Raw genomic sequence first — 121896 nt, forward strand, 5'->3', positions numbered from 1 at the left:
CAAAATATTCTTTTGAGACTGGTCCTTTGGCTCAAGATTATATTTCAAGAATCATCCAAATTGTGTGTATTTGTAGTGTTTTTTCTCATTGGTATGTAAGACTTCACTGGGTGAATATACCACAGTTCATCTGCTGGGGGCATGCAAGGTATTGCCTGAGTCTGGCTATTATGAACTGTACTGCTGTGGGCATTCTTTTCTGTTTTTTCCAATTTTTTTCTTTGAGAAAAGATTGACATACATCATTGTTCAAGTTTAAGGTATACAGCATTATGGTTTGATTTAGATACATTATGAATGATTACAATAGATTTAGTTAGCATCCGTTGTCTCACATAGTACAAAAAAAAAAAAAAAAGAGGGATAGAAAATCTCCTTTTGATGAGAATTCTGATCTACAGTCTTCACAGCTCTTTTATGTATCACACAGCAGGTCAGGTGTGCACATTAATATACATTTGTGTTGAGTATGTGCCTGGAAATAGAACAGCTGGGTCTTTTTGTATAAAGTCACATATTTCCCAAAGTGATTGTACAAATTTATACCCACAAGCTTCACAAGCAATTCCAGCTGCTTCACATCTTCCTCAGCATTTAACCCTTTGTAGTGAGGACGTGGGGACACTTGTCGTGCTCACAGTGGCTTCCTCTGCGCCTAAGGAGGCTGAGCACATTTTAAAATATTCATTGGCCATTTGAATATCATTTTATCACAGGTTCACCCATGAGACTTCTGTTGATTTAAATATCTCTTGTACGGGAAAGCTACACCCACAACCAGCCTCTTTGATCATCTCTGATACCAGGGTCCTCACTGGTCTCTGTCTCTGTGTCCTTTCTCCCTCTCAACAGCCAGAGGGACTGCTGGGTCAAAGGGTGTGTGACTGCAGGAGCTGGGGAGCAGTAGTGCCAGGCTTTTCCCAAAACGGCAGCACCAGTTTACACCCTCACCAGGAATGTATCTGAGATCAGCTGGATGCTGGCCTCATGGTGTGGTCAGACTTATTATTGTTTGCTAGTGTTGGGCTGTTTGCCAGCTAAGGTTGGGATCTTGCATTTCCTGAATACGCATGTTGCACATGGCTTTAGTCATAGTAATTTCCTTTTCTTTGAAAAGCTCATTCTTAATTTTCATCCATTCCTCTGCAGTGTTTTTTTGTGCTTTTTTTTTTTTTAATGATAGAAACTAAATAAATGGAACAATTTATTCCATCTTCATGATTACAGGCATTAAGGGCAGGGTGAGTAAACAAGGGAAATAAAGCTAACTCTTTTCTCCTCATCCCCTCATTCAACTAGATGCAGCATTTTGGCGTTTTTATTACATACAGGTTGACTTAATTCATTGACTTACGTTAAAAACTGGCAGCAGCAAATCTTTGTAATTTAGGATCTTCCTCCATAGTCTCTCCAAGGATTTGAACTCTTGAACTACACCATGAGCTCTGAAATGGTGTTCACCACAGCATTCACAAAGCTTTCACATCTTAATATGAGATCTGACAACCCTTGTAAGGTTGTCGTTGTTGTTCGGTTGCTAAGTCTCATCCAACTCTTAGCAAACCCATGGACTGCAGCACATTGGGCTTCCCTGTCCTTCACTATCTCCTGGAGTTTGCTCAAATTTGTGTCCATTGAGTGGTGATGCTATCGAACTATCTCATCCTCTGACACCTCTTTTCCTCTTGCCTTCAATCTTTCCTAGCATCAAGGTCTTTTCCAATGAGTCACTGTTTCCACATTTTCTATATCTACCATGAAGTGATGGGACCATCAAGTGATTTGCCATGAAGTCATAGTAAAAAGATGGCAAAGTAACAGGATGTGTGCTCATCTTCTCCTGTGTGTCAATTACAAATTGGCACCTGCCAAGAGCATTTGCTAGCTACTGAACAACAACAAAAACATTTGCCATCTGTGTCTGCGGAGATTGAACCCTATGCTGCTGCAGCCGCTGACCTTCAACATCCACTGAGGGGAGTTCAGGGTGGCAAGTGAGGCACTCTCTGCTCTAGGGAACCTGATGGAGTAGATCTTTAGATTGTTGGATGTTTTCAGGAACTGATTTCATGATCCCAATCCTTGCCTCTCTTCATATTTAGAAAATCACTCAATCCCTTTATGGTGACATTGGCTCCTCGTGACTAGCAGAAAACCTTTTGTAAAGTAAGCATTGGATTGCATTGAACTCCCGCTTCATCAGGATCTTATATATTGATCTTCTCCCCCAGGCCTCTCTGAAGCAGTCTCTCAAAGCTATCTGAAATGCTGTCCCCCAGACTGTAGTCCTCATTTTGCTCCAAGTAAAACTTAACTTACAACTCTCACATTGTGCATCCTTTTAGTGAACACATGAAAACACCCAGAAAGCAACTAGTTGCTGAACAACCATTGACAGGAGGTTGGAACCCACCAAAATAAGATACCCCACATCCCAGGACCAAGGAGAAGCTGCAATGAGACAGTAGGAGGGGCACAATCACGCCAAAATCAAATCCCATACCCACCGAGTGGGCAACCCATAAGCTGGAGAACAGCAATACCAAAAAAGTTCTTGCACTGTTGCAAAAGTTCTAGGCCCCCATCAGACTTTCCAATCTGGCGATCCGGCAAAGAGACTGGGAATCCCCAAGAAATCTGACTTTGAAGGACAGTGGGATTTGATTGCAGAACTTCCTCAGGACTGGGGGAAACAGAGACTCTTGAAGGGTACCAACAAAACCTTGTGCATTCCAGGGCAAAGGAGCAGTGACCCCACAAGAGACTGAGTGAGACCTGCCTGTGAGTGTTAGAGGATCTATGGAGGCATGGGTCAGCAGTGCCTGCTGCAGGGATGGGGCACTGGCAACAGCAGTCCTGGGAAGCACATGTTGGCATAAGTCCTTCTAGAGATCACCTTTAGCCCTACTATAGAGCCTGTAGACTCCAGGACTGGGCAAGCCTCAGGCCAAAAAACTAACAGGGAGGAAGCACAGCCCCACCCAATATCAGCAGAAAATTGAATTAAAGATTTACTGAGCATGGGCCTTGCCCATCAGAGCAAGACCCAGTTTCCCCCCCAGCTAGTCCCTCCTATCGGGAAGCCTGCACAAGCCTCTTATCCTCATCAACCAGAGGGTAGACAGAAGAAGCAAGAACTACAATTCCACAGCCTCCAGAAAGAAAACCACAATCACAGAGAGCTAATCAAAATGAACACATGGATTACAGCCTTGTGTAACTCAATGAAGCTATGAGCCATACCACTCAGAGCCACCCAAGACAGATGGTTTGTGGTGGAGAGTTCTGACCAAACGTGGTCCGCTGGAAAAGGGAATGGCAAACCACTTTGGTATTCTTGCCTTGAGAACCCCATGAACAGTACGAAAATGCAAAAAGATTTGACACCAGAAGATGAGCCCCCACCCCACTCCAGGTCAATAGGTTTCCAATATGTTACTGGGGAAGAGTGGAGAAATAGCTCCAGAAAGAATAAAAGAGGCTGGGCCAAAGTGGACACGATATTCAGTTGTAGATATGTCTGGTGGTGACAGTAAAGTCCGATGCTGTAAAGAATAATATTGCATAGGAACCTAGAATGTTAGGTCATGGTAAATTGGACGTGGTCAAGCGGAAGATGCAAGAGTAAACTCTGACATTTTAAGAATCAGTGAACTGAAATGGATGGGAATGGGCAAATTTCATTCAGATTGCAACCACAATCTCAAATATCCCATTATTCAGAACACTGAGTTCCTGCTGAGATTACAAAACCAGAAATCTCAAAGCAAAGAGTGATGGCTCATCATCTTTTACAATTGAGAAAAAAAATATTAAGGAGGAAAGGAAACTCCTCCCTCTTAAATGCATCAAATCAATGCTATCTTCAATTTTAATTGACATGATCCAGAGTACTCAATTTCCTGATTTGAGGAGTCCACCTTCAAGGTGACTTTCAAGGTCAAGAAGAGCTTTCAGGCTTCTCTTTGCCATGGCCCATGAACTCTCCAGTCCTTCAACAGGAATCTCCTTCTCCTTTATGCTTTCTGAACACATTGCTGGTAGAGCTTGAAGAGGTCAGGGCACAGGTCTCCGGAGCCATCCCCCTTGAGGAGCTTCTCAGCAAAGCTGAAACTGAAGCACTGTACTTGGGCTTCACGTCAGTGCAAGCGTCCCCTACGCTGTTCATGGCATCAGCTGTTTCTTGTGTTTTTTACCTAAATTTGAAATTTTAATACACTCATGATACTAACCTTTGTTGGTTACACATGTTGTGAATCTCTTCTCCCAATTTTTAGCTTGTGTTTTAAGGTGTCACTGGATGAACAAACATTTTACATTTTAATATATCCCTATTTATCAGCCTTTTATTAAATAGTCATTGCTTGGTCTGATTCAGAAAATTTTTCTTACCTATATTTACCATTAAGAATTTAAAGCTTGTTTTTCATAGGTAAGCCCTTTCTGGATGCTTATGTGTACAAGTATGAGTTAGGTTCCAATTGTATCTTTAACATATGAGAACCATTCTGGGCAGTCCCTTTTGTTGAACACCTCTCTCTTCCCCAATGATGTAACGTGCCACCTCTGTCATACAACAGATTTCTACACATGTGGCCTGTGTCAGGACTCTTATTCACTTTTATTAGTCTATTTATCTATATCTGCTGGTGCCACACAATCTTAACTATTTATTTAGTTCTTAAATCTGGGAGGGCAAGCCTGCTTGCTCTTCTATCTTAAAAGTGTCCAGGCTATAACTCACTCCTACTCTTCCATATACATATTGAAATTATCTCAACAATTTTCAAAAATTCTCCCTTGGATGTTTGAATTCATAAAATGTTGAATCACAGTTCATTTTGAGGAAACACATATGTGAATAAAAATGAAAGGAAAAATTAATTAATTAATTCACAAGTCATGATATCTGGGCTTCCCAGATGGCTCAGTGGTAAAGAATCTGCCTGCCAACACAGGAGACTTGGGTTTGACCTCTGGCTCAGGAAGATCCCCCAGAGGAGGTAATGGCAATCCATTCCAATATTCTTGCCTAGAAAATCTCATGGACAGAGGGGCCTTGTGGGCCACAGTCCATGGCGTCACAAAGAGTCAGATACAACTTAGGGGACACACGTCACAATATCCAGCAAAAGAACAACAAAGAAACCACAGGAAGAAAATAATAATGATAAAGGTAGAAACGAATGAGAGGCTTGGAAAAAAAACAGCTCTAACGAATAAATTAAATTTTTAGTTTTCTGAAAAAAGGATGAAAGAAAACATACTACTAGCTAATGTAATCAAGAATAAAAGGGACAAATCACAGATACACAAAGTAAGAAAGAAAGGACAGTGGAGATATAATTGAAACAGGAGAAATTTTTAAAATCAAAAGAAGGAGTTCCCTAGTGTGCTAGTGCTTAGGATTCAATGCTGTCACTGCCATGACCCAAGTTCAATCCCTGGTCAGGGAATTGAGATCTCACAAGCTGTGTTGAGTGCCAAAAAATAAATAAAGAAAATCAATAAAAATCAAAAGAAACTACTTTGCAAACTTTAATGCAAAAACATTTGCATGTTTAGATACAATTGACTGTTTCCTAAGGAAATACAATTTACCAAACAAGCCAATTAATGATAGAAAACTTAAGCAGATGAATTTCCATAGAAGAAACAGAGAACATTACCAACGAATTTCCCCGCCACCACACACACATACACAAATCAGCTCCAGAAAGTTTCATAGAAGTTAGCCAAATCTGTAAAGATAGAGACCTCTGATGCACAATAAATTGTTTGCAATGCTTTTAAAATGAAAAACTTCCCATTTCTTTCTTCTATAGCAAGTATTACATTGATATTTAAACTCAGTTTTGTAGAAAACAGCATGAAAAACAGAACTATAGACTGAATTACTTGTGAATATTAAAGCAAACTATTTGAATAAAATGGGTTTCCCAGGTGGCTCAGTGGTAAAGAATCTGCCTGCCAACTCAAGAGACACAGGAGACAAGGGTTCAATTCCTGGGTTGGGAAGATCCCCTGGAGGAAGAAATGGCAAACCACTCCAGTATTCTTGCCTGGAAAATAGAAATATTACACTCAAAAATATTAGGAAACAATCCAACATCACGTCACCATATACCATGAACAGGAAGGATTAGGGAAACCATTAATATATTACATCAGATTAACAGATTTAGGAAGATAATCATATGTTATTTCCATAGATGCTGAAAAAGCTCCTGATCAAAACTCTCCACACAGTGAAATTTATGAGTGATTTCTTAATATGATAAAATATATACACTTTGTTCCTAAAGCCAGAATCTAACAACACAGAAATACTAAGGGTATTTCCGTAAGATCAGCAATAAACCAAAGAGGCCCTCAACATTGTACTGGTGGCACTAGGAGAAAAGTAAGAGAAATCAGGAAGAGGCCTAAGAATGGGGGAGAAAGGGAGTCAATCCATCCCTTGCAGGTAGTATGATTATGTATCTGGAAAGCCCCCAAAGTATTTTGCATTTGTCTTCATTGTTATTATTTCTGGTGTTGCTCATTTCTTACTATAAATCCAGGTTTTTTTCTGGTATCATATATATTCTGCCTGAAAAACTTCCTTTAATGTTTCTTAGAGCACAAGACAATTGGGAATTCATTCTCTTGGCTTTTGTTTGTCCAAAAGCATCTGTGTTTCTGCCTAAATTTTTGAAAGATATCTTCACTGGAATAGCTTTTTCTGTTGACCATATTTTTTCTTTCAGCTCTTTAAAGATGCAATTCTTGTCTTTGTTCCTCTGAATGTAATGTATCTTTTTCTCTGACTGCCTTCAACATTTTCACTTTACCTTTGGTTTCCAGAAATTTTAATATAATGCATCAAGATTAAAAAAAGAAAATCCTGTTGAGAGTCTCTGTGTTCTTGGATCTATGATTTCATCACTTTCATTATTTTTGGAACATTTTCAGCCTACCTCTTTGAATACTTCTGCTCTGTTATCTCTCCTTCTGGGATTTCAGCTACATGGGTGTTAGACTGTTCAATATGGTATTGCAACTCTTTAGAGCTCTGTTGTTTGTTTTCACTTCTTTTTCTCTTTGTGTTTCAGTCTAGGTAATTTTTATTGACCTCTCATCAATATCTGTAATCATTTCTTTGGATATCTTGAGTCTACTGATGAGCCCAGAGCTCTTCATCTCTCTCTCTCTCTCTCTCTCTCTTTTTTTTTTTTTAATAATTTTAGTATTTCCATTTGACTCTTTCTTGGTATTTCCAATTTTCTGTTAATTTTAACACTAGGTCCTCAGTACAGCCATCTGCCTGTCTTTGAGATATGTGCTTCCTTGTTCCTGCATTCTTCTGTGTTTCTTATTATCTACTACCTCCCTCTGGGTCTCATGGGTTGGCTGCACAGATCCTGCCAGGCAACCCTCTCCATCCTGCCACTCCCCCAGGCTCCAGTCGTAGCTCCTCCCCTTGCCCTTTCAAGCCTATAAGGGGCAAGACCTCCCTCATCTGGCTACAAAGGAGACACTCAAATATTTATTGGATCAATTAATTAAAGTATCTGGAACATAAGGTGTTGAGAGAACGCAGGTTGATAAGCATGGAATTAGGAATTCAATCATAACTCATTGGTAAAAGACCTTGACTTCCTCTGAGCGCCCAGAAAGCAGGCTGAACTGCCAACTAGAAATAACCAAATGGATCTGAATCCAAAGTCAAGTGTAGGAGGTGAGTACTGTGCAGAAGACTGTATCAGCTGCTGGGTGCTGAGCCCCCATGCCTGTGGGCAAGGTCCGTCTGTTCTGCCATCCAGGTGGCCTCCTTTTTTTTTTTTTTTTTTTTTAAACTGTTAAGAAAATTTTCGTGGTTTTATTGTATCATGAGGCATTGAAACATCTGAACAAATCAATATCTGGGCGGTGAGGCAGCTGCTTTCTCCTTCACTTCTTTGGGTTACTAGAGCAACTTGTCAGTAGATTAAAAAAAAAAAAAAAGACAACCTTTTGCATTACTTAAGTCTTTCCAAGGCATGCGCTGGTACAACACAAACTTCTCCTGTCAGATGCAACTAGTCTAGCATCCAAACATCATGCACAACACCTCGGTAGCAGCAGCGCACTGCGCCCACGCCCACCGCGGCCCTGCTCCTTTGTGAATGATATTTGGAGCATCTGGAGGAGTGTGAATAGTATCGGGAAGAGGAGGGAGGAGGAAACAGCATGAGTGCCTGGCTGGGAGGAGGTCAGCCAAAGTTGTGCAGGGCAAGCCTGAACATGTCATTGGTGCAAACCCAAGCATCATTGATGTTCTTTAATAGGAACATCTGGTGGAACCCCATGATGGGGTCTTCATCGGCCTTGAGCTGGCCCACAACCATGCTGATGATGCAGCTGTCTGGTGTGGGCTGATGGTCCTGCGCCGTGATGCTGTGCTGGATTTTCTGGAATGGAAGGCTAGACAATTTCTCCACAATGGCAGCTTTCCCCTGGAATTGCTGTCCTTCCCACGTAAGGCATGACGCATCAATATAAATTGCGCCTAGTTGAGTTCTGTCATTATCAAATAACTGGTAGTAATGTTGAATGAAGCTGGATCCAATCTGCTCCCAAATTGGCTTGTCTCCCATTCTGGAGCGTCACCCGGCCTCGTTGAGACCCGAGGGGCTGGCACGATGGCGGCAACAGCGGCGGCAACCCAGCGCGGTCTCCAGGTGGCCTCCTAACTTTAGCAAAAGAAGAAGAAAACCCTCTTTGACAGTTCACCCTAAGAGCCTGGGATTTCTCTTTGCTGCTGGCTTTATACCGGGCACTAAAGGTAGACAGTGATCCCTACTCTGATTCGCATTCTACAGGTGATCCTGAGGAAGCACCCACCCTTTCTGGACCTGTTTCTACATCTATAGAACAGATGAGGTTAGAGCTATAAGGGAAATAACGCAGATCAAGGGCCTACAGGACTATGAGTTGTTCTTTGTATTAATACTTTTAAAAGAGCCAACATTTTTGAGTGTCTACTAAGAAACAGGCGATCTATGTGCATTGTTCCATTCAGTTCTCAAAGCAACCCAATGAGGTAGGTGCTACTGGTATCACTAATTTACACACATAAAAACTGGCATCTCACATTATTCTCACAACTCTCCAATGTAAATGCTGGTCCCATCACAGCTCTGAGAGGCGCCGTGATCTCTCTAAAGTCTCTCAGGTCACAGAAGACAGGAGCTGGGCTCGGTTTGGGTCCTCCTGACTCCAGAGCCTTCTTTCCCCTTCTTCACACTCTCCATTCCATGCTTATGACTGGTTTCCTTTCTTGAACAGTCCATAAAAATCTTCAAAGCTCAGTAATCCTGTGTCCCCAGTATGAGAGACAGACCGAGAGGATAGAACTGTTTTGATTAAAAAACTGAAATAAGGGCGGAGACCTGCACATCCAGCGGAGCGGCCAAAGAGGGGTGCACTACACCGCTACCCCAGGGCGGGCGGCTGGCTGGCCGGTCGGCTCCGCACCCACCCGCACCCGCGGGCGGCGGTCGCGCAGGCTCAGCGGCGGAACTGCGCCTGCGCGGTGAGCGCGGACGCCCTCGCCTTCCAACGCCGGGTGACATCTGCCGGCGCTTCTCTGGCTTCGGCCAGAGTGGAGGTGAACTTTTTCCTCAACCATGTGGACAGCAGAAAGCGGCGAAGCGCAAGACGGACAGTGGGAAGAAGTATATCAATACTTCCTCCTCCACGACTAGAAGACGTTGTCCAGGAGGGTGAGCCCGGCGCTAAAGAACCTTAACAATCTGGATGCTGGAACCCCAAGGGGCATCAGGGTCGAGTTCCAACGGCATATCGAGGAGTGAGGGGCCCGCGCACACCCGCCTCCCCCCTGCCCCTGACTATCCCCCAACCCCTGCCCCCGATTGTCCCTTCCACCCTTGACTTTCCCCCCTCCCCAGCCCCACCGCTGACTCTGACCCCATCTCCTGCCCCCAACCCAATGCCTAACCTTGCCCTCGCCCCGCTAGCCCCAAACCCTGACCGCGAACGCCTGACCCTCGACTCTTCCTTCCACCCTAAACTGTCCCTCCACCTCTCCTCCCTTTCTCTTTACGTGCTTTCTCCTTTTCTGTTTTTTGTTTTAACTTCAGAAGTACCCGAGAGTCCAAATAGAATCTGGACAGCTCCCAAATCTTCTGTGTTGTTTCTGCCTTTCATTGTCTAGTTGTAATTACTAACAATCTTGTTCGAAGACTTGTTAGAACCTTCAGAATTTGACCATTTAATTTGGGCCTTAGGAGCATCGTTTCTTTAAGGAGAAGATGATTCTGCTCTCTAACCCCTGGCCCTATTCCCACTTCTGCTGCCCCACCTCTTGCCCCCAGTCCCTATCCCCGCCCCTCTCCCAGGCCAGCGGCCTGATTGAGGGCCAGGGGCTGAGTGCTGTGCTCCTGTCCAGCCCTTGGTGCTACTGGGTCCACCAGCAGGTTGTAGCCACCACGTGGAATCCTGTGGTCCGTCCACCCTTTTCCAGTATCTGTGGTCCACTTGCCTCTCACATCCCACCTTCACTTCAAGCTGTTTGAGAAAGCAGCCCGTCAGAGCTCCTTCCTCAGCCCGTCTGTCCAACCAGCCTGTATTCCTAAAACTTCTGGATTATAACATATTCTTCAGTGGAATCACCTTCTCCTTGAAGAAATGAGGCCAAGGCCCAAATTAAATGGTCAAATTCTCAAGGTTCTAACAAGTCTTCGAACAGGATTGTTAGTAATTAACAACTAGACAATAAAAGGCAGAAACAATACAGAAGATTTGGGAGCTGTCCAGATTCTATTTGGACTCTTGTGCTTTTTAAGACTCTCGGATACTTCTGAAATTAAAACAAAACAAAACAAAACAGAAAAGGAGAAAGCAAGTAAAGAGAAAGCGAGAAGAGTTTGGGATGGAAGGAAGAGAGCCAACCAGTACCAGCCCTGGGGAGGCGCTCCCTCTGGTGGCGATTCTTTGGAGTTGCAAGCAGGGTGGACTTCTTTGTAGTGCAGGGCTGGCGAGGGCTGGAGAGGAGCCTGAGTAATAGGCAGAGCTGTTGAGGGGAACTTGCTCACAGAGATGGCTAAGTGGTCTATTTCTGCTAGGTTTGGCTGCAGAGTAGCTAAATCTGTCCCTTTTCCAGCTTTGTCAGCATGGAGAATTCTAAGCCTTCCTAGGGCTGTGTCCCCTGTGGAGCCCCTCCTGTATGTCTGGTGCTTTGAAGTATGGACCTAGGAGGAGGAATTACTTGCTTTACAGAGGAAGAAACAAACTCAGAGGGGTTAAACAGATTTCTCCAGATCATCACAATAATATAACCTTTTTGTTTACTTGTTTTTGTTTGTTTTTATTGAAATATTGTTGATTTACAATATTGTGTTAGTTTCAGGTATACAGTGCAAACTAATTCAGTTATACACATGTATATATACTGTTTTCCAGATTCTTTTCCATTATAGGTTATCACAAAATATTGAATATAGCTCCCTGTGCTGTACAGTAAGACTTTGTTGTTTATCTGTTTTATTTATAGTAGTGTGTATATGTCACTCCCAAGCTCCTAATTTATCCCTGCCCCTGTTTTCCCCTTTGGTAACCATAAATTTGTTTTCTATATCAGTCTATTTCTGTTTTGCAAAGAAGTTCATTTGTATCTTTTTTAAGATTCCACATATAAGTGATATCATATGATACTTGTCCTTCTCTGTCTAACTTACTTCACTTAGTATGATCATTTCTATCTCTGTCTAACTTACTTCACTTAGTATGATCATTTCTGTCTCTGTCTAACTTACTTCACTTAGTATGATCATTTCTGTCTCTGTCTAACTTACTTCACTTAGTATGATCATTTCTGTCTCTGTCTAACTTACTTCACTTGGTATGATCATTTCTGTCTCTGTCTAACTTACTTCACTTAGTATGATCATTTCTGTCTCTGTCTAACTTACTTCACTTAGTATGATCATTTCTATCTGTCTAACTTACTTCACTTAGTATGATCATTTCTATCTCTGTCTAACTTACTTCACTTAGTATGATCATTTCTGTCTCTGTCTAACTTACTTCACTTAGTATGATCATTTCTGTCTCTGTCTAACTTACTTCACTTAGTATGATCATTTCTATCTCTGTCTGACTTACTTCACTTAGTATGATCATTTCTGTCTCTGTCTAACTTACTTCACTTAGTATGATCATTTCTGTCTCTGTCTAACTTACTTCACTTAGTATGATCATTTCTATCTCTGTCTAACTTACTTCACTTAGGATGATCATTTCTATCTCTGTCTAACTTACTTCACTTAGTATGATCATTTCTATCTGTCTAACTTACTCCACTTAGTATGATCATTTCTGTCTCTGTCTAACTTACTTCACTTAGTATGATCATTTCTGTCTCTGTCTAACTTACTTCACTTAGTATGATCATTTCTGTCTCTGTCTAACTTACTTCACTTAGTATGATCATTTCTGTCTCTGTCTAACTTACTTCACTTAGTATGATCATTTCTGTCTCTGTCTGACTTACTTCACTTAGTATGATCATTTCTATCTCTGTCTAACTTACTTCACTTAGGATGATCATTTCTGGGTCCATCCATGTTGCTGCAAATGGCATTATTTCACTCTTTTTATGGCTAATATTCTATTGTGTGTGTGTGTGTATATATATATATATACCACCACTTCTTTATCCATTCATCTGCTAATGTACGCTTAGATTATTTCCATTCTTGGCTGTTGTGAATAGTACTGCTATGAATACTGGGATCCATGCATCTTTTCAAATTAGAGTTTTCATCTTTTTAGAATACACACCCAGAAGTGGGATTCCTGGATCATATAATAACTCTATTTTTTGGTTTTTAAGGAATCTCAATACTGTCCTCCATGGTGGCTACACCATTTTACATTCTAACAGTATGGGCAGGTTCTCTTTTCTCCACACCATCTCCAGCATTTATTATTTGCAGACGTTCTGATGATGGCCATTCTGACTGGTGTGAGGTGATACCTCATTGTTTTGATTTACAGTTCTCTAATAATTAGAGATATTCAGAATCTTTTTGGAAAAGGAAATGGCAACCCACTCCAGTGTTCTTTCTGGGAGAATCCCAGGGACGGCAGAGCCTGGTGGGCTGTCGTCTATGGGGTTGTGCAGAGTTGGACACGACTGAAGCGACTTAGCAGTAGCAGCATTTTTTTGTGTGTCTCTTGGTCATCTGGATGTCTTCTTTGGAGAAAAGTCTATTTAGGTCCTCTGCCCATGTTTTGATTGGGTTGTTTGTGTTTTTGATATTGAGCTGTATGAACTATTTGTATATTTTGGAAATTAAGCTCTTATCAATCACCTCATTTGCAAATATTGCCCCCCCTATTCTGTAGGTTGTCTTTTCATTTTGTTATAGTTTCCTTTGCTGTGCAAAGGCTTATAAGCTTGATTAGGTCCCATTAGTTTATTTTTGCTTTTATTTCTGTTGCCTTGGGAGACCTAAGAAAACATTGCTATAGTTTACATTGGAGAATGTTTTTCCTATGTTCTTTTCTAGGAGTTTTATGGTGTCTTGTCTTATATTTAAGTCTTTAAGCCATTTTGAGCTTATTTTTGTGTATGATATGAGGGAGTGTTCTAACTTCATTGATTAACACACAGCTGTCCATCTTTCCCACCACCACTTGCTGAAGAGATTGCCTTTTCACCCTTGTATATTCTTGGCACCTTTATCAAAGAGTAATTGACCATATGTGTGTGGGTTTCTTTCTGGGTTCTCTAATCTGTTCCATTGATCCATGTCTGCTTTTGTGCCAATACCATGCTGTTTCGATTACTGTGGCTTTGTAGTGTTGTCTGAAGTTAAGACCACCATTTGGAATCCACCTATGTCCTGGCCATCTTCTTCTTTCATTCACATTCTGTCCCTGGGTGATGTTGCTCATGACATGGTTTTAATGCCCATCTGTGTGTGATGACTTCCAAGTTTATAAATACACGCTTTACCTGTCCTCCAGACTGTCAACTTAATATCTGTTCTTGGATATTTCAAAAGCATCTCATGACTAACATGTTCAAGGATGGACTCTTGGTTCTCTTTTTCACTCTCACTTCCAATATTCCTTAACCTCTTCCAGTCTTCTCCTTCACAGAAAATGTCACCATCATCCACCCAGTAGTTTGAGGCCAGGAGATAGTCTAAATCCTCCCTTACTACCATTCCCCTTACCCTCAACCAATCAGTAACATCTGTCGTTTCTAGATCCAAAATACATCTTGAATGCCTCCACGTCCGCCCATCTCCCTTCTCCTTCACCTGCAGGGACTACCACAACGGCCTCTGTACTCAGGGTCCTACTTCTCTTACTGACTTATTCACCCAACAGATAGTTGTCAAATGAGCACGTTCTATTTGTCAGGCACTGCTCTGGATACTGGGAACATAGCAGGAGCAAGACTTATCCACTGGCTTCTTGTCGTCTGTTCTTCAGTGTTATCACTGTGTTATAACTGTTTTTTTTTTTCTTTTAATTATGCAGCTTGCTTGCTTAACAGTTACACAATGACTTCCAAACTCTTCACCTTGGCCCACAAGCGCAGGCGTGATCTGGCCCCTCTGGCAGTTCCTCCTGCCGACCTTCTCCTCTTCTCCACTCATGTTCACGTGCTTTAGCCACACTGCCCTCCTTTCATCCTTCCAGTTCCTTATCCATGTCACACTCCCTCCCACCTCAGGGCCTTTGCTCAAGCTGTCCTCTCTGCCTGGAGTGTTCTTGCCCCAACGTTATGATTGCTATTTCCTTCTTCTTCAGGTCTTGATGTAAATGACACCTTTGAACACCCTGTTATTCCCTCTTCTTCCATCCTGGACATTTCTTCCAAAGCCTTTATCTCACGGGGTGGTATTAAAATCAATCATTTTTACTTTTATCTACTATATAGACTGTAAACCCCTATAGGGCAAGAATCACAATTATATAATTCACCAGTCTATATCCAGCAGCTAGAAGGTACATTTATTAAATTAAAAAACGTAGGACTGAGGCTTTCTCCTTCTCACTTTCACGTGCCTCAGAGCTGAAGGAAGCACCTCCTCCTCTGTGGCATTTTCCCCTTCAGGCTAAACACCCCACACAGTAGCCTGCGCTATGCAGCACTGCCTAAACTATGTTCAGTGAAGCCTTGCTATCGCAGAAAGGTTTATGATGAGTTGCATTTGGAGAGTTACAGTACATAGCATGCTGAGGTCCTGTTATAAAGAGCTTGTTTAGCTCTGTTCAATTCCTCTGTTCCCCACATACCTTGTTTGCCTAAAAATTGCAGTACAACTTAATCAGAAACTTGGCAATTTCTGAGCTCAAGGACAATGGCCAGATTCCATACAGAATCGCTGCAGAGTCTGCCTGGAGTAGAAACTGAACGCCTGGACTTTGGACCCGACAGGCTTCCAGAGCCTGAGATTTCTCTCCATACCCTGGGGATGATGAATGTACTGGGCACCTGTGGCAGGCTGAATAATGATCCCCAAAGATGACCACATCCTACCCCCAGAGACATGAATGCTACCTTACATAGCAGAAGAGGCATGGCATACATGATTAAAGAAGTTTGCTATTGTCCTGGATTAGGTATTATTCGTGGGCCTGATACAATCACAACTGTCCTCAGAAGAAAGATGCAGGTGGGTGAGAATCGTGGGAGAAGGCGGTGTGATGATGGCAGCAGAGGCTGGAGTGATGAACTTTAAACATGAAGGAAAAGGGGACAAGCCAAAGAACACAGAAGCTGAAAAGAGCAAGATAACAGCTTCTCCCCTCAGCGCCTCCAGGAGGAGTCAGCCTTGCTGATACCCTGACTTTAGCCTAATGAGACTGATTTCAGACTTCTGACTTCTAGAAGTATAAAAGAATAGCTTTGTGTTGTTTTAAATTTGTAGTAATTGTGATGGGAAGCTAATATAGCACCTTGAAGAGGTTCAGCAAGTCTTAATTTGGAACTTTTCCTTTTCTCTTGCAATCCCAAATGGCCATGGCAAAACCCTTAGCCTGTAATCTGTGCACCGTGAGCTAGCCTGCTCTTTCCTCTGCCCATAGGGAATTTCTCTCATAAGTAGCCAGCCCAACCTCCCGGGCCCAATTCAATACATCCTCCTCCACACGGTCTGCTATGACCCCACCACACCCACCGGATAGAGCAGAGTCCACAGCATGGACACTGGGGAACCCTGTCCACCTCGCAGCACAGTTGCCCTCATTCATATCTCATTATCCACCAGGCTGTGAACATCAGAGGAGGTTTCATGAATAGATTGAATGAATGGTGTATAAGGTGAAAGCCCAAGGTTCTAGAAGAGGGCTTTGCTCTATGGTTCCACAGTGAAATAAACATGCTCTGTCTATTGTGGGTGGATGCCTTCATCTGTGTCCTCACCTTGGGCCCACCTTGTGAAGCCAGCACATCACTTTGCATCCTGGACAGTTTCCGTTGGACATCCCACAAGCCCCTCAAGCCTACTGGGTTTGCATGATGCAAACTGACACCAGCATGTAACAAACATTGCTCTCCTGTATCCCCTGATGCCATCAGGTCACCAGCACCACCATGTACCCCTCCCCTCCATCCCCAGTCCGGGCCTCTTCCTTCTCTCACTTCCCATATCTAATTATTTACAAAGTCCTGCCATTTCTAGCATATGCTCATCTCTCAAATCCATCTTCCTCTCTCCATCTCCACTGCCCCTTTCTGCAGGCCAGACAACCATCACCTTTTCACTGGACCCTGCTACAGCTTCCTCCATGGTTTTTCTGCTCCAACCAGCCTCTTCTCCACACAGCAGCAGCCAGAAAGAGCTGCTAAAACCCGCATCTGAGCATTTTGCTCTCCTCGCCCAGACAGAGCAGATGACAGATGGATGTTTCAGTCTCCTATGTGTAGCCAATCAGCCGCCTTGCTCCTTGTCCTTCTCCAGTGTTTCCTAGGAGACCACAACTGCTGATGGCAGATGGCCCCCAGCTATGTCCCTGTATACTGAATTATGATACCCAGTTCTGCAAGGAAATCAGCAGCAGCTTCCTCTATGGCCACCATTATGACTCAGAGGGACCCAGCCCTGCAAGGCCAGCAGAGGCCTCCTGAGGCCTTCATAGGCCGGCAAGCATAATAAACTTGTGCCAAGCATTATAACTGGTTCCTGCATCAAATACCATTTTTCTCAGTAAAAGTTTTGAAAAGGATTTTTATAATTCTGAGTTTTGTGAAGAGTTAACTATTCATTTTGTTTTGTAACTTAACTTTATTCTAAGTTAATTAGTTTGGGATGCCTGTGACTAGTTGGCATCATACTGCATTTGTGGACATTTAAACATTTATTAATTTTGATATTGCTGTCTATCTGCTCATGTTTTAGAGTCAATATAATTTTCTTCTTGGAGCTTAACTACTTGTGTAAGATCTTGGAAAGCTTGTGGGCCCCAAGCCATGAGGCCATGAGACTATTAAAATGTCTCTGGGTTTTTGCAGAAGCCTGGCTCCCCCAAGAGCTTAAGGCTGAACTCATACCAGAGCCAGGTGGCTCCTGGCATGCACTGTGCCATGGAGGACCTGGGGATAAGGAAAGAGGGGAGAGGCTTGGGGTAGGGGGAGATCCTGGAAATTCTGAACATGCTTTCCCACCTTCATCTTGCACCTTCCAACTTCCCATGCCCTCTCCTCACATATGGCTGGCTCAGACCTAGCTCTCTAGAAGTTTGGCTCCTCCAGGAACTTAGGCCCTGAGCTAAGAGAAGAGAGATCAGACATCTCTGATCTCTGTTGGCTGTCCCATACCTCAATCTCTTTTCCGATACTCCATTTTTAGGACCCCATGTCCCCAGCATTCCAGCCTCATGGGGCTGTATAATGGAAAGAGTGGAGACTTTGGAATTAGAAAAGCCTGGATTCGCATGCGGGCTCAGCCTTGAATTAGTTTGATAATTTGGGGCAAGTCATTTCCCTTCTCTGAGACCTGATTTCCTCATTTGCAAGATTAATTGGATAATGCTAACTCATGGCTATGGTAAGGATCAAACATGAAGCTGCTGGCACAGTGCTTGGCAGTCTGTAGGCGTGTAGTAAAGAGTAGTATCTTTCATTCCAGCCATTTCTGAACCCATAGTCTCACCAGTCACTGAATTTGGCTCTCATGTCCTGGTTTCCTGCCCTTTTTAGGTGATCCTTGCCACTAGGTTACCTATCAGGATGCCAAGCCTATGTGAGGAAGAAAATGAGAGGTCTGTTTGCCACATAGCTGATAGGTACTGGGCATAGTGGTGGGTGCTTTAAGCAGGTGATACTAGCACCCTTTAAGGACTGTTAGACAGAAATAGTTGGTTTTTTCCAACAGGCTCTGCTCCCTCTTCCTCACCCTCAGTATCCCTGGTGCTCCACCACTCTGCACAGGTGCAGAAGGCAAAATGTGGGTCCTCTTGGTGAAGTTACAAGCCACAGTCCTCCATATTCATCAAGAGAAAATTGATTATAACTAAAACCGGTGCCCCTGACCATTGAGCTCAACCCTACTATTTAAGCCCAGCAGGAAGGCATATCTTTTAAAATAGAAAAAAATATAATCATTTAATTTCAGTGCTCATCATAAAAGATTTCGAGTCAGCAAACCAGCTTAATGGATTGTAGCTAATGCATTTTCCTTACAGAAAGCAGACGGGCTGTGTCCAGCTTCCACCAGAATTACAGTCATCCTGCAAAAGATGGCAGCACAAACTTGACCCACCCTTCTGTTGTCCACCAAAACTTCTTGCAGCTTTCTTCTAATAAGGGGCAATGCCTCCAGAAATCCAAGTCAAAGACTGCTCAACAGGCACGAGGTAAGCTCTCTAAATTGTCTTCCAGTGACCATCACCAGCATCTTCATCTGCATCACCGCTACCATTATTACCACCACCCCATCATTACCATCACCATCATCACCGTCACCACCACCACTGCTTCAGCTACATCACCACCACCATGACCATTACCACTGTCGTCACCATCAGCCAGCTACCATCATCAATACCACCACTGTCACTACCAACCAAACACCATCATCCCTACCACCACCATGACCACCACCATCACCATTATCCAACCATCATCATCAGCATCTACCATGTATCAGGCAGGATATACCACACAACATTGCTATGAGGTTAGCACTGTTATCCCTATTTTCCAGAGAGAAAACTGAAGCTCAGAGAAGATAAATCATTTCTCCAAACTTACCCAGCTGATAAGGGTTAGGATTCAAAATATGGTTACTCTAAAAGCCCAGATTTGTTTGTTTGTTTTACTGTCATATAGTGTCTCTCCTACTTCTCCTTTTATCACCATGAACTGCCTCTCCCTTTGCTTGGCACCTCTCGTAAGCTCCTCCTCTCCAGTTCAGTTCAGTCGCTCATTCGTGTCCGACTCTTTGCAACCCCATGAATCGCAGCACGCCAGGCCTCCCTGTCCATCACCAACTCCCAGAGTTCACCCAGACTCAGGTCCATCGAGTCAGTGATGCCATCCAGCCATCTCATCCTCTGTCGTCCCCTTCTCCTCCTTCCCCCAATCCCTCCCAGCATCAGAGTCTTTTCCAATGAGTCAACTCTTTGCATGAGGTGGCCAAAGTACTGGAGTTTCAGCTTTAGCATCGTTCCTTCCAAAGAAATCCCAGGGCTGATCTCCTTCAGAATGGACTGGTTGGATCTCCTTGCAGTCCAACGGACTCTCAAGAGTCTTCTCCAACACCACAGTTCAAAAGCATCAATTCTTCGATGCTCAGCCTTCTTCACAGTCCAACTCTCACATCCATACATGACCACAGGAAAAACCATAGCCTTGACTAGCCAGACCTTTGTTGGCAAAGTAATGTCTGCTTTTGAATATGCTGTCTAGGTTGGTCATAACTTTCCTTCCAAGGAGTAAGCGTCTTTTAATTTCATGGCTGCAGTCACCATCTGCAGTGATTTTGGAGCCCCAAAAAATAAAGTCTGACACTGTTTCCCCATCTATTTCCCATGAAGTGATGGGACTGGATGCCATAATCTTCGTTTTCTGAATGTTGAGCTGTAAGCCAACTTTTTCACTCTCCACTTTCACTTTCATCAAGAGGCTTTTTAGTTCCTCTTCACTTTCTGCCATAAGGGTGGTGTCATCTGCATATCTGAGGTTATTGATATTTCTCCCGGCATTCTTGATTCCAGCTTGTATTTCTTCCAGTCCAGCGTTTCTCATGATGTACTCTGCATGTAAGTTAAATAAGCAGGGTGACAATATACAGCCTTGACATACTCCTTTTCCTATTTGAAACCAGTCTGTTGTTCCATGTCCAGTTCCAACTGTTGCTTCCTGACCTGCATACAAATTTCTCAAGAGGCAGGTCAGGTGGTCTGGTATTCCCATCTCTTTCAGAATTTTCCACAGTTAACTGTGATCCACACAATCAAAGGCTTTGGCATAGTCAATAAAGCAGAAATAGATGTTTTTCCTGGAACTCTTGCTTTTTCTATAATCCAGCGGATGTTGGCAATTTGATGTCTGGTTCCTCTGCCTTTTCTAAAACCAGCTTAAACATCATGAAGTTCACAGATTACATATTGCTGAAGCCTGGCTTGGAGAATTTTGAGCATTACTTTACTAGCATGTGAGATGAGTGCAATTGTGCGGTAGTTTGAGCATTCTTTGGCATTGCCTTTCTTTGGGATTGGTATGAAAACTGACCTTTTCCAGTTCTGTGGCCACTGCTGAGTTTCCAAATTTGCTGGCATATTGAGTGCAGCACTTTCACAGCATCATCTTTCAGGATTTGAAATAGCTCAACTGGAATTCCATCACCTCCACTAGCTTTGTTTGTAGTGATGCTTTCTAAGGCCCACTTGACTTCACATTCCAGGATGTCTGGCTCTAGGTGGGTGATCACACCATCGTGATTATCTGGGTCATGAAGATCTTTTTGGTACAGTTCTTCTGTGTATTCTTGCCACCTCTTCTTAATATCTTCTGCTTCTGTTAGGTCCATACCATTTCTGTCCTTTATCGAGCCCATCTTTGCATGAAACGTTCCCTTGGTATCTCTAATTTTCTTGAAGAGATCTCTAGTGTTCCCATTCTGTTGTTTTCCTCTATTTCTTTGCATTGATCGCTGAGGAAGGCTTTCTTATCTCTTCTTGCTATTCTTTGGAACTCTGCATTCAGATGCTTATATCTTTCCTTTTCTCCTTTGCTTTTCGCTTCTCTTCTTTTCACAGCTATTTGTAAGGCCTCCCCAGACAGCCATTTTGCTTTTTTGCATTTCTTTTCCATTGCTCCCTAATTTCTGGCATACCCTCAAGATTAAATTCTGTATTTTATCCATGTGTTTTTGGCTATGCTCTGTATTATGCACTTGTAGCTACCTCATAGCAGTGCTTAATACAATCTGTTATTGTTTATGTCCTCTATTCTCCTGTCTCTTTCAGACTTATACTCTTTGAGGATGGAGACTGTCTATTGGTCAGTGTAACCCAGGTGCCCAGGGCTTGGCTCATGGTTAGCTCACAGTTTATTCAAAAGTTTGTAGACTGAATCCATGAATGAATATATCCATATATGGACAGATGAATGAAGAGACACATGGGTTAATGGATGAGTAGGGAGATGATTAAGTGCATTAACAGATGGTTAAGGGTAACTCCCAAGTCAGCGTTTCAGTTTATTCAGTTCTTACATCTCCAGATGCCTATTCCACTTGGCTCTTTTGCTGTCATCTCAACCTATACAAACCTGAGCACTGCCCTAGGTGATTCCTTATCTCTTTTCAGACAATGGTGTTCCTTTCACTGGTCCTCTGTTTATTTCATTCAGTCAGCAGTGTTTTTTGCTCATTTGTTTGGCTATCTGCTGTGTGCCAAACAGAGTTGTAGAGAATGGATACAGAGTCCCTAAGACAGGCAAGTTTCCAGGGGACTCAAAGGAGTTCCCAGTCCACAGTAGGGTGCAAGGTGATGTAACAAACAGTCAGCAAGTAAAAAGTTGGCAAGATAATAACAGAGCATAATGAGTGATACCTTAAGGAAAAAAGAGAATGATGAGATAGAAAGAAAGGACCTCACAGCAGATAAGATGGTTGGGGTGGGGGGGCTTGTTTGATATGTGATATTAAGCAAGACCTGAAGGATGAGAATAAGCCACTGAATATAAGAGCAAAAAGAAGAACATTCCAGGCAGAGAAACCAGCAAATGCAAGGGCTGTAGGACTGCAAAGAGCCTGGTGTGTTTCAGGTTTGAAAAGGGGACCAGTGAGGCTGTGAACAGCAGGTGAATGTATAAAAGGAGGTTGTTAACAGACATGGGCCAGGGCCTGCAGGGCCTGGAAGGCCATGGTTAGGAGTCAAATTTTATTCTAAGGACATTGGCAAGCCATTGAAGAGCCTCAGATTGGAGAATTACATGATCCATCTCGCAGGTGGCAAGGAGCTGCCCTGAAAAGCCCCAGGTGCAGATGATTCACAGGTGAGTTCTCTTGAGTCCTTAGGAAAGGGATAACTCCAGTTCCATTTAAGCTGTTAGAAAGCACAGAAAAGGAAACTATCCAAATGCTTTTAGTAAAGTCATCATAACACTGTTGGCCACTGTGACCAAGAAACCTCAGCAAAAAGAAAACCACCCAAGCTTGTTTATAAGTATTAATACACAAAAATCCTCAAAATTTTAGTAAGTAGAATTCTGAAGCACATGAAAAGAATGACTCACCACCACAAACTGGCATTATACATAAAAGGCAAGAATGGCTTGATTTTAGTAATTAAATTATAGTTAAATATGTTGAAAGATAAAAGTGGAAGAGACATGATTATCTCAGAAGAGACTGTGAAGACACCTGATCAATTCACCATATATTCTCAATTTTCTTTAATTCTTAGTAAAATTGGAGTAGATAGATGAATCAACCTCATTCCTAATGGTGAGATACTGGAAACATTTCCATTGAAGTTGAGAACAGTAATTCTAGGGATGCATTATGAACAACTGGGTAATAGAAAGAGGTGAGAGGTGTAAATAAAAAGGAAGGAGGCAACACTGTCATTTTTGTGAACAATAAGTTCAAGCTCATCTAGAAACTATTAAAACTAATTCAAGAGCTTAGTATGACTCCTGAATAGAGAGCAATACATGCATAAATTCAATTATCTTATTTATAAGTACAGTGAAAGATACAGTTTTTAAATATGTCATTTCAAAGAAGCACATGAAAATATGTTCAGCATCACTAGCTGCTGGGGAAATGCAAATTAAAATGATGAGATACTAGTTCACACTCACTGGAATGGCTAAAATGAAAAAGGCTGATAGCACCAAGTACTGATAGAATTGGATCTCTCATCCATTACTAATGGGAATGTAAAATGGTACAGCCACTCTGGAAACACACGGTGCTTTATAAAACGTTAAACATACACTTAACATACAACTTGTAAATGCACTCCTGAGCACTTATCCTAGAGAACTGAAAACATGTTCGCAGAAAAACTTGTACAGGTATGTTTATATCAGTTCTCTTTGTAATCTCCACAAACTGGAAAAAAAAATGCAAATTTCCTTCTGTAAGATAATGGTTAAACCAAAGGAATAATGTTCAGCAATAAGAAGGAACAAACTAGTGAAATATACAACAACTTTGGTAGATCTTCAGGAAACTCTTCTTAGTGGGGAAAAAAAAAAGCAATCTCAATACTCTCAAACTTCAAAAATTTAGAGATGGATGACAGACTAGTAGCGGCCACATCTCCTCTGGGCATTTTCCACCAGGAAAATCAGGGACGGATGTGACTATGAAGAGGGAGCAAGTAAGAGAGAGATCCTTTGTGGTTAAAGAACAGTCCTGTATCTGGATTGTGGTTGTGTTTATATAAATCTATACATGTGATAAAATGTCATAGACTATGCAAAAGACATACTTAACAAAATGAGTGCTTGCAAAAACTGGTAAAATCCAAGTGAGGTCTGTAGTCTATTTAATTGTATGGTGTTAATGTCCATTTCTTTCTGGTACTGTACTATAGTTATTTGAGATGTTACCATTGGGAGATGATAGGTGATGGGTACAGGGGCCTCTCTGCAGTATTTTTGCACTTTCTTCAAGAAGCCTTCTGCTAACACCTCATTGGATAGAATCAAGTCATGTGACCACTTCTGGCTATAAGGAAGTCAGAAAGACAAGGAAGTACAGTGTTGATGGAAACTGAACTTAAATGGAGCATGGTAAGTCAGGAGGAATGGGAGGTTGCCACAAGCACATCATACACAAAGGATAGATAAAAATATAAAAACAAAAATCTTAATGACAATAAAGGAGAATATCTTTAACATCAGAGTAACTAAGAGTTCTTTTTAAAAATATTTATTTGACTGTGGCAGGTCTTAGTTGTAGCATGCAAGGTCATTGCTTCATGCAGGCCTTGCATTCTGCGTGCAGGCTCAGTATTGCAGCACGTGGTCTCTCTACTTGTGCCACAAGGGCTTAGTGGCCCCACAGCATGTGAGATATTAGTTCTCTGATCAGGGATTGAACCCAAGTCCCCTGCATTGCAAGGCAGGTTCTTAACCTCGGGACAATCAGGGAAGTCCTGCTAAGGGTTCTTAAAGACGCAAAAATTACAACCCACAAAGTTTGATAATCTTTGATTTCATTGATACATTTGATTGTGTTAAAATTTAACCTCTGTATGCCAAACTATACTATAAACAAGATTAAAGGATAAGCCACACACTGAGAGAAGATATTTGCAATGCATACAAGCCACAGTAACTAATATGCAAGATAGATAAAGACCTCAAAATAATTCTTTAAAGTTAACCTAATAGACAAACAGGTAATGTACAGAAACTCCAACAGGCAGTAAGCACATGAAAAGATGCCCAACATCCCTAGTATTTGAATTTCAGTTTAGTTCAGTTCAGTCACTCAGTCGTGTCTGACTCTTTGCAACCCCATGAATTGCAGCATGCCAGGCCTCCCTGTCAATCACCAACTCCTGGAGTTTACCCAAACTCAGGTCCATCGAGTCGGTGATCCCATCCAGCCATCTCATCCTCTGTCATCCCCTTCTCCTCCTGCCCCCAATCCCTCCCAGCATCAGGGTCTTTTCCAATGAGTCAACTCTTTGCATGAGGTGGACAAAGTACTGGAGTTTCAGCTTCAGCATCAGTGCTTCCAACGAACACCCAGGACTGATCTCCTTTAGGATGGACTGGTTGGATCTCCTTGCAGTCCAAGGACTCTCAACAGTCTTCTCAAACATCACAGTTCAAAAGCATCAATTCTTCAGTGCTTAGCTTTCTTCACAGACCAACTCTCACATCCATACATGACCACTGGAAAAACCATAGCCTTGACTAGATGGACCTTTCTTGGCAAAGTAATGTCTTTGCTTTTTAATATGCTGTCTAGGTTGGTCATCAGAGAAGGCAATGGCACCCCACTCCAGTACTCTTGCCTGGAAAATCCCATGGATGGAGGGCCTGGTGGGCTGTAGTCCATGGGGTCGCTAAGAGAGTCGAACACGACTGAGCGACTTCACTTTCACTTTTCACTTTCATGCATTGGAGAAGGAAATGGCAACCCACTCCAGTGTTCTTGCCTGGAGAATCCCAGGGATGGGGGAGCCTCATGGGCTGCCGTCTATGGGGTTGCACAGAGTCAGACATGACTGAAGCTACTTAGCAGCAGCAGCAGCAGGTTGGTTATAACTTTCCTTCCAAGGAGTAAGCATCTTTTAATTTCATGGCTGCAATCACCATCTGCAGTGATTTTGGAGCCCCCCCCCCAAAAAATAAAGTCTGACACTGTTTCCACTGTTTCACCATCTATTTCCCATGAAGTGATGGGACCAGATGCCATGATCTTAGTTTTCTGAATGTTGAGCTTTAAGGTGATAGAAGCAAGATCTGATGCTGTAAAGAGCAATATTGCATAGGAACCTGGAATGTTAGATCCATGCTACTGCTGCCTGCTGCTGCTAAGTCACTTCAGTCGTGTCCAACTCTGTGCGACCCCATAGATGGCAGCCCACCAGGCTCCCCCATCCCTGGGATTCTCCAGGCAAGAACACTGGAGTGTGTTGCCAGTTCCTTCTCCAATGCGTGAAAGTGAAGTCGCTCAGTCATGTCTGACTCTTAGCGACCCCATGGACTGCAGCCTACCAGGCTCCTCCATCCATGGGATTTTCCAGGCAAGAGTACTGGAGTGGGGTGCCATTGTGTTAGGTCCATGAATCAAGGCAAATTGGAAGTAGTCAAACAGGAGATGGCAAGAGTGAATGTCGACATTCTAGGAATCAGCAAACTAAAATGGACTGGAATGGGTGAATGTAACCATTATATCTACTACTGTGGGCAGGAATCCCTTATGGAGTAGCCATCATGGTCAACAAAAGAGTCCGAAATGCAGTACTTGGCTGCAATCTCAAAAACGACAGAATGATCTCTGTTCATTTCCAAGCCAAACCATTCAGTATCACAGTAATCCAAGCCTATGCCCCAACCAGTAAGTAACGCTGAAGAAGCTGAACGGTTCTATGAAGACCTACAAGACCTTTTAGAACTAACACCCAAAAAAGATGTCCTTTTCATGATAGGGGACTGGAATGCAAAAGTAGGAAGTCAAGAAATACCTGGAGTAACAGGCAAATTTGGCCTTGGAATACAGAATGAAGCAAGGCAAAGACTAATAGAGTTTTGCCAAGAAAATGCACTGGTCATAACAAACACCCTCTTCCAACAACACAAGAGAAGACTCTACACATGGACGTCACCAGATGGTCAACACCAAAATCAGATTGATTATATTCTTTGCAGCCAAAGATGGAGAAACTCTATACAGTCAGCAAAAACAAAACCAGGAGCTTACTGTGGCTCAGATCATGAACTCCTTATTGCCAAATTCAGACTTAAACTGAAGAAAGTAGGGAAAACCACTAGACCATTCAGGTATGACCTAAATCAAATCCCTTATGATTATACAGTGGAAGTGAGAAATATATTTAAGGGACTAGATCTGATAGACAGAGTGCCTGATGAACTATGGATGGAGGTTCATGACATTGTACAGGAGACAGGGATCAAGACCATCCCCATAGAAAAGTATTTGAATTTAAACACCCATAATACAACATTTCATATCCCTCAGACCGGCAAATTTTATAAAAGTCTATTAATACCAAATATTGGTGACAATACTGAGAAACAGGAACTCTCACATCACAGGTGAGAGTGTAAATTGGTAAAATCACTTTAGAGAACAAATTGTTCCTTCTGTATTAAAAGAAGCATATAGTGTATGGCTTAGAAATTTTACTTCTGGATTGTCAACCCTGGAGAACTCTCATATAGGCAATGTGATAGCTTACAGTCTTGGGTGCCGAGTTCATCGTCTCCAAAGGAGAAGATTTAACTCTGGGACCAAAGACACGGTCTCAGCCACTCAGAGCTTCATGCAGCAAAGATTTTTATTTAAAGTGAAAGGACAGAGAAAACTTCTGACAAAGACATCAGAAGGTGATGGAAAGAGTACCTGCCTCATTAGTTTAAGCAGGGCATTATATACTTTTCAATTGACTGCTGAAAATAGATAAAAAGAGCACTTCAAGGCTGTACAAGGCTGTAAAAGTTTTACCAAATCCCTTCTCCCACAACATACATCCCCAAATAACACTGACCCAAGATTAGTCAAGGAGAACAGGTTCCTGGCAGAATGTCTCTGGGCAAGATATATTATTTCTTAGTAAGCAGTGATATGAGAAAACAGGTTCCCAGGAAAGATTTGTTGCAATTAGAATCATTCACATAGAGACTAAGAAAATCATACCCATGATTTATATTACCTCTGTGTATTCATTAGCTCCAGCTCTAAAGAAAAGCTAGTTCTCTCAGGCAACATACATTGTTGCACAAGGCTTAAGGAAAGTATGAGCAAGATATATTGTTGCCTGAGCAGCCTACCCTGACCAAGGCAAAAGAATGTGAAAGGCCCTCGACTCCCCATCAACCTGCCTAAGCTTTAACTCTCTCAAATGGAGACAGACATAAGGAAAAATATGCCCTACCAATTGTAACAACTGAAAAATGGCAGCATCCTAACTGTTCATCAGTGGAAGTGTAGATTTTTTTAAGTGGTTTATCATGCAACAGAGTACTAGAGAGCAGTTGAAATGGCCTAACTAAATCAAGCTATATCAGTATGGATGAAGGAGAAGGCACATTGAAAAGTTTCATTAAGTATGATACCACTCAGGAAAAAAAATACCAAATTTATTGTAGATACATGTGTATGTAATACATGTACAAAAACATGCATCTATACCATCCTCTTTTGGAGGTAACTTCAGAGAAGAGAAGATAGGGAGTGTGTTCTCCATGGACCTTAATATATATCTGTATCATTTTATTTAAGGGGAGCTGCAGAGTCACATCAAGTGGCTCCCACTGTGAAAATCTGGAACACTTTGAGCATCAAAATAAAAAATGATAGTAACAAAAATTATGCCCATTGGAAAAAAAATTCATGCTGGTATAAACAATGATGTCAACTAATAAATATAGAAGGAATGATGGAGTTAGGAAATCACTGTTTGGCAAACAGCATAATAACTGTTTCAGGCAAGAGCCATCAATAATTGTTAAAATAGTGGATGAAAGTTTGATGGGTAACAGGAGATCTATAGCATGTCAAAGTATCTGGCTTTCATATATTTGCATATGATAAGTGAAAGAATTAGGAATATTTTACCCCGAAGTGAAGTGAAGTGAAAGTTGCATCCAACTCTTTGCAATCCCATGGACTATACAATCCATGGCATTCTCTGGGCCGGAATACTAGAGTGGGTAGTCTTTGCCTTCTCCAGGGGATCTTCCCAACCCAAGGATCGAACCCAGGTCTCCCGCATTGTGGGCAGATTCTTTACCAGCTGAGCCACAGGGGAAGCCAAAGAATACTGGAGCGGGTAGCCTATCTCTTCTCCAGAGAATCTTCCCTGCCCAGGAATCAAACCAGGATCTCCTGCATTGCACACAGATTCTTTACCAACCAAGCTATCAGGGAAGCCACTGTATAGTCCACGGGGTCGCAAAGAGTAGGACATGACTGAGTGACTTTCTCTTCATCCTGAGAAGAGAAGAACAGGGATATAACAGTTGTTTTTGAATACGACTTTAAAATGCTGTCGAGGGTGGTCTCAAGGAAAGATAGAAACTGTAAGAATTCCTATTTTAGCTCAATAAAGGAGTTTTTAAGCCTGCAACAAGTAAATAAAGAGTTTTAAAGAATATTCAGTTATTCTCAAATTGTAGCAATTTTAGCATTCATTTTTCTAGGATTCTAGGATTGTATACTTCTATTAATTATGAAATTCTAGGACTCATAAATATTTTATGACTCTAACATTCTACCCATTTTAAATTCTAAGATACAAAGATTTCACTATTTTGGTATCATTCCTGTGTCTGTGGTCATGACACTGTTACAAGAATGAAAAGATAAGTCACAGACCTGGAGAAAATATTGACAAAAAGTGCATCTGAAAAAGGACTGTTATCCAAAATGCACAGAAACTCTTGACCCTCAGCAATAAGAAAACGAACAACCTGATTAAAAAGGAGGCAAACTGAGCAGACGCCTCCCCAGAGCAGACACCTCCCCAGAGCAGACGCCTCCCCAGAGCAGACGCCTCCCCAGAGCAGATGTATAGATGGCAAATCAGCATATAGAAAGGTGCTCCACATCATATCTCATTAGGGAAATGCAAATTAAGACAATGAGATACCACTGCCCAACTATTAAGAAGGCCATAATCCAGAACACGGATACCCCAAATGCTGGCAAGGATGTGGAGCTACGGGAGTTCTCATTCATTCCTGGTGGGAATGTAAAACATCTTCCACAGTCGCTGTGGAAGACAAGCACTTTCCACAAAACTAAATATACTTTACTACTATGCAGTAACCATGCTGTATTTACTCAAATGAATTGAAAATGTATATTCATTCAAAAACTTGCACATAAATATTGATAGAAGTTTTATTTATATTTGCTAAGATTTGGCAGCAACCATGATATTCTTCAGTAGATGACTAAATGAACTACGGTATGTCCAAACAATGAAATATTATTTAGTGCTAATAAGAAATAAAATATCAAGCTATGAAGACATGAATGAACCTTAAATGCCTATTACTCAGTGGAAAATAATCCAATCTGAAACGGTTACATGTTTAATGATTCCAACTGTATGATATTCTGAAAAAGGCAAGACTATGGAGACAGTAGGGAAGCCCTGGTGGCTCAGACAACAAGAATCTACCTACAATGCAGGAGACAGTTTTGATCCCTGGGTCAGGAAGATCCCCTGGAGAAGGAAATGGCAACTCACTCCAGTATTCTTGCCTGAAGAATTCCACGGACAGAGGAGCCTGGCAGGCTACAGTCCATTGGGTCGAAGAGAGTCAGACACAACTGAGCGACTCACATACTGCTACATGGAGACAGTAAAAAGTTCATTGATTGCCAGGAGCAAGGGGGAAGGGAAGGATGAATCTGCAGAACATGGAGGATTTTTAAGGCAGTGGAATTGTTCTATAGGATACTATGGTGGTGGTTACATGTCAAACATTTGTCAAAATCCATGGAGTGTAAAACTCTAAGAGTGAACCGTAATGTAGACTGTGAATTCTGAATGACGATTGTGTCAATGTAGGTTCATTGAGCATAATGAATATACTGCTCTGGTGCAGGATGTTGGTAGTTGGAGAGGCTGTATGAGCTTGGGGACTGACTGGAGTATATGAAAATTCCATGTATTGTATGCTCAATTTTGCTGTGAACCTAAAACAGCTCTAAGAAATAAATACATTTAAAATAAATATACACATAAGTATGTAAAGTTCATTTAAAATTTTTAAAATTACCCTTACACTTAGCACTTTAAATAGCAATCAATATATATTACTTCATATAATTTCTGTGGGTCAGGACTTTAGGAATGACTGGCCACCTCATGCGAAGAGTTGACTCATTGGAAAAGACTCTGATGCTGGGAGGGATTGGGGGCAAGAGGAGAAGGGGACTACAGAGGATGAGATGGCTGGATGGCATCACTGACTCGATGGACGTGAGTCTGGGTGAACTCCGGGAGTTGGTGATGGACAGGGAGGCCTGGCGTGCTGCAATTCATGGGGTCGCAAAGAGTCGGACATGACTGAGCAACTGATCTGATCTGATCTGATCTGAGCCAGGTACTTCTGTGTCAGGGTAGAGCTGCTATCATTTGAAGGGTTGACTGGAGCTGGAGGATCCACTTCTAATTTGGGTCACTCACATGGCTGAGAGCAGGAGGCCTCAGTTCCTCATCATTTGGAGCTGAGCTTGCCTGAATATCCTCCCAATATGGTGGCTGGCTTCCCTAGGGTGGGTGATTCAAGAGAGATCAAGATGAAGCCACAATGTCTTCTGTGACCTGACTTTGAAACTCACACACCATCTTTTTTACAGTATCCTACTGGTTGCATGGGTCAGCTCTAGTGTGGTAGAGGACTACACAGAGCTATGCCTTCCAGAGGGTCAAGGTTATTGTGGGCCATCTTGGAGGCTCTTACCACACAAGGCTTATAAATTTATTGGCAGACAGTAATTTTTAGTGTTTGCCAAAGAGTCTTTAAATCTCTGCTGTATCTACAATTGTCCCTCCTACTATCCTGAAATTGCTGCTGTGCGATTTTTGTTTCTGGATCAATCTGTCAGAGACTTGTCTATTTTAAAGAAGCAGCTTTTAGATTTTTCTTTTTTTAAAGTCTCTGCTGCTGCTGCTGCTGCTGCTAAGTCGCTTCAGTCGTGTCCGACTCTGTGTGACCCCATAGACAGCAGCCCACCAGGCTCCCCCGTCCCTGGGATTCTCCAGGCAAGAACACTGGAGTGGGTTGCCATTTCCTTCTCCAATGCATGAAAGTGAAGAGTGAAAGTGAAGTCACTCAGTCGTGTCCGACTCTTAGCAACCCCATGGACTGCAGCCCACCAGGCTCCTCCATCCATGGGACTCTCCAGGCAAGAGTACTGGAGTGGGGTGCCATTGCCTTCTCTGTTTAAAGTCTCTAGTGTATGGTTATTTTATATGTATTATCTATCTTATTACTTTATTTTTTCCCCTTCTACTTCCTTTAGGTTTGCTCTGGACTATCTCTAATTTTTTAAGTCTAATCACTAGAGTATTTTTATCTTTCTTTGTTTCTAAAGTATGTATTTAGGTTATAACTTTCCTGTGAATATTGTTTTTAGCTGCATCCCATAAACTTTGATGGATAATGGTTTCATTTTCTTTCAGCACTGAATATTTTCTAGTACCCATTATAATTTCTTTTTAAACCCATGGATTATTTAGAAGTATTTTTGTTATTTAATTTCTAAACATGTGGAAGTACATCCACATGTTTAGAAATGTTTTTTATCTTTGTACCATCATCAGAAAAAGTGATTTGCATGAATCTTTGGTACTTGTTTATGTTAGTTTTGCAGCCTACTGTATGCTCAATTTATATATATACATCATGTAAGTTTGAAAAATGTGTTTTCTCTAATTGTTGAATGTAGGAATCATCCGATCAAGCTTATTAACTCTTAAATCTTCTACATTCTGAATGTTTTATGTTTGTTACCAGTTACTTAGTTGTTAATTTTTAACCTCTTTTTTATAATTATGGAGTTGTGCATTTTTTTCTTAAAATTCTACCCAGTTTGGGGACTTCCCTGGTGGTGCAGTAGATGAGAATTCACCTGCCAATGCAGGGAACACTGGTCCAATCTCTGATCCAGGACGATTCCACATGCCTTGGAGCAACTACACACAAGTGACACAGCTACTGAGCCCAAGCTATAGAGTTCCCGATGCAACTAGCGAAGCTGTGAGCCTAGAGCCTGGGCTCTGCAGCAGGGGAAGTCTGTCCACCACCACGAGTAGCCCCAGCTGGCTGAAGCTAGAGGCAAGCCCTTGTGCAGTAACGAAGACCCATTAAATAAATAAATAAATAATAAATGTACTATAAATGTATAGCCTAAATAAACAAATAATAAATTCTACCAAGTTTTGCTGTATATATTTTGAAGGGTGTATTGTTAGATACAGACTTTGTCGTATATTTCTGGTGAATTGTTTCTTCTATTTTTATATGATGACCATTCATTTTTATCTCCAATAATGCTTTTTGTTTCAAGATCACTTTGTCTGTTATTAATATAATGGTATCAACTTTCTCTTGATTAGTATTTACCTACTACCTCTTTTTCTGTCGCCTTCCGTTCACATTTATGTGTCATTGTTCTAAATGTGTTTCCTACATGCAATATATAGCTGCCTTTTGCTTTGTTTTGTGTTTTTCTCCAATCTGACATTCTCAGTCTTTTAACTGGAAAGTTTTGTTGGTTTTTTGTTGTTGTTTTAATTTTTGTTTGTTTGTGTTGGCTGAATGGGTCTTTGTTACTGTGTGCAGGCTTTCTCTAGTTGTAGCAAGCGGGGGCTGAAAGCATGGGTCCTAGGGCACATGGGCTCAGTGGTTGTGGCTTGTGGACTTAGTTGCCCTGAGCCATGCGGAATCTTCTTGGACCGGGATCGAACCCATGTCCTCCGCATTGGCAAATAGATTCTTTTTTTTAAATACCTATTTTCATTTATTTATTTGGCTGCCCCAGGTCTTAGTTGCGACACATGGGATTTTAGTTGCTACATGTGAGATCTAGTTCCCTGACCAGTGATCAAACCCAGGCCCCCTGCATTGAGAGCTCAGAGTCTTAATCACTGGACCACAAGGGAAGCCCCAGCAAGTCGATTCTTAACCAGCAGACTGCCAGGGAAGTCCTTATGTAAAGTTTAGGTCATGTGCATTTACTTCAGTCACTTATATATATACTTGAAAATATTCCCACCACCTTATATTCTATTTTCTATATATTTTCTTTGCTTAGTTTTGCCCTTTTGCAGGCCTTAATAAAGTTTTCTATATCTGCTTTTCTTCCCTCTGATGTGCATTTTTAAGTTAATAAATATTTTAGGTTAATAAATGAATCAATATCTCTCTTCCTCACAAACAAATAAGGACTTCGGAATACTTTAACTCTGATCATCCTCTCCCATCTCACATGCATCTTAGTTTCACACTGTTTTCATGTACCTCATATTAGTTCAAGCATGACCAGATCCACATGCTCAAATGACTAAAAAGCTAAACAGAGACCCCAGAGCAGTGGTTCAGACAAACTAAAGTGTATTTCTTACTCACATGACAGGGCAGAAGCAGGCAGGTGGCCCAAGGTTGCTGAGAGAGCTCAGTTCTAGGACATCACCCAGGACAAGTTCCCTCTATTTTGCTCTCTATCCTCCCAGACCCAGGGCTAAATCCTGGCACCAGAACTTTCTTATCCTTTAATGCCCAGGTGATGATTTACATCTGCCATGCCCACATTCTATGCTATGGAAAGGAGAAAGATGAAGTTGAACCCAAACACCTACCTTAAGAAAGTGGCCTGGAAGCACACACAATTGCTCTTTGCTGTAGGGAAGTTGGAAAATGTCTCTGGTTGGGTAAACAAGAGCCCAACTAAAACGTGGAGGTTTCTGCTACTAGAAGGAATATAAGGAGAGAATGAGTGCAGGGGGAAAATTGCAGTTTTTCATTGACATCATCAGAATCCTGCATCCTCTTCTGATTGTCTCTGTTTGCTTCAGCCTTAGGCAGGCAGCCTCCCCCAGTGATGGCAAAGATGGTCAGTAGCCTCGTGGTCTCCCATGTAGCAATTCAGTAAAAAAGGCAGTGGCTCTTTATAGGTGATTTCAGCTAATGTCTAGGATTTCCTCCAGTTGGTCTAATACGGATCATGTGTCAGTCACTAGTCACTTTGGCCAGAATGATGCAGGGACTAGTAAACGGGTGTGGGTCACAGAGTCACCTCTGGAAGGTGGACTAAGTAAGGCTAAACCCACCCAAATCATATGGACCCAAATTAGAAAAGAGGCATATCCAAAGTCAACTAATGAGGTGTTGTTATCATCAGAATTGATGCTAAGCAATCCATGTAACAGATAACCATTAGACTTGATTATCCCATTGGGCCATTAGATGGTTCAAGGAGATTATACAATTGAACGTATTTTAAAAATCTAAATGAATGAATGTGGAAGATGATACTGATGATGAAGATGCCTGAAGTTAAAAGTGAAAGTCACTTAGTTGTGTCTGACTCTTTGCGACCCCATGGACTGTAGCCCAACAGGCTCCTCGTCCATGGAATTTTCCAGGCAAGAATACTGGAGTGGATTGCCATTCCCTTCTCCAGTGTATCTTCCCAACCTAGGGATTGAACCTGGGTCTCCTGCATTGCAGGCAGATTCTGTACTGTGTGAGTCACTAGGGAAGCCCCTTAAAGAAGTTGCCTGGAGCATTCTTATTAATGCTTACACCTTGACTAGGAGAGTTCCTGTTCAGCCATCATTAGTCATTCAGCGCCTTGTGAATGAACCTCTGTTATGCTGACCATAGTATTTGCTAATTATTTATGTATCAGTCTCCCAGTCCATTCATAATACACCCCTGTAATCGAGGGCTGCCCTAGAGCTAGAACCCATCTGTGTTCTATATTACCCAAGGCACAGAGTGGGCATCTAAATTAAGGAAGGATAAATTCTCAATGACTCTTAATGACTTCCAACTCCAATTGCTAGTCCCTCTTTTTATCTTTGGAAATTGTTTTTAGAAAGACATAAGCCAAATCCCAGGAAATTCCAGAACTGGGGAGAGGAAGGGCAGGACCAGATTATTTTGTTTATAGAAATGTATCTCCTAATGACTGGAAAACAGTGCCAGGCATCATTTTATTTATGGAACTCAAATCAAGTTACCAACAGGCAAAGACCCACATAGGAGGAAGTTCAGCATTTAATTGACTAGTCAGAGCTGTCTTCTCATTGTGTTTGATTCTAAGGTTTAAAAAGAGTGATATTTTGAAATCAATTCCCAATCTAAACACATAAATTACTTTTTCCCCCATAGATATCAATGTCCCCCCACCCCCGCCCAACTTAACTGATGCTGAAAACTCTGGCTGTATTGGAGAGAAACAGAGCTATAGGCCAGTGAATGTGGCTAGGAGTCAGAAGTGGAAGACAGTGCAAGGAGATACCAAAAGGAGATGCTTGGAAGAACAAGAAGTCTTGCTGGAGAAGGTGTCCAAGAGACTGGCCTGCTTGGGAAGCTCCACCTCTGGGTTTCCCTGGGTGAGTTCTGTGAATACTAATAGCTACCATTTATTGAACCCTTGCTATATTCCAGATGTGGCAAGGGTTTTTAGTGATTATCATTTTAATTCTCAGATGAACCTTGTGAGTTGAGAACTGGCACCCTCATTCATGGATGAAACTAAAGGTCAGAAACTTGCAGTAATGTGCCCATGGCCATGAGCTAAGGCATGCAAAAGCCAGGATTTGAATCCTCTAGGATCTGATTTGACTCAAAGCTTCTGCTCTGAGCCCTTAACTATCTTCACAAAACCACTATGAGGTAGCTATAATTTCCTCCAGGTAAGGAGACTGCAGTCCGGGATGACTCAACTTGTCCAAGTGACACAGGTAGTAAGTGTCTGAGCAAAAGCAGGAACATCTGACTCCAAAATTTTTCTGCCTCCCAGATAGAAGAAGAGCAAAGGCCAGGGGTCAGGAACATGGCAGAAAGCCACTGCACGTCAGGCCCTACCCTTTCCCAGGATAGTATCTGGCTGTTTCCCACCCACCCCAACCTCCCCACTTAGGCCCCTTTTGAGAATTTTCTTCTGACTTCATCTCTTCCTGTGCGGCCCCTGGGCTGAACAGGGACTCAGTAGTTCTTGGGACATTCTAAGACATCCCTCTCTGCAAAGGGTCCCCCAGAAAGAGAACAGCTAAGGTACCATCAGCCTGCAGTTTACTCCACATATGAGCAAAGCCTGTGCATAAGACTGACAGGTGCTTAGGTCAGAAGCCAGTCAAAGGGGTTCAAATCCAGGCCATAGATTTTGGCCAGTAACAGGAGTTCCTTTAAAACAAAACAAAACAAAACAAAACATATATTCTGGGACAGACATATCACTAGGGGTTTCCTCCGTATTTTTAAATTGAATCTCCCTCCTTCCCCCATGTTTAACCCTTATTTCACAAAAGAGGAGCCTGAGGCTCCCAGTCCGGAGGCAACCAGAGTAAAGACTGCAAGTCATAAGGAGCCTGGGACTTGAACCCACCTAGGCCCCAGATTCTGTGGTTGCCTAGGAGCTCAAGAGGGAGGAGCTGCCAGATCAGAGGGAGGGGAAAGAGAGAAGGCGAGCTCCCAGCAGCGCTCGCTGACGACAGCAGGTGATTTTTTTTCCTGCAGCGCTCTTTCTCTCAGCATCTTTCCTGGATTTTTCCCCCCTCTGCTGAACGGCAGAAAAGGGTGGGGCCGCTTGCCTGCAGCAGAGACGGCAGCGGCGGCGACGGCGGCGGCTGCAGCATCCTTGGGAGAGGCGGCGGCGGCAGCAATGCTCGGTCTCCTCGAGTGGTGATCGCCTCCGAGCCCTGCTAGGTGGCTAGCTGAGACTGGACGCCGGCGGGGAGGAGAAGAGAGAGCTTTGTCCGCGACCCTGCGACCGCACTGCCCGGCCCTTCCTCTGCGCCATGGCTTAAGCCTGCAGCCACCTCGCTTCGCGTCGCCTCGCTTTGCCGGGGTCTGCGCGCCGCCGCAGCCGCAGGGAGGGGCGCGTCCCAGACGCCCTCGCCCGGCGACCCGGGTCGCCGTGTCTCCCGCTGCGGTGCCCGCAGCAGAACGCGCTCCCGAGACCTGTGCGGCGGCTCCAGGAGGCGTTTATAGCAAGGTACCGAAGGACTTTACCGACTTTTATCTCAGTAATAGCTCTGCCAGCCCGACATTCCCGGGTGCTCTCTGAGACAGGAGGGAGCAGTAGCTCAGGCCACCAAGGAAAACAAGGTGGGAACCAGACTGGTCGGTCCAGGGGACTGAGGAAGATTAGGGACTTGCTTTAGAATCCAGCAAGAAGGAGGGCGAGCTCTGCAGCGAGCACCATGGCGTGGCCGTGCATCACGCGCGCCTGCTGCATCGCCCGCTTCTGGAACCAGCTGGACAAGGCGGATATCGCCGTGCCGCTGGTTTTCACCAAGTACTCGGAGGCCACCGAGCACCCGGGTGCCCCGCCGTCGCACCAACAGCCGGCGCCCGCGCCCCCCTCGGCGCGCACGGTCGCCATAGAAACACAGCCGGCCCAGGGCGACGGGGATGCGGTTGCCCGGGCAACAGGGCCGGCGCCAGGGCCTAGCGGAGAACGAGAGTCTGGGGCCTCCTCTGGCCGGAGCGGACCCGGCCCAACCTCTGGCTCCGGCTCCACCTCCAGCGTGGGTCCCGCGGACTCGGTGATGCGGCAGGACTACCGCGCCTGGAAGGTGCAGCGGCCCGAGCCGAGCTGCCGGCCGCGCAGCGAATACCAGCCTTCGGACGCGCCCTTTGAGCGCGAGACCCAGTACCAGAAGGACTTCCGTGCCTGGCCGCTGCCGCGCCGCGGGGACCACCCGTGGATCCCCAAGCCCGTGCAGATCGCCACTTCTTCCCTGGCGGCAGCGCCTGCGCTCCGTGCCCCCCAGCGCCGACCGCAGAGCCAGGAGCGCTGGCCTGTGCCAGCGGCCGAGGCCTCGGAGCAGGAGGCAGCCCCTGGCGGAGCAGGTGTCCTTGCGGCTGGAAAAGCGTCCGGCGCAGATGAACGCGACACACGCAAGAAACCCGGGCCCGCCTGGATGGTGCGGCGCGCCGAGGTGTCGCAGAGCCAGGAGCGCTGGCTGGTGCAGGCCGCCGAGGCCCCGGAGCAGGAGGTGGCCCCTACCGGAGTAGGTGTCCTTGCAGCTGGAAAAGCGTCCGGTGCAGATGAACGCGACACTCGCAAGAAACCCGGGCCCGCCTGGATGGTGCGGCGCGCCGAGGTGCCTCAGAGCCAGGAGCACTGGCTGGGGCAGGCCGCTGAAGCCCCGGAGCAGGAGGCTGCCCCTGGCGGAACAGGTGTCCTTGCAGCTGGAAAAGCGTCCGGTGCAGATGAACGCGACACTCGCAAGAAACCCGGGCCCGCCTGGATGGTGCGGCGCGCCGAGGTGTCGCAGAGCCAGGAGCGCTGGCTGGTGCAGGCTGCCGAGGCCCCGGAGCAGGAGGCGGTTCCTGGCGGAGCAGGTGTCCCTGCGGCTGGAAAAGCGTCCGGTGCCGATGAGCGCGACACTCGCAAGAAGCCCGGGCCGGCCTGGATGGTGCGGCGCGCCGAGGCGCTGGGGCAGGAGCAGACGCCGCTGCCCGCGGCCCAGGACCAGGTCCAGGCCACTGGCCCTGAGGCGGGCAGAGGGCGTGCGGCGGCCGACGCGCTCAACAGGCAAATCCGCGAGGAGGTGGCGAGTGCAGTGAGCAGCTCCTACAGGTGAGACGCGGTCCACAGCTCAGGCCTCGGGGCTGGTCATCCTTACCCTCTCCCATAGATTCCCGCATCGCAGGCATCCCTGGCCTCCGGCTCCCATTCCAGAACACACCCCCTCCTTCCCCCCACTCCTGGCCGACTGCTCTTTGACTCTTTTGCGAAAGCTGTTAGCCATCCCATCTTGCTGAAGTCTTTCACTAACCACTTCAGCCATCTTTTCCCCATCCCCGCCCCACCCCAAGTCGCTGCCTGCCCAACAGAGACCGTTGCAGTCTCTTCGCAGGCTTTGTGTCCATTCTGCCCCACCCAAGCCACCGGCTTCATTAGCCTGGGTGCTGCCCTTTGCTGGCTCAGCTGACACCAAAGAGTCTTGGTGCCTTCCTGCAGGGCAGATCCTCCCCCAAATAGAGTGATCTCTATCCCTTCCCCACCTCCCTAGCCTGGTTCACCCAACCCTTCCTTCTTCCCTCCTCCATCTCAGTCCTTGGCAGACACCCAAGCACCACACCCTTTTCAAGATTCCCTGCCAGACGCTTATAGAGCACCCTCCTCCTTCAGTCCCCTAGGGTTTGAAGGCAGATTGCTTACGCTTCTATTTGTGACACATTGGGCAAGTTTCTTAACCCTTCTTGGCCTCGGGTTCTTATCTGTAAGATGTGATGGATAACAGATTCTTCTCTTAGATTGTCTTCTTATGTACTGATTTAATATTAAATACTCAACTTATTTTTGAGCACCTATTATATGCTGAACACTGTGCTAGACATTTTGAAGATTAAATGAGATGATTCAGAAGAATTATGCCTGGCACATGGTAGGTAATTAGTACATCTTGGTTCCTTTCTGACCTCATTATTTTGATTTCCATGTCCAAGACACTTACAGCCTTCTCCCTATGCCTTTCTTATTCACCAGATGTGGTTCTCATCCTGTTACCATCAAAAACCCCCTCTTCAGCACATGTAAATTCCCTTTAAATGAATGCCTTCAAACCCGAGCATATTCAATTCACTCTCTTTCTTTCTAGAATTCTCCCTCTGCTGCCGCCTCAGCCCTGCCAGTCTGCTTTCTCACCCTTTCTCCCTTTAATACATATTTCTGAATGCTTAGCTTTCAGTCCTGCCCTTATGCTTCTAACCAAAACAATTAGCTAACAGATTACTGTTGACTCTGAATACATGGCATTGGTCTTGGGGTCTCTGGGGAAGTAGAAGTTCCTGATGAGTGATTGAGCTAGAAGTGTGCAAAATGTGACTTATGGGGTCCTTCATGAATGCCACAGCCAGCGGCCTCCTTCCTGCAGAAGGGTGTGGACAGGAGGACTGCAGAGTTAGTGTCTTTTGCCAGGACCTTATATGTAGCCTCATCACACTGATGTCCCTCTGCAGTAAATATGACAGACACTCCCTCTTATGCTGAGGAGAGAACAGCATTGATAGACAAGGTCTTTTGTTAAGACCCCTCCCAGGTTTTGCCTCTGGAAAGCATTTCACAGTTAAAAGGGGAAGCTTATCAATTGGCCCCTATTCCTTCTTCTTGAATTCTACCTCCCACCTGGCATTTCTTTCTTTGTTTACCAGTATCATGATCATACTGGTCACCCAGGAGTACACCACTTCCTTTTAAAGCTCTGGGTCAGGCAAGGACACAGATCTTTTCTCTTGGCTCTAGCTATGAGAGAGTGGAATGTTCACAAAATCTTTATGCTGTTACCAAGGAGGATCTAAAAGAAAAGAAAGGAAATGAATAAGCAAGGGGACTACAAAAGCAAAGTCAAGATACAGTTTTATGACTCTGCCATGGCTTTCTTGTTTATAAGGCTCCACTTTGTTCCCTAAGAATGCTAAGGCTGGCCTAACATCAGTTTTCCGGACTGATCTTTTCATCATCATACTCCCAATCTACCACCCTGAAGCAGGTGGAAACTTACCACCTACCAGACAGAATCAACCTCTCTCACCTCAATACTGGAGTAGGAAACAGAAACCCACTCCAGTACTCTTGCCTGGAAAGTTCCATGGACAGAGGAGCCTGGCAGGCTACAATCCATGGGATCGCAAAGAGTGGGATGCGACTGAGCAACTGAGCATGAGCACCTCAATATAGTCAATACCAATCAAGAGAGATCCAGACTCTCAAATTTCATTTGATGATCCTACTCAGTTTCCAGGTTGGTAGGACTTGCTTTGTCCATCAGCGATTGGCCAGACAGTCAGGGTATAAACCACCCTTCATAGGGTGGTGGGGGGAGGCTCAAGAGGAAAGGGATATATGTATACTTATAGCTGATTCACGTTGTGTACAGAAGAAGCCAACTCAACATTGTAAAGCAATTATCCTCCAATTAATGATAAATTAAAAAAAAAAAAAAAAACACCCTTCAGACAATTCACTCCAAATATTTTGGGATGTACCTTTGTTCTTATAGCCTCTTCCTCCTAAACAATACCCTAACTGTGCTGTAAGCTGTCATACTGCTAGTTAGAATTACATACATCCTGCAAGTGATTGGACTGAATAGGGGAACTATGTTCTTGCAGCTGTCAAGAATGGGTTTTCATAGCTATCAGAATTTCATCAACCTGTCCAGAAAAATCTCTGGGTACCTCAAAAAAATTTTTTTCTAATTTGAGTCTGCTGTAAAATTTAATTATGCATATGACTTTGGGGTCAGTAGTTCCATTTTGCTGTGTAATCAGAAGGGTTTGAAAGCATTAAGAGAATAAGTGTTGCTAAGAGACATCAATTTCTCTAATGGACAGTTTAAGCACATGACAAATTTGATGTGAAATTTAATATTATTTTTGTTCCAGAAGAAAAATTAATAATAGGGAAATGCACTTTGGGTAAAAGCAGATACGAAGAAATAAGAAATTAATTAAATGTACAATAAAGAAAAAAATGCCTGGAAATTATAGGCTTATCTGTAAACTTGATTTTTTTCCTCCTTATTCTCTCACATCCTTTTCCTTGCTAGGATTCTGAGGATCTCTTGAATTTAAGTATGCTGTGTATCTTACATCACCTTAAAAGCCAAACTGGGCTCCATTTTACCAATAATTTGGTTGCCAAATCCATTTCTTCTGTCACTCTACATAAATGATGGTAGTTCATACCATGGTGACTAGTTCATCTTATGGTCTTCACAAATGACATCAGTCATATAACATCACTGTGAGTAGTTTGCTTAACTAGAGAAAGGATACACAATCCATCAGCTTAATATATTGGTATGTAATATAAAATATATATTCATCCAGAGTCATATATCAATACAAGCTATTTAGTTTTCCCCTGCAGTATACAATCAGTAATTAACATCAAATGTCCTTTGATGCTATGATTTTGAGAAATAGTCCCTGTTCAACAGTTCTAATTCATAGCTTATCCAGACTAACCAGGTATTTTTGCATTCAAGTGGTATCTGAGGTATCTTTAGAATTATTTGTAATCATGAAATTGATTTTCACTACATTCATATTAAATAAGTGATATTATAAAAATTGAGAAACATGTCTTTATTTTCATTTTAATGTTAAGGACGATCTCACTGAGCAGCTATCTGTGACTTTAGACCTAGCATTCTCAATCAGAAAATAGATAAGTCATAGGAGGCGGTTAAAATTCCTCTCTCAGCCAACCCCATTGTCCCAGCCATTAGTTAAGAGTGATAGATGGGGTAGCAGGTGCTCCCCATAGAAATGTTAATAAGCAACTTTTCCTGGAAGAAATCAGCTGGGGCACCAGGAGGTAGAATTAATAAACCAGAGGTAAAATAGTACTTGAAAAATGAGAGGGATAACAAGTAAATCAGAAAGAAAAGGAGTCTTTACTATACCCACAGTTTTCCATAAAGGTTAGAGAAAGGTCCATCTGACATGGCTATGCTATTCAGAACTGCCCTGGGCTTCCCAGGTGGCTCAGTGGTAAAGAATCCGCCTGCAATTCAGGAGATGCAGGTTCGATCCCTGGATTGGGAAGATCTGCAGAAGAACACAGCAACCCACTCCAGTATTCTTGCCTGGGAAATCCCAGGGACAGAGGAGCCTGGTGGGCTACAGTCCATGGGGTCATAAGAGAGTTGGACACAACCAAGCGACTAAGCAGCAACAACACAGAACTGCCCTATACCTACAGGCAATTGCCTATTTCTCTAGTATCTTCCCGACTAAATCCCAGGAACTCTTCAAGGCCAATCTCAGATACTAGCTTTCAACAATGCCCTCCAGGTCCTGCCACGAGGGACTATTTTTTCTCTCACTTCCTTTTCATATTCTGTGCACTTCTCATTATCTGCTTGATTGGAGGATACTTTTGTCTCTATCTGCCTCCCCTACCAGATAGGAACACTTAACGAGAAGTTGTTCATCTCTCACAGCTTAATATTGTGCCTAACGACCATATAGGTTTGTTGAATCTAGTGAACTTTTTAGAGTTTGGTGAAGAATTTATTCACTTACATATTGATTCATTTCACTCTGTTTCATTTAGCTGAATTAATTTTGGAAAATGACCACCAAGTCCCTGCTATGTATCAGACGGGAATCTCAGGACACCAAAAGGTGATAACCCTTATGTAAAGAAATTGTGTTTTCCTTAATCAAAATAAAGTGGGATTCCTACTCGGTTAGCACTAGAAGAAATGTTCAAATGGGGAAGGGCAGCAAACCTTAGAGACCTGATTCTAGGTGCGCCTTCACCAGGGCAGTGGTGGCCCTCGATCTGAGCTGTACAATGAAATCACTGGTGAACTTTAAAAATGCTGTTGCAAGGGCTTCCCTGGCAGTCCAGTGGTTAAGACTCCGTGCTTCCACTGTATGGGAGGCGGGGTGAGGGTTCGATCCCTGGTCGGCAACTAAGGTCCCTCATCCCCTGCAGCACAGCCAAAAAGAAATGCTGTTACATAACTGCCTTGCCAGATATTCTGATTTAATGGGTCTGGGGTATGACCTGTGCATGTGAGTCTTTTAAAACTGCCCCCGGATAATTCTCATGTGCAATTCAGGTTATACCCTCTTCCCTTAAGGCAGAGTTTCTCAAAATTTAGTTCACAAGGGAATCATCTGGAGAGCTTCCTAAAATGCAGATTCCTGGCCTTATCCTCAAACACGATGATTCAGCAGGTTTAAAATGGAGCCTAAGAATCTATATTTGAACAAGCACTCTAAGTAATTTTTAAAATATTTACTTATTTGGCTGTGTGGGGTCTTAGCTGCAGCATGCAGGGTCTTCATTGCAGTGCACAGGCATGTAGGATTTTAATTCTCTGCCCAGGGATCGAACCCACATCTCCTGCATTGCAAGGTGGATTCTTAACCATTGGATCACCAGGGAAGTCCTGCACTCTAGGTAATTTTGATGCAAGTAAACTTCAAGCTTTACTTGGGAAAACACTGCTTGGGAAGATTTGCTATCTTTAAGGTACTGTATTTTCCCATACACAAATATGGTATTTTTGCCATTTATTTGTATTTTTGTCCTTCGCTTACATTTTGTAATTTTCTCTGCAAAAGTCACACATGTACACACATACAGCTTCCCTGGTAGCTCAATAGTAAAGAATCCGTCTGCCAAGCAGTAAACTCAGATTTGATCCCTGGATCAGGAAGATCCCCTAGAGAAGGAAATGGCAACCCATTCCAGTATTCTTGCCTGGGAAATCCCATGGACAGAGGAGCCTGGCAAGCCACAGTCCATGGGGTCGCAAAAAAGTCAAACACAACTTAGCTACTAGACAACATACACACATACAAAATAGTTTTTAAGTTTTATTTTTCTATATTTAAGCCTCTAATAACATAATGGACTTAGCTTTATGTATGGAATAAAGTAGGGATCTAATTTTCCTTTTCCCATATGGAAAGTCATTTATTCCAATATACTTTTTTAAAGTTAGTTTCTGCATTAATATCCCCACTGATATCTCTTTATCACATAGGTTGCACATGCTTGAGTATTTCTGAGATCTCTGTTCATTCCATTCATCTGAGCTAATACCATACTATCATTTTTTTCTGAGCTATTTAAAATTAGCTTTCTTGCTTTCAACATATATCTTATTACATTTTCTAATTTGTTGTTGCTCATATGTATTAATTTTTATATGTTCATATTATATTCAGCAACTTTTTACCACTCTCTAATTTTGTTTTTAGATTCTCTTGGGCCATCTGTGGAGATAATGTATACTTTTAGTAAATGCCAATTTATCATCTTCATTCTGATATTCGTGTATTTTTGTGTGTATGTATATTGCTACATTGGTGGGGATATCCAGTATAATTTTAATGGTAGATGACGGGCATCTTTGTCTGCGACAAATGGGAATGCTCCTAAAGTTTTTTCGTTAAGTATGAGGTTTGCTCTGTGTCTTTAGGAGACAGCATCATATCAGGCTAAGAAACTTGTCTTTATACTAATTTCTAGGGGTTTCAAAAACTATGGATTTGTACTGAATTTTATTAAATGATTTTTGGGGCCATCAACTGCGAAAGTCATATGGTTTTCATTTTTAGTCTGTTTATAGATTTTTCTGATGTTGAGCCATATTTTCATTCCTAGGATAAATCTTACTTAGATAAAAATGTATTTTGTGATGCTGAATTCTTTAGCTACTTTTTATTTGAAATGTTTGCACATATATTCATAGGTAAAATTATTCTAAAACTTTTTCCTTTTTTATATCACTCTGGTGCAATATTTGGATTGTGGTTATATCTACACAATTAGACAGGCAGATTTTTCTCCTTATCAGTTATTGGAACAATGCTTATAACAAATGTTCCTCCTTAAATAGCTGATAAGAATCTCCTGTAAAGCTCTCTGTAATCATGTCTTTTTTAGTGAATAGACTATTTTTTTTACTATCAAGTTGATGTCTTTAATAGTGACTCATTTATTCAGCTTTTGTATTTCTTCTTGAGCCAATTTTTAGTAATTTATATTTTTCAAGGTAATGTGATCACTTTTTTATAATTTTTAAATTTATTGACATGAGTCCTCATAGCGTTATCTTGTGGATTTTATAGTCAACTCCACTTATCTGCAGTTAAATCCTCTCTCACACTTAATTGGTGCCTTCTCTCTTTTTTCATAATTGTTTTATTAAGGTTTGTTCACTTTTTTTCAGAGTCACATTTTGGTTTTGTAAATCATCTCCCTTTTTAGTAAGCTTTCCTCTTATTTTAACTATTCCTTTACTTTTTATGCTGTGAGAGGTCATACTAGGAACAGTTTTATATCCCTGGCTAAGGAGTTTGGATTTTCTGTTTTAAAGAAATGAGTCACTGAAAGAATCTAGGCTCAGGAACTACATGATAGTTGAATATGATTTAAAGTTTATAAATGTCCCACCGGCTCGTGACCTGGGGAAGTGAGAGAAAGGGTGGCAAATAAGAAGCTATTGGAATAATCCAGAGAGAATGATAAAGCCTGGACTGTGGCTTTGGGATTTGAAATTTAAAGCATAGTACATATAGTTACTGAAAAACAGGTCTCAGTGATTAATTGAGATGCAAGGAAGAGGATAAATTCAAAATAAATTTTTCTGGTTTGCATAACTGATAACAGTCCTAGTCATTGGAACAGACTTTTATTTAGACTTCTATGATGAATGTAGAGAAGAAAAAGTCAGGAGTGGAAGTTGAGCTTATTTTTAGTATCTAGAATTTGAATTGTTTATGAGATATCTGACGAGAAGTTTCAAGGGGCAGCTGAATAAATGGATCTGAAGTGTAGTGAGAGTTCAGGGCTGTGATTTGAAACATCCTGTGGAAATGATTAAAGACATGGGAGGAGGTGAAATCAACCCTGGAAACGAAGTAGAGAGAATTAGCCATCAGAGAATGGAGCCCTGAGGGATACATGCATTGAGGGTACTGACAGCAGAAGGAATAACCATGAAAAAGGCAAACCATTGATCAGAAGGGAGGGAAGAGAAGTAGGAAAGAAATTAATCGTGGAAACCACGTTGGACAGCTATCTCAGAAAAACCTTATGCCACCCTGGAAACTTTTACTGAGGATTTACTGTGTGCAAAGCATTTTTCTGGATCATTGGTTGACCTTGCACAGTTAGATATAATGTTACTGAGACTAACCCACAAAGAGGAGAGGAGAGGAGATAAGATACACACATTAATAGTTGATTGCTCTCCTAGAAAAAAAAAAAGGCATCTAATGGATCTGTGAGCTTTCAAAAAAGCAGTGACAGTTCTAAATCTACAATCACAAAGAACCACTCAGTGTCCCAGATATAAAACTCAAATAATCCAACAGTGTCCACTAAAACTAAAGAGAGCCATCTCTGTGATCAATGCAGCTTTGGTTTTTCAGATTGTCAGTTGTAGACACATAGACAAGTGCGCTGCTAATTCTCTGCCAAATGAAGAAAACTGAAAATGGACCTTGACCAGCAAACTAAAAATTCTCTTGCTGTTCACTAAAAATGCTAGTTTTCACCATTAGAAATAATAATAATGGTTAATCAAGTGTCTCCCATGTGCCTGGCAGGCTGCTAGAAACTTTGGATGCATTTTCTGCTGTAATCTATGTAGCAGCTCTGCAGAAATGGTTCTGTTACTTCCCTGTTAGAGCTCAGGACCCACGAGTCCTCTGGTCTATCTTTAAGTGATGAAACTTGAAGGCACAGACTTTGTCCAACACTTTGTCTACACAGAGCATGTCTCCTCCACAGTCATATTAACTTGTATTGTCTCAAATCATCTTCACTCCAGCAAATATTGATTAGTGTCTTCTCTGTATCTGGTTAATTCCTAGGAAGACAAAGTAGTCCTTGCTCTTGGAAGGCTTATGTTTATTAGGCAGATACAGGTGTGCTGAAAAGTTATCAGTGCCCTAACAAAAGTCTATGGAGGGTTTGGTGGGGCACAGAGGAGACAGGGTTAAATCTACTTGATTTGAGGGTTATCAAGGGAAAGGGTTCAGTAGAGAAGTGACTGGTAGGCCGAATCTTCAAAGATGACTAGGCATTCAATGGGGAAGGGATCCGTCTGAGTAAAAGTACAGAAGAGAAACTGTCAGCCAGTAGAGCTTAGAGTGTTCTTGCCTGGAGAATCCCAGGGATGGGGGAGCCTGGTGGGCTGCCGTCTGTGGGGTCGCACAGAGTCTGACACGACTGAAGTGACTTAGCAGCAGCAGTAGCAGAGCTTAGAGGTCTCATTGGATGAGAATAGAATGGTGAGAAATAGACCAGGTAGGCAAGCTAGACCAGCTCCTTTATCCTACAAGCAAATGAAGAAGCAGGATTGGGTTTTGGATATTAGCAAAGGTGACTTTGGTAGCAGTGGGAAGGATGGATTGGAGGGAATTAGACCAGGAGCATAGAGTCCAGAAAGGAAGCTGGAGTCTAGGTAAGAGATGAAGAAGGCCTCCAGCCAGGAAAGGATGTAAACAAGCGCTGATGGTACCGAATAACACGAGACGATGGCTAAGTGAACGTCGACAGAAAGTGAAAGGGAAGAGTCTGGGATGTTTCCTTTGGATGCCTTGGATGTCTGGGGAAACAGTCGTGTACTCAGCTAGATAGCATAGGTTTGGATAAGTCAAATTTGAGATGTCTTTGGAAGGATTGCATGGAGGTATTCAATAGAAAATGAAAATGGAAACCCACACTGCTGGAAAGGGGTGTAAACTGCTACAGTCACTTTATAAAACTCTTTAGCATTTTCTATTCAAATCAAACATATGTTTGCTCTATGACCCAGCAATTGCACAGTAGGCACCTGACAGAAATAAGTGCAGAAGACTTGTACAAGAATGTGTATAGCAGCTTTTTTTAATAATAGCTAAAAAGTAAAACTAACCCAAATGCAGCTCCTTACTTTCCACATCTCTCTTTCCACTCCTTACTAGTATCATTCCACACCACGTTACTCAGCTCTGAGTTGTGCAGTCAAAAACCTTTCTAGACATTGCCAAAAGCCCTCTGTGTATGCCAGAATTGATTTGGTTGAAAGCCACCTGAAAAGAAAATTACCACAATACTCAATAATATGGATAGATCTCAAAGACACAATGATAAGTGAAAGAAACCAGACAGAAGTGTACTTACTGAATGATTCCATTTATATAAAATTCCATTTATATAAAATTACAAAGCAGGCAAAGGTAACTGATGGTGATCGGTATCAGAACAGTGACAATCTCTGGGAGTGGGGTGGAGAATTGGCCAAGATGTTGGAAATGCTATATATCTTGCTCTGGGTAGTGGTTGTGTGGGTCCATACACACGAACTAGAGTTTCTCTGGCAGCTCAGTGGTAACGAATCCACCTGCTACTGCAGGAGATGAGGTTTTGATCCCCGGGTTGGGAAGAGCCACTGAAGAAGGAAATGGCAACCCACTCCAGTGATCTTGACTGGGAAATTTCATGGACAGAGGAGCCTGGTAGGCAAGAGTTCATGGAGTCGCAAGAGTCAGATACTGAGCGACTAAACCACAACAACAACATACATCCGAACCATTAAGATTTATGGACTTTCTTTATTTTGCTTGTTATACCTCAATAAAAAATGAGAAACAAATTACAAACTAAATATATGGAAATACAAATTTGATGCTCAGGAGAAAAGACATAACAGAAAAGAAATATCTGGATATCAAGCTGTCAGTGAGGATCAAGCACGTGGGGGTCAGAGTGGGTGGGAAGAAAGGGGGTGAGAAGAAGAACATGCTGCAGCCAGAGCCCAGCAGCCCCGACATCTCAGGGACGAGCAGAAGAGTCAGTCAAGGAAGGCGTGCACGTGTCTGTGTTGTTCTCATCTGAGACCGAGAGCATGGCCACCACAGTCCTGCAAAAGCTACCTGCACACACATAGCATAGTAGTGTTCTTGTCCATCCTTCTGATCCATCACAGTCCATTGTCGGTGTATATTTCCTTTCAAACTGAATGAAGAGGCTTTGTAGCAATGAGCCTGATATAGTTCTTTCAGTGCGAAAATAGGGCCCAAGCCCCAAACCGCAAAACCCACCCTGAGTTCCTTTCACTGTGTTGTTGCCTGTGGTCACTGTCTATTTCCTGCAATGACATCAAAAAGCTGGCCCATGTTGTGGAATATCTTAGAGTGGCCCTTAAGAATTGTTCCTCATTAAACCATAATAGTGGGAGAAAAACAGTCAGTGGCAGAAAGCAAAAAAAGCAGATTGTTCAAGACATAACTGAGTCTCAACCTCATTTACTGAGCACACAATGCCTTACTGATTTAACATACCTTTTAATTTAGACTTTATCATGACCTTTTAAGGTAAACCTTTCTCTCTTAAAAGATGAAGGATAGAGTCAGGGCCGTCTGGGGGCTGAGGTCACTGACCACCAGTCAGTAGCTGAGCTGGTTCAGGAGCCTGGCTCTCCTCATTCCAGCCTCCAGCTGTGTCTTTCTTGTGCAGACTAAGCAGCCCTCTGCCTTGTTCCCACAGTTCCACATGCCATTCCTGGGAGGGCAGCTGTCTGTCCCCCAGTTTCCACTCTCCTAAGCCTATACTCTCTTCCTTCACCATCTTCTGCAGTGGCAGAAGGACAAGTGGTTTCACGCCTCCTTGTCCTGGGCTCCCTATGGATGCTCTTCCCTTCCAGGGCAAGGGCTCAGCAGCTTAGCCTCTGGTCAAGGATTCCCAGGCTCTGATATATCTGGAGCAGTCAGCACTTTTTCCCACTGCTCTCTTCGCACACCTGATGCTTTTTCCTGCAGATTCTCAGTTCTGGTTGAACATTAAAATCTCAGGGACCCCAGGGAGTGATATAGCCGGATCACCAGCTGAGCTGACCCTTGACAAGCTCCACACATAACCACTGCTGGATTTTGCTCACAATTTTCCGTCCCATCCACCTTCCATCTTCTTTCTAAATCCTTCTATCCTTCAGGGCTTTTAGTTCATGGTGAAAGAGGCTTATACTATAAAAGCAGGGAATTAGGTTGGATTTATTTGATTGTAATATCATCATTATAATAATATAGTGGGCTTAATATCATTTTTATTCCAAGCTCAATGCAGCATCTTAAGAGCATGCAGGGGCTGGGGCTATGGGCTATGAGGATTCAAGGTGCAGAGCACATGGAAATGGATGCCCACCCCCCCCACCCCACTCCCCTCCACCCCACTCCCCTCCACCACCCCGTACAGGAGCTTGCTGTCTTATGTGGAAGGCAACACAACATGCAAATATCTAAGTACCAGGCAGGGCCTGCTGAGGTTTAATCAGGATCCGAGTTCTCAAGGGCTGCAATTAGGGCTGGTTAATTCTGTTGGAAGATTCATGGAGGGATGATTATATGAGTCCTGGGTGATGTCCTGGAGCCCTGTAAAGCAGTGATCCCCAACCTTTTTGGCACCAGGGACCAGTGTCATGGAAGAGAATTTTTCTACAGACCAGGGAGCAGGGATGGTTTAGGGACGATTCAAGCTCATTACATTCATTGTGCACTTTATTTCTAATTTGTGCACTTTATTTCTAACACTACCGCTGATCTGACAGGAGGTACTGTGTGGCCCAGGGCCTTGGGATCCCTGCTGTAAAGGATTTGGTGACCAGTAAAACTAGGATTTGCATCATCTCTCTCTAACTAAAAATTGATGACCCTGCTGCTGCTGCTGCTAAGTCACTTCAGTCAGGACCCTGAGAAACCCTTTATATTTCTCTTCAATAAAGTGAAGTGAAAGTGTGAGTCACTCAGTCATGTGCGACTATCTGTGACCCCATGGACTATAGCCCTCCAGGCTTTCTGTCCATAGAATTCTCCAGACAAGAATACTGGAGTGGGTATTCCCTTCTCCAGGGAATCTTCCAGACCCAGGGATCGAAGCCAGGTCTCCTGCATTGTGCGTAGATTCTTTACCATTTGAGCCACCAGGGAAACCATCAATAAAATGGAGATAATTATGCAGTGGTGACCTCACAGAGTCATGATGAAGGTGAAGGGAGATAATGCTTGTACGAGTGTCTGCCCATCAGTAAGTGCTGCCCACTTTTGTTGTTATCATTGAGAGAATGAAACAGAGCAGGTTACCAATAAGACTTTCATTGATTCATTTATTTAACATCTACCGCATCTGGTATCAGGCACTATGCTAGAACCTGGGGATGTAGAAATAAATTACACAGAATCTGTCCTACAAGGGTTCCCGGTCTAAAGTGAAACATAATAAGAAAATTATAGTAATGATAGTAAGTGCAATAATAGAAATAAGCCCAAGGCAAAACCACAAACACAGAACACTAATGAAACCAATTGCATGGACCACAGCCTTGTCTAACTCAATGAAACTATGAGCCATGCCATGTAGAGCCACCCAAGATGGACAGGACATAGTGGAGAGTTCTGACAAAACATGGTCCACTAGAAAAGGGAATGGCAAGCCACTTCAGTATTGTTGCCTTAAGAACCCCATGAACAGTATGAAAAGGCAAAAAGATATGACACTGAAAGATGAACTCCTCAGGTCGGCAGATGCCCAGTATGCTACTGGAGAAAAGTGGAGAAGTAAGAACTGACTCATTGGGAAAGACCCTGTTTCTGGGAAACATTGAAAGCAAGAGGAGAAGGGGAAGACAGAGGATGAGATGGTTGAATGGCATCACCAACCCGATGGACATAGGTTTGAGTAAACTCTGGGCATTGGTCATGGACAGGGAGGCCTGGAGTGCTATAGTCCATGGGGTCACAAAGAGTCGGACACAACTGAACCGATCCAGACTGAGAGGAAAGGGGGATCTGACTCAGTCTGAATTAGGGACCACTTCCTGAGTAAGTGGACCTGTGCAGTGTGTCAAGAGCAGAGTAGTTCCACCAGGAAAGCAAAAAATAGGAACTATGTAGTCCTTCCTAGAGGTTTTTCCCAATGAGATAATAACCAAGAAGGCCTTTTAAGACTACAGTACTTAATAGGAATTCCAGCTCCTCCCAGATATCTAGCTTTATTTGGAGATTTGCATTCAAATCCTGCTTATCATTTATTAACTGTATGTCTTTGGTCAAGTTACTTAACCTATTGTCTCTGATTTTGTTTCCTGGTTGGTGAAATAGAACCAATAATACCTATCTTGCAAGGTTTTCAAATGACTTAATGTTTCATGAAATCTGTGATTCTCTCACCTGTCATATTTACCATTGCACTCCCAGAACCAAGCTTAGTGCATGGTTTTTAGGAGATGCTAAATAGATTTTAATTGAACAAATGCATGAATGATGTATGTTCGGCATTTAGCACAGTGCTTAGCCCATAGTAAGCACTAAATAAATGGCAACGCTCCTCCTCATCACTCTCAGTAGGTTTGAGAACCAATTGGCTAATATAAAGAGGTAGTTTTGCCCTTCTGTGTGCACACATTCTGAATTCTGGGAACAGATCCATGAAATACTCAGATAAAAGATTTTTTGTGTTTGTAGTCTGATATGAAGAATCAGGGAAGAACTCAGGATGGAGAGTATCACCTAAGATGAACTTTGAAGGCTCGGTCAGATTTCAGTAGAAACACACTATCAGGTGGGCAGGGAGGTGACACACTGCAGGCAGAAGGGACAGCGGGAGAAGGGACAGCAGGAACAGGTGTAGCAAGGAGTGTATTTGGGGAACCACATCTATTCAGATATGACAGATGTCCAAGTGTGAGGGATGACACAGCAGGTGCCAAGTCCAGATAGGTCTTGACCAGTGATCAGCATCTGTTCTGTAGAGGGAAAAATAGTAAATATTTTAGGCTTTGCTGGCCCTTATATAGCCAGAAATAATAAATTTCCAAAAAGTTTCATTGATGAAATTCAAAGTATAATAATAATAGGTCTACTAATGAGAAGATTGGATTCTTTAGGGGGATAACATTTGCTGAAAATGGATCCAAAATTAGTGTTCTTTTTCTTCATATTGATTGCAAACATTTATCTTCAGAAACCATTCCTAGCTCCTGGCTGAACAAAAGCAGCTTGAGGGCTGGATTTGATTCATGGATCATGGTTTGGCAATCTCTGATCTATATTACTGAGGACAGAACACTGTGCTACCAAGATTCAGACTCTGAATTTAAGTAGCAAATCTCGTCCTGAACAGAGTGCCTGAGAATACTTGGTTTGACCATGCCTGATTTAGCACATCGTCTCTTCTTCCCAAGTGACATAGTCCCTCTCTTGTTTCCTTACAACTGAAGAGCAACAGGGCACTGATGTATGTGAGAGTCTCTTTGTCTTCTTATATAATGGGTAACCAGCCCATCACTCATAGCAACAAGGATACAAGGTATGGGAGTCGGCATTGTGAAATATATTAGTCTCTGGCTGCTATGATCATCTGTTTGGAGTTCCCCAGGAGTGGAACGTGTGCTTGTTTTTTGTTTTAAACAGACGAGGAAAAAGTGGTGTTAAAAAGTACATTGAGACTTAACCCACTTGCCTAGGACTCAGCACCTAAGTAAAGCATGGAAGAACACTCTCATAAGAGTTTTATCTGACTCCTCAAAGAAGCCCCTGATCCAGCATCCCTCCAGAGTTAGCCTAAGACAGGCTGAAGAATTGGAGACTTGGTGATTCTAGCTGCTAAGAATCTAATCTAATACCATTCTCTGGGGAGACTTTTTAGCACATCCTAGTAGCCTACTTCAAACAACATTTGTAAGAAGGTGATATTTTATAAGTGCTACCTTAATCTCTATCTAGACAGAGGAATTTTGGTAGAGAGTATTACTTTATGAATGAGTAGATTCAATTCATATTCAATTCATTCATTCAATTTAATTCAATTCCTATTTATCAAGTACTTCCTATGTATAAGACACTGAGCTTGGCTCTGGGGAAATGATTGTGAGGTCCACAGTTCAGAACATCCTAATTTACTCATTGTCTGTTCCTACTTCAATAGCAGGGAGATAGATAAGGAGGAAGAAGATGGTGATGATGATGATGGAAAAGGAGGAAAAAGCAGAAGATCTTGCATTGGCAGAAGCATGAATGCTTTTAACCAGAAAGGTGTTTAGGACTGAGGGCAAAAGAAGAGAGGCGAGCTCTGAGGAAACTAGTGAGGAACATCAGTAAATTAATAGTCACGGATACTGATCTGGTAGCCACAGTGCAGTAGATCAACCAAATGTCTTGGCATCAGATAAAACTCAGTTCAAATTCCAGCCTTCCTGTTTACCGTTTATGTAACCTTGGTGAAGTTATTTCAAGTCTAAGAACTTCAATTTCCTCCTCCAGAAAATGGGCAATATTATATATCATAGGTTGTATGGATGTGGATGTGTTCTGTAAACCATTAGGTCTTGCAATTGTAAAATATTAATACTCAGAAAGAGCATGGAATCCAAGTGCACAGAAGCCTAGAGGCCAGGAGTGCAGTCACTCAGGGATTTGGCTCTGCACTTGAGTCGCTGGACTAGTGCTATGAGCAAGACAGGCGCGATTTACCACAGGTAAGCAGTACAATAGATACGGTGTTAAACATGCATTCCCATAACTCATATTAAACACAGCTGTGAGGAGTTCTAGGCAGGGGAAGTACAAGGCACTAACAGAGCACTTAATGAGAGCTGACAGGCCTCACCTAGACCAGGAGTTGGAGCTGCCGACTGAGGAAGCAGCATTTGAGCCGAGCCCGGAGGATGAAGGTGAGCCTTGATGACTGCCTCCTGGGTGACCCTGAACAAGCCTCTCCTCCACTGACTACATTCTCCTCACCTGTCACTAGAGGGCTGGCCCAGCTCCCCTCGCCCCCTAAAGTCCTTCCCAATGCTGCAGGACCAAACTCAAAGCCCCCCGTGCATGATGCCAAAGCACCCTTGTTCTTGGCTTGCAGTAGACAACCCCATGTAAAGGAGAGAGCGAGACCGTGACGGGAACACTCAGTGACATTGAAGAGGGAGCTCGTGGCCTGGGATTTGGTTTCATCCATTTGATACTGCTCTCATTCCCTTCTAAATAGCTGATGCCATCTTGTCCAAGACATCTTCAAAGCACTTTTTATTTTCTTTCTTTTTTGGAACTTTAAAAAATACTCCACAAAGAATAGTATAACACCCATATTGCTGCTACCCAGAATTGTAAAAATTGTTCTATTATATTTACCTTCATTCATTTTTGTGTTAAAACATCTTTTAGCCCACCTGGTCCAGACCCATTCTGCCCCTCCCTCTGACCCCCAGGAGGTCACCACCATTAACCTTGGTGTGCACACCTCTTTATTCATAAACTGTGTAAGACATTGCTGTATGTGTGTGTGTGTGTGTTTTCTTAAATGACCTCCAATGCTATGTATCATTTTGTGACTTTATTTTTTTCACTCAACATTATATATCTTGCTGCTGCTGCTGCTAAGTCGCTTCAGTCGTGTCCGACTCTGTGGGACTCCATAGATGGCAGCCCACCAGGTGCCCCCTGTCCCTGGGATTCTCCAGGCAAGAACACTGGAGTGGGTTGCCATTTCCTTCTCCAATGCAGAAAGTGAAAAGTGAAAGGGAAAGAAATAACAAATATGCACATGTAAACATCCACTCATATACAGTTCCTTCTTTTTAACGGCTGTATGATCTGCCAGCAAATGAATATATCACATATTATTATTTATCTTTATTTACATTTTGGTTTTCCTAAACTTTAATTATCACAAATAATGCCACAATGAATTTTCTTGTATATGTCTCTCTGTGAAAATACTTAAGAGCTATGTAGGAAATGATTGGATCTTGGGTTATACGGATTTTACTAGATATTGGAAATTTGCTGGACTAATTTTTATTTCAACTAATAGTGTATAAAAGTATCCCTTTTTCTTCTAATGTCAGAATTTAAAGTTTAAATTTTTGCCAGTTTCATAGTGTGGAAATGGTATGTTGTTTAATTCACATTTCCCTAATTTTCAGTGAAATTAAGATGCTTTTCGTGTGTTTTTTGGCAATGTGCATTCCTCTCCTGTGGATTGTATATTCATTGTGGCTATTGTATTATGAGGAGGTTATCTTTTTTCTGTTCAGCTACATTGATTCCGATTATTAATCCTTTTTTTCCCTGTGGCTTGTCTTTTACCTTTATTTATAGTGTCTTTTGTCACACAGAAAATTTTTATTTTAATGTATTTACTGTGTTTAGTCCTTGCCTTTATGTTTTATGTTTTTACTCCTAATTGAAGAAATACTTCACTATCCCAAAGAGAGAGACACATTATTTTATGTTTTCTCCTGACAATTTCAAGGTTTATTTTTACACATTGAGGGCTGTGATATTTACACCTGGAATTAGTTTTCCTGTTTAGTGTGAGATAGGGACACATTTTCGTGTTCCTCTCTGTAGAAGACCAGTGACCCAAATCCACTTGTTTGAAGGGTTATTTCCCCCCAATTTAAAAAATTCCCTCTATCTCATAGCAAGTTGCCTCATGGACTTATATTTTTGCTTAAGTGTTATTGTTTTCCTGAGTTTGAAGAAGCATTGTTTCTTCAGTTCCATGAATTTCTTGACCTGTGTCTCTGAATAATGTTTCTCCCCATTTTCTCTGTTCTCTCCCCTGGAACTTACATACACTGTTTCTTCTCATATATCCTCTTTGTCTTTGAAAATTCTTCATATTTTCATATATCTTATCTCTTTGTGCTTAATTCTGGATAATGTCCTCAATATGTCACTCATTTTCACACATATGATTTTACTTCATTCCCTGAGTTTTCTGTTTCTATAGTATGTCATTTCTAGAAGTTCTATTTGATTTTTTCAAATATGCTGTTCTTTTTTTCATAGTCTTATTATGATTTTTTTCTTTGTGTCTTTCAACATTTATTAAATAGTCTCTTTCAGGTCTTAATGTTATTTCAAGTTCTTAGGATACTAATCATTATGGCAAACCATTTCTCACATGGTTTTAAAGTTTTTATTGTGGGTTGTAAAAGTGGCCCCCTAGAGCACTTGTGCACAATTAGGGACTCCACCCCCACGCTTAGGATATTGAGGGACTGTGACACCCCTACCTGGACCCTTAGCAGAAAGGGGCTTCCTTGTTACTACTCTAGGTCAGCGACGCCCTTACACAGCAGGGGCGCCTCTGTGGCCCTGTTCCATGCAGGAGTTTCAGTTTCCACTGCCTAGCCTCCAGAGGCCAGGTCTCCTTACCATTAGAGCCAGTGCTGGGGTCCAAGGTCCCCCTTGGCCATAGTGGAGTCACTTCTCAGGCTTACTGCTCTGATGTGGAGGTGCCTTTGTTTTTGGCACCTGAGGTTTCTCATTTATTTCTTTTGGGCTCATCTCTCAATGTAAAAAGAGTTTTATTATATTTTATTATAAGTTATCCTGATTTCTATGTGTTTTAATGGGGAGAGCTTAGCTTATTCAACCGAATTTCCATTCTTGGATTTTTCTATGTAAATGATCATATTATTTGCTATTAATGACAATATTTTCTCTGCCTTTATAACTTCCCTCCCTCTAATTTATTCAGTTTTGTCTTAATTCACTGTCTTGGAACACCAGTACTATATTGCAAAGCTTCTCCATAGACTAGTATAGCAGAGAAGGAAGCATAATATAGTGGCTCATTTTGGTATCTAGCAAATCTGGATGGAATTCAAGCTCTGTGACTTAATAGTTCTGGTTTTGTGCAGATTGCTTACTTATTTAAACCCAGCTTTCTCATTTATAAACTGGGATAATAGTATTTACTTTGAAGAATTATTTTTAGAATTAAATTAGTTACTATGGGTAAACCACTTGGGTTAGCCCCTGACCCATAATTCAGTACAAGTATCATAAATATTAATTATCAGCATTAATGTTGGGTTGGCCAAAAAGTTCATTCAGGTTTTTCTATAACACCACACAGAAAAACCCAAATGAACTTTTTGGCCAACCCAATAGTAGCTTAGTATACATTATAACTAGTCTTCCCAAGTCAATTGTAGAGGTTTGTTGTCTGAGGCTCAGAGAGGTTGAACACCTTTCCTAGGGTCTCCTAGCTGATAATGGGAAGCATACGTTGTAGTCCTGAACAGGTCCTCTGAGACTGTATCTTCCCCTCCCCAGATCATGCTCCCCCTGACTGGAGCAGTAGTTTGTACGCTGTTGCAGAATCAGGTCCTGGGCAGAGAACTTGGCAGGCCATCAGTGGGAACCCAGAGGACAAAAGTCCTGGTACCTTGCTCAGCACTTCCAGAACAAACTTGGAGAAAAGCTCAGGGCCAGGCAGGATTCTTGAGAGGAACCTCAAAGAAAGAAATACGCTTATAGCCTTTCACCTCTAAAAATAAGAATTCCTGTTTCCCAGCGTGTTGAAAACATCATCTATAACATAGAGAACCAGAAGCCACATAGGAGAGGAGCTGCTTTGCAAATTGTCCATCCATGCATACACCTATTCATCCCTGGATGCCAAAAGCCAGATGACCTGGGTTCTAATCCCAGCTCTGCTCCTTAACCTTGGCCATGCTTTTTGACTTCACTAAACCTCACATTCTTCATCTATAAAATGAGAATAAATCATAACAGCACCTACCTTACTGAGGTGGCGATCAAATGAGTTAATTCATGTAAAACTCTTAGAGAAGCACCAGGCATATAACATATGCAGGAAATGTCAGCTTTTATCATTATTACTTGTTTCTGCATATAATCAAGGGCCTGCTCTGAGTTCCATCTCTGGGACCGCCAGGAAGGATGTATGAGGTACGTGGAAACTGCTGTTGTTTAGTCACCCAGTTGTGTCCAGCTCTTCGCCACCCCGTGGACTGTAGCCCACCAGGTTCTCTGTCCATAGGATTTCCCAGGCAAGAATACTGGAGTGAGTTGCCATTTCTTTCTCCAGGTGGAAATTGCTGTAGGTGTACAGAATTAGCTGGTTCTACCAACTGTGAATTTCAAGAAAGACATGATAGATGAAGTCAGATCTGCCTTCAGCACCTACCAATATCCTCCTTTGTGCCAAGAACCTTGTTAATTAGCAGGGTTATAAGATAGAAAGTTCTAGTCTCTGCTACCAAGGTTTCTGCATTCTGGATGAAGAAGAAACTGTGTATTTATAGATGACAGACTCATAGTTATTTTTTTAAAAAGGCAAGATTGGGCTGCTGTAAGAAAACAAAAGAGGAACATCTTCAGTGTTGTGCTGAAAAATGGTTAACAACCAGCTCCCGATATAGCTTATTGACAAAAAGGATGTGAACACACACTTGACAAATAATAAAATGCATAATATTATTTACTGTAAATTTCATACACCTATAACTTCAGTGTGACTTTATATTTCTAACACATCCACCATCAGTTTTTACAATTCCACCACCACCAAAGAGATCACAAACCAGACTGACTATGTGCTTCATCACTATTTGACTCTGCAAAGATAATGATGTTAAGGCACACGAGTGTGGTTCTGACTAATGTTAGCCACTACCTTTGTTTTTGTTAAAGAAGAGGTGAAAAGGAAGCAATGAAGATGCAAAGACATGTTAGAACTTCACTCTTTAGTCAGTGCTGTGAGCTTCTTTGCTCAGATAATAGTTTTGAGTGCTGGAAAAATATTTCCTCAATTTTTTGTGCTGTTCACAATGGAACAACCTCAGATATAGCACACTTTTTAGTTTAATCTTGACTTCCTACTTTTGCATTCCAGTCCCCTATAATGAAAAGGACATCTTTTTTGGGTGTTAGTTCTAAAAGGTCTTGTAGGTCTTCATAGAACCGTTCAACTTCAGCTGCTTCAGCGTTACTGGTTGGGGCATAGACTTGGGTTACTGTGATATTGAATGGTTTGCCTTGGAAACAAACAGAGATCATTCTGTCATTTTTGAGATTGCATCCAAGTACTGTATGTGGAAAATTCTGAAAGAGATGGGAATATCAGACCACCTGACTTGCCTCTTGAGAAACCTATATGCAGAGCAGGAAGCAACAGTTAGAACTGGACGTGGAACAACAGACCGGTTTCCCCATCTATCTCCCATGAAGTGATGGGACCAGATGCCATGATCTTCGTTTTCTGAATGTTGAGCTTTAAGCCAACTTTTTCACTCTCCGCTTTCACTTTCATCAAGAGGCTTTTTAGTTCCTCTTCACTTTCTGCCATAAGGGTGGTGTCATCTGTATATCTGAGGTTATTGATATTTCTCCTGGCAATCTTGATTCCAGCTTGTGCTTCTTCCAGCCCAGCGTTTCTCATGATGTACTCTGCATATAAGTTAAATAAGCAGAGTGACAACAAACAGCCTTGACGTACTCCTTTTCCTATTTGGAACCAGTCTGTTGTTCCATGTCCAGTTCTGGGCTCCAGAATCACTGCAGATGGTGACTGCAGCATGAAATTTAAAGACGCTTACTCCTTGGAAGAAGTTATGACCAACCTAGATAGCATATTAAAGAGCAGAGACATTACTTTGCTAACAAAGGTCTGTCTAGTCAAGGCTATGGTTTTTCCAGTAGTCATGTATGGATGTGAGAGTTGGACTGTGAATAAGGCTGAGTGCCAAAGAATTGATGCTTTTGAACTGTAGTGTTGGAGAAGACTCTTGAGAGTCCCTTGGACTGCAAGGAGATCCAACCAGTCCATTCTGAAGGAGATCAGCCCTGGGATTTCTTTGGAAGGAATGATGCTAAAGCTGAAACTCCAGTACTTTGGCCACCTCATGCAAAGAGTTGACTCATTGGAAAAGACTGATGCTGGGAGGGACTGGGGGCAGGAGGAGAAGGGGATGACAGAGGATGAGATGGCTGGATGGCATCACGGACTCGATGGATGTGAGTCTGAGTGAACTCCAGGAGTTGGTGATGGACAGGGAGGCCTGGCGTGCTGCGATTCATGGGGTTGCAAAGAGTCGGACATGACTGAGCGAATGAACTAAGTTTACTCTGCTTTATAAACATTTACCCTATCACTTGCTTAAGTCTGAACAATCAGCAAAACAAGAAAGCATGTGCTCATTTGTATTAATAGCATTTGCTGATTTCCATGGTGTCAACTTCCCAGCACATCCCACTCCAGTGTTCTTGCCTGGAGAATACCAGGGACAGGGGAGCCTGTGGGCTGCCGTCTATGGGGTCACACAGAGTCGGACACGACTGAAGCGACTTAGCAGCAGCAGCAACATGGCTTGAGATCTCCCTGGTGGCTCAGTTGGTAAAGAATCTGCCTGCAATGCAAGAGACCAGGGTTCAGTCCCTGAGTCAGGAAGATCCCCTGGAGAAGGAAATGGCAACCTACTCTGGTATTCTTGCCTGGGAAATCCCATAGACAGAGGAACCTGGCAAGCTGTAGTCCATGGGGTCGCAGATTGGGCTGTTGGCGGCTAAGTCCTGCATGAACCAGCCTCTGGGAGACTGACCGTTTAGGTTTTTGTTACTCAAAGTGTGTTCCAATGACCTGCAGGATCAACCTCATCTGGGAGCTAATAAGAAATGCAGAATCTCAGGGACCGCCTTTGGTATCCTGAGTCAGACTGCATTTTAACAGACTCCGTGGGTACTCTAAAGTCTGGGCATCCCTGAGCTAGGACTGGCTTTCTCTCAAATGGTCCAGACCAACTGTGTTGGAATCCCCTGGCCCCCTGTGCAGAATCCTGGGTCCAATGCCTGATCTCCTGAATCTGCATTTTTAAGTTTGGACCCAGGGACTTGAAATTTCAGTATGCTTTTGAGATTATTCATAGGCACATCAAGAATCACATTAATCACAAAAAGACTTGGTCCAAATAATCGTGTTCGAATCATGCAAAGTGCTTCATAGGTCAATGGCTGGCAGGTGGTTGGTACTCAATAAATGTTAGCATTGTTGTTGCAGCGTTTGTGATATTTGAAATGTCATGAGTTCTTCGTCAAGGCCAAAACCAAGCAGGATCTAGGGAAAAACGTTTCTGTGTGTGTGTGTGTGTGTGTGTCTGTGTCTATGTCTGTGTTCAGTGTGTTGGGAGGAGGGGAAAAGGAGGCTGCAGAGTTCTGGGCAACTCCCATGTCCCCCAACCTGTGCCTCACCCAGAACCAGCGACCATCTGCTCTGAGCAGCCGCCTGTCTGAGAATCGAGGGTATCCATGGGAACCAGTGTGGAGGTTGCCAGGAGGGCTTCGGGGCCACCAGCCGGAGGGGAGAGTGGAAATCAAGTGGAACCAGAAGTGACAGACTCATGTGTGTTCAATGGAGTGGGAGGCCATCAGCCGTGAGAGCAAGGGTGAGGCATGAGCACAGCCAGCCCAGTGTCTGGCCCCGGGAGGAAAGCTCCAGACAGCAGTGTGACTCACACAGCTGCACCCAGAAGGATCTCTTGAGGCTGTTTAAATGTTAGCATTTCTCTCCCTCTCTCTTCCTCCCTCCCTCTTTCCTTCTCTCTCTCCCTCCTTACTTTAATAGGTTTGTTGTTGTTTTTTGTTTTTTTTTTTAAGTACAACTTAGCGGAAAAGTTAAACATGAAGTTTCTAATCACCTCATATCCCACCACTCAATAATTGGCTGCTTTAATTTTGATGTGTGTTTGTCTTTTTCTCTATGCATATTTTTGTAAGGTTAAAATCATGCATTTTCAGTTCTGTATCCTGCTTTCTAAAAGGTTCTTTTGAGTCAGGCATTTAGCTTTGAGGGGAAAAAAAAACCATTGGAATTGTAATGAGATGCCCCCCTACCCCTCCCCGCTTGCATCAATGAGCTGCCTGGTTGAAAATGAATGGTTAAGGGCAAAATGACAAACTGATCTGAAGTGGATATTCCTAAGTGATGGCTTATTGTGCCATCTGAGCCAGCGGTGTCCATTTCAGTCATTTCACCAGTTTTCGAATTGAGCATTTCTTGTGCATTTAAGCTACTTTGGTGAAGCCTGTGCATAAAGAAAAGCAACTTCCAAAGGAAGAAGAGAAAGGAGATTGTTTTGCTGAGATATTTTTAGGAAGAGCATTGACATTGAATTGATGTATTGGACATAGAATGTGGCATGGTGAGTAAGAACTCTATATCTAGATCATTTCTCCGGATTTTCCTGATACAACCAAGCCCGATCATTCCTGTCACCCCAAGAGTACTTATGCCACACAGCAGGTGCAGCGTCCTCGAGTGACCAGTCATATTTGAGGAAAAGTGGCTCCACACACTGAAATGTGCAAAGTACTGGTGAGACCAAGATGCCATTTCAAACAGAGTATTTCTCAGATTAGTTCATTGTTGACACCAACTCTTTTCTGATGGGTTCACTCAGTTGTGTGTGACCTAGAACAAGACACTCCACAGAGGTGATAACAGAAGGGCTGTAATAAGGGCTACTGGTGATGAGTGAGGGCAGTGTGAGCAAATGGGACTCAATAAGGGCTACTCTAATAGCCTCAAAATTTCCTGAGGCATTAAACTCCTTGTTTTTTTAAGAATTTGTATTTATTTACGTATGGCTGTGCTGGGCCTTCAGCACAGTGCATGAGCTCGTTGCAGTGGCTTCTCTTGTCACAGAGCATGGGCTCTAGGCACGGGGGATTTCAGCAGCTGCGGCATGTGGGCTCAGCAGTTGCAGTGCACAGAGTTAGTTGCCGCATGGCATTTGAGATCTTCCCAAACCAGGGATTGAACCCATGTCCCCTGCATTAGCAGGCAGATTCTTTACCACTGGTCCACCAGGGAAGCCACAAGTTCAGTTTTAGACAGGCCAGTCCAGTGAGCACTGGACCAGGCCAGTGACTGAGCACTGGTCCAGAGCACTCTTCTCTCATCAAGCAGCCTTCAGCTCCATCTTTTTGTTTGGCCTGCTCACATATTTCACATCCTTTTCACAGGAATACTCCCAGCTTAGTCCATTTGAGACTCTATATAAATAGCTGAGCTTATTTGATTGGATGTGCTTCTGCCCTTTTAAATATTCCTGTCCTTTTACAAGTTTATTAATGAGTCAAAACTTTTCCTGGCAAACTGGAAAGCAGGAAATGTGTCTTTTTCAACTTAGTGTCAGTAAATACTGTCCTTGAATGACTGAAGGGAGCCTGTGATCCTGTTACCAAACCAGGTTCATTTTCCCCTATGCTCAGCAAGTCAAAACACTGAGACGTCAAAGTTTGCTGCCAAGAGAGGGTTTATTCACAAGGCAGCCAAGCGAAGAGACAGGAGAACAAGCCTCAGATCTGCCTCCCAAAGGCAAGTGGCTCAGGGCATTTAGGAGGTAAAGAATAAAGAAGCAAGGTGGTCTGAGGCTCAGGGAGCAGGGAAAAAGTGATTGGGAAAAGGTGTGACAACTGTTGTTCTGCTCAGGAGAGACTGCACATTCAAAAGGGCGCTGAATGGAGGGTGGACACTCACACATGCCCAGCTGAATGGTTGGTGGTCCTATCCAGCCTTCATCAGCTCAGCTCGAAAAAGACACAGCCGACTCCACGTTCCTGGACAACAGCTCAGGCCAACATAATATTGTTTAGGCTAAGCGCTGCTTGGAGGATGTGCAAGTCTTAAAAAGACCTTGATTAATGAAGGCAGGTGAAGTAGATTCTACCCACAGTTTCAATAACTCAACCACCATATGACCATATGCTGTTTAGCTGTACACTTCTGCTTAAAAAAAAAAAAAAAAACAGTTTTGGGGCAGCTTCAAATGTTACTTAAAATTCAAATCCCCCAAAGTGAACAAAGTCACAGATAGAAGGCTTCTTGATTAAATTTTAGTATCAATTCAACAAATATATTCGAACACCCATAGTGAACAAGACACTGAGTTAATCTGTGAGTTAATCTGAGTTAATCTAAACAGAGATTCAGAGAGAGACAGTTTGCCCTTAGGTTGCTTCTGGTTTACTCTGGGAGGCTGCTAGAAAGTATAGGCTTTATTATTATTCAGGTGTGATAAGTCAACACTTCAGGAGAGGACCGCCATTACACATCAGGAAAAGACAGTTTGTTCTCAAGAGGAAGGGCAGGCCGCACAGGCACTGCAGGGCTCCTTAGGGGCGGTACGAGGGCTGGTCAGCAGGCAGAAGGAAAACCTTGGCAGAGGGCTTTGTTGCGAGTTTCACAGAAAGGAATGGGTGAGGCAGAGTAAGCAGGCTGAGCAGGGTCGGGATTGACTAGTTTAAACAAATCCAGTGGGCTCTGGGGCATAGAGGCTGTCTACAGTTGTCTAGGGTGGTTAGAGCAGGAGCGTGGGAGCCCAAGAATGAAAGCCCAATAAAGGAGGTGATGGGGGTGGGCACTGGATTTGGGTGGTTTGCATGTGAAAGGTCTGTTTGCTCTCTAGGAATGGCTAGCCCAGCAGTAGAGGTGGGAACAGTCTCCCCAAGGTCAGTAGGGCCCCAGAGGCCAAAACACCAGATTAAAACACATGCTTGTAGACTTTTGGATCATAGCCATTCTGACTGGCGTGAAATGGTACCTCATTGTGGTTTTGATTTGCATTTCTCTGATAATGAGTGATGTTGAGCATCTTTTCATGTGTTTGTTAGCCATCTGTATGTCTTCTTTGGAGAAATGTCTGTTTAGTTCTTTGGCCCATTTTTTGATTGGGTCGTTTATTTTTCTGGAATTGAGCTGCAGGAGTTGCTTGTATATTTTTGAGATTAGTTGTTTGTCAGTTGCTTCATTTGCTATTATTTTTTCCCATTCTGAAGGCTGTCTTTTCACCTTGCTTATAGTTTCTTTTGTTGTGCAGAAGCTTTTAAGTTTAATTAGGTCCCATTTGTTTATTTTTGCTTTTATTTCCAATATTCTGGGAGGTGGGTCATAGAGGATCCTGCTGTGATGTATGTCAGAGAGTGTTTTGCCTATGTTCTCCTCTAAGAGTTTTATAGTTTCTGGTCTTACATTTAGATCTTTAATCCATTTTGAGTTCATTTTTGTGTATGGTGTGAGAAAGTGTTCTAGTTTCATTCTTTTACAAGTGGTTGACCAGTTTTCCCAGCAACACTTGTTAAAGAGATTGTCTTTTCTCCATTGTATATTCTTGCCTCCTTTGTCAAAGATACGGTGTCCATAGGTGCGTGGGTTTATCTCTGGGCTTTCTATTTTGTTCCATTGGTCTATATTTCTGTCTTTGTGCCACTGGATGACCCAGAGGGATGGTATGGGGAGGGAGGTGGGAGGGGGGTTCAGGAGTGGGAACACGTGTACACCCATGGCAGATTCATGTTGATGTATGGCAAGACCAATACAATATTGTAAAGTAATTAGCCTCCAATTAAAATTTTAAAAAAAGAAAGCAAAAAAAATAAAAAATAAAGCACATGCTTACTGCAGAGACAAGGCAGATTCCTATTCTACCACTCTACAAGGAGAAAAACTGTAAGTAAAAAAGAAAAAAAGGAAGCACGCTTGGAGTATTAAGAGGAAAGGATTGTTTCAAAAATACTTGTCCTGACAGCGGCTAATGGAAGAAATGGCTTTTCACATTCCCTGGCTGTCCAGTGGTTAGGCTCTGTATTTCCACTGAAGGGGGCGTAGGTTTGATCCTTGGACCTGGGAGGGTGGAGGGGAGGAGGTGGGTGGGGGAACTAGGGTCCCTCATACCATGAGGCATAGCCAAAAAAAAAAAAAAAAATGGCTTTTCAGCAAGACAGGGCAAAGGGAGGGAGCCCTAGCTCCGCAAGTTGCCCACCTTGGGCAAATCACTTAAACCCTCTGACCAAAGTTTATTCTGTTTATATCTTGTATATATCTGCATCTATTCAGTTTATATATTCATTTGGAGAAGGAAATGGCAACCCGCTCCAGTGTTCTTGCCTGGAGAATCCCAGGGACGGGGCAGCCTGGTGGGTTGCCGTCTATGGGGTCGCACAGAGTCGGACATGACTGAGCGACCTCACTTTCACTTTCACTTTCATTCAGTTTATATCAAAGTTATTATGCAGAACAAATGAATACCTCAGTGTTTCTCTCCCTGTGACAGTCCATAGATTTGTGTCAGAACCACACGGAAGGTCTGTTTAAAATGCAGCTTCCTGGGACCCAGAATCAAACTGTGAGGGTGGAGCCCAGGATCTGCATGTTATAAATGCACTCACTTCCACCCTAGCTGAACTTCAGGGACACTGAAGTTGGAGATCAGCCTAAGGAAAGTAAGCTAGGTGTATTTTAGAATCTACAGAGCAAAATACATACGTAAAGAGATTTTAGGTACTTATCCCAACCATTACCCTCGCTAGCCTTCAGTATCTCTTAAAACAAGAAACGTGTTTGGGTTGTCTGCCTCACATAGCATCTGCTGAGCTCGGTATTAAACACAGGACAGCAAAGATGCCGCCCCAGCCCTGCCTCCTCCACCCTGGCTGTCTGCAGCTAACTGCTGGGGGAGGCTGATGTTACAGATTCTCCGATGGCCCCAGGAAGGACACAGCCAAGGAGCCAAGTCCCCCTCAGATGGCCAGTAGGCTCACACACGGCTTGGCCTCCAGCGTAGCTGTTTGGTCTTTCAAATTCCATGTTTACCCACAGTTTGTATTTTTAGCTCAGATTTTTAAAAATAAGATCTGACAGACTAACATAGTGATTTGGGCACTTTTAAGGGAAAATATGTAAGAATTATGAATAATGCTGGGTCCTTGGGCCTTGCCTAACTGGGGTCTTGGCAGCTGGCGCTATAGGAACTGGTGGTGACTGGGAGAGGAAGACTTAGTGAGCAGTGTTGCCTGGCCTTGGCATTGCTGTGTTAATCCTCCTAGAAGGCCTCCGAGGTGTGTTTCCCCACCACATTGTTGTGTCTCTAATTCCGTGAGGTTCACGTAGGTTTCACGGAAGGAAGAGGTAAGGGGGGATTCCAGACAGCTGTTGGATTACAGGGGCCCCTTGTTTTCCCGGCCAGTCTGCCTCAAGAAGATGCTGGATCCCCGGTTCTCATTGTTGTTCAGTGGCTCAGTCGTGTACCACTCTTTCCAACCCCATGGACTGCTGCATGCCAGCCTTCTCTGTTCTTCACCATCTCCTGGAGTTTGCTCGAACTCATGTCCACTGAGTTGGTGATGCCATCCAACCATCTCATCCTCTGTCACCTCCCTCTCCTCCTGCCATCAGTCTTTCCCAGCATCAGGGTCTTTTGCAGTGAGTCAGCACTTCCCATCAGGTGGCCAAAGTATTGGAGCTTCAGCTTCAACATTGGTCCTTCCAATGAATATTCAGGGTTGATTTCCGTTAAGATTGACCGGTTTGATCTCCTTGCTGTCTAGGGGACTCTCAAGAGTCTATTCCAGCACCACAGTTCAAAAGCATGAGTTCTCTGGCACTCAGCCTTCTTATGGTCCAATTCTCACATCCGTATTTGACTACTGGAAAAACCACAGCTTTGACTATGCAGACCTTTGTCGGCAAAGTGATAGCTCTGCTTTTTAATACTTTGTCTAGATTTGTCATAGCTGATTCCCAGGGCTGGGGCTAAAAGGCATGATTCTAACTAATTACTTTATAAAACCCTGGATGTAGCTCTTGGTTTATGAACTGAAAAACTTTCAGTTACTGCCTTTCATAGAGACCATTCTTACCGAATCTCTGATGAAACAACCCAGGCCCTGGCTGCTGCTTCTGTTCTGCATTTCCCTTGCACTCCCCTAGTAATCATGCAGTAATTATCATGTTGATAATTACCTCATTAGTAATTTGGTGTGAGAAAGCTCTGCAAAAGAATAATAAAAGGGGCGTCTCTTTATAGCAAAGAAATTACAAATGACAAATGCAGTTTTCACAGCCCTTGAAGCCTCACTAGAAGAAAAGGGAGAATTTTTTCCTGCATGATATTTTGAAAAATGTTGGCATAACTCTTAATCAACACACATCTAAGTTTTTCTTGTGGTTGGAAGAGCCCATTCCTAAGTGAGCCCCCTAAAACTTCTAGAAATGAAGAGCAGCAACAACAATGATGAGCAGCCTCACTGCCGCTCTGCCCTTCATCCCGGCCATGGTAAGGGCAGGGGAGGGGTGGAATGTGGGGGAAGGCCTCATAAAACTGGAAAAGACACGTCCAGTAAGGGAGCTAGCATCCGGGTCATTGGTCCCTGGTGCCAGCACCTCAAAGTCATTTTGCTGAAACCAGGTCAGAAGCCCCTGGAGGCTAAGCCTTTGTCCTGCCCAGACCTTCCCGGCCTGACTCTTGGCCTGAAGAATGGAGGAATGAGAAGGGGCTGCTCAGCACAGCTGGTCTGGCTCCCCACCGTCTGGCCATTGACTGCCATACGCCTCCTTGTTCTCTTCCCTCAGGACACAGACCACACAGGTCTTTGTGAATTTTTTTTTACCATTTAGCCATGAAAACCCTAAGTTCCCCATCTTTGGTGCATTCTTAAGCGTCAAGATGGAGCTCATCACCTCTTTGTCATTTCTGCCCCCTTTCCCATAAAGTGAAGTAAGTTTTCTCCTGTATCTGCCTTTAGCACTGTTCACATAGATGCTGTATAAGATGACTCATTCATTCAGCACCCGTCTCCACTGAGTCTCATCTGCCTGGCCTGGGATGGGGACACAGCTACTGAGCCCACTCACCTGTGCTCTCTCATGGAGACTATTGACATAGCCTCTCCCCGGCCTCCCTGACTCCTCCTTGCAGTAGTATCTGTTCTTCGCCTCCTAAAATGACCACTGAATCATGGTGCTCAGCACCAGATGAGGTCTTTTCAAATCCTGCAGTGGCTCCCAACTCTCTCAGAATAAAACCAGATCCCTCACTCACAGCAAGGCCCACCGATCTGCCTGTTCTTTCCTGCTTCTGTCTCCCACTGCCCCCTCCCTGCCACCTTACTCCAGTCCATGGACGCTGGCCTTGGTTCCTCACACAGCTCTTGCCTCAGCATCTCAGGATCCTGTCTAGAGTAATCTTCCTCGCTCACTCACAAGGGTCACTTCATCAGGTCTCTGCCAAGTGTCCCTTCATCGGAGAGGCTGTCCTGGACACTTGCTAGCACAGCACACACAGACACAGGCACCTGTGACTCTCTGTCACTTTTATTAGTCTTGTTAGAACTCTCCACCATTTATTATACAATTGCTTATTGATCTATTGCCCATCTCCCTTCACCATAATGTATGTCACTCTGTCCAAGGCAGCAGGGACTTGATCTATTCTGGCCTCTATTGTATCCCAATCTCCTGTCCACAGAATCTAGGTTAATACACATCAAATAAATGAATGAGTTAATTACTGAGCATCACTCAGCCATCCCTCAGTACTTACTGATGGAAAATCCTGTTTGCTCAGTGTATCTGCCAAAAGAGAGAGATTTAATTTCAAGTCATGGGAGGATTAACCTAAAGAACAATAGGCAGGTGGATCTGTTGAAAGGATCATTTGCCTTCACACATCCTGCGGGATGGGGATTTATGAGCAAACGCCAGGGAACTTGGAGGACACAATGGGATGATTTCTGCTGCTGCTGCTGCTAAGCTGCTTCAGTCGTGTCCGACTCTGTGCAACCCCATAGATGGCAGCCCACCAGGGCTCCCCCATCCCTGGGATTCTCCAGGCAAGAACACTGGAGTGGGTTGCCGTTTCCTTCTCCAATGCATGAACGTGAAAAGTGAAAGTGAAGTCACTCAGTCATGTCCAACTCCTAGCGCCCCCTATGGCCTGCAGCCTACCAGGCTCCTCTGTCCATGAGATTTGCCAGGCAAGAGTACTGGAGTGGGTTGCCATTGCCTTCTCCAGGGGATGATTTCTAATGCCCTCTAAATGGTGACTCAAGTGAAATATTTCTGTAACCTACATTGCGACCTGTTTGTTTAGCTTTTGTGCAAGTATTATTTCTTGTTTTTAACAGCATATGTTAGCAACTTTAAAATAATCAGTCTATTCTGAACTGTCACTACATTGCTAATCAGCTATACTCCAATGTAAAATAAAAAGTTAAGTAATAATAATCAGTCTATTCTGGTACAAGGAAAAAAAAAAAACCTGGACTAGGAGCTGAGAGGCTTGAATGCTGGTTCCATCTCTGCCACTAGTTTTTATGTGGCTCCATGGAGTTACTCTCCCTCTCACCGCTTCATTTCCCCAATCTATGTAACTACTATATTGGGTTGAATCATCTCCACAATCTATCAACTCTAAAATCCCACCACATTTCCACAATATTAACTCTCCCGGTAGGTTCTAGTTTCTTCTTTCCACCCTTTCCTGGTCCAGAAGATTCCTACTCTTCACCTGAAAATTTGTTATATATACCCGTGAGATCATTCTGTCTTTTTTGAATAGTAGACAGTTAGAAAACAGTAGATTGTAAATTGGTTTAAAAAAAAAAGAAGCAGCAGAAATTGTGGTAACTGAAGTATGTTTATTCTGTGAGAAAAGAAGAAAGAAGAGGGATAAACATGTTGACTTACATCTAAGAATTGGGGTAGAAGATCAAGTTCACGGAGCCGGCTTTACTTGTTACTGTCCGTTTTTGAGAGGCATTTCTTTACACACCTTTGCACAAAAAAATTACAGAAAATTACACATTTAATCTTCCCTCTGGCAAATTATAACCCCAGATGGTTAGATATGGAAAGACCCAGGAAAAAAACGTAAAGGAGATCTTGCCCACCTGACTTGGTATCCTTGGGCAAATGCCCAGAGATGGCATAAGTGAGAACACAGAGAAGCCTGTCCGGATTCTGTCTGCCACTCACTTTCTAGGTGACCTTGGGTAAAGTACCCCCTATACCTCATTTCCCTGAAGAATATAGTTAATAGAATTGAAGTGAGAATTAAATAAAGGGTTCAAGGAGATAAAGTAACATGCCTTCAAGGTCACAGAACTAATCTTTGAACCCCAAAGCTCTAGTAGGAAGTGGGTATAAAAAAAATCAAAAAGAGACTCATAATTTTAGAGTATCTGTTGATTAGCTGATTTAAAGTAAAAATGCCTATACGATTCCTGCAGAAGTAATTTCACCATTCCTAGACATTTACTCACTCACACACTTGGTGTCCATTGCAGCAAAATACACCAGAAATGCCTCAGCAGGTAGGATTTGCTGGATGGAATTGTATGATTCCATCTAAGTAGCATAATTGGATACTCAGTGCCTGTCTCCTGGGATGGCAGAAATGATCACTTCTCATTGATCTCCTTTTAGATCTGACCTTGGTATTCCTTCCTGTCTCCCCCTAAATATATCAAAGCACCCATGATTTAAGTGTTTTCTCCTTCAATTGAGTTTCACTGCTCTCATGCTGAGGTTTGTGTTCAGAAGCAAGCCTGTGATCTTCTAGTCACCAGCCTTTTAATCTGCCTCTTTTTTGCCCCTTTTCATGTTGGAGTTTTCTTAGCTCAGAGAGCCACCCGACTGCTAACCATTGTCAGAATTGTGAAAGTGTATCTGTGCTGTGTCCTGACAGCCCTGTGCTAAATGTTCCCATCTGGGGGAGGGGCAGGAAAGGGGCTTAGCAAAGGGCAAAAGTCAGGTAAGAAAATACTGTTGCTGAATTTCATTAAATCATCACACTATGAGAGCAAGGTAGATGATATTACCACTGTTTTACAGATGAGGAAACTGAGGCTTAGAAAAGGCAGGTGTCTTTCTTGGATACACAGCTAATGAATGGCATGTTTGGGATTCAGATCCAAGCTCTTTCTGATAGGCCAGGCTTTGCTATTGTTGAGAATGAATGGAGATTGTGTAAGAGTGACCCAAATACCTGGATATGGTCTACAAGCCTGTAACAATTAACTTTCTACACAAGTGCAACCCTCTTTGAGGTCATTCAGGTTATACTTAAACTAGTCATACTGGCTCCAGCATGTGCCTTGAGCCTGGGCTGTGTCAGGCCCTTCCCAGACCCTGTTTCTTTACTTATTACTTTCCATCCACACAATCATGGTAAACTTCAAGTGATGTTTCTCAGAATGAAAACTGTACTAGACCAACTGTATTAGAATACTTGACCAACTCTGTATTAGATCTCTGACCAACTGTATCAGAATCACCCCCAAGGAGCCTGGTAACATACAGATTCCATGACTTAACCTCAAGGGAAGAAGCAGTAGAATTTTCACTAATAACAGATTCACTGGTGATGTTTACCAGTCACAGTTGGAGGACAGTTGTTCTTAAAAGGTAATAAATTCTCTTAATTAATGCAACACTGAAAATCACCACCTTTTTTGAAGACTTTCTAAGCTAAGCATTTTGTATTTGAAGTGCAGTTATGGATTCTTCTAGTGAACAGGGAATGAGTTTAGGAAAAAAAAAAAGGAGGAAGCTGGAACTCAGTGCAGGCTGAGTCGAGTGAATATTTCTGGGCAGCCAGAGGAATTTGAAGGAATTTATTTTTAGGACTGATTGTAGGTCACAACTATAAAAATTCAAGTTCTGGTATAAATAGTTGGGAAAGTGACCTCCATTCTGGACTTTTGTAATATTCTATGATATAGCAAGTAGCCTCTTCCATGTTTAAGTAAAATGTTTATAATAAGTTTTATCAGATAAGACACAAAATTATAGAAACAGATTTGTTCCCTCAATATCCTTTTTTAAGTTAAAAAAAGTTTTCATAGAGGTGTAATAGCTGGTGGCTCAGCGGTAAAGAATCCACCTGCCCCTGCCGATGCAGGAGAGCCACGTTTGATCCCTGGGTCGGGAAGATCCCCTGGAGAAGGAAATGGCAATCCACTCCAGTATTCTTGCCTGGAAAATCCCATGAACAGAGGAGACTGGCTGGGCTACAGTCCATTGGGTTGCAAAAGAGTCAGACATTACTTAGCAACTAAATAGCAACAATGTTAATATTATATGTACAATGTTATATGTTTCAGGTGTATGATGTAGTGAGACTCAATTTTTAAAGACTACACTCCATTCATAGTTATTGTAAATTACTGGCTGTATCCCTTGTGCTGTAAGGTATACCCTTGGAGCTTCCTTCCATTATACATAGTAGCTTGTGCCTTTGAATCCCCTGCCCCTGTTTTGCCCCTCCCTCCTCCCTCTCCCCACTAGTTTTTCCTCTGTATCTCAGTATCCTTTAATGAATATCAGTTCTGTGCTAAGTGCAATGGGTTTCCCCAAAATAAATTGATACATACACTAGTGAATTCTACCAAATATTCAAGAAGATGTAATACCAATCGTCCACAAACTCATCCAAAAAACAGCAGAGGAAGGAGCACTTCACAACTCATTCTATAAAGCCAGTGTTCCCTGATACCAACATCAGGTAAAGGCATGAGACTCACTGAGCAAAGTGAGAGGTGTGAGCCCGAGTCACCTGCTCATCCTCTGACTCTGGCAAGCGGATTTCAGGGAGCAGGTGAGACAGAGACATCAGTTGCAATGAAGACAGTGGCGGCGACTGTGCTGGTGATTATCATCACAGCAGAGTGTGCACATATGTACAGAGACACAGACCGGAATCCAGCCATATGTTTTTGTCAAGCATCTTTCTAAGCTAGATCCTGGTCTTTCCCTTTCTCTAGAAAGCTCCTTTCTGTGGATAATTATAATGTATTAACAGAAGATATTAAAATAAAATGTTTATCCTATGAGCAAGAGTCAGAATTCTTGCTCCTATGTCAGCCAGACTTACTCTCCCTGACATCTCTTCTCCCCCCTCAGCCATCACTCCCCTCCTACCCGCTCCTGCCCTGTAATTAGAGCTGGCTCTATAGAACACCAGCACAGCCCTGCCAGTAAGACCTAAGCCTTGTTTCCCAACTTGACTTCAGATCCAGATCCAGCCTCTTTCATTGTTTCATTTAGTTATGGCTCCTGACGTTTGTGGTAGTCCTTTGACTGTTAGTCAAGCAACGGCATCTTCAGAATGAACTGTTTGCTTTCCAATCCCTTTGGCTCCCTTTGAGTCACTTGGTATTTAGACCAACACCTTTTTACAATTTTGTAAATTTTTGTGTTGGGATATAGCTGATTGACAAGGTTGTGGTAGTTTCAGGTGAACAGAGAAGGGACTTAGCCATACACATACATCTATCCACTCTCCTCCAAACTCCCCTCCCATCCAGGCTGCCACATAACAATGAGCAGAGTTCCATGTGCTATACAGCATGGACCAAAGCCTTTTATCCTTTGTACTGAAGTCCTTATTGAGTGAGAGCGAAATTAATGGAGAATAAATGTACTGGTGATTGAGAATGTCAAAGAAGCACCCATCCCAATTTTCCTCGGCTCAGTTTGACCTGACAGCATCTAGATACAGGAGAAAGATCCTGGTGTGGAGTCCCTGTGAGTCTGAGTCACTCTGCCAGCTCTGTGACTTTATAGACTTTTCTTTTCTGAGCCTCATGTTCTAATGTGTGAAATAGGAAATAGTAACTTCTATCTTGAAGGATTGGTTTGAGATTAAACTAGATCAAGTACGTGAATCAATTATGAAAGCTTCCAGCACACAGTAGGTTTTCACTAATAGTAACTTGTAAGATAGGACAGAATAGTAAGATGATTTTATTTTTGCCTCCACTATCCCTTTAAATTTATTCTGTGGGATAAGTTTTTTTCCCACCCTGCCACGAGATTTTGGGCAAGTCCCATCACTTGTACAGCAGATTTCAGTGAATGAAAAGCCCTCCAGTCAATAAGAAGTCCAGTCCCACATTGTAGTCAAATGTCATCTGTTTCAAGTTAAGACTTTTCCCCTCCTGCAGCTCTGCCTGCTGCAGAACGAAAGTCTGTGTTGGGGCTTGTACCCCCACTCTGCCCTGCCTGTCCTCCTCCCCTCCTTCAGCATTTACCCTGCAGGGGTTGGTATTCAGGGAGTAAGAGCCAAGAGAGGGAACCAGGAGGGTGCTAATCTGGACTGGCACAGTCGTGGTGATCGGTGCTCTCTGGACTGGCAGGTGTGGGGGGTGGACTCTCTTGTGGACACTGTGTGGGGTTCCCTTGAGGCCCCCACTCATCACGACAGATCTCAGCCTTGAAGTCGCTTGATAAATTATCTCCAGCAACTCCTCTTATTGCCATCCAAGGTCACAGTGCTTAACACCCTCAGCTCCTGTTTCCTCATCTGTGAAATGAGAATGATAATAATAGAGCTATCTTCATAAGTCCTCCATGAGGCTTAAAGGAGAGCATGCACACAATGGACTTCCAACAGTCCCTGGCACCAAGAAGTTTCTCTGTAATGTGAGCCACCTTCACTGCGATCACCCTCATCGTGATTAATCTCTAAGCAGATCAGTCTCCAAGTGGGAAGATCACTCATTTTCATTTTCCTTTTGTTGCCAACCCTCCCTCCTCTTACTGCTTGGCCAGAGCAGGCACACACACGCACTGATGCATATGAACACACAGGGGACATACGGGCAGGGCTGCTTGCAGAGAGTAGTGGCTATTTGGGGGTGTCTCAGTCCCTGATGCCCTTTGATGTTGTCTCTCATGCAACAGCACCCTAGGTGCCCTCTCCCCCACCACCCCTAATTCATGTGTCTCTTACACTGTCCCTCACAGCACCCTAATTAAGTAGTGGCCCATTTGGACCCATCTGCTGCTGGATTATCAACCATCTTTCTCCCAGAGTCCCTGGGACTCTGCTAATGGCCCCAGAGTTTCCTGAAACAGAAAGACATTCTTATCCCATTGTTAGGAAATCACACGCAGGAGCCTCTGTGTTAAATGATTATAAGCATAAAGATGATTTTAGAATCTCATGCAGTGATGCTCTTCATACTTTTCCTTCTGCTTTTAGTTGTTTCTTTTTAGGTTCTGCATAGTCTGGTTTCACTCCACAAAAAGAAAAGAAAAAAGTAATGCGTCTCTCCAATCACCTGTCACAGTGGGACTGTCCATCACCCTCTAAGAACAGTTAGCGCCCTGCTCTGGTCTCCCATGTGTTTGTCGATTACAGCACCTCCCACAGCACAGGTCTCAGGGCTGCTTATCTTTCTCCTCTGCCCTCAGAGACGGGGAGTGCCTTAGCCTCTCTCCCCGCTGCCTGGCCCCTAGGCTCTCTAAGGCCTTAGACAGTCACTTCACTCTTCTGAGCTTCCTGTCCTCACCCTTAAAATGGAAAGGAATCATATCCATCTGGAAAGGCAGTGCTGAGGATTAAATGATTAAATAATGAGTGCAGAGCACCTGCCACAGCACAGGCCCTCAACGGAGGAAAACCATCTTATAACTGCTGGAGGTACTCAGCGCAGAAGTCAATAATTTGTTAGCAGAGCTGACACTAAGTTTGTGATTCTATCATCATTTACTAAAACATACATGAATGTGCAGTCTTCAGTCCATCTCCCCCATCTCTAATTGTCCCCAAGTCACCAACCAAAGTACCTCCCAGCCACATCATCACATCACTCCCCTGCTCCGAAGTCTCCAGTGTCTTCTGCCGCCTCTCCTTTGTTGCTCCGCTGCCCCTTATATAAGCCTCTGAGAGTCTCGGCGTGGCTATCCAGGTCTGCTCCTCTGTGATTCTCCTGCAGTTGTGTTCACTTGACAAGCCTTTTCTGAATGTCTGTTCTGTGCCTGGCCCTGGACTTGCTCTGGGAACACAGCCCCTTCCCTCAAGAACCTCCAATGAGAGAAAGATGCCAGCTTGTCAGGAGACAAAGACAGCAGAGAGGATGTGCTGTGGGGCTGAGGTGGGGATTTACGTGAGACTGGGGCTTCCCAGGTGACACTAGTGGTGAAGACCCTGCCTGCCAGTGCAGGAGACGTAAGAGATGCAGGGTCCATCCCCGGGTTGGGAAGATCCCCTGGAGGAGGGCATGGCAACCCACTCCAGTATTCTTGCCTGGAGAATCCCATGGACAGAGGAGCTGATGGGCTACAGTCCACAGGGTTACAAAGAGTCGGATATGACTTAGCATGCACATCAGTTCAGATCAGTTCAGTTCAGTTCAGTTCAGTCGCTCATTCATGTCCGACTCTTTGCGAACCCATGAATTGCAGCACGCCAGGCCTCCCTGTCCATCACCAACTCCCGGAGTTCACTCAAACTCACGTCCATCGAGTCGGTGATGCCATGCAGCCATCTCATCCTCTGTTGTCCCCTTTTCCTCCTGCTGCCAATCCCTCCCAGCATCAGAGTCTTTTCCAATGAGTCAACTCTTCGAATGAGGTGGCCAAAGTACTGGAGTTTCAGCTTTAGCGTCATTCCTTCCAAAGAACACCCAGGGCTGATCTCCTTTAGAATGGACTGGTTGGATCTCCTTGCAGTCCAAGGGACTCTCAAGAGTATTCTCCAACACCACAGTTCAAAAACATTAATTCTTCGGTGCTCAGCTTTCTTCACAGTCCAACTCTCACATCCATACATGACCACTGGAAAAACCATAGCCTTGACTAGACGGACTTTTGTTGGCAAAGTAATGTCTCTGCTTTTCAATATGCTATCTAGGTTGCTCATAACTTTTCTTCCAAGGAGTAAGTATCTTAATTTCATGGCTGCAATCACCATCTGCAGTGATTTTGGAGCCCCCAAAAATAAAGTCTGACACTGTTTCCCCATCTATTTCCCATGAAGTGATGGGACCAGATGCCATGATCTTTGTCTTCTGAATGTTGAGCTTTAAGCCAACTTTTTCACTCTCCTCTTTCACTTTCATCAAGAGGCTTTTGAGTTCCTCTTCACTTTCTGCCATAAGGGTGGTGTCATCTGCATATCTGAGGTTATTGATATTTCTCCCGGTAATCTTGATTCCAGCTTGTGCTTCTTCCAGCCCAGGATTTCTCATGATGTACTCAGGATATAAGTTAAATAAGCAGGGTGACAGTGGCTCACTGTTGGCCTGACACATTCCTTCTCTTCTCTCCCCCTCGGTCACCCCTCTGATGACCTGCCCAGCGTGTTAGATAAGAAGGCAGGTCACTGATCTGAAAGAAGTTACCTATGAAATATTAATTGCTTCCCCCAAAGGCTAGGTGTTCTGAAGGGCTTTGTTTTCCCAGCTGAAAGCTCGTGACCTTCCCAGCTAGAACCTGCCATTCCAGGCTGCTTCGGGGGATGTTTCTGAGATGGCTCCAAGTACGGGCTATGTTCCTTAGTTTATGGATGGGATCTTCTTCCTCTCAACAGCCCTGGAGAACTCAAAGAGGGAAAGAAATTTCCATGCTGCTTCCAGAAATGCCAGTGCCTCCCCTTCTCTATAAACCCCCACTCACCTTCTGAATGCCCTCAGATTCCTTGGGGTAGGAGGCCACCAACTCTGGAGCACTTGCCCTCCTCAGGCCCTGCCATTCGCCCGTGCTTTCCAGTATTGGTGGGGCTCCTGCCCCAAGGGACAGAAAGTTCCTGTAAGTCAAGTTCATACTTCATGTTACTCGTTGATGCTGCACAGGTGCCTATTAAGCAAAAGAGCTAGCAGAGGTTCAGAGGCGTGAAACAGGACTTGAAATATTGTTTGGGTGCCTGCTATGTGTGATGCGCTGGGTTCAATCCTGTTTGCTCAATCGAGATGCGGCCGGGGGTCGGGCAGGATCTAGTCACAGCCAACATTTGCCCGTGTCAGAAACACAGACCTTTTCCTAACAGCCCCTGTGTTATACAGGCTCGTGTCTAACCTCTGTAGGGGCCTGTATTTGAATTGCATCTGGACATAGCAGTTTTTCCAGCCAAGAAAAGGGAAAGAATAATATATCCCTGGTAAGGACAGGCATGTACAACACACAGAGTAATGGGAGTGTTTCAGGTTTCACAGGACAGCCTATGGGGTTGACACATGGAATTGCACAGACCTGGGCTCAGATCTGGCCCTGACTGGTGCAGCCCAGGTAAGTTCTTGCCCCAGTCTTGGACTCGGGGGACCTCCAGCCATAAGGGCTACACAGAAGGTTGAAGAGTAAACAAGTGAATTCCTCCCGCCCTGGAACAGAGAGGAAGAAAGACAGATGCAGTGCAGCCCTAGCTTTTCTCTGGCCCCCTAGCAACCGGCCTGTAAAGGCGTTGGCCACATCCAATCATTGTTACGCTGGCCTCTGACCCAGGCAAGCAACAAACAAAACCGCACTCTACACAGTAGCTTCAGGAAGAGATTCTGGACCCCAGTTTTGAAGAAGGCCCTCCAGACTGTGTGGCCTGAACATGGGCTCACATTCTCTCAGCCTCTGATGCCTCTGAGGATGGCCTCTTGCTTCCTCAGGCTTGCAGGTTGCTGAAAGACTTCCTGGAAGTAAACTTACAACATAGAGAGAAAGAATGGTATTGAAGCCATACAAGGTTAGTCTGCCTGGGTAAATGAAGTCCTTTATTCACTCACCAGACCACCCACCCGTTTCCTGCCAGGCTGCCCTCTCCCTGCTGCATCTCAGGGCTCCTCTGACCTCAGACGAGTGGAGCGTGGGCAGTCGAAGGCAGAATTTAAGCAGTATCACTTCCAGTGAATCATTAGCAGCAAGAAACAAACTGGCATTAAATGCACGACAAATGGCATCATGGGGATCATCTGTTTAATACTGTTGTGCTCAATATTATTTAATAATTTCTGGAGCCACGCTCCACTGTCAGACTGAGAATGTATTCCTATTTCCAAACAGAGCAATGATCTGCAGCCTTCACACATGATGATAACCAAGTGTGTTATGATACATGAAAAAAAACAAAAACTTTCTTGTCCAGTTATTTGTTTAAGGCAAGCTCCTAGAAATGGAATTGTGAGATCAAAGGATAGCAATTTTAAAGCTTCATTCACTTCATTCACTAAATTCACAAATTCAGCAAATATGCAGTGATCACGTGTGATGATCCAGACCCTCTGCTGGGCCCTGGGATTACAGAGAAGCCCTGTTGGGCTGGACCAGGCTACAGTTTCCCCACATCCTTGCCAATAGTGGGTACTGTGATGCTCTGTCTGTTTTGGCAGTCTATGTAAAAATAGTAATATATTCCCAATGGCTTAAGATTTAAAGGAAATAAATACATAAATGCGCAAAGGAAAAGGTATAAATATTTATATGATTTTGACATAGAGGACTTTTAAAGCATAGCCTCAAGAGTAAAAGCATAAAGGAAAAAATGTATAGATTAGGCCATGTGCAAATTTAAAGCTTATATATGGATGTAACCACAAGCGAGGAAGCCACACTGACTCTTGTCCTTTCTCAGGCCTTATGTACACAGCTTTCCAGCGATGCTCAGGAGACTGCTGTAGAACACTGGGGTCTCTCATCATGGACTCATCCAAACACCCTGAGGCCCCAGGCAGCAGGGCTGTAGTCCCAACAGAAGGCCATGGCAGGCCACTGGGATTTGCATAGACATAGATAGAGCCATAGAGATGTAGGCAAAAGACAAACTGGGAAACACAGTGGCAGAGAAATACTATGCCATATTTTTATTTCTAACTCTTACAGAGATTCTTACCAATTAATGGGAAAAATCAAAATGGACAACTACGTGTTACTTTTACAATCAAAAAAGTAAAGACAAGGGACTTCCCTGGCTGTCCAATGGTTAAGACGCCATGCTTCCACTGCAGGGTCACCTGTGCAACCCCTGATCAGGGAACTAAGATCCCACATGCTGTGCAACCAAAACAAAAACAAAAAAAGCAAAGACAAGAGAACATGTCTGCTTGTTCATCAACACTGTTGAGTGCATGATGAAATGTTCCAGCCTCCAAACTAAGCACCTGGGCCACAGAGAGGGCTTAGAAGTCCCCATTGTCCTCCCAGGCCTCCCAGATGGTCTTGGAAACAACCAAGAGCATGCTGTGAGCAATCAGACACAGAAGCTGGTACAGAGAAGTCCCAGGGCACCAAAGGAGGCAGGAATCAGCTCTGCAAGATGAGGGGGGATGTGAGGAAAGAGGATGATCCAGCTGGATGTTTTAACAGCTTTACTGAAGTATGGTTTACATGACAAATAATTTACCCCTTTTAAGAGTCCGGTTTGATGAGATTTAATGAGTTTATGCATTAGGGCAAGCAAACAGTGTCAGAATATCACCAGCCCTCCTACTAGCCAACCATGGATCATTCTGTTTCTACAGTTTGTCTTTTCTAGGAATTTTATATAAACAAAATCAAACAATGCATTGTATCTCCTGTCTGGCCATTTCATTTAGCATGATATTTTCTGAGATTTCATTCATATTGGTTCATTCCTTATTGTTGCTGAGTATTATTCCCTGGTGTGGATTTACCATTTTCTTTATTCATTTATTAGTTGTTAAATATTTATGTGGGTTGTTTCCAGCTTTTTTGGCTACCATGAATAATATTGTTATTAACACTTCTGTATCTGTTGTTTGCAGTGTATTTCTCTTTGGTACTTAGAAATAGAATTGCTAGGTCATATGGTGTGTGGCTTCCCTGGTGGCTCAGCGGTTAAGAATCTGCTTGCAAGGCAGGAGCCACAAGAGATACAGGTTTGATCCCTGGGTCAGGAGGATAACATGGAGGAGGCTATGGCAACCCACTCCAGTATTCTTGCCTGGGAAATCCCATGGACAGAGGAGCCTGGCAGGCTACATCCCCTAGGGTTGCAAAGAGTTGGACACAACTAAAGTGAATGAGCACAATGGTGTGTGGCTAACTTAAAAACAATTTTTTTTTTTTTTCAAAATAGCTGTACCGTTTTACATTCCCATCAGCAACGGAGGAGCCTGGTGGGCTACAGTCCATGGGGTTGCAAAGAGTTGGACATGACTGAGCAACTTCACTTCACTTCAGCAATGTATGAAAGATTCAGTTGCTCCTCATTCTTGCCAAAATTTAATGTTATCAGTGATCTTTATTTTAGCCATTCTAGTGAGTGTGTAGTGGTATTTCAATGTGGCTTTAATTTGTATTTCCCTACAAATTGTGGTGTTGAACAAATTTTCATGTACTTATTTGCCATTTGTATGTCTTCTTTAGTAAAGTGTCTATCAGTAGGTTTCCCATTTTAAAATTGGGTTGTCTGTCTTTTTACTCTAAGAGATCTTTATATATTCTAGATACAGATTGTTTTTTTAACCAGGTACGTGTTTTGCAATATTTTTCTCTCAGACTCTGATTTGTCTCTTCCTTGCCTTAATAGTGTCTTTTGAAGAGTAAAAATGTTTAATTTTGATGAACTGAATTTATCTTTTTATATTTTATTGTTTTTTGGCTTTTGTGTCATATCTAAGAAATCTTGGTCTACTCCAAAGTCATAAGACTTTCTTCCATGTTTTCTTTATGGAGTTGTATCATTTTAGAGTTTACTTTTAGTTTATGTCTATGGCATCCTAGAAACTGACCTAGAATTTCATCTGGCTCCATTCTAATTAATTTTTGTATGTAGTATAAGGCAATGATTGAGGTTAATTTTCTTTCCATATGGACACCCAGTTTTCCTGGAACCATTTGTTAAAAAGACTATCCTCTCCTCCATTGATTTATCTTAGCACCGTTGTCAAAAACAAATTTGTGAATAGTGGTATGATGATAAATATTTAACAACTAACTTCCTGGGGAAAAGAAAGGGCTTAATTTGTAGTATTGGCCAATTTCCTAGTATGAATACATTCACACAGCTAATTTCAAGCTACCAAAAATTTAACAATCAGCTCACCACATTTCTGAAATTTGACAGTCAGCTCTGTGAGTTAGGATAGGTCAACTTCAACACCCTAATGTATACAAAGATCAATTTCTGAACTTTCTATTTTGTTTGTGGATCTATGTCTCCATCTTTGTGCCAGAAGCACACTTGATTACTGTAGCTTCATAATAAGTTTTAAAATAAGGAAATAGCAATACTCACTTTGTTTCTCTTTCTCAAAAAAATTGTATAAATTCTAGGTCTCCAGTATTTCTATATCGATTTTAAAATCAGATTGTCATTTTCCACAAAAAGTCTTGCTGGGATCTTAATAAGATTTGCTTTGAATTTATAGATCAATTTCTAGAATGCCATCTTAGCAATATTGAATCTTCCGATTCAAGAACATTGTGTAGGTCTTCATTTGTTTAGGTCTTCAATTTCTCTCAGCAATATTATGTAGTGTTCAGTGTTCAGGCATTGCACTTCTTTTGTTGAATTTGTTCCAGAGTATTTTATTCTTTCTGATGCTGTTGTGAATGGATTTTTTAATTTTTTATTTTCTTACCGTCTGTGACTAAGTCTGTAGGAAGACAGTTAATTTTTGTATATTGAGTGTGCATCCAGTAACCCTGCTAAACTCATTCATTTGTTCTAGAACTTTCTGTGGTTTCCTGAGGATTTTCTAAATGCCAGTTAATGCTATATGCAAATAGTGATAATTTTACTTCTTTTCTAATCTGTATGCCTTTAATTTCTTTATCCTTTTTATTATACTGGCTATTGACTCCACTGTAATGTTGAATAAAAATAATGACAGTGGACAACATTATCTCACTCTAGATCTTAGGGGGAAGCATCAAGTCTTTCATCATTGAGTATGATGGTAGTGGTAGTGTTTCTGTAGATGTCCTTTATTAGGCTGAGGAAATTTCCTTCTGTTCCTAGTTTACAGAGTTTTTTAATCATGAAAAGGTGTTAGATTTTGTCTAGTGTTTTCTCTGTATCTATTAAAAATGATCATGTGATTTCTGTTCTTTATTCTATGAAAATGACGTATTACAGAATTTATTTTTTGTATATTAAACCGAACTTGCATTCCTGGGATAAAGCTCGCTTGTTAATGCTGCTTTAACTTTTTTATATATATTGCTGGGTTTGATTTGATAATCTTTTGTTAAGTGTTTTAATATCTATATTCAAGAGTAATGTTAGCCTATAGTTTTCTTATAATGTGTTTCACTGGGTTGGTATCAGGGTAATACCTGATTTTACCCATCTTAAAATGAGTTGGGAAGTGTTCTCTCTTCCTCTATTTTTAAAAAAGATTGTTAGGATGGGTATTTATTTTTTCCTTAATGTTTGATAGAATTCAACAATGTGAATTTTAATTCTAATGTTTGATAGAAAAATCACCAGGCATTTGTATTTTCTTTGTGAAAAGATTTAAAATTACCAATTCAGTTTCTTTACTTGAAATACATTTATTTAGATTTTCTATTTTTGAGTCAGTTTTTGTGATTTGCATCTTTCTCAGAACTTGTCCATTCCATCTATATTGTCAAGTTTATTGACATAAAGTTGTTCTTAGTATTTCCTTATAATGGAGCTACACTTTAAATAAATTAGCATAGATCTCAAAAAGTCATAAAATGATATCTTCAGCATCAGCTTTATTTTTTAAAAAAGATTTACAAATCCCTCCTATACAGAGAACAAGGAATGAGGAAACATATTTATCAAGCACTTCAGTAGGTATATCATACAAGGTCTATCAACCACTTTTTATAGATCATCTCATGGGAGTGTTCCCCCAGAATTCTAGGTTTACCCAGAAGGAGGCAGCACTCTTTCCCCATTTTGGGGACAACTCTAAGGGTTCCCATTTCCTATCCTAGGAACCATCTTTCTGCTAGTAACAGACACGGGTCCTTGGGGACACAGCCATCCAGAAGACAGAAGCCTCAACCAGACCACTGTGATCTTGCAGCACAACTACCCCTGCATTCCTGCCACCAGTAAATCAAGATAATAATGCCAACATGAGAGTAAGGGATCGAGGAGGGAGTTGACTGTAATTTTCTCACAGTCTCTCATCTAGCTCTTACTCTTTTTTGCGTGAGGCGTATTTGTGTGTGTGCTTACCTTCACCACCAAGCTTTCTCACTCTGCCAACTGTAAGTTTCTTATTTTGCACCCTTTTTCTTCCCTACAGTTCCTAGCATAGATACTGCAATCTGAATTTGTATAGAAACAAATGTTTGACTCCTAGTTCGAGCAGTTTTCACTTTTGTCTATCTGTATTCTAAATTATGGGCTTCCCTGGTAGTTCAATGGTAAGGAATCCACCTGCCAATGAAGGAGATGCGGGTTTGATCCCTGGGTTGGGAAGATCCCTGGAGAAGGAAATGGCAACCCATTCTAGTGTTCTTGCCTGGGAAATTCTGTGGGGAGAGAAGACTGGTGGTCTACAGTCCATGGGATCGCAAAAGAGTCAGACAGGACTTAGAGACTGAACACCACCTCGTGATTATATACAGTCCACGTGCGTGTCTTTATGTGAGGCACTGTTGCCCCGGTGCCCAGGGGCCTGTGAGCCCCGCTCAGCCCATGACAGGCCAAGATGGCAGTGACCTGCAGAATGAGCCATGTACCTATCGAGGGGACCCACGTCCCAACACTTGTTTTTGCCATCTGATGTCCATGCCAGATATTTCCATGTAAGAGAAAGGAGGATTCTTGTCCTTTCATTCTCTGTTCACACTAGATTAGCTTCCAACTTTACATACTGACAATTTATTTTTGCCCAGTGTGTGCTTTCCTTGTTTTAGAAAGCCATCATACACAGTGTTGCGCGTGCATACCAGACCTTAATGGGTAAGAAGACCAATCTTAAATGATTAGAATGTTGGTGTTCTCCATAAGAGTCCCTTTTCTTCCTTTCACACAAAAGAAACTGAAAGATGCATGAAGCACATATACCTGCATAGATCATGACACCCCTCTCTTGACCCAGACATCTCTGGGTGGAAGAAGCGACCATCCACTCCCCTCTGGAAGAAGAGAACTTCTAAGCTTCCTGCCACCCTCTAGGCTCAGGGATACTCATTTCTTTTTCATCTACAAATCCTGTGTCCTTTAACCAACTCCTGACAATAGCTTGGCAACCAACATCACTCACTGACTGCCTCTGTCAGAGTTCAAGAAGGAGCCCGCTTCCCTTCTAGAACACTTTAATATAACAAGTGTAGACGTGATTTTTGAACGAAGACAGTGTTTCCATGACAACACAAATCACTGATGTGCATCCACAAGAAGATTTTAAACCATTAAGATTGTAAAGTGCGGTTTTCTTTCCTCATAAAGCAGTCGAGGAATGTTGTTGAGAATTCCGTTGTCAAGAGAATGGAGAAAGAATTCTCTTTCCCAAGGACTTAGGACACATAATAAATAAATCTGAGCTTATGGGCAGAGAAGTAGAATTTATATTTGATTGTAGTTGGGAATAATCTATTATTCTGCCTTCACTTCTGCTAAGAAGTGGTTTATACCAATTAATGCATGTAGATATTCTTCACAGCTGTAAAACTGTCCTTCTATAATTCTCTTCCATTGTTTCTTGTAAACGTCAGGCTTTTCCACATGAGAAACGAAGGGCTAGCCTCTATTCTCTTCTTGTACAATGTCTCTGCAAGGCCAAATCCTCCCTGCATTCCCCAGACGCCTTCCCTCCCCCTTCCTCTTTTGGGACCTGGCTTCATCAATTACCCAGCTCCAGCCTGTCTTCGTCTCTCCCTCTGTAATTGCTCTTTCAATATCTCCCCTTGAATCACTGCAGGAAAATGTGCTTAAGTGGGACAAGGCCTTAAGAAGTGAACATCTGCTTATAGGGACCCTCCGTATTGGAGATTCAATTAATCAGGCATTCGTTGAATGCCACTTTGTTTGAGTTTAACATGAAATGCATTCAGAATGAATCATTTAAAACAAAACGAATTCGCCACTGGGAGCTTCTGTCCGCATTTTGTGCATTTCGGGCACTGGAACGTTGGCTGCAGTGGTCAGAAGAAAACAATAGCCTTGACGGATGTTTGATGTCTGTGTAATTGCTTAGACCTCCCGAGTGACTGCAAGGTCAGTGAGGCAGAAGCAGCATCTGGCTTTCACACTGTGTTTCCAGCTCCGTGACTGGAATGGAGAAGACGTGCCATCATTTTTCTTGAACACGTGACTCTGTAATGAAAACTAAATACATTAGTATATAATTATCCACCATAGATTTGGTAATTCTGACGTTCAGGCCTTCTACAACTAATGCATTCTCATTTAAACCCTCATCAATCCTGTGAAACAGGCCCTGTCCAAGAGTTTCCAGATGAGCTCACTGAGCTGCAGAGCAGATGAGGGGCTGATGGAGAGTGCCGAGATGGCACCCCAGTTTATTTCATTCTAGAGCCTGCACTCTTGCCACGGAACCACCATCTCTGTTCTCTGCTTGTTCGCACCTCCCTGACCTCCCTACCTGTGCTTCCCTGAGCCCTGCATGTGCTGTGTGCACTGAGGCATCATTTTCTCCCATGAGTGCCTGAGTTTCTTTGTTTCTGCTTGTGACCATGCCCCAAGGCACGTTATTTCTTAACCAACTTTGCTGCATCCGAGGCTTTCCTACCTCTAGTGAAGGCTGCAAAATGTTCTCCTTCAGGTTCTTACAACCCAAGCAATGCGGGAACCCTGGGTTCGATCCCTGGGTTGGGAAGATCCCCTGGAGAAGGGACTGGCAACCCACTCCAGTATTCTTGCCTGGAGAATTCCATGGACAGAGAAGTCTACAGTCCATAGGGTCGCCAAGAGTTGGACATAAGTGAACGACTGATGCTAACACTAAGGCAAGAGTGTTGAGGAATTTGTGGACAGACTGTGAGAAGTGGTGTAGAGGCCATGAGATGCTTGTGTAGCAGCTTTATCTCCCCTCCCCAGCGGGGGCAACCCAGGGACTTCGTGTTCAGCTGTTCACAGGGGTGTGGTGGAGGCAGCATTCTGAATCCCTTTCCAGGGCACAGTGAGGGTTACACACAGAGGGAGACAGTCCTGACGTTCAGCGCAGGCACAGTCTGGGAGGGAAGGAAGATGTCTCCACAGGGAGCCTAGGACAAGCTGGAGCACAGTCAGCGCTACCAGGAGGTGAAGGTCAGAGGAGGCAGGCTGGATTCGGCAATGAACCTGGGAACTCCCTAGAGGGGAGCACACTGGAGCCCGGCACGGAAGGTCATGCAGTGCTTCAGCGACTGGAGGTGTGGAGAGAATGGCGGCCAGGAAGGGGAAAGCATGGCAGGAGAGCACAGTCTGTGTCTGGGGCTATGGGGCCATGGCGTCCTCCCGGGCAGTGATGGTCCCCTTGGCACAGGGTCCCTACGAGGACTGCATAGGACAGTGCAGTCTAAGGGCATTACAAGGTGCCTGGCATGCAGAAAATGCTCACTCAGTGATGGAACAGATGAAGATAAAGGAAGCTGGAAGGGTCACCTCAGGCCACATCATCAGATCAGATCAGATCAGATCAGTCGCTCAGTCGTGTCCGACTCTTTGCGACCCCATGAATCGCAGCACGCCAGGCCTCCCTGTCCATCACCAACTCCCAGAGTTCACTCAGACTCACATCCATCGAGTCAGTGATGCCATCCAGCCATCTCATCCTCTGTCGTCCCCTTTTCCTCCTGCCCCCAATCCCTCCCAGCATCAGAGTCTTTTCCAATGAGTCAACTCTTCACATGAGGTGGCCAAAGTACTGGAGTTTCAGCTTTAGCATCATTCCTTCCAAAGAAATCCCACGGCTGATCTCCTTTAGAATGGACTGGTTGGATCTCCTTGCAGTCCAAGGGACTCTCAAGAGTCTTCTCCAACACCACAGTTCAAAAGCATCAATTCTTCAGCGCTCAGCCTTCTTCACAGTCCAACTCTCACATCCATACACGACCACAGGAAAAACCATAGCCTTGACTAGCCGGACCTTTGTTGGCAAAGTAATGTCTCTGCTTTTCAATATGCTATCTAGGTTGGTCATAACTTTCCTTCCAAGGAGTAAGTGTCTTTTAATTTCATGGCTGCAGTCACCATCTGTAGTGGTTTTGGAGCCCAGAAAAATAAAGTCTGACACTGTTTCCACTGTTTCCCCATCTGTTTCCCATGAAGTGATGGGACCGGATGCCATGATCTTCATTTTCTGAATGTTGAGCTTTAAGCCAACTTTTTCACTCTCCTCTTTCACTTTCATCAAGAGGCTTTTTAGTTCCTCTTCACTTTCTGCCATAAGGGTGGTGTCATCTGCATATCTGAGGTTATTGATATTTCTCCCAGCAATCTTGATTCCAGCTTGTGTTTCTTCCAGTCCAGCGTTTCTCATGATGTACTCTGCATATAAGTTAAATAAACAGGGTGACAATATACAGCCTTGATGAACTCCTTTTCCTATTTGGAACCAGTCTGTTGTTCCATGTCCAGTTCTAACTGTTGCTTCCTGACCTGCATACAAATTTCTCAAGAGGCAGATCAGGTGGTCTGGTATTGCCATCTCTTTCAGAATTTTCCACAGTGTATTGTGATCCACACAGTCAAAGGCTTTGGCATAGTCAATAAAGCAGAAATAGATGTTTTTCTGGAACTCTCTTGCTTTTTCTATGATCCAGCGGATGTTGGCAATTTGATGTCTGGTTCCTCTGCCTTTTCTAAAACCAGCTTGAACATCAGGAAGTTTACTTCACATATTGCTGAAGCCTGGCTTGGAGAATTTTGAGCATTACTTTACTAGTGTGTGAGATGAGTGCAATTGTGCGGTAGTTTGAGCATTCTTTGGCATTGCCTTTCTTTGCGATTGGAATGAAAACTGACGTTTTCCAGTCCTGTGGCCACTGCTGAGTTTTCCAAATTTGCTGGCATATTGAGTGCAGCACTTTCACAGCATCATCTTTCAGGTTTTGGAATAGCTCAGCTGGAATTCCATCACCTCCACTAGCTTTGTTCGTAGTGATGCTTCCTAAGGCCCACTTGACTTCACATTCCAGGATGTCTGGCTCTAGGTCAGTGATCACACCATCCTGATTATCTGGATTGTGAAGATCTTTTTTGTACAGTTCTTCTGTTCCCAAGGTCCTGAAGGACCAAGTTCCCAGCTGAGGGCCCTTCTGATTGCCACGTGTCATGACACATGACAGAAGGGCCCTCAGCTGAGAACTTGGTCCTTCAGGACCTTGGGAACAGCTAAGGTGTTTCCAGAGAGGAGCAGTGTGCCCACAGCTGAGCTGGAGTCAGGTTTACCCTGCAGCGTGTCTCATGTGGGTCAGAATGAGGAGACAGGGACCAGGATTCCGATGCTAGGTCCAGGGAGACAGAAGAGGTGCTGAGGGCCCAGGTGAGGTGGGCAGAGGGGCTGGACAGGAGAAGGTGAAGGTAGGGTGTCTGTTGACCCCTTTAAAAACTTCACCTGGTTAGCACGATCTAAAAGCCCTGCTTCAGCAGCCACTCTGGACATGACCAGGCTGGGATTTAAAAGTCCTGAAAGAGCAGGTCAGGAAAATCTTGTTTCCCCCTGAGACAGCACGCCCTGGGCCTGTTCTGCCATCCCTGGCTAGGGCCTGGGGACCAGCCCAGGCTTTCTCCATAGGCTTTCCTAGCACGTGGAGCCATCAGCAGCGTCCTTTAAGGAGTCCTTAAGCCCAGATCTGAGCACGGTAGTGGAGCCACTTCTCTGTGCAGCTGACCCACCATGGAGAGACATCATAGTCCCAAACCCTCTCTGCCCCTTCAGGGATTATTAGGACATCAGTCATGCACTGACCCTCCAGTAATGGGGTCCATCTGGGGGTCTGCTATGGCGGGCACAGGGGACCCTTGGCAAAGTGATTGGATCATCCTGTCCCCGTGACTTCCTTACATCCCGATACAGGAAAAGCTGTGGATGAGGAACAACTCCAGGAGGCCAGGGCAGCAGCCGGCCTATGCGGGGAGAAGGGGCGCCCTCCCAGTTTACCCAGAGCCTTGCTGCAGTGCGCACCAGATGGGCTGAAGAGCAGTGCTTTCTTGTGTTTACTGTCAGGAGCTAGTGGTGGGTTACACAGCCATCCCCAAGTGCAGGGAAGCAGACACAAGAAGGCCTTTGAGTCAGGCAGACTGCGCTCCAGTAACTGCCTCACCGCATACCAGCTTCTACTGACTTGGCATCCCTTCCCTTTGCTCTGTTCTCAGTTCCTCATACTCTGCATGGGGTAAATAACAGTGACCACTCATGGTGTTCAAAGGCTAAAGCAGGATTAGATTTTTAAAGGGCTCAGCCTTTTAATAAGTAGGTGTTGGGCAAGTGTTTGTTAAGCTTTCTTCTCCTTACCTGCCTTGAGGCTCAGCTGCTCCCGAGGCCCCCAGTCAGCCCCTTTCCCACCAGGGCAGCTTCGCTCAGGCGGGTGCTGGGTGCCTCCCGTCCATCTAGGGAGGATGGAGTCTATGCAAGTTGGTTGACTTCGCATGTTCACCCTAGGAAGGGAAAAGGACTTAAGACCTGCAGTTCATGGGTTTTAGGGGAGGTGGTTTAAGCAATAATCTGCCTGCAATGCAGGAGACCCAGGTTAAATCCCTGAGTTGGGAAGATCCCCTGGAGAAGGAAATGACAACCTACTCCAGTATTCTTGCCTGGGAAATCCCACAGACAGAGGATCCTGGCAGGATACGATCCATGGGATCGCAAAGTCAGATACAACTGAGCAACTAACGCTTTAAGTAATAATAGAAGCCCTACATATAAGCAGCCTTCACAAGTCTCTGCAGTAGAACAGAACACTTGATTTTCTTTGATCCTCCAAATATTTCTTGGATGTTTTGCTGTGCTTTGCAGGGCAGCAGGGAAACACAGATAACAGAGCTCAGTGCCTGGTACAAAGGGCCTCCAGCAAAGGCAGGAGCCACGCTGGTGAGGCCGTCATCATTTCAGCATGATGAACACTAGATAGAAGTCTCTGATGTTCTCTTGTCTCCAAGGAGCAAGCACTGCCCCATTTGGGTGGACAGGAGGGGCTCAGAGGAGGGCCAGGAGCTGACCAGAAAGGAACGCCACTAACAGCTGTTTCTAGTAAATGCCTGCTGCTGCTGCTGCTGCTGCTAAGTCACTTCAGTCATGTCCAACTCTGTGCGACCCCATAGACGGCAGCCCACCAGGCTCCCCCGTCCCTGGGATTCTCCAGGCAAGAACACTGGAGTGGGTTGCCATTTCCTTCTCCAATGCATGAAAGTGAAAAGTCAAAGTGAAGTCGCTCAGTCGTGTCTGACTCTTAGCAACCCCATGGACTGCAGCCCACCAGGCTCCATGGTCCATGGGATTTTCCAGGCAAGAGTACTGGAGTGGGGTGCCATTGCCTTCTCCGAGTAAATGCCTACTGAATGCCAAACCCTTCAGTCTTACGAAGAATATAGGAAAGACATGGAGTGTGGCTCTGAATGATGGCCCAGGGTGAGGGAAGGGCCCTGGCAGGGGGGTGGGGACTGGGGTCCTCACCCAGCCAGGCCCCTAACCTGCAGTCTGCCATAGGAAAAGTTAAAGAATATGGCTCTATAGCCATGCAAATGAGACTGGACTTGAAGGAGAGTTCTGTTCTGAATTTTCTCTTAAGCATCTTATCTCCCAAGAGAGACAAATGGAATCATGAAAGAATTAAAGCATCGTGAGACTGCTAGGTAACCACAGAGTCAAATAGTACAGTAGAGGCCCCAGGAGCCAAGAACTGGGAGACTTTGGACTGAGAAATCCAGGAGGGGTTCCTGGAAGAGGAGAGCCCTGAACTGGGCCTTGAAGAATAAAACTGGGAAAGTCCACGAGGAGGGGATACTGTCGGTGGAGGAATAGGAACAGTGAGTCACCTCGCTCAGCAGTGTTCAGTGGCTCCCCAGGCCTCGAACAAGCATCCCAACGTGGCATTCCAGGCTCTGGGGCCTGCTCCCAGCTCCTGCCCACCCAGTCACCTTGCCATCCCTCCAAGAGCCCCACCCACCCACTCCCTGAGCGCGTCACCTGCCCTCTGAACCTGTCCCACACACCTCACTGCTGCCCGATTCCCCCCACCCACTTCTCCATCTGCATCTTTCAGTGCCCCCTTCCCCACCTCACCCCTTAGAACAGAGCATCTTTTCCCCTCTCTCCTTCTGGACTCTGTCCCATTTGCTTCATTCGGGTTTTCCTTGGGATCCCACATGGACAAACCCTGACTCACTAAACTGTAGAGACCCCTACCTTGGCTTCCTCCTCTCTGTGGGCCACGTGCCATGCCATGGCTGGAGTTTGGCAAATGCCAAACAAATGAGTGAGTGAGTGAACAAGTGAAAATCTAGTTGCAGAGAAAGGGGAATTGATATTTACAGGGAACCATGAAACTCATGGCAAGAGACACTAGATGTGACTGACCTGGGCGTGTGGCCCACACTGCTCTGGGTGGAGCATGTGAGGGCCAGAGGAGCACAGGTATTCTCTGTCCAGTCTGTGTTACATAAAGCCTCCAGGGCGTTGCAGACAGCAGGCCCAACCCTGCCCAGGCAGGGGCCTCGGGCACGCTGCAGCTCCAGCACATCGTCCAAGTGCAGTGGGAAGGAGGTGGGCTGTGGGGCCCGACTGACCTGGGCTGAGAATCAACTCTGCTATTTGCCAGCTGTGTGGCCTTATGCAAGCCACTTAACCTCTCTGAGCCTTGGTGACCCTCTTTCATAAAAGGAAAAATAATACTACCTCCTTTCAAAGTCATTGTAAGGATTATAGAAAATATACAAAAACAATCTTCCAGCTTATAAGAGGTAACAAATGAATGGTACGTAATTCTTCTTTTATGACATATGATTAGTTGTTCCATGTGGCTGGGGAAGGCTTTGTGGAGGGTTCAAAGAAAGTTCTAGGTAATAAAATTTGGGTTTAAACTTAACAGCCTATCGTAACTGTGGTAAACTTATTATGAGACTGAGTAACACATCCCACATAGAGATGATGTATCAAAGTTGTTCAAGACCAGGGTTACTGAGCTGTCCCCTCAAGGACACGTCCCACTGATAATGCTCACAGTGAGACCTTTGCCAGCCACTGCAGAGAGAAAGCTGCGAAGGCCAGCCCAGGAGAGATGACCCAGAAACAGTGCTTAGGGCCGGTGTATACCTACCTCAGACCTCATTCTGTAGCAAGTAGGCAGAGGTGGGAGCAGAGAACCCAGGTTTCTGCCATCATATTTTGGGAGCCAGGTTCTTATTGCTTTGGCTACCAGGAGACCTGGGCCAAGTATCAGCGCTTTGGAACTGAGAGTGGAAGGAAGGAGGGAGGGCCTGGCACCTCAGGCAGGTAATAGTGATCAGAGACCCAGCTACAACCTGAGCCAGATCTGGGCCTGTTGTGGAGACAGAATGGCTCAGAAGTCAGGTTGTGGCAATGGGTTGAGTCTACAGAGGTGTAGGGAAGAGGAGTAGAGAAGGAAATGGCAACCCACTCCAGTGTTCTTGCCTGGAGAATCCCAGGGACTTGGGGAGCCTGGTGGGCTGCCGTCTATGGGGTTGCACAGAGTCGGACATGACTGAAGTGACTTAGCAGCAGTAGCAGCAACAGGGAAGAGGAGAGGATCAAAAAGCTCTCTAGAAGCTAAGTAGGTGCTGCCATTAACAGAATCAGGAGGGTCTCAACCCTCCTCCTAAATCCCCTCTCTTCCAAGGTTCCCTGGCTCATAGGTAACATCCCCCCACCCCATCCCACAAACCCCCAAATCTCTCTCTGAGCCTGGCCTCCCCCAGCTCAGTGGAGTTCAAGTCCTGCCCATCCCCTCGGCGCTGTGTTCCAAGCACCACACCTCTTCGCAATTCAGGCCTCTGCTTTCCTCCCAGCTCACTGCACAGCCCTCTTGGCTTCCAGCCCCACCCCTCCGCTCTGTCCCCATTCACACTGCTTCCAAAGTTCTCTTCCCCAAAAGGAATCTGGCCACACGCACCTTGAACTTGTTTGGCATCTCCCTGTTACAGTCCAGACCATCCCCTTGGCCAGACTGGCAGGAACTTCATGACCTACCCAGCCTCTCATGTCCCCCCAAGGTTTCAGCCCTGTCACCCCAGCTTCCCACGCATCCCCCTGGGGGGCTGCGCCTCTTTGTGTGCTCCTCATCCTACCTGGAACCCACCCCTTCTCTCGGTCAGCTCTCTGCCAACCTCTGTGATTCCCTCCAGAACCTGTCCTTCAACTCCCAACCTGGCCCAGGGCTCCTCCCCTGTGCTCCCAGACCCTTCTACACGGAGCCTCCCTTATTGTCCTCCCTTCCCTCCCACTCCCGCGCCTTGAGCTCAGCATCCTAAGCAGACCTAAGCACTCAGTAAATGTTTAATGAATGAATGAATGGTGGGTGGGTGAGTGAGTGAGAAGGAGCAGCAAGGGAGTCCAAGAAGAGAAGACGACTTGGCAGGGGAGACAGAATGATTTGCTTCGAGGGACGCTGAGTTTGAGTTGGTGGGGGCATCTAGGCGGAGGTCCCAGCTACACTGGAAAGGTGAGCCTGAAGCTTGGGGAAGGTCTCTTAAGAAACTGTAGTCTCTCTGTTCACACGTGAGCCTGTGCCCCTCAGGAGCTCAAATGACCAGTGTGTAGCTCAGTGTTGCCAAACCAGCTGTATCAACTCAGAGAGCCTCAGAGCCTGAAGGACATTATAAGGACATCATCTGGTCAGCCTTTTTTTTCTGACAAATGAGGGAACTAAGACTCAGGGAGGGGAGAAACCTTCTCAGCAGCTACCTAGAGGTAGAGCCAGGGCTAGAATCCATGTGTCTCCATCACAGTCTGAGCTCTCTCTCTACTGTCCCCTGGGGCCTCTTGTTGGTGGCACTCATGTCTGAGCCCCAAAGGAGGGAGTTACCATGAGGATGAGAGAGGGCACTGGAGAACCTAACTCGACAGATAGTACACTGGCTCTTCCTCTCCCACAGCTTCTCACAGCCCCAAATGAAGGGAAACCTGAGAAAAACCTCAGAGCCACAGAGCTTAGGCACTCGAAGTCTTGCACTCAACAAACAGGACAGACTTGGTGGCCTCCATCAGCAGCGATATTAATTTCACCCTGTTTTGAACATTGTCACCATCTCCTCTCCAGTCCTGCAACAGATGAGAAACCAGGAGAGAGAGTGCTATGAACAAGCAGCCTGGCACAGTGACTGTAAAAAGCAGCAGATGGGGATCACTGGGGTAAGAGCCATCAGCCACTTACACCAACCCCACCAAGACTCTCCTATATATCATACATCCCAACACAAGTCCTCATGGTGACATCCAGTTGTGTTCAGTACAGTTCACTTATGATCTGCAGGCATTTAGACATTTCATAAGGACTTTCACCTAAAGTGATTGAGATTGTTAAGTTTCAGGCAGCACACAAAAATCAAGCCCTCTTCTATCACAGGGAGGAATAAACTAAGGATTCAGGGTTACAAAATGTCTTCATCACAACAAAGGAAGGGACAGAACTGGCATTTTTTGTTTGACCACAACCTACCAGGCAGACTGTCCATGTAACAGTCACAACTCCCTCACCTCACACACAGCAGCATTAGGTCATATGTGCTGAACTCATAAACGACTGAAGACTGAGTCTTCAGCCTCATTTTCAGTTCAGTTCAGTCACTCAGTCATGTCGAACTCTTTGCCACCCTGTGGACTGCAGCACGCCAGGCTTCCCTGTCCATTACCAACTCCTGGAGCTTGCTCAAACTTGTCCATCAAGTTTGGACACCATCCAACCCTCTCATCTTCTGCCGTCCCCTTCTCCTCCTGCCTTCAATCTTTCCCAGCCTCAGGGTCTTTTCCAGTGAGTCAGTTCTTCGCATCAAGTGGCCAAAGTATTGGAGTGTCAGCTTCAACATCAGTCTTTCCAATGAATATTCAGGACTGATTTCCATTAGGATGGACTGGTTGGATCTCCTTGCAGTCCAAGGGACTCTCAAGAGTCTTCTCCAACACCACATTTCAAAAGCATCAATTCTTCGACACTCAGCTCTATGGTCCAACTCTCACATCCATACATGACTACTGGAAAAAACCATAGCTTTGACTAGACAGATCTTTGTTGGCAAAGTAACATCTCTGCTTTTTACTATGCTGCCTAGGTTTGTCACAGCTTTTCTTCCAAGGAGCAAGTGTCTTTTAATTTCATGGCTGCAGTCACCATCTGCAGTGATTTTGGAGCCCAAGAAAATAGTCTGTCATGGTTTCCATTGTTTCCCCATCTATTTGCCATGAAGTGATGGGACTGGATCCCATGATCTTAGTTTTTGATCTTTTTTTTTTTTTTCTCAGCCTCATTTTAGATATTGTGAAAAGGAGGCCCAAAGATTAGAACAGCTTGTCCACGATCAAGCGGTGGGAGCTGGGAGCCTGCACTCTTTCTCTGAGGTACTACTGCTGTTGCCACAATCTACCTTGACTGGGCCAGAAGGAATGCTTACAGGAGGAGAGAGAGGTCACTCTTCAGCCACACATCAGTCAGAACGACGGGCACTAACAGAGAGCTTGCTGTGCTTGCAGCTCTGAGAGAAGGCCCTGCTGCCAGGTAGAGGATGTATCGAATCACTTAGCTTTTCTTTGATTTGCAGGAATGAATTCAGAGCATGGACGGACATCAAGCCTGTGAAACCCATAAAAGCCAAGCCCCAGTACAAGCCCCCAGATGATAAGATGGCTCATGAGACCAGCTACAGTGCCCAGTTCAAAGGGGAGGCCAATAAGCCAACCCCAGCTGACAATAAGGTCATTGATCGCAGAAGAATACGCAGCCTCTACAGCGAGCCCTTCAAGGAACCTCCAAAGGTGAGACAGATCTTCTGGGGACCCATCAGCAGCCTGACATGGAGGGGTTAATGGTAGCAGAGATGGGGGCGGGGCTACTGCCAACTCTGGTCCTTAACCTTAAAGTCCCTTCTTTCCGTCTTAGCACATAGAGACAGAGTGGCTTCTTACCGGGAAAGTGAAACTGAAAGTTGCTCAGTCCTATCCGACTCTTTGCAACCCCATGAACTATACAGTCCATGGGATTCTCCAGGCCAAAATACTGAAGTGGGTAGCCCTTCCCTTCTCCAGGGGATCTTCCCAACCCAGGGATCAAACCCAGGTCTCCCACATTGCAGGTGGATTCTTTACCAGCTGAGCCACAAGGGAACCCCAACCTTTGCTAAATCAAAACGGAATTTCTAAAGGAACATTACCTAAAACAAGGATTCCCGGGTGGGTCAGTGGTAAATTCAGGAGACTGCCAATTCAGGAGATTCAAGAGACAAGGTTTTGATGCCTGAGCCGGGAAGATCCCCTGGAATAGGAAATGGCAACCCACTCCAGTATCCTTGCCTGGAGAGTCCCATGGACAGAGGAGCCTGCTGGGCCACAGTCCATGGGGTCGTAAAGAGTAGGACACAACTGAGCGACTGAGCACACATTTCCTAAAATGAAAACAGCTTAAAAACTGCTAGATTTCCAGAGAACTAGCTTCTGATTTTGAGAAACTCAGAAAGAAATGGTAGAAAATCTCACCTGAGCCCTAAACCCCCTTGTCTTAAAATAACTGTGCTTTTGCCCCTGAAGGGCTAGCCCAGACATGGGGGCATCCTCGCCTGACTTCTTTCCCACCCAGCTCCTGCCTCATCCTCTGCTCCAATCACTGGACACTTTCTCACCTCCCGAGTCCCTGAAAATCACCTGCTCTTTCTTATCCTTTCCCTCCATCCAGCAGCAATCCTTAGTCTGTCAGAACACACCTGTCACATCAGCTGCAAGAAGTGTTCCAAGTAATTTGTTACTATGATGAACAGTTTGTGAATGATTTTCGTTTCTAAGGAAGATACAGTGGATTCGGGTGTTTTCCTATGAAGACGATTGTTGTTGTTCAGTCACTAAGTCATGCCTGAGTCTTTGTGACCCCATGGTCTGTAGCACACCAAGCTTTCCTGTCCATCACCATCTCCCAGAGTTTTGCTCAATCTCATGTCCATTGAGTCGGTGATGCCATCCAATAATGCTTTGCCTTATTTGTATCCCAATGTGCAATCATGAGAGGGGAAAAGCCTGTTGGAGATTCTGCTGTTGAGGCTGGAATCACACATGCCATAACTTATTCTATGATATCAAGCCACATGGAATCATGAAAGTATCAGCTCTCCTTTCTATAATAGCAGAAAAAGTCTGAGAACCTATGTAGGCTTTGCTCTGCTTTGACCTAAAGTCTTGTAGTCCAGCAGAGTTTCCTCTTTGGTCCAGGACTGGTTTACAGGTAAGGGAATTACCCAACCTGGTTTGCCTGGACTACTCCAGTTATAACATTAATGGTTCCATATTCCATGAAAGCCCTCAGGCCTAGGCAAGCCAGGATGATCCTATTTATAGGTTGACAGTGACTGAGAGCCCCTGAACCTCACTGAGTGGATGACCCAGCTGGTGAGGCCCCGCATCGTTTCTGTCCCCCTTCTACAGATGAAGTGGGACTGAGATGTAGGGTTGGCTCTGGACAAAAGAAGATTCGAGTGGAGGAAGGAGGGAAGATTGGGGAAAGGAAATCCAGAGATGGATGGGAGGTGGGTAACATATTGGGGGATCATATCCAGTGGCCCAGAATTCTTGAGAAAGAAAAGCCACAGCTGTCTTCTAGGAATCGGGGGGAAGAACTAGCAGAGAAAACTTGGGGAGAGCAAAGTGGGCTTGAATGGCAGTTCTGGAGAAGACCATCTAGGGAGCCAGCCAGGGAGAAGGAGGGGATGCTGGGCAATGCTGAAGGCCTCACTGGGCGAGACTGCCTGCCCAAGCCTCTCAGAGAGGACATCTGTCCACCGGAGGTCAGAAACAGGGAAGATCGGCTGCTGCTGTGAATCAAAGACCAGAATCCTGATGTCTTCCATCAACAAAGGTTGACTTCTTATTACCATGTGTCCACCGTGGGTGGGCTGCAGCTCTCCACGTCCACACCCCTTCAGGCTGAAACTCAGGGTGAGCAGTGGCCTCTCTGTGGCAGAGGAAAGGAATAAGTTGGGAAGCGTGGGCCGACCCCTGGCCTTTTGCCTGGAGGGGGACTCCTCATCTCTGCTCACATTTCATTGACTAAAGCCACTCCCGCGCCTGCCTGAGTTGAGCAGGATAGTGAGGTACAATCTTCCCACGGGGAGGGGCAGCAGCCCAGAAATACAGTCCAGTGCCTTGGAGGGGAATGGGGGCCAGAGCTGGCATCAGAAGCCAGAGTGGCTAGCAAGAGGGCAGCTAGAACGGGGGACCAGGGGCTCCAGGTGAGAGATGCCAGGTGACCAGGCGTCAGCAAAGGGGCTTTACATGCCTTGCTTCTCAGAGTCCTGTGCTTTCATTATCTTTCCACTAATTACATCTTCTCTCTAAATTCTCCCTCCAAATCCCGCCCCCTCTGTGTTTCTGTTTGCGGTCTGTCTGTCTCTCCGTGCAGGTGGAGAAACCTAGTCTCCAGAGTTCCAAAGCAAAAAAGACCTCAGTGAGCCATAAGCCCCCGAGGAAGGCCAAAGACAAGCAGGGGGCGTCGGGCCGGGCATCCAAGAAGAAGAGCGCGGAGGGTGCGCGCACCGCCCCGCCCACCACCGACAAGGAGCAGAGCGCAGAGATGAACAATAAGCTGGCTGAGGCTAAAGAGTAATGCACTGCACTTCTCTTTCTTCTTCTCTTCTTTTTCCTTTTTTTTTTTTTTTCTTTCACTAATCAACAAAAAAGGCCACAAAATTGATTAGAGGCTTCCCATCTGCATGGGTCCTGAGTGTTCTAGGAGTTCTTTGGTTTCTCTGAGCAGGGGATCCTGCTCAGAGACCAGGCGACCTGCCTCCTGTCCAGATCTAGACAGGGCCACGCCACGGGGCCCCTGGACCCGTCAGCGGCTGACTTGCAGGGCAGTGCCTCCCTCCGGGCAGGGGCAGGCACGCCTGGTGAGGCAGGCAGGAGGACACCAGAGGAACTGTCCTGATGCTTCGACATGAATGTGGGGCATCCTCCTCCTGTTCCTCCCCAGCGTCTGCGCCGGTGATCAATTTTGAACTTAGGTAAAGGTGTTCTTCTCCAAAATTCGCAGAGTTATCATGTGATATAGAAGCTTGACCTGGGCTTCAGCAATTGACAAGATTTGTGGAAATATTTTTTAAAAAAACAACAAAAAAATGTTTTTGGCCTTAATCTCAATAAAATGAGTTGTGTTTGTTAAGTAATTTTTTCATAGACTCTTTTGCTTAAAACAGATGACTACATTTAGTTTCCTATCAGTGGGCTTTAAACTCTATGCTGAGTAAGAGATGTGCCACTGATGACCAACACGAGGCCAGGGCAAAATAGTTAGGTATCATAGGTACCCTCCAGACATCATAGGAAGGTGACAGAAGTGAGACTGTTTTCCTGTTAACCCCCAACCTATCCAGTGCTGCTGATTTTGCAAAGTGACTCATTACAGGGGACTGGAGAAAGGAAGTTCAAGGTGTAACGATAGTGTATTTAGAATGTGGCTTTCTTGCTTCTGAGAAACACACAGCAGGAAGCAGACATAGTGGCTACTGTGTCAATGGTTACTGTCCCTGCCTGGACCATTCTTGCTCTGTTTCTTGGAGAGGACGGAATGTGCTGAACTTCAGGTTCTGGGAGATTTCTGTGACTTAGCCTAAGACGAGGAGCGTTCCCTGCTCGGTGATTAGCAAGCATCTTTTTTTTTTTTACCTCATTCCTGAAGAAAAGCAGCTCTCCCTGTATTGTGTGTCTTGTGTCTGTGTGGCCAAAGCAGCCAGGGGTGGCAGTGCCACCCCAGCTGTGCTTGAGTTGTGTTGTGGGCATTAGTCAGGGAGTCGTGGAAAGACCCCATACACCTACCGGAACAATTACATTTGCAAACCCCATGACGTGTACGTTCCTTGGTATCCTTTATTTCTCGTGTATGCAGGGTGCTTCCTGTCACCAGCATTCTGAAATTGCTGGGGCCTCTTCAGGAGTACTTTTGTTTTGTCCTGAAAGCGGTGTAGAGTGAAGTCCTCACAGTTCCCTACCTCAGAAGTCCCTTTAGGTCCTTCAGGTTGGGGGAAATAGAGCCTCCACAAGCTCTCTCATATTCTGACTGTTCAAGCAGCAAAATCCCCATTTGCACTGTTTTATTTGTCCCCTTCGGGCTTATTAATACGTCTCTTGTAAATTAACTGAGCCTTCACTACGCAGGCCCTATTTCCTAAGAGGACAGGACCTGCATAAACAAAGCTCTGGGCCAGGCAGGCCTTTCCGCCATCTTCCAAAAGGCAGTTCCAGAGAAGGAACTGTGAGGATGAAGTACTGAGGGAGGTAGACGATGTGAGTGAATGTCAGCATTTGTGAATCACAGATTTGGATGCCTCGATGGAAGGGGCTAGAGTAGATCTGAGTACTGATTCAGGTATTTGCTAAATGGTCTAAACAGTGTCAGAGAGCTCCATCCACATGACCTTAACTTTGTCCAGGAAACTCGCCAACGTCCGTTCGTTCTCTTGAGATGCCTGGTATTCATCAAACATGTTGATGTTAGCCACAGTTTGAATTTCTCCATGGAATAGTCATCTGGTTTTCTTTGCAGATCAAGTAAACCAAACTTTACATCACACAAGGGACCATTCCCTCAACATTCGATTGTTCAAGGCCTGTGTGCCTGACAGGGAGCTGGCCATGATGGGTAGTGTGTATAAATCTGGCTCCACCACAGCACCACCAGGGTGCATAGGACTTATCCCTATGTCTGATCCAAGTTTGTGTTGTCCAAACTGTAGTGTTTCCTGCCCCCTTGCAGCCCCAGGCACCGAGCTTCCTCCCTGCCCCACCTAAGGCTTTCCATGACCTGTAGGGTGTCTCTTCACGTCTTCAGTCTGCCCATCTTTATAGCGCCTCCCGCTGAGAAAATCCGTTGGTAGTTCACTTTGACTCTTGAATGTGTCACTTCACTGGCAAGAAACCTCCTTTGATTTCTGCTGTTTACAAATAAAACTCAGTCGGTCTTGTTCTGCATCCCAAACATGCTGACTGAAACTGATTTCAGCCTCACAAGCAGTGTTTCGGCCTTGCCTTTCTGAAGGCGGCCAAGTTTCAGATGCCTGTTCGGCCCATTTTTGTACACTTCCCTGCAGTTCCCTGAACCCCCCTGACGAAAGAGCGAGGACTGGAGCCTCCCCACCATCTGCTTCACTCGCCTGCAAACCCGGTCCCTGCAGCTGTGCGTCGGGTCCTTAACGCTGTCCCTTTTCCGCTGGTGCTCCCATGATGCCTTTGCTCTCAAGGCAGACCGGAAGCATCTAATTACAATTTTGTGGCCTGGGTTTTGTTGCGTACCACAGATTGTCTATGTATGTGTAGCGCACACCTTTCTTGGTGCTATTTCATTCCTGCTGTTAGTAAGAAAATGACAAAAATATTCATGTATAGCCAATTGATTGTGCCGTGCTTGTGGTCTGTGCTTGCTCAGAAACAAACAAACAAACAGTTTTTCCAATTATAAATAAATGCTAAAGACGAACACCACTTTCTTGATCTTATTTCCTTGGTAAGGCCCAGCTGAGTAGGTGAAGGAACCACCTTTTGCCATTTGAGCTGCTCTCCCCGAGAGGAGCTGTGCCCTGCAGTTTCTCTGGGGGTCCTCCGTAACACAGCTTGACTCTTTTAGATACTTGCCTCTCAGATACTAATTGCAAGCAGTCAGAGCTAAGTGTTGGGAAAGGCGACGATGGACCAGGAGACCCAGTGGCCAACAAGGTAGTGTAACGATTTGATACCCTGTTGCTGGGGGTGAGCGGTCAGCACAGCCTTGCCAAGCTGGGAGGCTGGCCCCTGACCCCCACCCTCTTCCTATCAACCCGCAGGACTGTCTGTTCTGGTTTTTCTCCTCCCAAGGGGTGGCAGAGATGCCTTCCCATACTCATTTAATCTGGTCATTGTGGAGGTTCCACTCCCTGGGGGCTAGCTCACTGTGTGGGTCCTGGGGTGACAGTCTTGGCGTGTACCTAACGCGGGAGTGTGGAAACTGCCATAAAAGAATCCAGACAAGGCAACGACAGACCAGGTAATGGGGAGCTCAGATGGAGGTCAGGATTCTTCCCACCAGGAATGGAGAATCAGAAAGCTTCATGATGAGTGGGGGGACCTTGGAGAGTGGGTGGGATGTGGGTGTGTGGGGCATGCAGGGACTGGCCTACAGGCGGGAGAGCAGAAGCATGGGCACCCCAGAACCAGGGCCAAGGGTGCCCACCTTGATATCCTTCTGCTGAAACGGGCGATGAAAGATTCTGTACTTCGGGATCCCACTTCCTTTTTCCAGTGCGTGTTGATTGAATACCTATCATGTGCTGGGTATTGTGCCCCGAGCAGAGAACCAGGATGGCTGAGACCCCCACCTCCAATCACAGTGAGACACGGAGGAGGAATCTGTTCTGGCAGATTCCGTGTGTCCGTGGATGGGCAGGTGGTGACCAAGTGAACAGAGCCAGGGCTGGCCAGAAGCAGAGGTGTGGGGGCCCCACACCAGGTGAGCTCAGTCCTGGGGAGTGGTTCATTCGGGGAGGGTCAGGGCAGTGTGTACATCCTGATGCCATGGCGGGGGGTGGGGTCACTAACCAGGGTCTCCATCCACACCCTCAGCTAGTACCCCACCTGTGCATGCTCCTACCATTATGCTGCTCACCCCCACTCTCACACCGGGCACCAGCCACAAGCCCTCTGTTGCCCTAGGCTCGGAGCTCTAGGTTGGGACTCATTCTGTTGCTGGTTCTCAAAATCTGGACTTTGGGGAGGAGCTGTGGTCAGAATCATCAAGGGTCACATATATGTATAAAAAAAAGCATTATATATTTGTTTTCCAGATGAACAGAAAACAGTCCACACCCACCTACCTGCTTTTGTATGAGGCAGAAATGCAAAATACTGTTCAATAATAAAACACACATAAAAGTATACTATTTAACTCTCTTTTGATCAGTTAAGAATTTTTTTTATCAAAACTAGTGCTTGAGAGAGGTGAAAAGGCAGAAGAGGTAGAAACAGAGGCAGAGAGAGAAGACGATGCGCTGAGATTAACCCAGGAGAAGGCGAGATCTCTCAGAATCAGAGAACGGGCAAGGGTGGGCAGTGGAGAAGCAGGAAGGTGGGCACCATGCAGTGCTAAGGCTCGCCCAGAGCCTTGGCCTCGTTTCCACCGTGCTCTCTGATGCTTCCCAAGCCCAGGAGGCAAATCCTCACCCATTACTATCACCACCTCTCTGAAACAGCAAAGTTAAAACCAGCCTCTGATTTTGAAATAGGTCCCCAATGCTATTAAGACATTAGTTGTAAATGTAGTTTAATCCTTCCTTAGAGTTTGTGTGTTCTTAGTGAAGTTCTTCCCTCATTTTTTGTCCACTGTGGTTTAAAAATGCACAGCCTGCTTCCTGTAGACTCACAGGGACTGTCCAGTCTTCTTTAACAAAGGCTGTGAACCCCCTCTGTGTGTCATGGTGGTTTCAAGGCTCGCTCCCTGGTAAAATGCCTTAGGGCGTTTTACATTTTCAGGACCTCAGATATAGAAAGTTTCTTTCTGGACATGGGCCATGGACTATCTACAGTTAAGGGGAGACCCTACCGCAGCCCCAGCTGAGAACAACAGGGCAGGAACAGCGGCGGGCTTGATGGTGGTGAAGCCAAGCTGAGACAGGAGAGGCAGCAGTTCCCTCCTCAGCCTCTCCTCATGCAGAACCGGCACGTGGTCCAAAGCTCTCCATCCCACTGCCATTAATGCATCAATCCTCATGACACTCGGCCATCCTAGAATAGCCCTAATAACAGAATTGCCATCATCACATATTTTCTTCCTCAGCATGTGAATACAGGTTAACAGTGGCAGTGCCCTTAGGCTTTACCAGATTCATGGATGGAAGTCGGTGCCAGCTAGGCAAGTCTGTGACATACAGTAAACTCCCTGAGCTTTGGTGTCCTCCTCTGAGAATGGAGACATTAATACGCACCTCAGGTGAGAGGAGTGAGGATGAAATGACTTGATGGCTCTAGGGAACCCGTAGTGGACACTACGTAGAGCTCGTTTCAGGCCCCTCCACCTTCCCTGTACAGTACTGGAGAGGTCTGTGTTCTTCATCTCTTCATCTTTCTGATAATTAATCTCTGACAATGTATGAAGTAGATTGAGGCAAACACTGATTAAGAAGAATGCTTTTATAGAACTCCAGCTACTGAATTACCTTGAGCCCACAAACCTAAACAGTAACATTCTAAGAACTTATATTTACTGATTGCTTACAAAGCATTCCTTTCTGTGTGGTCCCACTGACCCTTCCTGATGTAGTGGAGCAGGTGTTCCCACCAGGCGACAGACAGACCAAGGCAGCTCGGAGGGAAAGGGTGTCTGCCTGCGCTGCAGCCTGGGCTGCTTCTCCCCTTCACCCAAGGTGGGGCGGGCAGCCTGAAGGGAGACAGGGTTCAGATGAGGTGGATTCCTAACTAAGTTATATCCTCGCTCCCTCGAGGGGCCCCGTATGTTCTGGCATCTGCAGGCTCACTAGGATCCCCTTTAAATCTTGGGAACTAGATACAAACGAGGGGAAGTAAGAGTTGGGTCATGTCTTCACACACAACTGGCTCATACATCCTGAATGAATTGACCTATTGTCTCTGCTAAATATATAGATATTCTCCTTAGGGTGCTAAAATAACTGACCAGGTGACTAAAATGCGTGGTTATTGAATACAGAATGTTCCGACAGTTTCCATTCATAAAAAATACACTTGATACTGGAGATACCAAGGTAAAACTGGTGTCCAAACCTGACATTGGAGGGCTTTGCTCAGAGACCATCACCTCGTGTTTTTTGTTTCAAACAGTGGAACTGAGCTTAACTCTCTGTCCCTTGTCCTCATATAAGTGGCCCTCGGCCGCTGGTTGATTTGGTATTGTCTATATCTATCTCAATCCACACATCTTATCTGGGGCCAAGGGAGCTTCAGATACTGAGATACACAAATTGCTGTCACTGGTACTGGTTTAAGCTGCCAGAGGGATCCATAGGACATGCAATTCTGATCATGTCACATCCTGCTTTAAACCGTCTGTGGGCTCCTCTCGGCCTGCAGAAGCTTGTGTCTGCCCAGCGCACCATGCTGCTTCTCACCTCCATGCTTTACCCACGCCGCCCCACCTGCCCAGATTGCCCTTCTCCTGCTTCTCCACCCGGCTAACTCATCCTTCAAGACTCCGCCCAGGGGACAGCTCCAGGAAGCCTTTCCCGCACCTCCCAGGCTGGGTAAGACGCTCCCCGTGTGTTCTTCATCATGGAACTTAGCACATGTTCTGTGTCTGCTCATATCTGTGTATGTGTCCCCCGACAAGAGTGTGCTCCTTCGGGGCAAGGACTCAGTCCTCCTGCTCTTCTTTGTAGTCCTAGCTTCTGGCCCATTGTCTCCTGCAGATAATGTCTTCTAAAGTGCTTGTTGAATGAAGAGTGAGTGAATGAATGAATGATGATATTCACCATCTGCCTCCATACCCACCACCATGCCTCCACAAGGCTTTATTCTGCCTAGTAACTGGCTTGCTCACATGACAGGGGTGGTTTTGAGAAAGGTCATGGCAGCAGGAGAGCACAGAGGTGTCAATGGCTGGTTTTAAAAAGGCCAGACTCCAGGTCATCCCCCTCTGTACTTTATATGGATGCTTTTCCTAAACAGTCCTGACTTTATAAACATAGATTTGAGGTTAGAGGGTAATCTTAAGAGGCTGGCTGAGCCCATCCCTTGCCCAGTGCAGAGCTCCTAATTCTGAGATGGCAGAGGCATCCCTCGAGGGGCATGTCTTAGACGTAAGGGCTGGGAATTAGAGCCGACAGTGCTCAGTTGCTTCAGTCATGTCCGACTCTTTGCAACCCCATGGACTACAGCCTGTCAGGCTCCTCTGTCCATGGAATACTGGGGTGGGTTGCAATTTCCTTCTCCAAACACCAACAGTCCTGGTTCTAAATCCAAGCTCCATTAGTTACTAGCTGTGTGACCTTGGCTGAGTTTCTTACTTTCTTTGAGCCTCAAAAAGGATAACAAGCATACAGGTATCCATCACCACCCAGATCTATGTGATCCCAAGATTCAGAAAGTAGGAGCAAGGGATACAGTGTGATCCAAATCTGTTTGGTTCCAGTGTGGGGTAGCTGGTGGTAACAGAAAATCCTGTTTGTGATTCAGAGGACTGTTATGAGAGGGCCTCATGGGGTGGCATGCAAAGGCCCCTGTGAACTTCCAGAAGGCCTCTGGAACACCCTTGTCATAGTTGATTTTGGGGGTAGCTTGCTGACCACCACTTTCCATTACTTACCACCTTTCACCCCAACAGAGTGGTGGTAGCTGGAGCAACACACAGCAAATCCACTCTTTCTGCCATGCAACCGCTTGAGGTGAAGCCCCTCCAGCACTGGCTCTTGCTGCCCTCTCCCCTCCCCAGCCCTTCCCCAGCCCCTCCTCCCCGAGCACCCTATCAATCTCCTGGTGCAGACTCTATTTCTGCAATTACCTGGTCATTTTCACTGATTCACTCTGGACACACCAAACCAATTTTTGATCAATGGCTCAAGAGCCCATCCTTTGCTTTAGATGGGATGGGGAGAAGGACAAAGATGGATTTGCAAGTTCCCAGCTAGACAAGAACTGAGCCATTATGTCTGGCTGCCTTAGTCCAGCACTTCACATTTTTAAAAGGGTCTTTAGCAGGATTTTCAGATTCATGATAGCTCATTAAGACAGTCAACTATGCTCTTGACTTAGCCTTCCTGGTGTTAAGACAACCAAGGAAGCTTTTAAAATATCTACTATACAACCGGGAATTTATTTAGTTCTTAGCAGGTTATATCTAGAAAGGGTATTTAACAGTAAAAAGGAAAAAGCAGGGACTGCCCTGGAGGTCCAGTGATTAAGACTCCAAACTTCCACTGCAGGGGTCACAGGTTTGACCCCTGGTCAGGGAACTAAGATCCCAGATGCCACACATAGTGTGGCCAAGTTAAAAAAGAAAGAGAAAAAGAAGGAAAGGAAGGAAGGAAGGGAGGGAAGAAGAAAGAAAGGAAATAAAAAAAGAAACAGGGATACATCTGTCTACAGGGGACTTAGTTAGTGTTAGTTGGTGTTAGTCACTCAGCCATGTCCAACTCTTTGTGACTCCATGGTCTGTAGCCTGCCAGGCTCCTCTGTCCATGGGATTCTCCAGGCAAGAATACTGGAGTAGATTGCCATTTTCTTCTCCAGGGGATCTTCCTAACCCAGGGATTGAACCCAGGTCTCCTGCATTGCAGGTGGATTCTTTACCATCTGAGCCATGAGGGAAGCCATCAGGAGATCTGGGAGTGGTGGAGAAAAATCCAAACTAGGAAACTGCTCCAGCTGTCTAGTGCCACTTTGTAAAAGGCAGAGGTGGCACAACCTAGGGGAAGGGAAGGAGCATGTGTGTGGCCTTTACACACTTGTTCCCATTTAATCCTCACAATAGGGCTAGAGAGTCTGCTATAGGCACCATCCCGATTCACAGATTAAAAAAAAAAAAAAATGAGACTCAGTGATTAGATAACAAAGTCACACAACTTGTACATGGTGAGCCAGGATTTGGAGCCAGGTTTGGGTGACTGAAATCCATTCCTTGTCCAGCACTTGGGACCATCTCTAGGATTCCTACTGTAAAGAATTCCTGCAAGAGCAATCTCCTCTTCCTGTCCCTTCCTTGCTCCAAAGACTTCAGTGACCCTAAATACTCAAGTCATCTTTGGAAAATGAGTCAGATGAGGGTCACAGATGCTGAGTTTGCTCAGACATTACTACCCACTATCCACCCCTCTACCCCCTCAGCTAGCGCCCAGAATTAAGCCTTGTGGTGGCAGCCTTTTTTTCTAGCCATCGTCCTAGTTGCTCTTCCTGTGCTGATAAGCCACAAATAGATGGACTCTGTGTAGCTCCAGGCTGATCGACTGACTGGCAGCCATACAGATGTGGGTGCAGATGGGCATTCTTAGACCAGGATGTACAAGCTTTCTGAGACTATCTTCTTTGCCAGGGTCTGCTGAACACCAGGAGGTAAATTAAGGAAGTCCTTGTGCAGTAGATGCAGGAAGGACCAAGGCAAAGGGGAGCTGGATGTTGGAGTCCTAGAGGGGCAACTCTCAGGAGATGCAGTTGGGAGCTCAGAGCTGGGGACCTATAGAATTCAGTGACTGTAGCCTTCTGGACCATGCAGAACCAGAGTTATGTCAAGCCAGACCTAGTTCAGACAGCTGCAGACAAATCTGGGATCTCTGTGGTTGAAGTCAAATCCCTAAGGGATATTGTTGCAAAAAGGAAAGCGCTTGACTGCAAGTCTGTCGTCCTCAGTTAAGGTCTTGGCATTAACAGGCTCACTATGTGATTTTCTGGAGCCCTGCTTCTGCCTTTGGAAAACAGGGACACAAGTGAACCCCATCTGCCTGGGTGATGGGCTGCTGTGAGAATACAATGTGCCGCCTTGAATATGAAGTCCTCTTAGAAAACCATAAAAGAAGGTTGCAGTTTGGGAGGACAAAAAAGGTGCTAAGGCAGTTAAAAATAGGAAAGCATGTGTGTATCATGTAAATACAGTTGTTCGAATTTTATCTTGTGTGAGTTTGTTTGTTTGTTTTTAAGCTTCCCATTTGGGGTGGAGTCCTCCTGTGGTGCTAGCCCCATGCTACGGCACTCTAGCTCTCCACTCTGGTCAGCAGTTTGTCACTTAGGAGGCATTTATTAAATGTTGTGGAAGGATTGTTTAGTCGCTCAGTTGTGTCCGACTGTTTGCAACCCCATGGAATTCTCCAGGCAAGAATACTGGAGTGGATGGCCGTTCCCTTTTCCAGGGGATCTTCCCAACCCAGGGATCAAACCTGGGTCTCCTGCATTGCAGGTGGCTTCTTTACCACTGAGCTATCAGGGAAGCCCTATGGAAGGATGGAGGGAGTAAAAAGAAGGGGAAGGCGGGGGATGGGGAAGGAGCTAGGGAGGGAGGGAAAGAGAGGGGAAGGAGAAGGAAGCAGATGTGGTCTCTGCCCTAAAGAGCCCCCTTCTGGAGAGGCAGCTTCAAAACTGTTGACAGCTATCCTGATGGAGGCTGGTGTGTCTAGGCGAGGGTGTGGGCACAGAGCGGGGATGTGGGGACACAGGAGAAGGGGTCTTTGAGCCCTGATGGTAGAGGGTCAGGGTGATTTCACTCAGGAAGTGACCCTGAAACTGAACCATTAGTTGCTGAGAGACGACAGCGGGGGCTGTATCCATGGAGGTACAGGTGCTGGGGCAGAGGAGGGGTGTGCTGTCTGGAGACCTAACGGGGACATCCCTTTCAGTTCTGGGGTCACACTTTCCAAAGGAAGGGAGCCAACAGAGATGTGTAGTGAGGAGAGCGGAACAGTGAGGGCTCCAAGCTGTGGTGGGGCACATGTTGCCCGGAGAAGTCAGGGATTCGGACACAATTGCTGTCCTTTCAACTACCCTCACGTATCAGTCAACAGGGCATTCTCTGGAAGGGTGACCCCAGAGCACAGGATCCAGAGCAGGGCAGGGATGGGAGGGAGTGGCGCTGGCAGAAATCCAGGCTTCTGCTCAGGGTCCTGGCCACAGAGGGTGGGCTGCCTTGTGCAGAGGTGTGCCCTACCCCGCAGACCTGAGCAGCTCAGGCAGCAGCTGGGGCTGGCTGGTGGGGAGACAGCAGCCCAAGTTCAGGAGACCCATGACCCTCCGATCTGTCCTTCCAGCCTGGGCGCCTTCAGATCAGTTCTTCGGAGTTGTGCTTTCTGGGACCAGAGAGGAAGGACTTGCCCAGCACAGTGATGTCTTTGCACTGAAGGAACTTAGGCCTCTCTGGTTGGAGAGACACAGGGAGATGAGGGCTTGGGGCCAAGGCTGGTGGTCCTGGTGCGCAGGGAGCTTTACAGCGTTCGTGGTGTGGTCCCCACAGTGGGGGGCTCCCACCTCCCTCATGCCCACCTGTGCCCCCCAGCACACGGCCTAACCCAGAGCACGGGCTCAGCAAACTTGGTCCAGTGAATGGATAAAAGAGAAAAAACATCAAATATTGATAGAATAAAGAGAAATAGCTCTACGCCAGCTACCCAGTACTCCCACAAATATCTGCCAGGTACTAGGAGCCAGACACTAGATACTCATGATGCACGAGCTGGTGGGGAGAGGCAGGTAATTACCAAACACCATAATAATTGCTAAAATAGAGGCCATGGAGCCTCATGGGAGACAGGGGTGGGACAAGAGTTCTTGTTTTGAGAAAGCCTTGTCTCCCACAATTCTTTATAAGAATAACAAGCCTTTCAAAGGCAGTTTCCTTGACACTCTCCCTCGGGTAGCTGCATCTCTTATAATATGTTGGGAGCTCTGTGTCTGGGAAACGTGCACATCTGTACAGGGCCCTTGGAGGCAGACAGAAGGAGATAAAGCTGTGAAATCGCCTGGCCCACTGTCCCCCCCCTCCTCCTGCAGGGCCCATGAGGCACAGACAGCCTGGCCCCTCTCAGTCTCTCCTGCCCATCCTTGCTTCAAGTGAGTTTGCTCATCCCTCCCACCGACCCAGTGAATTTTGAGAGGCCTCTGTTAAGACCTGGACCTGCTATTTCTTAGCTGTGTGGCTGTGGGGAGTTGGTTGCCCACTCTGGGCCTGGTTTCCCGTCTGTAGAATAAGACATTGGACCAGATCACCAAGCTCCTTTTGGGACTAATGTTTATGAAATATCTCCTGCATTCCAGGGGTCATGCCATGAGTGTTCCCATAAATGAAGGGGGAATTCTCCCATTTTATAGATTAATAAACTGAAGCTGGAAGCCTGGATGTCCATGATGACATCCGCGGCTAGGATGGACTCGAGTCAGCCTTTGAACCCAGCTCTTCTGGCCGCGAGTCCCGTCAGTGTACTTTCTCCTCCAGCAGGCTGATCTTCACTGAAAAAGAAATAATCTAGGTTTAAAATACCCAGTACCTAGACTGACATATGAGTTTCTTTCTTTCTCAGAGCTTTTCAAAGCTGAGGAAGCAGGGGTTTCAAGGATAGGGTCCACAGGCCCCTGATTTCTAAACAAGGCCCTATGCCAGGAACACAGCCTCAACTGGGGCCTGCTGTGATGGTGCATCAGGAGTCAATCTGGGAAGTAAAAAAATCACAGGTGGATTATGAGATTAGAATTGTGTGCAAAGGCAAGTATCAGTGAGGGAAGAAAGCCTTTTCTCCAGTCTCAGGCAGGGCTTGATAATCCTACTTCCAGACTCTAATAAAGCTTGGCTTCAAGGTCAGCGTGTATATACCCAGGAGGCATTGCCTGTCACCATGGAAACAGGAAAACAGGCAGTAAATTAAGTTTCTAAGACTTTGGTTTTCTCATATAACCTAGGAATATTACATTTTGCAAATAGGACAGAGCCCGGTACAGAAAAGCCTCTCATTTATTCATTGATTGGACAAGTCAGAGATTTCCCTGAGTCAGGTACTGTTTTAGGTACAATGATTTACAAAATGGACATGGTCCTGCCCTTTGAACACTTCAGTCTAGAAGGGGAAACATTAATGGAAAAGAATGCAAGTAATTATCTGTGATAAGGGATAGGAAAGAAAATGTCAGGGACCAAGAGAACCTGTACAGTGGCCTGGTCACATCTGCTTCCCTGGAGGATGAGCAGGATTAGCAAGGAAGAGGGAGCAAGAGAATGTCCCAGGAGGAGACAGCAACACATGCGAAGTTGTGAATGAAAGGAGCAGGGCGTGCTGAGAGGCTAGGGCACAGGTGGCTGGAAGGCGATGGGAGCAGGCTGGTCACGAGGGAGGGCGGTGGAACAGGGTAAAACTTGTTTATTCTCAGTGCAAGGAGAAGCCTTGAAGATGTCTCAGCAGGAGAAAAGACTTCCTTTGGGTTTTTTTTTTTTTTTGGCTGCACCAGGTCTTAGCTGCAGCATGTAGGATCTAGTTCCCTGACCAAGGATTGAACCCTGCACCCTGCATTGACAGAGCAGAGTCTTAGCCACTGGGCCACCAGGGAAGTGCCAAGGATTTGCTCCTTTTTTTAAATTTCTGTATGAAGACTATGTTGGAGAAGAGGCCAGAGATACCAGTTAGTGGGCTGTGGCAGTGGTCCACAGAGATGACGGCACAGCTTGGGGGGAAGGTAGGGAGGGAAAGAAATGTGAGTCTTTAGGAGATACATGTGAGGAGCCAGAAAAGATGCTTCCTCATGGATTGAGTGAAGGCTTTGAGGGAACAGAAGGTATTTAGGATGACTCGGAATTTCTGGCTGGGGCCATGGGATAGATGATGAACCAGGTTTCAGCGATAGTAATTTGTGATTGTTTGACCTTTTTTTGTTCCAGGTACTGTGCTGGGCACTGGGGCTGCAGGCCAGGTGGATGGTCCCTGCCTTCAGGGAGCACACAGTCAAATGGGGCGGGGGGGGAGCTTTACATGCAACCAGGGTATCTATGAATGCAGGGAGAGACTATAAAATGGTGCTGCAGGGAGATATAGGCAAAACTAATTGGAGCATCCAGGAAGACCTTGTGAGGAGGTAAGATCCGAGCTGAGCCATCAGGGACAGACAGGGGAAAGTGGGTGAAAGAGGGCAATCCAGGCAGCAGAAACAAAGAAACAAACATTGAAAGTATGTCAAGAAGCAAGGGTGGCCAGAGGACAGTGCAAGAGGGTGAGGCTGCAAGGCTGCCCACCACCTTCCTGCCTTCCTCCAGGGCTGCCAGAGGCTCCAGTGAGCTAAAATAATGCGCCTGTGAGCGTCCGGTAAACTCTTACACAGTTACTGTGGTTATGGACTTACTTATGTGAGGCACCAAAGTGAAAGTGAAAGTCACTCAGTCGTGTCCGACTATTTGTGACCCCATGGACTGTAGCCTGCCAGGCTCCTCTGTCCATGGAATTCTCCAGGCCAGGATACTGGAGTGGGTAGCTGTTCCCTTCTCCAGAGGATCTTCCCAACCCAGGGATCAAATGCAGGTCTCCTGCATTGCAGGTGGATTCTTTACCATCTGAGCCACCAGGGAAGCCCATAAGGCACCAAAGCTCCCTACAAATGTCACCAATTATGATTTCAGATCCAAACAGGATCATCTGATCCTCTGTCATAATGCTCTCTGGCATTTGTATTGTCATCCAGTTTACAGATGAGGAAACTGAGGTCTGTTGTGGTCGAGTAATTGCCCAAGATCTGGCAGGGAATAAGCAGCACAGAAGCCAAGAAAAAGCCAGCAGGTCATTCTAGTTTCTGAGAGAGTATACAGGCTGGGAGGCGGGAGGAGCCTGTCCTGTATGCTGTCTTGAGAAGATGTACAGCTGGCTCAAGGCACCAGACCCAGACTCCCGAAGGCTGGACCAGGCCCCTAGGCAGCTGGCCTGTGGGCTGAACATGGCCCATCACCACTCACCAACCACACACCGGCTGCCACCCTGGGTGTGCGGCTCTGTCTCATTCACACAGAGGGCACTGTGAGTGGCGGGGCATTTTACAGATGGGGAGACTGGCAGGCCACCATGGAACCAAGCGATGGCCAGTCAATGTCAATGAGAGTTTTATGTTGCACTTGAGGGTGGTTTTGTTCACAAGAAGACCAACCAAGACTGCTTTGGTTTTAAAAAGAAATGTTTAATTTATAAAAGTAACAAACTTAAAAATCTAGTAAAATGGAACAAACCCTTTTAAGGAGCATTTTATAACTTAATTCAATTCCCCTAAATTTTTTAAATTATTAGTAATTTTTTTAAAAATTAAGCTTAAAAATATGTTTACTATCAATTTGTAATAAAAGTTCATCATTGTTTATAAAATTTATAAAATTGTCTTATATCTTTCAACTTAAAACGACAACTCTAAATTAATTATTCCATTACACATTTTATATTGGAATCACAAAACTAGTCTAAATATAATATGCCAAATATATACATTATAATAATATATTATTATATTAGATATAATATGCAAATTATTTTAAACAACGTCAATACTTTCAAACTAAACCTACACAGATTTTTTTCCTAAATTTAATACCCCCAAAGGTAATATTATTTATCACTTCTAATCTAATTCTAAATCTTTCCATAATTAAGGACAATTACTAAGGAAACAAGTTTACTAACCAAATCAATATAGAGGTGTATATCAGAGCAATTTTGGGGTTAGCTCATAGCTGGCTGAGAATGTTCATTAAGCAGAAAAATGAGGCAAGGCATGGGAACCAGTGGCACAAACATCCAGGGAAAGGTACTTTGCACTCCATGCTGTGGGTCTGGCCCTCTTTTAAATCTCCATGCCAGCAGAGGACACTGGCCCCATATCCTGCCAGTGGGATAGGTTTTGCAACCCAAGCCCCGAGATCAAGTTAAGCCATAGTCACCTCTTTTGTCTCATGTCTCAGCTTCATCACCCCATTTGGGATGACTCCATCCAGGTAGTTCACTTCCAGATAGGATTATCTAATCAATTTCCTGATGGATTCTCCTCTGAATTTGGTTTTTACTTTTCCTCTCTGGCCAACCACCAAGTATTAGAGGTATTGTAATGCCACTCCTACTAAAGGTAGCCAGCTGTGTCCATGTGACCAGGGCAGTTGTGCTCTGTGTTGTTCTGAACTAGGGAGCCACCCCGGCCCCTCTCTTCCACTGTGATGCTCAAAGACATCCAGAGGGACTGGATGGACAAGATGCCTGTGGCACTCTGTACTCTGTTGAGAAATGTCAGTTCCTAGGAGGCTCAAGATGCTAAATATGGTAAGAAGCTTCTGGACTGGGATGACATGTCAGAATAAAAATAGTCCAAATATGTGTAACTTTACTTCTAAGTAGACAGAAAAATAATAGCAATATTACATAGAACACAGTACAAGGTGATCTATGTATATAACTTCTAATCATCATAAATTTCTGAGTAAATATCATTTTACCCAGTGAACTAGATGACACACCTGAGGCCCAGAGAGACAAAAGCAGAATGAGCTAAGAAAGTGTACATCTAGAAGTCTTACAGGACCTGCTTTAAATGACAGGAACTGTTACAATACTGAAGTGGGTTTAAGTGTAAAGACTTGATTGGCCCAGGGAGAGTAAAGGGGGCCAGAGTGGGGACAGAGCGAGGGGAGCAGGGCCTCTTCACTGTCTGAATGGGGAGTCCCAGCCAGTCACCACCAAATATGCTGCAGGTGACAGTGGGGTACATGGTCTATACAAGAATTTAAAGCTAAAATAAAACTGATTAAAAGCTGGTCTGTTTTTTACTGTCACCCCAGCCAGCTGTCCTAAACAATGGGATAAAATACTTTTTACCCTTTTAGGGGAGGTGGGGAAGAGAGACCTTCCCACTGCCCTCTTTCTCTCATGTGTGCCTTGGGACCCCTTGCCCCTCCCACCTGAGCACTTAACAAGGGGGTCAGGGAAAGGGAGGAGTCTGGGAAGCTCTGAGAACAGAAGCATTTTAGCCTGTAGGGTCACCTGAGTGGAGAGCAAAGATGGGCCCCCAGGATGGACCCCACCTATTCTGGAGGAAGGAAGAGAGGCCTGGGGGGAGTGTGGGGTAGACAGGCTGCTAGGATGCCCACTGGAAGACTCTGAGTCCCAGTAGAGTACTGCCACTACCACCTGGGGGCCGCCCTCCATGCCACCTGCTGGTTATAATCAATTGGCAAGCACACTGAATGACCAATTCCCAGCCTGCCTCTCACCCTACCCCACATTCTATACTAAGGATCTGGAGATCAGATCCTCCTCCTGACTCCCCAGCAAGAGCTGCCCTGCCCAGGCTCCACTGGGCAAGACTTAACAGGCAATCTGTGCTCTGCCCTATCCCTGGTCTAAGCGCTGGCCCTCACAGTGACAACCTCTCTCTCCTCTGCAGGAGCCAGGTCGAACCCACCAGGGATTCACCTAAGAATCAAGGTCCTGTAGCCACAGAGCCAGACAAGGATCAAGGTCCAGTGGGCCCGGGGCCTCTGAAAGATCAAGGTCCTGGGATCCAAGAGCCTTCAAAGGGTCAAGGCCCCACAGTCCCAGAGCCTCTGAAGGATCAAGCTCCTGTGGTCCCGGAGCCTCTGAAAGATCTAGGTCCCATACTCCCTGCATCAATTAAGGATCAAGATCACACTGTCCCTGAGCCTTTAAAGAAAGAAGGTTCTGTGATCCCAGCATCAGTCAAGGACCAAGATTCCTTGGCCCCCATGCCTCTAAAGAATCAAAGTCCTATGGTTCCAGCAAGAATTGAAGATGAAGGTTCCATGGTACCAGAGCTTCTGAAGGATCAAGGCCCCACGGCCTCTGCACCTGTTAAGGACCAAGGTCCCCTGGTCCCAGCACCTGTCAAGGACCAAGGCCCTGTGGTCCCTGAGCCTGTGGATCAAGGCCCCATGGTCCCAGCGCCTATCAAGGACCAAGGCCCCACGGTCCCTGAGCCTGTGGATCAAGGCCTCATGGTTCCAGCACCTGTCAAGGACCAAGGCCCCATGGTCCCGGAGCCTGTGGATCAAGGCCCCATGGTCTCAGCACCTGTCAAGGACCAAGGCCCCACGGTCCCTGAGCCTGTAGATCAAGGCCCCATGGTCTCAGCACCTGTCAAGGACCAAGGCCCCATGGTCCCTGAGCCTGTGGATCAAGGCCCCATGGTCCCAGCACCTGTCAAAGACCAAGGCCCCATGGTCCCTGAGCCTGTGGATCAAGGCCCCATGGTCCCAGCACCTGTCAAAGACCAAGGCCTCACGGTCCCTGAGCCTGTGGATCAAGGCCCCATGGTCTCAGCACCTGTCAAGGACCAAGGCCCCACGGTCCCTGAGCCTGTGGATCAAGGCCCCATGGTCCCAGCACCTGTCAAAGACCAAGGCCCCACGGTCCCTGAGCCTGTGGATCAAGGCCCCATGGTCCCAGCACCTGTCAAAGACCAAGGCCCCACGGTCCCTGAGCCTGTGGATCAAGGCCCCATGGTCTCAGCACCTGTCAAGGACCAAGGCCCCACGGTCCCTGAGCCTGTGGATCAAGGCCCCATGGTCCCAGCACCTGTCAAAGACCAAGGCCCCACGTTCCCTGAGCCTGTGGATCAAGGCCCCATGGTCCCAGCACCTGTCAAAGACCAAGGCCCCACGTTCCCTGAGCCTGTGGATCAAGGCCCCATGGTCCCAGCACCTGTCAAAGACCAAGGCCCCATGGTCCTAGCACCTGTCAAGGACAAAGGTCCTATGGTCCCAGAGCAACTGAAGGATCCAAGTGCCATGGTCATAGAACCTGTGAAGAAGGAAGGTTCTGTGCTTTCTGAGTCTGTAGAGAAACAAGGGTTAGTGGTCCCACAGCTGGTCAAAGATCAAGGGAGAGGGGTCTCAGAACTTCTGAAGGATCATGAGTCTGTGACTGCAGCGCCTGTCAAGGATCAACGCCCCGTGGTCCTGGAGCCTGTCAAGAGTCAAGTTCCTATAATCCCGGTGCCTCTGAAAGATCAAGATCCTCAGGTGCCACCAGCAGCAAAGGACCAAGGTCCTGTGGTTCCTAAGCCTCTGAAGACTCAAGGTCTCAGGAGCCCTCAGCTGCCCACGGTCCCACCACCACCTCCAGTCATGATCCCAACTGTTCCCCATGCAGAATATGTCGATGGTTCCCCTTGACACTCACCCCTTGACATACCAAAGAAGGAGCTGGAGGTGAGAGTGCTCCCTCTCAGGGGCAGCGAAGACACTTATTTAATCTGCATGAAACACATATTGTATAGTCTTGCTGGAATCTAATAAAACTGGTCCCTCTGGCTCACCAGTGTCTCTCTGGATTCATTTGAGCGTGTGTGTGTGTGTGTGTGTGTGTGTGTGTGTGTGTGTGTACCATGCATACTGGAGAGCCAGCATGCAGGGCTCTGCATTTATTCATTTGGGCCATCTGAGAAATCCCCAGCTCCTGTGAGTTGTCAGCATGAGATGGGAGTAGGTGGGAGATGCTAGGATCCTGACAACTGGACCCCATTGTGAGGGTGTAGGCAGGACATACTTGTCTTTCCCCTTCACTGTCACACTCCAACCACATTGCACTTGTGACACCACAGGTAGGGGGTAGGACTTC

General features: G+C 44.8%; 2 protein-coding genes, 1 long non-coding RNA gene and 1 pseudogene across 6 annotated transcripts; 2 read left to right on the top strand and 2 right to left on the bottom strand.

The window, feature by feature from the left end:
- Positions 1-3940: 3940 nt before the first annotated feature.
- On the bottom strand, positions 3941-4168 carry LOC113904723 (annotated as a pseudogene).
- Positions 4169-7839: 3671 nt separating this feature from the next.
- LOC113905486 (nuclear transport factor 2) lies at positions 7840-8702 on the bottom strand. Its single transcript, XM_027562859.1, has one exon. The coding sequence runs from the start codon at positions 8616-8618 to the stop codon at positions 8235-8237; it is 384 nt and encodes a 127-aa protein (XP_027418660.1). The 5' UTR covers positions 8619-8702; the 3' UTR covers positions 7840-8234.
- An 880-nt stretch (positions 8703-9582) lies between these two features.
- Positions 9583-24952, top strand: LOC113905487. The gene is made up of 3 exons (XR_003514677.1): positions 9583-9746; positions 18691-18861; positions 22406-24952. It is a non-coding gene; the product is annotated as an uncharacterized LOC113905487 (long non-coding RNA).
- An 11860-nt stretch (positions 24953-36812) lies between these two features.
- Positions 36813-121593, top strand: MAP6 (microtubule associated protein 6). 4 transcript variants are annotated; one of them, XM_027562862.1, is made up of 5 exons: positions 36813-39503; positions 99409-99622; positions 102249-102448; positions 119705-120741; positions 120994-121593. In XM_027562862.1, the coding sequence occupies exons 1-5, from the start codon at positions 38119-38121 to the stop codon at positions 121449-121451; spliced, it is 3294 nt and encodes a 1097-aa protein (XP_027418663.1). In that variant the 5' UTR covers positions 36813-38118; the 3' UTR covers positions 121452-121593. The 4 variants fall into 4 exon arrangements, with proteins under 4 accessions (XP_027418663.1, XP_027418662.1, XP_027418664.1 ...); XM_027562861.1 differs by having other exon boundaries at positions 36814-39503; positions 119705-120930; XM_027562863.1 differs by having other exon boundaries at positions 36814-38892; positions 39223-39503; positions 119705-121593.
- The last annotated feature ends 303 nt before the right edge of the window (positions 121594-121896 follow it).

This window comes from Bos indicus x Bos taurus, chromosome 15 (assembly GCF_003369695.1).
Source record: "Bos indicus x Bos taurus breed Angus x Brahman F1 hybrid chromosome 15, Bos_hybrid_MaternalHap_v2.0, whole genome shotgun sequence".
In the NCBI taxonomy this organism is placed as follows: Eukaryota; Metazoa; Chordata; class Mammalia; order Artiodactyla; family Bovidae; genus Bos; species Bos indicus x Bos taurus.

Bases quoted from the DNA above. Each gene is read 5' to 3' on its own strand.
- LOC113905486 (XM_027562859.1), bottom strand. From the start codon at position 8,618: ATGGGAGACAAGCCAATTTGGGAGCAGATTGGATCCAGCTTCATTCAA.
- MAP6 (XM_027562860.1), top strand. From the start codon at position 38,119: ATGGCGTGGCCGTGCATCACGCGCGCCTGCTGCATCGCCCGCTTCTGG. The intron at 99,623-102,248 runs GTGAGACAGATC...CTCTCCGTGCAG, and splicing joins CCTTCAAGGAACCTCCAAAG to GTGGAGAAACCTAGTCTCCA. The intron at 102,449-119,704 runs GTAATGCACTGC...TCTCCTCTGCAG, and splicing joins AAGCTGGCTGAGGCTAAAGA to GAGCCAGGTCGAACCCACCA.